The sequence below is a fragment of the Lutjanus erythropterus genome, chromosome 17 (genome assembly GCF_056507025.1).
Source record: "Lutjanus erythropterus isolate fLutEry1 chromosome 17, fLutEry1.hap2, whole genome shotgun sequence".
Classification (NCBI taxonomy): Eukaryota; Metazoa; Chordata; class Actinopteri; order Lutjaniformes; family Lutjanidae; genus Lutjanus; species Lutjanus erythropterus.
This window is the reverse complement of record NC_139333.1, coordinates 19,980,842-20,084,049: the sequence shown is the minus strand read 5'-3', so window position 1 is coordinate 20,084,049 and position 103,208 is coordinate 19,980,842. Positions and strand designations below refer to the sequence as shown.

The window sequence follows — 103,208 nt, the reverse complement described above, 5'->3', positions numbered from 1 at the left end:
GACGTAGGCTATGTGTCGAAGGGGTAGATGTTGCTGAAATTGCTAACGGCACAATCGCTATTATGTAGGCTGGATGAAACGAGACATCACTGTTTTATAGATCATCCATGACTATGGAAGCCGTGGAAGCAAGCTATGGCTGTGGCCATGTTCCAGGGAGAGAACATGTCAACTCTACCTACTTAGTATGAAAAATATACAAATATATATAACATGTGATTGGCTTTAAGCCCAGTAGATTCATATTTCCATTCCCTGAGACAACTGTGGCATATCTGAGAGTGGAAAAAAAGAGAAATAAATCATGGTTTGGATAAAAATAACTTTGGTGAAAGTTCTGTGTTTGACCCTGCATCCATCTTGTCATCCTCCTAATATGGACTTTATGACTTTTAACAATGTTCGTCCAGTGCTGACTGTTTTTGTGTCTGAACCTAACCAAACTGCAACAGTTTCACAACTTTAACTATGTTATGTACTTAACTTACGTCACCTACGTAAGCTCCAGAAACATAGCAATGTGCAGGTGCGAACAGTGCGCTAATGAATGAGCTCCATTCTCAGCATGTTCATAACACCGTGTTCTTGGCAATAGTCATAACTCTCAAATGCCTGTTGACTGCTGCCGTAGGAAACACCCATCCAGAGGCCTACTTCTACAAATATGCCAAAAACATGATTGAATTCGATCTTCTTTTGAAAATGTGAGAATCATACACAACAGATGCAGCATCATTCTTGTTTATAATCACATAAAAAGCGAGGAGAAGTCAAACGTCGGTTCTGCTCGGCAGACAGCAACACTGAAAGCCATAAAAGGATTTACTGGTATAGAAACTTTCATTAAGGCTCAAAGAAGTTAACATTCATTTTAAACACCCACAGTAGAAATAAATGATTCCAAAATAACAAACAAATCCAATAAACGCAGATTTAAAAATGATGCAATCAATGACTGAAACATATAGAGACAGATTTGAATGGGCCGCTCAGTTCTGTGCTGCTGGCTGCTGCTACTGCCGCTGTGTATGGTTTTGTCATTTACTTAGTTCAACACAAAAACATGTTGGTCATCATCTCACAGCACAGCAGGCTATCCATTAAGATCTAATTGATCATCAGAAGGAATGGAAGGAAGAAATGGAGTTGATAATGGTGAGAGAAACCATTTTGTCTCCCTCCCATTACAGAGTAACAACATTCTTGTTTAGTTATTATTCTCCTGTGACTATGAAAACAAGAAGAGAGGAGCCACATGCTGCACTTTGCTATTGGAAAACTTTTATTTCTTATCATAATAGACCTGAGCAAATCTTGTAAACCGGAAGATGCCCGTAGATAAATACACTGAAAAAATAAAAACGTGAAAAAACGCTTGACATCGTGACAGGGAACAATGCGAGATTCATTCGCTACACCGACTCATACGATCACGTACCACAGCTGAATTGTTTTGCAATGTGCATGATGTCACGGTACTGAACCAAATTAGGGATACATGTAGTACAATGGAGCCTTCACGTCAAGTGGTTAATGCAGGTTCTCGTCACCCATGCCTGCTCCCCTAAAGCAAAAGCACATTACTGCTGGCTTTAAAACTAATAAACTCATTTCATAATAATATGTGCAGCTGGGCTGGTAATAAATCATTATGAGACTCCTTGTTCCCCTGATACAGTATTGAGGCATTGACCCCAATCAAGCGCTTGCAACAAATATTTGGAATTACAGGGTGGAGATGAATAATTTCACCAGATTCTGAGATAAACTATAACAACCTCTGTTTTAAGAAGAGAAGGTATGGAAGGTTTTACGACTAAAACAATTGTGGTCAATGCAATGTGCGTATATTCTTAAAGAGAGTATTAGAGTATTATGTGTCAGCGATTAGTAACTGCAGATTCTACATTCAGCATGAGATCAGATCATGAAACATCACAGTTCCTTGGTATCGCTGAAATGTTGACTTTTAAAGAACCATATAAAAATTATATTTTAGTTAACTTTTTCAATCTGTAGAGGGTCACACAAACTCATCTGAATGCATTAAGTAGGTAAAATCATGTATGTTTATCTGTCTTTATACCAAGAAGAAGCAGAGCTAATGTCACAGATCTTGTGTCATGTGCAGTGTTGACTGCTTTTTAAAGGTCAACTGCAGAGAACTTATTTCTAGATATCGCTAGACTTCCTGCATAATGTCTGATTTATTTGCTAACATCATTACAGTGATTCACTGTAAACCTTTATGCCTCAAATGCAACCAATTACTTGACTCCTTTCCAATTTGAAATTTGTGTTGCTGCTGTCACCTCTTATTGCCAACGATCCCCTGTCCTCACACACGCACACACGCTCTTCAGGAAAAGTGAATGTGGAAGACAGAAGAAGAAGCTGCAGCTGTCTGACAAATTTTCTGTGATAAAAGTTGGCAAACTAAACCACCGAAAGTTCACCTGCAAAACAGCATCCAAAAGAGAACACACAGCTTTGTAAATTCTGCAGTGCAACACTTGCTTAGATGACTGAGACAACATCAAACTTTTTTCAGCACTTTGAAAGGAAGCATAAATAAAGGTGAGATAAGTGAAGCTAGCTAGCTCAGTTACATATTTGCTTGTGCTAACAATTTCAAGACAAGCCAAACAAAGCTAATATACAGGTTTTATAGTTATGTTACATCAACTTCAGTTACTGTTAGCTCCAACATAAACCCTGCTTGCTTTGGAGCTGCTAACTCACTTGGGGGGGAGAGCTACACATATGACAACACTGCATTTCAACCGTGCAAAGTCTTGGTCTTGTCTTGATCTCAGTGTTCTCTGGTCTTGGTCATAGGTGGACTACAACACTGGTCATGTGTGATTTGAAAGAAAATATTGTATTATTAGATGTATTTTGGATTATTGCTTGACACATTTTTGGAACAAAAATGTCAAAAATGCCCCTTTGTGCATTAAAAATGCTACCATGCAGTAGTTTTGAGGTGGTGATCAAATGCCAAACCCAAACAGACAAACATAGTTATAAAAGACTTAACAATTCAGTGCCTCACATTTCTCTTAATTTGCAAGATTAGGGACAGGGTGCTCAAATTAACTTTTCAATTTTAGTAAAATTGTTAATATTTAATGCAAGAGCAGATTGAGATGCAACATTTAGAGCTTCAGCATTATCTTCACATTAAAACTATCAGGGGCTTCTAAGGTGTAAAACCAAAGGGTTTTGTTAGACAATGTAAAACTATAAAAATGACCTCAGACTCCATGGAGCCAGATATTAAAGATGACATCTTAAGTACGGGAGCATGGAGGCTGGTTGACACACATTGGGGAAGCGTGAACATGGTAGTCAATCACTTGTAATAGCAAAGGAACAAAAGTGCATCCTGTGGACACGCCAAACTCCGCCACACACATTTTTCACCGGCCCCTCCCTCTAAACAAAACCAAGCAACCTTACATGCAACTCACATCCATTCAGCTCCCTGGGGTTCAAACCAATCTCTCTTGTCTCCAGCCAGTCTCTCTGCTTCAACCTGCAACAGCCATCAGAGCCATTAATCCATCCGCCGAAGATGACTGTGACTGATTCGGCCGCCAAACAATCAATTTGTATCTCTCTCACTCTCTCTTCTGGTGTGGATGTACAAAATATCATGAAAAAGTGTCAGTGGTAATAGCTCCAGCAGAGTGAAATAATAGAGTAATAAGGCAATCAGCGTTTGACCTTGGAGGACAGCTAATTCATCTGCCCATCTGTCTTAATTATTTCCTTTGAAATGGATACAAAAGACAAACTGAACATTTCATTCGTTCTCACATGACAATTTCATTTTTTATTTGCTGGTAATGCCTCCATTTTTGACATGATGCAGCATTTCTTCGCTATGAATTCTGAACAAGTGCCACACCAGTACAGACAGTACAGAGTAATTTAGTGCAGCCGCTTTCAAGGCCTGGACCTCTATAGGAAAACAGTGGAAACTGGGATCTGAATGAACTTCTCTGCATATACAGAGATCAGAATGTTCTTTCTTTTCCTGTTCTTCCACAAAAAGGTCAAATTAAAAGAGTCCTTGGTCATTTTTCAAACCAGTCATGATCCAAAAAGTATCAGATTTTAGGTCAAGTTAATCTTATTTATATAGCTCAAAATCATGAGTCAAAAAATTGCCTCAAAGAGCTTTACAATCTAACATATGATACCCTCTATAGGCTGTCATTTACCACATAAAACCTTAAAAACAGTTAAAGAAGGGAGAAACTTCAGTCAAGAGCAACAGAGGAGTCACTTACCAACAAAAATCAAGCCTCAGTCTCTACAGACATCCTTTTAACTACAGTGGAAATGCTTTTCCCCCTAGAATTCTTTTTCTCAGGTATGGCAGTGCAATTACTTTTAATGCAAGCATCTTTAATCTAATACCATAGACTGTACAAACAGTGGACAGAGCTGCTATGTCTGAAAAGTGAAGCCAGTGTGGAAATGTCTGTACTCTTTCTAGTGGCTTGCAGGAGGGACACCACAGTTTGTAAAAAGAAGACGGTATGTACTCTTATGAAGAAATGACTGTACTTCTCACTTGATTTATCGCCTCGCAGTTTGAGTTCATGGTCACAATACAGCATCATGATTATGTAGTAAATAATGGTCCAATTTAGAGTGAAGATACATAAAGCAGGTTATCTCAGTCAGTGTGTAGCATTAGCCACTTCTCCAAAAAACCACTTGGGGTGTGAGAATGGAGTCGGAGATTAATCTCTAAAAACAAATAATTGCATGTGAATGCAGATTCATTTTTAAAAAGTTAACGAAAAGCCAAATCATCACTCTGAGAGTGCATTTTCGCCAGTGCATTCCAACTCTTTTACTCTCCACGTGTTCTGTTTACCTGCATGCAACCAAATCCCAATTAAATGTGATTGGTCAAATCTGTTCAGAGTGCAAACAGGCTGCAGACGGAAACCAGAAAGTTTGTAATAGCAAAACATTGTCCCTTAGCAAGACAGCTAATATTACTCACTTGTTCAATATCAAGACAGCCAGCTGAGTGTCTGTCTTGTCCCCTTTTATTTCACAAAGCTCTTGCCAATGACTAAAAGCCAGTCTGACCTTTACACTCGCCTGGCCTCTTGCTCATCACTTTCTCTTTTTTCTCTTCTTAGCTCACTCTCTCAGCGTCCTCTTTCGTCTCTGTCTCTGCAGTAATGTCTGCAGAGACCGGTTCTGCTGCGGCTCTATTCCTGATGCTCTTTTCAGCACTGGAGGAGGAGACCTGAAAACCTCCTTCTCCCAGAGGTCCAAAGCTCCTGTGTTAGAGGTGAAAACACCAACACTGCCTCAGCGAGCACCCAGTCTGCACAGAGTCAGCCAGCTGAGCTAAACTAGCTGTGGCAGCAGTAGTTAGCAACAGTTAGCAGTTACTTTAGCAACACTTAAAGCTATCTGTCCATCAGAAAACTCCAAAATGACCGAGAGTTGAGGCAGAGCAGCTGGAGGCCATCAGCTGTTATTTGGATTTGTATATTTTGTGAAAAAGTACAAGTATCCCTTATATTTTGTAAAGATTATATTAAGTTGTGTATTAATGGTGAGCTGCCACAGAATAATTTAGAAGAAACTCCTGTTCCTGTTTTGGTTTCACATCATCTCCATTAACCTTTGTGTGATAAACTGATCGTTTTAAGTTGATGTGAGAACTTCAGAAACTCAGGTGTCCTGCTTTTAACTTTATTGGGGCAGTAAAAAAAAAAAAAAACTGTCTCTACCCGTCCTTCAACACTGAATCACTCAAGGCTAAAACTGTCTGCTGTCAGCTACAAAGTGCTGGTGAGCAGCAGTTGGAGGCACTTGTAGCTTGTCAGTCTCAGTTGGTCTCCATCAGCGGCAGTTTTTGAGAGTCTGACAGATGATTCAACATGTAGGTTCAGTGCTGGCTGTCGGTCAGTGGAGGGCAGAGGCAGGCGGTCCGTGTTTGACAGCTCTAAATGATGCCCTGGACGGAGCAAGAACAAAGCTTTTCTTGTTAGATGGCTGGTTCGCCTTTATGTGGTTTGCCTTACATCATCCTTTTTTTATCTCTGACATGCATAATTTTAACTTTGTTTGAGATACCAATAACTGCACACCAGCTCTTGGTGCTGACATTTGATTTTAGTTTGTGTTTGATCGTTTTCTTCTCAATGTTGTTCTCCAGGTTGGAACATGTGATATATCTAGATGGTCTTTATATGATTTTTACAGTCATTTATTGTTATTATCTTTCAGAAATCAGCAACAGACTGGAGCCAAAATGAAAAACTGAAATCTACTGATGTAAGATCAGTGGATAGAACATGTTTTTTTTAATGTTAATATGGCTTTGACTACAATGTTGCTGCACTTTGGCTGAAACCTTTTCTCCAAAACAGATACTTTTAAGAAAATGACAATGAAAAAAAACTGTGATTGAAATTGAATTGAACACCAAATTGTCAAAGTTGGCAGCTCTTTTCAACATGTTTTATTGGTTAAATATTTGTAAAACCCACAGACAGACATAAAGGCTGGTTATTTTTTCTCAAGGGTAACTTTTATCTCATGTAAATATGATTCAAAATACTCAAACAAAGCTGATAAGGAAAAGTAATCGTGCTTCAATGCATTTGTTTCTTAGGAAAAGAAAATTAAATAGTTTTTTGTATTTTTCTGTTGTTTATACTTTGTTTGTTGTGTTTCCTTTTTACATTAATGTGATTTTCATACTGGCTTCATATATATATTTATTTTTCAACAAGGACCCAAAGAAGAAGAATCAAAAACTTAGTGGAAGTCAATAGGGATGGTAAATAATAAAAAAAAAAATAATAAATCACATTGTAATTATATGCTCAATTCTCAAACTTGTATTTGCAATTAGACAACCTTAGGTAGATGCTAAAACTCCTAAAAGTCTCACTTCACCCACTTTTATATTTGTAAGAAAAGAGCTTCCCCACCTTGAAACACTGACATTTTTTGTTTTCATGTAAAATCAGAGCATGCAACACTGTAAAAAATATCAAACCAATGCAAGCTAAACAGATCGCAAAACACCTTTTCTCACTCTGTAAGTGTTTTTCTCGTGCCAGTTTGTTTACTGACTTCATTTCACAATATCACTGCAAATGTAAAGACAAGTGTCCACCTTCCACTCATAGAAAACATATTGAGGAAACAGCTACAAAGGTTTTGCATAATAATCCCAGTTCAGAGCTAAAGGGGGGAAAAGGCATTTGGCAGGTTGGATCCAGATCATCACCGCGAGTGTGATATAACCCTGTGTGATGCTGAGCTCCCAGCAGCCGTGGAGATAAAGCAGCTCACAGTGAGCCATGCGAGAATGCAAAGCAGGCCATCTGATAGCAGAGAGCAGAAGGTAGGAAGGAGGCATGTGTCTGGGAGAGGCAGCCGAGGAGCATTTGTCAGGAGACAGTGACAAAAGGGGGTTGAAGGGGCCTTGCTCGACGCTATTCAGAGACAATTTGTAAGCCCGGCTGTTGAAGCCAGGCCAAAGACTCGCGAACAGCTGGAGCCCTGCCGTGATTGATAAATGTGGGCCTCCAAGAACTTCATTTTGATATGAATGAAGACAAAAGCGCGACGACATTCTGCGAGTGTTTAATATTACTGTCATTAAGTGGCGACAGTGGACAAACGCCCTGTCCTCAGCTGGGGATACACAACGCCAAAAGGGAGGTCAGTACCCCCTGGTAATTAACATTTTTATGACAAAATACACTTTTTGTAGCAGACTTGTAATTAATTCAGGTTTCAAGCTGAGTGATTAAAATAACATTTAATCAGGATTAGAAGATTTTTGAATTACACCAAGGAGTGATTAAAAAACAAAACAAAACATTTTATAGCTTTAATGATAAAAAAATGTTATTTTGGCCATTATTATTGCAGAGATAGTGTGTTAGCTTTCTTTTATATATGTCAAAAATAACTAAATAACAATATAAACATCAAAGGGGCACAGAGACATGAAAATCTGTATTTATATCTGTGCAGCCAACAAAATGCTCTCTCTCTGTATCTGTATTTGGCGGGGTGGAAGTGGGCGTGGTTTACAGCTACGTTAAATCCACCAAATGTTGTGTTCATGTTTCTTGATGTGTTCATTTTACTGCCCTTCAAAGGACCTGAATATTATACATCCACTATAATATTAAAATATATTGAATTAATGTAATATTAAAATGAAGTACTTGTATTAAAAAAAAAAGTACATAGATAAAAGTAAAAAGAAGTACTCTGAACGTTACAGTGTTACATTTTGGAATTCTTTAATAATTATTAATTATTTATTAATACCAAGAATATTCAGACAGAAGAAATATGTGTGTGAATGTAGCGATACCAACAAACTCAAAGTACAATAATACCACGATAAAAAGTCCACAATACTTATTGCAAATTAAAATACAAAGAAAAATGAGGACTCAAAAAAATGTCCTTTATTAAATAATAAATTTGATGTGTATTTTTTGTTTGTTTAAAATTTGGTTTTCCTTTTAAGTTGAAGCACTTCTGCTAAATATCCAGGCTTACACGGAATCTGTGCCACAGAATTTTATCAACATTTCCGCAGATTTTCTGAAGAGTTGTTTTAATAAATAGAGACGCTGCTTGCAAAACTCAGAATGTTACCAAACACATTTCCAGTTAATTATTAGTCTATATGTTTGTATACATGCTGAAGTGTTAATTGTTGGGAGATTAATGATTAATAGTTAATGGTTTTGCAAATTCTTGGCTGCTCTCTCTGCAGGTCCACATTGGATCTTGCATTTTCGTGGCCATGTGTCCTGCGTTCCACTAAAATCTACTAAATATTTCTAAAACTAAAAAGATGGACACAGTTCTAATAACTGTGTTCAGAAATATTATGTTGATATTTCTACCTCAATATGGATTCAAATGTTTTGTGTGTTTATGCAGTTAAATTTGATGTGTGTTTTTTTTATTTCTATCACACAGTTTTAATAGTTTTATCACTGTTTTGGGTGCATTTACTTACAAAACATTTTAGCTATAAATAGAAGCATTGAAATTACATCACAATAATCAAAAATACCAATGTAGGCACTGGCATACCATTATTAATGTAGACTAAACTAAATGTAGCCAGCCATGACCTAAGCATGTGCAAGAAAATTGTCTTTGGTAATGAATGTTTGAATTAGGTAGGTACTTTTTATATAAAATAAAGTAAAAGTAATAAAATAAAACTACTAACGATAAATATCATCACTGTCATGTACAGTAGATTTTTTTTATGATATCGTGATATTCAATATATTGTTACATCTCTACCAGGAAGAAATTCTGGATGTGTTGCCACCCTACAAAACCAAAGAGAGGCCTCTCTTTCCTCGCCCTGATATGTATGAACACTAATCTAATTACACTGCAGGCAGTTTGTCATGCTAATCATGCAATAACCAAATTTCAACACATATTGACAGCGCAGCATGAAAAGAGTTTCTCTGCTGCCTCTCTGTCACAGGCTTTTGCAGATGTTGTGACCCATGCTGACATGGGTCATCGGGAGCGACTGTGACCAGCTATGATTTGTTCACTTACTGGGTTCACTGACTTTTAAACCTGCTGGAAACATCTTCATCAACAGCTGATTTTTTTTTTTTTAATTTCATCACAGGACTTTTTATCCAAAGTGAAGTTTTTAGATGAAAGAAACACAATAACGCAGAGCAAGCAGGCAGATGAAATTCAATCCTTTTTTTCTTATTGATTATTCTTTTCCAAATAAGCTGTTTTATCAACAGGATTTCCTCATCTCTTTTATTGAATTGAGAGTAAACTATGCACATTCATCCCTGACCTATTTAATGGCTGGATTGTGCCAAAGACCTACGCAGGAAAATTGAAAAGTTTTCCATCATTAAGTGATATATATGGCTGTGACCGGAGTCCATAAAAATTGGGGAATTGTTCTATTCTAATTTAAAATTCCATTTTCAGACACTCTTCACAGTGACAAAGGAGAACATCCATCCAGTAATACAGTCGAGAATTTGCTGCCAGGATTCACGATGAATGAGTGAATATTGATGAAGTTGAAAACTCCGCCGGGTCCCCTTTTTCTACATCACTCCAGTGGAGGGTGGGATGGGGGGAAGGGCGGGCTTACGCTGGGTTTCCATGGAGAGAGGCACCTTTCTCAATATTCAGAATCCCAGTGTTCTGCGCCGAGTCTCAAAAGGAGATCAATCTCACTTTGAAGCACGGGGGGCTTCATTTGTTTGTGAAGGATGTGAGGTGCTGCCTAAATGACTATGCCAATTCTTCAAAACCCACTTGCAGTTGACACTCGGTGCCTCTGCATTCATTGTTTTTTGGGGGGCTCAAGTTCGCAGACACATGATTGAACCCGGCCCTCTCACTGAAAGCACGGCTCAGGATAAAGAGCTGAGCAACTTGGAAGTCAGATTTGTTACTCAACCGAACCCCGATATTGCGTAGATCAGAAAACGGACAAAGTGGGAAGATATTTGGTTTTGTGGAAAAGAAAACCCGCAATAAGTATGTGCATTATTGAAATGTGCAGAGGACAGCGTCACTGTGAAATCAGTGAGTATTTCTTGGAGCTGAACATAAAAGAAAAAAGCTAATTATTACAACAAGCATTTTGGCTGTATTGACTTGAATATGAAGCATTTTAGATGCAGCTGATGTTTCAACAACAACGTGTCTTTTCTTTAGAGCTTAAAAAATCATGGTCCCTGATCGACCTCAGCAGAGGAGGTGCTGGCTTTATCTGTCTGGCTCCTCTTCGTTCCTCTGCCGTACGTGATGAAGGTCTCAGTATTGAAATGCTGTACGCTCAATAAAGTTTACTGCAAGTAATAGGACAGTATGTGTGGAAATGATTACTGATGTTTTAACTCAAGTTCCAGTCCACAGAATTCCTTGAAAGTCTTTGCAAAGTAGATGATTGGTTTATCTGTGGTGAGTCTGTTTACTCCACCACACCTGTCTTAGTTTGATGACAGCAGTGCCATTTCATTTGTCAATTATTTTGTTTTGGGGTTTTTTTGTCTCCATGTTGTTTTCCAGCCACTTACAGTAAGAAAATGTGATATATTGCATCTAGTCAGTGTTTTTCACAGTCTGTTTAGGTGACATTTTGCATGCAAAAAACTGTTTGGATTTAATGTTTTTTTTCCTTTAAAAACATGATTCAAAATGAGTTGTAAGGCAGTGAAAAGATTCAGTTTAGTTTAGCTTAGCTGCAAATGAATAAATATACATGGTAAATACACATGGTTAAAAGAAAAAGGCCAGAATTAGCCAAAAGGCTATTTGTCCCTGACTAAGGTGTTACAGGACTTTCTGAGAAAGACCAAAGAAAAAGGTATATTCCAAGTATTGCTAACAAGCAGGACAGTCAGTAAGAAGAGTCAGACAGTCTTTGGCCAGAAAAAAACAGATAGATAGTGATGTCATGGTTTTTATTACTGAGATTTATTCTGCATTTCCCCATTGTGTTCTGCGTAAATCTGTTCTTCAAAAATCTGAATATCCATATTCCCCAATCTTTTCAGTCTGAAACTGTTGCTAGAGTCTTACTGCTATATATATTTATTGCATAAGTTATATTTAGCTATATTTAGTATGCAAATATGCAACTGTTTTAACATCTCTTTCTTCTTTTGCTGTTTTTGTCTTCATTTGTGATATTTAAAAATCTGATATTTCATCATATGCATACTCTGTACTTGTTTGTCATGTCATAAGGGTTTCACTGCTCAGAATGACTCCATGTTACACTGTGCATTCGACAAGTAAACACTTTTAACTTTAAACCATAGGGAGCTAAATATAGGCTATGCATTTCAACATGTTGTGAGTATGAAGGGAAAGTGTTTTATTGTTGTTTGTCTTTGAATACAGTATCTCTTGCCTGCAAAACAAGCCTTTGCACATGAATAAAAAAAGACTTGGACCTTGACCTTGATATGACAGTTTGCATAATTTTGTGTTTTTTCAGTGGGATCACTACATTGTCTTCAGTGCAGTGCAGTTTTTTTTTTTTTTGAGGGGGGGGGGGGGTGTTCACAACAATGTGAGTCTGCCAGTGGAGCCCAACATAAATAAGTCCTCCCTCCGTCGCCGGTGCTTAAATAGCAGCGCGTCAAGCAGCCATTCTTCTCACAGTTTTAGCAGTGCAATGGCCCATGCGGTTCCCTCACAGTGTGTTTAGAAGAGGACCCTCCATGTCTGCTCAGTTGTGCCTGGTTTACCAACACTATTGATTGCAGGTGATGTTCTGGACAGAGTCCATCTGACCTCTGGAGGGGCTTAAATACATCATTGTCCAGAGAGAGACCTCCTGAGACTGTGCTTATACTGTGTGTGCAGCCCTGCGCTTCACTCGCAGACACTCTGATAAAGTGGCAACAAAAAAAGTCAACAGGACACATGGATAAGCACTTCTTACTCCTTTACAGTGTCTGCAAAATCTAAAAATACAGCTGGAGGACGGAGAACCGCACTCTTGGAAATAAAGACACTAACTAGAACCATACAGGGCTCTTCAGCTTGTCCCCATAGGAGAACTCCTTTAGTTTCCTGGTTGAACCTTTTATAAAGGTTACAACTGGAAACTTTCCACGACCCAACATAAAGGGTTATACCGAGAACCATCTGTGATGGTTCCACCCAGAAGCCCCTATGAGAGGTTCTACAGAGAACCCTCCTATGGTGTAATGGTTCCACAAGGATCCCTCTCTGGAGGTGATATGCAGACCCTTTCCACTTTCTAAGGCTGCCAACAAGGACCCGGGGAGTTCTACCAAGAACTTTTTTATATTCCAGTGGTTTTATAGAACACACACAGAGCATTCTACAGACAACTTTTTTAAATTCCCAGGTTTTGTTTGTAACCCATCCAGGGGGTTCTACCTAGAACCTTTTTATATTCCAACAGTTTTATAGAACACATTCAGGGGGTTCTATAGCGAACTTTTTGAATTCCAATGTTTTTTTCTAGAATACACTCGGGGGTTTTTACAAAGAACCTTTTTATATTCCAAGGGATTTATTTTGAATGCTCCCAGGGGGTTCTACCAAGAACCTTTTTATATTCCAAGGCTTTTAAAGAACACACTCAGGGGGTTCTATGGAGAACTTTCTAAATGCCAAGGTTTTTTTTTTTCTAGAATAAACCTATGGGACTCTATGAAGAACTTTTTATATTCCAAGGATTCTACTGAGAACCTGTTCATATTCCAGGGCTTTTATTGAGAACCCACTGAGAGGGTTTGCCTGAAAACAGGAAGAAACAAAACAAAAACAAAACTTTTATATTATGGTGCAAAAATCCTTGATGAACCCTTGATGAAAGAGTTCTTCAAGAATTTCAACGAACCTTGAAGAACTCTTTCTTCTAAAAAGGGTTCTTTGGATGAAAAAGGTTCTCAACAGAACCCTTGGTCTTATAAAGAACCCTTGACAAATCCTCTCTTCAAAAAAAGAGCTCTACAGAAGCGAATGGTTCTGAGTAGAAGCTTTGCCCTTCAGGTAGAACCGTTCTGGAACCCTTATTTCGAAGGGTGCGCGTTGTGTGATGGTCTCGTCCTCAGTGAAGCAGTGAACACATCTTACGTTCATCTTCTTTCAACCTTTGGACTTTAAACACACGAAACCTGAAGCTCTACGGCCGAAACGGTTTATGTATGTTGCGATTCTTCAGACGATCTTGCTTGCTCTTGTCATAATCATGCTGATCTGCTCTTCTCGTCGCCTTGCTGCGAATTCTAATTGGCGTTATTAATCAGCAATCATGTTAACACTCTCCCTAATCTGTGTGGCAAGCTCTTGCTCCATACACACCTCAGAGCCATTGATGGAAATCCAATGAGACATAGGTTTACCTGCCATGAAAGTACCTCAGCAGCAGTCGTCAACACATTGTGGGGAGTGAGGGGGGAAGTACACTTTAAATTAATTAACATCAGACCTCTTGTAGCACTTCATTTCTGTAAACAAACAGTCTAATATGCCGTAATTAATTAGATATGCCAAGCTTCTTTTCTGCTCCTCGTGTTGATCTTTCTTCTTGGGGGCGTAGCTCATTTTTTTGGGGGTCAAATTTTAGGGTTTATCTTTGGTCAGGGTGGGAAACATGTCAGTCCTCACAAATGAGAGACGAGAGTGGTGCTTGGTGTCCTTGTTCTCATTTTGAGCTCAACTGATAAAGCCATACTGGACCAGAGGAAATGCGAGGAGAAACATTTTGTTAAAGACACCGTTTTTCTCCAGTTTTCGATTAAGTTCAATTCAATTTAACTTTATTGTCATTAACAGAATGTGCAGGCACATGCAAATGAAAAGAGGGGCAGTGGCTTCACCAACACAGTGCAGGTAAAGGGTTTATATGATAAAATTAAAATAAAATAAAGACTAGCAACATATGTAAACTTGTACAAATGAGGTAGTATACTGTATGTCTGAGTTATGTAATACAGGTGTGCAAATGGTATTTTAAATGTACAGTACTGGGAAAGAAGTGAGCTGCTGCAAATGCAATTAAAATATGGCAGTTTTTAATATAATATCAATATCACATGAGGACACTGGAAAAATAAAAGGGCACATAAGAGTAACTCGATCAGAAATTTGGAAATTAAGATTAAGCATTATTTAACTATTAAGAGGCTTAAGATATCAAAGGCCTAACCAAGAGCAGGGGATTATATCAATATTATATCAATATGATATGAGACTAGATATTGTCCTAGATTTTTGTGAAAATGTGTTTTGTCATGATTTTAAAGGTTCTAGCTGCTCTATTATTTATCTTTACCCACCTAGTCATTATATCCACATTACCGATGTTTATTTATAAAAAAAATTACAATGTAAATTACAATAAAAAAAAAGAACAATGTGGTGTTTGATTTTGTCCATATATATAACTCTGTGGTTGGATTGTTTAATCTAAAGTAATGCATCATACTCTATAGATCACTGCATGTTTACACTATTTGAAAATTTATGTTGATATTATTTTTAAGTCATTTTGCCCAGCCCTCATCAAATCCATTTTTTTAATCATTACAATTCAGATCACATGTTGAAAAGTTTCTCCTAATAATGAAAAAAAAACATATTAATATTAATATATTTGTCTTTTCCAGCTTACCATAATTTAAATTAAATGTTTTAAAATGTTACTGATATAAATGGACCTTTAAAAGCATCAGAAATTATTAATAACTTTGTTAAGACCCAATTTAAGAACATTAGCAGGTTTCAGTCCTGCGTTGTGAGTTTTGGTGGTGCACTGACGCTTTTGTTTAGTGTTGTGTTACAACAGAACCAGCATTTTTGGCCAAGTGAGTGTACAAATACAAGGAATTTGTTGTTTCCATTGCTCTCAATATACATAAACAGGAATAGACTGGACCTAACAGCTAAGAAAAGAGTTGACAGGACTTTTATTTACACAAGAAATAATATGTCACATCAGTTTGTTTAAGATTAAGGAATTTGACTTAACAACAAAGAACAACAAAAAAAGCTGAACAAATAAAGATAATGATGTGAAAAAATATGTGTTTATGTAAATAAGCTGTATAAAAGAAGCACCAATAGCCAACAACATACATAAAAATTGTATTTACAAAAATAAAGTGTTTCTGTAAGTTGTAAAGTGTAAATCATTTAATAGTTTTATGCAAAAAAGAGAGAAAAAACTTATTTGTGAGTTTATGTCTCAGTGACACTTCTTCCAAAAATAGGGCCCCACTTTTCTGTTTTCCTGATTTCCATTTCATATCTGCAACACTCACGCGCCCAGCTCTGCATGATAGCTGCTCATGGGTGATGATTTTCGAATCGATTTGCCATTCTCACAAACGAAGGGCACAAAAGGCTGAGCAATCAGTCCAAGGCTGGCTGCTTTTGGCCCAGAGAGAGGAGAGATACTGTGTGAGTGGAGGGCAAGCATGGCTGATCTGAATCATGAAGAATAATGTTTAGCCTGGCAGATGATTAGGGATGTTAATTTTTTTGGAGGGGGGTGGGGGCAAAGGGGGCTGGCACTTGGTGATGTCACTTTGGCTATCCGAACAATCTGGCAGGGCCGATCCTGGCGAAACGCTGCTCAATTTGCTGGGGCTCCTGCTCCATTTGCCTGTTAATGAGCACTGTTGTTGGAGGTACCCATGTGTACCATGTCATGAGGCTAGCAGGCAGCACCTTCACCTGACGCTCTGACCACAGAGGAAAATGGCAGCCGCCGTGACAGATGTTTTCACAGTCCTGGGGAGAGAGCCATGGGAGACCTGTACAGTCAGAGGGCCCGGATATATCGCCGGCAACAACTGCTACAACATGTGTCCGCCTCAGAGTACATCCAGCGTGCAGCGGAAACAAGGAGTCAGCTCTTTTCTTTAAAACAACACCAAAATGACAAGAGTGGTTGACTAAATAAAGACAATTTAACTAAAAAAAAAAGCCACAAATATTTAATTATCTATCTTACGTGTGTCTGTCTGAACAGATAATGTGCTGTTTCCTGGTGTGTGATTCAGTGGGAGGAGCTCTCAGTGTCACAGGATGGATGGCCGGGGTAAACTCATTACGTCACAGCATGACAACCGCACTTAATTACTAATGAAAGGGTGAGCTCTCCACAGTCCACTTCTGTTAAATGAATCCACGAGTAAAGGACCACACCAGTGACATTGATTGTTTTGGCCATTTTATATATATAATTAACTATACATAATTTACAATTTCACTGACTATCCTATAAACTATATATTACTTTTTTCTTTTCTTTCTTATCAAATTATTTTGGTCATTTAACTTTTATTGATAGACAGTGGAGACAGACGAGAGAACAAGATGACATGCAACTAATGTCCCTGTCGTGAATTGAACCATTACCTGCCACGTGTCTTATAGAATCAAGATCATTTATTATTGTTGTTCCCTCATGTTACACAGAAAATACATCCAGGAGATATTTAATTAAATTCAGAATGGAATGTGATAAAATATACAGCAAAATAAAATAAACCAGTGTATACAGTTACTTATACACCCAGGGAATAATTCTGCAGTGTATTTTGCGTCAGTTTCAATGTAAACAGTGTCAGCAATTTAGCAATGATAATATGGTCAATATCTTCACGTGGTAAGTTCAACATCTGGGAAACATCCATCAACTTTGATTGTGTTTGACAACAAAAAAATCATCAGTGTAAAAACAGAGTTCTGCTTTGTTCTGCTTACCTCCTCTCCTCTTGGGGTGGTCCCCGGTGGGGTGTCCAGCTGATCTGAACAGTGGTTGAAAGATGCGGTGTGCACATTGTTGATCGTCTCAAGGTCCACCACTCTTTAATCTAAACCCTACACTTCCTTTTGCAATGCCTTAAAGTGTACTCCTGTCATAGGTAATATGTGTTTCTGCAATAAATCTGAAAAACTAAAAGATTGATGGAGAAAAGTAGCAAAGTTTGAAGGAGCTACCAGCCACTGCATCTACATGCACAGCTGCTCACATAGCAGTAATGGCTCATTTATGTCCCCTTTACATATTTCAAATGACATCACATCACTGCCCACGTACTTCCAGGTGTCCTTTACATTGGCATGGCAAGCAATATATCCACTAGAGGGCACCACCCTAGAGAAGAAGAAGTGTCAAAAGTTTCAACAAACACAGCGATGCTGGAGGAAGTCATGATAATGTACCTCTTGTGAAAGAGGTAAATGTGGAAGCAGTATTGTAGCAGTGGCGAGGGGTCTGTGCAGCTATCAAACACACTGCGACATACCAGTGGTACAGGACAGTTTCATCTGTATCCGAAAGCTTTCAGAAAATGTAAACAAATGTGGAGGAAATTAATGCAGAGTACAAACAGAAGACTCCGTCCACATCCATATGCATGTCTAACATTAAGCATAATGAGCCTTAGACAACATGGCTACCAGGACTGTTGGCACAAAAGTATAAATATGCTGTCGGTTAGATTTTTAATGTGTCCTGTGGGGTTTGAGGTAAAATTATTCAATAATGGATTAAAAAAGTGTGAGGAAGGTCTAAACATTTAGCTCAGTTTAGTTTAGTGTAGCAGAAATATCTCCTCCTGTTAGCCTTCCTGTGACCACTCAGACTTGCGTTGAGTTGTGTAATTCATCACTGTGAACGCTGTCAAGTCAGGTCAAATAAAATGCAGTGAAGGATTCAAAAAGCCTGCCGAATGATTTCCATACCATCTGGAAAATCAATGGAAATCTGTCTGGAGAAACAGAAAAATCCGCTCAAAAATGAGACTTTGCTGAAGTACATTTACTCAAGTACTGTTCTTAGCGGACCAGTGTGAGGAGCTACCTGTGAGGCTGCAGTTTGCAAACATTGTCTCACCCTCCCCTTCCAATTGTGAAGGAGAACCTACGGTGGCAGTGAAACTTGCACAAAACACAGAGGACCCTGTCTAGAACCAGTGTTTGGTTTGTCTGTTGTGGGCTACTGTAGAAACATGGCGGTCCAACATGGCAGCCTTCACTGAAGGACCCTCTGTAGATATAAATGGTTCATTCTAAAGTAACATAAACACAATGCTTGTTATTCTACATTAATGAAAACATACAGATATTATATCTAATTTCTGCTGTATTCTGCCAGTTAAACCCCGTAAATCTTGCAAACTGCACCTTTAAAACTTGCCAACGCAAGGTCTCCACATGCTGAAGGTAAACAGACTCGAATGAACAAATGCCACAAGGACTGTGGGATACAAGAAGCCTCTGAGTTGTGCTGAAAGTTGAAGGTTGCTGTGGTTATTTATTGACGCCGCTGAGTGAAATGTGCCAATAGCTGTGCTATACATTGTAACACTATTACACAGTGCATCATTAAACAGATCCATAAAACAGACAGGCAACCAGACCAGATTTTAATGACAAATGCGGTGATCTGAGATAAGTATAAATACGGTGTAATTCAGCAAGGTTTCATGCCTGGTTAAGCATGTACATCTTTTGGCGGCCCACTAACTGATATTACTTCAGTGCAATATTTCAGAGCACATCAACATCCCGGTGAAATTAACTCTGATGTGTGAGCAGCAGACCCGGGTCCGGCACTCCAAAACTGTCTCATGATTATATCGAGATAGATAGAGCAAGTCGTGCACAAAACTCCTCACAATCTACAACCTGTCCTGGCAAATTTAAATACGCCTCGGAAAGAAAAAAAAAAAAACAAAGAAAAAAAACAAATGGGGAGAATCATTCTCTAATGTTTGTGCTGCTGGAAAATAGGTAATAGATGCAATGCCCCGAGAGTGTTTTGGAGGCAGTTGGTTTTTCCTCTGTCTGATTACTAAATCCAGGGTTGATATACAGATGTAAATATGCTGCTTAGAAGCCCCCTCCTCCTCCTCTACAATCCCTCCCTCCCTCTTCTCTTCCATCTGGCAGACAATAGTTTAAAATTCTTAATCCATGAGCAACCATTGAACATTAGTGAATTGCAAATTACAGATGTTTTACTGTCTCTGCCTCTTCTTTTTTTTCTGTTTTGATCTGTGCATCCCACTGTCACTCAGTGTCGCGTACGCATCCCTCGCTCCTCTGCATTCATTAGACACCCTGTGCCATCATGGCACCATATGACACTGTCATCATTTGGTAATTAAACCTTTGCTCGTTTAAATATGAAAAGCTGGCAAGGGTGTGATCATAAACAATGTTGCGCAAACCAGATTTTCCAGACTAAATGAGAATTCGAGCAACATCATGCCAGAGATTGATTTTTTTTTTCTATCTTCACTTCACAGGAAAACAAACACTGGAAAAAGTTGCTCTTGTGCCAAACATATCAGACTGTCACACATTAAAATTCATATGAACAGACACTTTATTTAACGCACAAAACAATGCACTTTAGAAAACAAACTCCAGCTTTGTTTCTAATGTTTTCTTTCTTTTCTTCCCCATTAGCACCATCTTAAGCGTGGGGTATTCTTCCTGGGGTCCACCACCCATACAGTCATACGCACCTATACAAACTGTAACCACACAAACACATCAAACAAAACGGCTCACTGAATTAACCACACAGAAACAAACTGTCACCCTTTCCAGTACTCAAACACATAATTATAAATCATTCAAAATTCTGCAAGAAACCATAGCAAACTTGATTTCTTTATACATACATAGTTTTTTTGCATCATATCTGCTTTTGCTTTGGATATCAGGAAACTTCTTTCTGTCGCAAATCATCTTTGGTAATTTGTTTTTAGCAAACTGAGAGAATAACTTTTCATATACAGTAACATATTTAACTGGTGGTCATGTCACCAGTATGTTTCTAAGTAAATTTAAGAAAGCATAAGAGAATCTCTGACTGAGTTAGTCAACCCAGGACTGTGAAAACTCATACAGGAACTTAGTGGTATCAATTAATCTTTTCTCATTAACTTAATGTAAATATCCAAGTTTTATTTAAGAGTTAGTCGCAGCGCCTGCGAACCATGATGGTTAGTATTGAATTAGGTGATTAAAAGTTAATACATTATAACACAATGTGAAATGTTAGCAGTGTTTGTCATTGTGAAAGAGTTGTTGGTTCAACTTAATATCTTAAGCTTATTGAACATGTTTTCTCAGTACAACTGATTTCTTTTACACAATTACTGCAACTTGTCTTTTCAAATCCAAATTTTAAGACAGCCTAGATACGAACTAAAAATAAAATAAATAGTTCATCTTTACGGTGAGACCATTGTGCCTGTCCAGTAGATTAGATCTGTAAGAACACCATATGTGCCACTTTTTTTTGAGCTTCTTGTAATTTTTTTTAACTCTTACATTGTCACACCAGATCAAATCATGAAGCAGTAATCAAGAAATGTGACTCACACCATAAAATGTGTGTTTTTATGGTCATAGTCACAGATTACAGCTCTTCTCTTGCTGTCCAGAAGTAAACAATGATAATAAACCAGCAGCTGACACTTTCCAACACCAGTATGTGCACCATAACACCATGATGGCAGAGGGATTTTTAAATTCTGCACTTAAAATGATAAGCACAGGACATAACATCGATGTTGCACCCTTCTATCCCCTAAACACAGTTATGTGCTTTATCATGTTGGACCAACAGACAATAAAATCTCCCTCCTCAGTGCCTGAGGACAACATCTCCCAGATTCTCATCTACATTCACACAGGCAAGCCTCCATCACTGAAGATTTAGCCAAATGGCTGTGGAGAGGAGGAATGCCCGAACCATTACAAGCCAAACTACTGGCTTTTTATTACCACTAAACAATCTTCCTCGCAGCCGTCCTTTAGCGTACACCTCCGAGCTCGGAGCCGGTGAGAAAGTGTGTGGGAGGAGGCCATTCAGTCACATTATGGCTTTCCATAGATCAAGGTCACAATTTTCATGATCATTACACCACTGAAGGTGACAGGAAGCATTTACAGAAGTGATCAGGAGCTTATGTGGGAGCTGCTCATCCGTAGATTTCTGGGGAGAGGAATATATGTGTACACACACCCACAGACACACAAACTAATCAGCAAATCACACTGTGCAGCTGACATATTATCATATCATCATTACAATGAGGACAACTAAGAAGAAAAATGGAAGACACACTGCAAAAATAAACTAATCGTTTTAACTTAGTGTCCATGCTGCCTTAAAATTTTAAGTTGACTGAATCTGAAAAGACAATTCGATGTAATTTCGTAATGTTTCCACACATAAACCTTTCTAGTCAAATAAACTAATTCAGTTGTAATTGAGAAAACACGTTCAGTAAACTTGAGATATTAAGTTAACCCAACAACTCTTCAGTAACACTTACAAACATCACCATAAGTTAGTTAGTGTCTGAGCTGACTTAAAATTTTAAGTTGGTTGAATTTGAAAAGATAAGTTGAGGTAATTTGTAATGATTCAAAACAAATGAACTTTTCTCAGTTATATAAAATAAAATAAACTGAATTTGAAAAGACAAGCGGAGGTAATTTTATAATAGACTTCAAATAAACTTGATATCAGTTCAGTTGTTCCTGAGAAAACATGTTTGGACTTAAGTTATAACTTCACTTAAGTTATTAAGTTGAACCAACAACTCTTCAGTCACACTGATGAACATGTAGAACATTTATCATAATTTATTAATTTTTTATTAACTAATTCGGTACTAACCTTCATAATGGTTTGCGCTTCATTATTGTGAAAACAAAGTGATTTGGAGACACAGCAAGTTTTCATCATTCATGTTTTATTCAAACTATTAACAAGAGCAAAGCATGCTGGGAAGTCAGCTAATATACTGATCATGTTTCTTTAAAAACTTAATTTAATTAGTTATTTGAAATCTGTGCAGTACATTCATTTAACCCATCAAGTCAAGTAAAAGGACGAGTTAGAAGAACTCATGTTAATGCTTTTTGAAAATAAATACTGGACATTTTAAGTTGAAATAACTTTAAGAAATAAAACATGTTTATTTGCGTGAAGTTTATGAGAAAATACCAGTAAATTCCTGTATGTTTTTTTTTTTTACAGTGAACAAACAAGACAAAGCAGGGATTTTTTTTTTTAAATCTACATTTGTGAGGTCAAAGGCTGCCACCAGGAGGTGACTGACTGCTACATTATGCATTCACATGCCATAGGCTAACACATGTCAGCAGCCCAATGGACAGCAGCTCTGTTTCCCATATTGCTGACATGTGATCTGAAGCTGTTGGCTGTCTGGTTGGGACAGAGGCAGCTGGCGGGACACCTCCGAGCCGCCTCGGGCTGATCTCTGCTGCACGCACACACAAACACACACACACACACACACATACACACCGATCCACTGAAGGATCCAACACAGCTTCTCCCATGGTGAGGAACCCAGGGCCTTATGGGAGGACTGTGGTGCCTTTATCCACTGGAGGAGCTGAAGGTGGAGACGATGAGGATTTTTTTTTTTAGTTTAGGGGCTTGTTCATGTAAAACATCAAAAAGAGAAACAACAGGGATGTGTCATGGTTGAACTTTTGTACAAAAAGTCAAGAAAAATGATCAAATCTTTGTCCTTTTCTCTCCTAATCATCCAAGTTTTCAACGCCCTTACAATTTTACTGTAAAGCCTCTCCATTCTTTGTTAAGTTCCAACCAGAGGGGCACACATTTAACTATTCATGTGGAAAGTTTGATGGGGAAGAGAGGGGATTTAGCCCTTGTTCCCAGTACAATAAAATGCAACACGGAGAATACTTTTTGAAAATGACAAGATACAGACCTATTTTTAATCCAGCACTGCAGGGCATATTTAACAATTACTTGCAAATCTGCATAATGAATGAGGGAGCGAGAGTGTATTTTAAGTCTCTGACACTTTAGTCCCCAACTTAGTGCGTTAATGCATTAAATGTGTCAGAAATATTTGAAATATTTATGTCACTTTCGGTTTTTTGTATATGCAAAAAAGAAAATAAGATGCCAAAATTATCTGTAGGTTTAAAATATTCTCATAATAATATTAATAATTATATAATAATACTAATATGTAATGTTTTTTGTAATTTGGTCCTTCTTTCATGTTTAAATGCAAATGAGATGTTAATTTTTCTTAATGATTTGCTGTACCTGAGGCATGGAAAAGCTCAGAAACTCAACTGTCTGACTGCTTTTGTGCTCAGGGTATGAAAAGTAATTTAACAAAGTGTTTTCTAATCAAAGTAATGTAACCTGATCTCACTTGCATTTGGATCTTTAATACAATACAAAACCACTGGAACCACTCAGTAGCCAATAATATGTGTGTGTGTGTATCTGTGTGTGTGTGAGTGTGTGAAGGTGTGTGTGTGTGTGTGTGTGTGAGGACTAATGATGGGACAGATCATCAGCTGAACCTGAAAACACTGCAGATTAGTTAACACCAAACTGGATGCAGGCAGGAACGTGTGTGGATTTTTTTTTTTTAACAGTTAAATCACAGACAGAGCAGCTGGAAGTCCTTCATCTGTGCGTTTTATCATCTGAAATACGACCCTGACAGCTGTAAACTTCATAAAGCATTGACTTTTACGCTTATTCTTAATTTTTGATGGTTCCCCATCAAAGACAGTAAACGGTTAAATCGGCTGCACTAAACTGACATATTTAGCGTATAGTGCACCTCAAAAGAGTGGCGTCAAATTGATCCACCAATATATATTTTTTTAAATGCGACTTTGTTTTAATTTCTCCCCCATTAAAAAATGTATTTTATCTTTCACTTATTATTTTACAACCAAAACCAACTATTTCTGTTCACGACATTTGAGTTTCCTCACCAAAACGTCCCTGAACTCATTGCAAAAGACGACTAAAAATAATAATTTATTGTTAATGTCATTTTCTCGTAATCCTGCTGTCACTTGAACCATTTACAAGTTGAAAATGTATGTGCAGACTTTGTATTTGAGGAGTTAAAGTCAACATGACAGTGTTATTCTATCTGTATGTATAGAATAATATGTATGAAATGATTAAAAAAAAGCGATGTTTGCAATAGTAATCCTAAAATAAAATCAGAATTACACTGTACATATTGCTGTAAAATTACAAATATATTATTGGAGATGGGTCTAAATGATACAAAAATAGAAATTTGTAGCGATTTTTCGTAAAGAACTGCTGAAGATGACCAGTTTGTGTGTGTGTTTAAATTAATAGGCCATAGTCTGAGGTTATAATGAGTTTATAACTCTGTAATATTAATGTACAGTCTCGTTTTACTGCATTATAATGAAAAAGATGCTCAAATAACTGACGATATACAATAATAAAAAGGGGGATTTTTGCTCCACAGATCAAATAGAGAAATAAATAAATAAAAACAAATAAACCCAATGATAAGAAACATAGATCACATTCTAATTTTTACATTTAAACGAGGTGTGTGGGAGGGATCAATGGAAAACAGTTGTAATGATCCAATTAATTATGGGCAAAATTAAAAGCAAGTGCAAAATCAATCTTTCACGGTGTCGAGGATGGAATCAAATTGATGCTCCATCTGTTCACGCCAGCAAGATTTGTAGCCCGGAGTATAGTTGTAGCCGGAGCCTCGCTGCTGGAGCACATGCAGGACACAGCGAGCAAATCCAATATACAGTACAGAGATATTTCTGTTAGTGTTACAGGATTATATGGAGGAAGGGTGGAGAACTGTTGGGTGGCTGCAGCTTGAACTCCTCCTGTTTATTAAAATATAAAATTATAAGAATTATCACTCATTTGGATACATTTTAAGAGCAAATATCTGAGGTTTGATGTATAATTTTTGACCAATTTAGTCAAATAAAGAGCCTGCAAAAAATATTGCACAGGATTTAAGCATGCAAATATTATAATTTATATTATTCGCATGCAAATAGTCCAACATTCACAAATTCATCCAGATCGCCATGAATCTCCTCCCTTAAATCCAAAAGGATTAATATTCAACTTACAACCAGTGGTGTCTCTGCAGGGAAACTCATCGATTGGTGACGTTGGAGTAACGCGAGAGTCTGCACGCAGAAGGAGGAGGAGGAGGAGGAGGAGGAATAACATAAATGACACCTCTTTCTCCCACCTCTAGAAATAAAAGTTCTTTACCGACACCCAGGCAGACAGAAAACCTCGATCATCCTCCCCACACTTGCCCTCAAAGTGTGAGCTGGTGTTCGGCGGGTGGAGCTGCTGGACCCTCGGTGCTGCTTCTTCCCTCTCCTCCTCCTCCTCCTCCTCCTCCTCCTCCTCCTCCTCCATGCCACCTCTCCTCTCTCCTCCTGCCTGCACAGGCCATTAGGAAGCGGGGCAAAAGATAAATTGCTCTCTGTCAATACATTACACCTCTCCTAATGGGTGCAGCCGGGCTCCAAAAACATTTTCCAAACTCTTGACATGCGGTGGCATCGTCTTAAATACTGCAGAGTGGAAGAGAGGCACTAATTGTAGGAGAATTTATTCAAATTTAATTTTTCTGAAGGTAAAAATTTTGGTATTTTTTTCTGGCTCCAGTGGTAATGATAATAAGTAGGGGAGACCAGGACCAAGTGTAACAGGGGGCAATTGTAACACATTCAATTTCTTCATTCAGAAACATGCTGGAGTGATGATGACACTTACTCTGCACATGCTCAGTAGAGGGCAGGACCAGTAAAAAAAAATCTTTCGAGGATTAAAAGTTAATGTTTGGATCTACTTTATATTTTATATTAGATTTATTTTAAATTATACATTTTATTGGTTAAAATGAACGTGAACATCCTATGCTAATAAAGGTGTTACTGTCTAGCATTTGTGATTTTTAGCATGGCTGTGAGATTGGGTGAAATTGTAACAGAATTGTTGATATTTCACTAAATTTAAAAGGAAAATTGGGGGATACCGGGGGCAGTTGTAACACTGGTTGGGGCCAATTGTAACACTGAAAAAACAAGCCATATTATTTCATTCTATTTCAGATAAAACCATATCTATATAAAAGTAATGATGTTACTGCTATAATATCTAATAATGTTCCTTAAGACTTTTTGTTGTTCAAATTCTTTTAGATGTCAGGCATTGTACGCATTCAAAGCAAAAGTCTGTTTCTATTTTTGCAGAGGACTGGACAGCAATTCTAGTGGATTTTAATTATTTGAACAGACTTGAAATTAATTTTAATTTTAAAGTTAAATTTAGTTAAACATAATTTTATAACAAAGAATTCTGTCAAAGCCGACAAACATTACAGCTTATATTTGGCCATGTGGCTCGTGGGCAGTTGTAAAACTTAGATTTGCAGGTTTGATAAAATCTTGCTTGCTAGCTAGCAATACCCATGTTAGCATAGTTTGTTCATGTTAATTTTAAACTAATAACCAAAAACTAAAATTTGTAGGGGTTTAAATTTGAAGTCATGAAAAAAAAGGAACATATTTCACAAAATTTAAATAGTAAATGTAGTAGTAAATGAAGAATTACTTTCAGCTCAGTAGTTGTCACTGCAATAGTTCCCTAATTTTCTGCAAAAATAGAAACGCACACAATTCCAACATCATTAGATATTTCTGCAGTAATGGGATTACTCTGAGGTGTACTTTTATTTGAGATACACTGGGTTATATCAGAGCCCAGATGGAGCTTATGCCAGAGAGTAAACAATTATGCCATTGATATATCAGATGATATTCTTTATGTATATATGTGTAAAATCGGGGCTGAAATAGTCCATTTTCCTTTGTATTTTAATAATTATAAAAACCATAAATACATAAATACAATAATATGAATTATGAAAGAGGATCAACTATACATAAAATGCTGCATATAAAAATAAAAATAATAAGAAACCAAAAGTAATATGCATAATGTTCTGTAAAAAAAATAACGAACAATATATACTCCGATCATGATATAGACTGATACAGCTGTGTATCGGCCCAATAATACACTGAAATATCTGTCTGGGTCTAGTTGACATGACTTAGGATTTTCTTCCTCTTAAAATTCTAACACACTTCTTGCATTAAATTTAATATTATAGTCTTGTCCTTATTAATTAAACTATATCAGTGGTATTATTATTTAGTGCACATATGTTTCCTATATCAAGGAGTATTTCAAGTGGTCTGTGAGTTCTGAAGAAAAATGTAAAAACTGCAGAAAAAAGAGGTGATAATTGATTCAGTCTTTGTCTTGTTTAAATGGCTTGTAGGAGCTCTCTGACCCCGGGTGTTGTAGCAGCTGAATGGAGCGGGCCCCTTCCTAAAAAGAGAGAGGTTATAGGGCCCATCTGACCACGTGCTGTTCAAACACAAACCAAACAAAGTAAACACGTGAAAACGGTTTGCATGTGTGTTCAAAACAACAACTTCAGCATTTTGTCCCCCCCCCCCCCCCCCCCCCCCCCCCCTCCCTCCTTCCTCTGCTCCTTCATCCTGCTTAATTTTTGCAGTGGGGAGATCAAATTGTGGGGAGCAGGAGGGCATGAGAGAGAGAACTGAGGGAGGGGGTGATGATGATGGTGGATGGTGGTGGTGGTGGGGGTCTTATAGAGGGGGGAGGAGGGAAAAAAAAAAGAAAAAAAAGAATGTAGCTTTAAGGGAAATGTGCAGCCGGGTGTGAAATTACAGCCTATAGTGCTACATATTGTACCAGAAGCTCACTCCAAAAACAGTAACAAAAAGAGAAATCATCCCCTAACCTGACCAGGAGGCAGCGCAAGAGATGTGGCCGTCTGCCCCTAAGAGATGCCCCCCAGCCCCACCGAGGACTACCTACCCCCCCACCCCCGAAAAAAAAAAAAAAGGCCAAATATGTGGCGAGAGGGAGCGTGCATTAAAAAATAGAGACAAATTAATACAGGAAATTACGTATTTTATTTTGAAATGTATTAATATTATTATTATTATTATTATTATTATTGTTGTTGTTGTTGTTGTTGTTGTTGTTGTTGTTGTTGTCATTTGCTTACAGAACTCCAATAAACTGAAATTTCGATCAACTTTTAAATCATTAATATGTATGTACATATGTATGTATTTATTCTATTTTTCTGTATATTTTATGCTTTTCATGTATGTTTTAATGTATTTTGAAGGATTTTCAAAATGCTTTAAAAGTATATTTAATTGTATGTAATTACATTTTTTAATTTATAAATTTTGTTGTAATTTTATGCATTTTTGCGCATTTTGATGTTCTCTTAATTTTCCATTGCTTTAATTGCTTGCTGTTTTGTTTCTACTCTGCTAAACACTTTGTAACGTCAACTCATGAAAAGTAATTATATATTTATTAATATCTGAGGTGTAAGATAGAGGTGGGTAAGCATTAGTTTAGCCACCTTTCCCCCTAACTGATTGATACAGTCGATCTGAAAATTCATGAATAAACTCTCAGCCTTATTTTAAAGATTTATTTGGTTTTAGCTTTCTTGGACTTACCTCCCACTGTTTATTATATAATTTATCTAAAGAATTGTACAATTAAGTGTCAGTTAAAGTTTTTTAATTCGGAATATTACACATTTCTGTAGGTTTAATATGTAAAAAAAGAACATTAAAGGGATCCACATCGATGCACCTTAATTTTGAAATTATAATCTCCATCATGCATTGTTTAGTTTAATTTCCCATTCAGATGACTTTATGCTGCAGGTGCAGGCCAAGTCTTATCTGCTGCTACACCTCACATGGATCTCTGGTTCTGGATAATTGTTCCAGAAGAACATTTTTAGTTATCAGTTGGACCACAGCCACTCAAGTGCACCCCAAGTTTCACTTTTTTGGACTTTACTTTGACAGCAGCGCCTTTAAATTTGAGAAACTATACAGCGCCATCTACAGAAGCGAAGCGGCACTGCTGCGTGCAGACCAGAGGTTGGAGGTGAACTCAAAGCACCACCACTGCTCCCAGTTTGGACCAGTGCAATCATCACACCATCAGCTGGATGTAAAAAGGTCAATACATGTGAATTTACAGATACTAGCAGCCAGTTTACAGACATTTTTACATCAAATCAAAGCAAGAAAAAAAGCTATAAATAAATTATTTTTGGCCTACTTGGGTTCCAGAGTAGACATAAAGACAGATGAGCAAAAAAATGAAATAAAACGATAAAATTCAAAGAAGGATCGAGCTAAATCCGGGTTATGACAGAAATATCCTGGATATTCCCAGAGACAGGCAGTCAGTCCGTTAAATAAAGAGGAAAAAATCAGAAAGAAACACAAATTTAAAAAATAATCTCTATTTCATTGATTCAAAACTTCCAGTAAAGCGAGCATATAATTCACTGCTGTTATAACGTCTAATAAACTGATATTTGCAACTCCGAATCCATTCCTTATTTATCTCCCTCCCCTTCCTCCTCTTCCTCCTGCTGCCGGTGTGTCAGACCCAGAGACCTCCTCATTTGGACCCCCGTTTTTTTTTTTTTTGCGTTGGCGAATCACAAAGTGTTGGCATCTATTGCCTTTGTCTGACAAGTCATCCATATAAGCAAAAGGGGGGTCTGCAGAGGGGAGGAGAGGGGGGGGGGGGGGGGGGGGAGGAGAGGAGAGGAGAGGAGAGGAGAGGAGGGGAGGGTTGCAGCTTTTAGAACCACAGACACAGAGAGAGGCTTCATTCCCAGCCCAAAGATCCAGCCAACGCATCCAGCAGCGCAGAAGAGAGACGCGTTTCTCCGCCGTTTTGACGCGTGAATCGAGGCCACCAGGATTTGAGGAGATACCGACCCGGGCCCTGCTGCGCTGCCGCGCTGCACCGCACGCTGGACCTCCACGCTTCATTCCGCGGTGTGCTCTCGCTGGCCATGCTGTGAGAATTTACCTCTGGGTCACTCCAGGCTTTGAAAAATACCGATAAACAATCTTCGGTCATGCTGCTGCGCACCTGCCAGACCTCCGCTCCCGGACCGACTGTTGAAGAAAAAGAAGGGCAACTTTTGGGGAAGAAGTTGCCATTATCAGATCGGTTGTTGAAGCGGAGGTGGAGGGGCAAACTTAAGTCCCTCCATCGACTAGAATCACCTTTTTTTCTTCACATTTTCATCCTTGATAGGAAGGCGAAACGGCGACTTCAGTTGATTATCTCTCTTTCCTTTGCTATCCAATGGATATTCACTGCAAAGCAGACCCCTTTACAGCGATGCACCGTAAGTAGCACAACCCGAGTTTGTCTCTTCCTCTGCCACTGCAGCTTTTATATGTATGCGGATAAAATTAATATGAAGAAATATGACATTTCTGCATATTAAAAAAGGCCTTTAGCAGAAAGCAGGGCCAGTTTGAAGAGCTAACAGCATCTTTGGTGCATAAAAACAAACACTTTAAGGCTAATAAACAGACATGGGAATATAAAACTGATAATCTTCTCAGGTTTCACACCTGTGCACAAATTCCAGCCAGTAAACTGCTTTAAAATTCTTTAAAAATAAAATAAATGACAGCAACACGTCTGTGCACATGTGCAGAAATTAAACTTGTCATAGTAAACAAAGAACATGCGTTGGCAGGTACTCTGTAATTTACACGTGTATCAGCCTCCAGCTTCCCGCGCACACTGCGTGTGTGTGTGTGTGTGTGTGTGTGTGTATGAGTGTGTGTTTAGGCCCAATAAGTCAGCACACATTTAGTTACACATGTGTTATTCAAATTATTCAAATAACAGCAAAGTCTTTAAATCCAACTTAAGTCCACTCACAGTGTGGTTTGCTTGTAATTTGGTTGAATGTGTGTGAATAATTGATGAGCTCTTCATTTACCAAATAATATGTAATATGAGTAATCAAAGCTCGTTCAATTATTTAAAATTAGCGTGCAGGGAAAATGAGCGAGCGTGCAACTTAATAGCCAACCTGAGCCGTGCAGCTGCTGAGAAAATATGAGGTCTGTGTTTAGACTGAGAGGAAGAAAGTGCTGGAGATTCAAATAAATTCATATTTTTAATTATTTTAAATAGCAATAATGATACAGGTTCATATATTAATGGGTTGGAATGAATGTAATATTTGTACAAGCTGTACAATAACAGTGTGACAGATGAAAAATAAAATATTTATGCTTCATAAATAGGTGTTCACCACTTGATGTAACCTTGTGTTTTATTTTGAAAAAACCTTTATTATAAAGACACGTTTGTAATTAGGCTAATTGAAAATGTTAAAGGTTCGATTTAAACACAAAAGAGAGATAAACAAACCGACAAGCGTGGACAAAAACAAACATTTAGAAATAAAACAAAATTTCAGTTTATTTTTTCCATTTAAAAAAATGAATAGACAAAAATAATATTTTAAAAACATGTAAATTCATTAGCCTGTTGGACACCTTACTTGCAATGTAATTATCTCTACTTTTTTTTTTCCTAAAATCAGGAAATCTTCCGAAAATCATCTTTTATCCATTAATTATTTTAATTATTTGGAATAAATCCTGACAAAATATTTTTATTTGGTCATTGTGATTTATTTGTGAAACGTTAAAAACACATTAAAAATTAGGCTAAGGCGACTCAGTGGCAGTAAACAACTTTCTAATTGCATAGCCTAAAATTAAAAAGTAGAAAATAATGTATTTTAAAAATAATAATAATAAAATAGAAATGAGTGTTTAATGCATCCTGAAATGCTTTTCCATAATATCGTATAGAGAGAAGTAAGGGGAAGTGACCTTCAGTTTAAGGTTATTTTCCGTCATTTTTTTTTTGCCTCCACTACAATTTAAAAACAACAAACTCACCTGCGCCGTCCTCTCCCGTTACGACTTTATGTAATGTTACGTTGTGTGTGCTGCTGTTGTATCCCACGTAGGGCACGGAGGTGTGAACCAGCTCGGCGGGGTGTTTGTGAACGGCAGACCCCTCCCGGACGTGGTGAGGCAGCGGATAGTGGAGCTGGCCCATCAGGGCGTCCGGCCCTGCGACATCTCCAGACAGCTGCGGGTCAGCCACGGCTGCGTCAGCAAGATCCTGGGCAGGTGGGTGAGACGTGCGCGGACAAGCCCCTGCAGGTAGACAGGTACGCTCTGTCTGCTGCTGGGTGGATGAACATGCAGCGATGTGGTGCTGGAGGAGAGAGCTGAACCAGCGACAGACACTCAGTTCTGAATTTATTAACATGTTTAATCATATTCTAATCATCCCAAATTATGGATTAGCGCTATATTTTTGAGGATTAGTAGAGTTTAGGTGGCTTTTTCTTCCATTTTTGTGCGGATGTTTGTGCATTTTTGAAAAGATTCAATAGCTATTTTACAGATTACTCTTTGCCGTCTGTTCATGCATTCGCTAATGCGTTTTTCTTGCATTTTAATTAGTTTTTAAGGAACGTTGTGCCTGTTCTGAGACATCATGCATGCTTGAAGACAACAATTATGCTCATAAAATCCTAAAGTGTGATGTTTTGCTGCAAAAAAGTTTGACTTTTGGACACTTTCTTGCTAAAAAGAAAAAAAAAAAAGTAGGAGCAACAACATTTCTCCAAAGCTCGCAACCACTGCGTAAAATGATACTAAACGCATTTCATGATGGGTAACTGCGTATTAAATATTGCAAGCGACCATCTCATTGGATAAAATATTTTTTTTGCAGATACTACGAGACTGGCAGCATCAAACCAGGTGTGATTGGGGGCTCTAAACCTAAAGTGGCCACGCCAAAGGTGGTGGAAAAAATCGCAGACTACAAGAGACAAAACCCAACCATGTTTGCGTGGGAGATCAGAGACAGACTGCTGGCAGAGGGCATCTGCGACAACGACACTGTTCCCAGCGTCTCATCCATTAACAGGTAGGAAACAGGAATTTTAATATAACCTCAAAATAGAAAGGAAAATTCACCTTATTCTGCTTTTTCTTTCCTTCTGTAAATTTGGGTTAAACAGCAGGCAGCTGCAGGATGTAAACACTTTAATGAAGAGGGTCGAGCGCAAATTGAAAATCATTTATCACGGTGTATATCTGTGCTAAGCGCACCACCCACAGCAGAATATTGTTTGACCAACTTTGTGCTGCTGCTGCTGCCCGCACGCCGGCCGAGGTTAGCTGCTGCTGCCTGCCTGCGGTCTCAGAGGTGCAATTCAATCTTTCAGACCAAACTCCCTCAACAATCAGCAGTACATCCAGGACTGAGTGAATCTGTCGAGATGAAAACCGATCAATATTCGGTGACCAGATCCCGTGGCGCTATAAAGCAGGCCAATTTTCTTTAGCACATCTAATGTGCTGCTGCTGCTGGAGCTGCTGCTGCACAGACAGAGGGGCTTTTCTGCAAGGTTTTATTTTGAAGGAGTGGTTTGTAAAATATTGCATTGCAAAATTAGGTGATGATTAAAATGATAAATCAAGAAAAGTATATTGTAGCAAGAGAAAAAAAAGCTTGCTGTTTATGAATGAGGGTCCTTGCATTAAAATGCGAGGTGATATCTCGCTGTAATTAATATTGATGCAACATTATGATGATGCATAAAAGAGCAGTATCCATTTTGCCTTGATTGTGGCATTAAAACGCTCATATTAAAAGCTTAAATTACAAATGACCATATAAAATATCCACATTTAACTTCAGAGCTGCAGCAATTAATTGATTAACGAATTAATAAATTTATTGTCAACTATTTTACTAATCTATTAATTGGTTTGAGTAATTTTTTAATGAAAAAAGTCCAAAAATCTCTAATTACAGGAGTTTAAATGTGAATATTTTCAGTTTATTTTTCACTCCTTTATGACGATAATCTGAATATGTTTGTGCTGTTGGTAGAACAAGTCGTTTTGGGAAACACTGATTGACCTTTTTCACCGTTTTCTGACATTTTATAGACCAAACAACTAATCAGTTAATCGAGAAAATGAAAATAATCATTGGCTTGAGCCCTATTTAACACGTCAAATGTCACTATTTATGCTACCAGTGTTCAGTTTTCTTTAAAAAATCCGTAAACAGCTATATGCTTATAGAAAACCAGCTTCAGGAGGACCCAGGACACCCCCACCTCACCCCCTCCTCCTCACCCACCCACCCACCCCCCCAACCCACCACCACCAGAGATCCCTGGTGATGAACTTTGGTTAAGAGGCACTGTTCCATAGAGCCAGCATCAGCATTACATTTTAATGAGCTGATGGGAGAGAGCATGGACAGCTCCACACAAGAAGACATCTTTTAAATAGAGAAAAAAGGGGCTGAAGAAAATTCATTTCATGGTTCGTGGCTGCTTAAAAAGCCCCATTTAAGGAGGCTCAGACACATGTATGTGATAAATTCAAAACGTACATTAATATCATTAAAAGAGCCCCTATAAAGTTTTTTCAGTTCCAATTAAAGCTTTCTATTTTGGACCGGAGGGGGAGCGAGACTTATGTGTCTTTGTTTATGTGGGAAATTAAATTGTGAATACAAAGAAGTGTAATTCTATCAGCCAGATACAGTATGAGAGCTACTTTGAATTTCTATTATGGCTTAATGCTGAAGATTTTCCTTTTTTCTTTTTTGAGCAGAAGAAACGTAAGATTTCAGTGTGTTTCTCCAGTGCTTCACACACAATGGAGCATACACACACACGCGTGCGTGCAAATGAGAAGACACGCATTTGTTTTGATTTAGCTGGAGGTTAATATTTCAATACATGCTAGAATTTCTAAAGGAGCAGTCTGCAAAAATCAATGAAAGCATCCTCAGTGCTTCAGTCACTGTAGCAGAAGTGGCTCCAGGTCATCTGATGCAAAAGGTTAAAGGCATAATCTGCAATATTTTCCTTTAAAAACATGTGTAAAGAAACCGTATGCAAAATTTTCCTGAAAAAAAACAAGTTGAAGGCATAAGTGACAGAATATGCAACGATTTACTTACAAAAACAGGTTGAAAGGCATAATCTGCACATTTTGTCTTAAAAAAAACAAGTTCAAGGGCACAATATGGAACATTTTCCTTAAAAAACAAGTTAAAGCACATAATATGAAATGTTTCCTTAAAAAGAACAAGTTTTAAGACATTTTATTCGTTGTTTATTCGTTGTAAAACAATGCATAGACTCATATAAACATACAAATAATCTATTTTAGTCATCACCTATGAGCCACTAGAAGTGTGTAGTGCTGGAAAGCTGCATGTATTTTTTTTATGTCCTCAGTATTTTGCTGTGCTCGGTACTCAAAATCTTGATGTTCGACGTCCCAGGAATGAGACTCAGCAATCAACAATCTTTCTGGTGTGTTTACAAATAGTTCAAACAAGTCCTAGTGATTCTGCCTTTAAAAAATCCCTACAAGAAGCGAGTTTGTCTCAAAATAAACGACAAGAGAAGTTAAAAAAAAAAAAATTCTCTCCCAGTTAAGACAATTTAGAAAAAAACAGCAAAAGACTGGAGCCAAAGTCTTTTCCAGTTGGATGACTCTGACTGGGGCCAGTCGTGGGTTTGTGTGGCAGACAGTCTGACCTCAGGAGTGTTGACAAAAGAGGATGCTCTATTTAAACACCTTTCCCCTGCATGCATTATTAAATGCTACAGAGATAGTGTTGTACTACTACGAGTGCAGGGGCCACCACAACCAACAAGTAACGCTAAGCCTGCTGCTGGTAGACATAAAAACAAAAAAAAAAAGGTCCTCAACGGCGCTGGATATTATTGATTCAGAAGGAAAGCAATTTTAATATTTCTTCAGGGGATTTTCAGCAACAGCCAGGTCATTAATTCATTCTCCCAAATTGCTTATTCAATATCAAGAACATGGATACCAAATAAAGTCTTTGGATTTATGTAGCACACACAAGTCAAGGGGTCGAATAACTGTTATGGGGGAGAAGTGAAAAAAATTAAAACATCAATATGCACTCTCTGGAAAGAAAGGCTGGTTGTTAGGTAGCTTTGCCTCCAAGGGGAGTTTTTTTTTTTTATATTTGTGACAGTGTTGGATTTATTCCTCCGTCTGAAGCCTTCTGGCTCCTACAGTAACATCAATATCCAAATCATTTGATGCATTTCTGGATAATATGGGAGAAAATACAAGAGCAGTGTTTTCAAAATGCAAAATCTGAGTAGTTTTATCTGTAAATATTTTCATTCTACAACATACTTAAAGGGATTTTTATCTGAAACAGTCTCAGTTTAATACTAATGCTTGTATATGACCTACATAAGAAAATGAGAAGTGAGATGATTGGCTATGTCTATATTACTGTGATGCCTGTTTTTACATTTTCCCAGGCAGACTTGCAGTGAGTAGTATGTTATTTTTTGAATTTTTGATATTAGATTTTGTGGTTATTATGGCAGAAACACTACCACTCTTGTCCACAGGAGCACCAAAAATCAGCAAAATATGAGAATGTGGCTTCAGTTAACAATTATTCTAATTATTTATTGATTTCCTAATTATTTTCTTGATTAATTGATTAATCGTTTAGTCTTTAAAAAAAAGTCTAGAAAATGGTGGAAAACGTCAGTGTTTCCCAAAATCCAAGATGATGTCCTCACATATCTTTTTTGTCCATAACACAAAGATATTCACAGTCATATTTTGACTTGTTCTTCTTAAAAAAAACTGCTCAAATGATTTAATTTAATAACTGATTCCTAATTGAATAAATAATATATATTTATATTTTAAACGATTTTAACATTTTATTTCGTTTTGACATTATATTTTGTGGTTATTTTGGTGGAAACACTACCACAAGAGTCTCCAAAATCAGCAAAATATGAAAGTATGGCTGGAGCAAACAGTTATTTTCTCATCGATTCATCTTTTATTGTATAAAATGTCCCATATTGCTTCTGTTGTCCAACACAACACCCAAAGACTGTTCATTTGCTCTCATAAATAACAAAGAAAAGCAGCAAATCATCACATTTAAGAAGCTGGGCCCAGCAAATATTTGACATTCTTGCTTGAAAAATTACTGAAACGGCTTTCTATTTTCTTTTTCTTTCAATCGATGAACTGATTAATTGACTAATCCTTGCAGGTCTGTATGAAAGCTCCTCACAGTAGCTTTAAATAAAACGTGCAAATAAATAAGAACAAAGGGAAACACGTGACTTGTGCGGCGAAATCAACCCTAAAAGGATCCATATAGTCCTCACCCGACCCCTTTTCCTCGTGCTCTAAAATAGCTCTCGTGGCATACATGATGAATAGTTTTAAAGTTTACAAATTATTGTGACAGCTCCCTTTCTCCCCAAGTGCCATTCAGATTAAAGGAATCTAATGCTGGCGTAAGCTTGTGCAAGGCAATAAGGAACTATTGCTTTCCTGTCACATATAATTTATAGCTTTCTATTTGCATCTGTTTGCCCGTGTGACTAATCCCCAACTTTTTCTCCCCAAGCCCCGATCAATACAACCTCATCCGCATTGGCACATGGGGGCTGCTGGTCCTACAGAGATGTTTGATCTGGGGAAGCAAAGGGGGCTGCTATATATATGGGCTGCGATCGGCCCCAGTGAAACCCCCCCCCACCCCCCTTGCAGTGGGGGAAGGAGAGAGGGAGAGAGCTGATTAGTGTGGGCCAGGTAGAGTCAGTGAAGCCGATCATTGAGGTGAATTGATGTGATTTCATGCTTTGTTTGCAAGATCACTCAGACCAAAAGTGCAATGAAGACTTTTCTCCAGACCTCACCTTTAAGGTAGAACCACTGACCACATCCACGTCTTTGCGTATGAGTTGCGTTTGATATCTTAATCACATGACATCTCCATATAGCTGCTGTGACCGAACAGTACGCGTGTGTTAGGGCCGGTGGTGGAGTGTAACTAAGTAAATTTACATGCATACTTAAGTTCAGATTCGGGGTTCTTGTGCTTTACTTAATTAATGCCATTTTATGCAACTTTATATTTCTACTCCACTGCAACTCAGAGGCAAATATTGTACTTTTACTCCGCTTTTTACTTTACACTGCATCTCTAACTTGGTGACTTTTGTTTTTTTCTGAAAAGGCTGAGTGTTTAATGCTGCAAACATATGATGATCTACTACTCAACAGCATTTAAAGTAGTTCAAAATTATTTTTTACAGTAATAAAATGTAACATACACATTAATGCATCAGTAATATTAATGTAAAAAATAATTTAAAACACTGTCAGATACCATTTTACTGCAGAATGACTATTTTTACTGTTCATATCTACAGTAAAATCAGCTCAGAAAGCAGGACTTTTACATGTAGTGGAGCTTTTTCACAGTGTGGTATGAGTATTTTTTTTTTTACTGAAGTTAAGGTTCTGAATACTTCTTACACCACTGACTATAAGGGCAGTTTTCGAAGATGGAAGTTGGTCGTAGAGAAGCAGCAGCTGACATCTGTTTTCCTTTGTCCTCCAGGATCATCCGAACAAAAGTCCAGCAGCCTTTCCATCCATCTCCAGACGGGACGTCCCTGTCGACACCAGGCCATACTATAGGTAACACTGCAGCTCACGACACCAGCTTCAGCGGGGGGACATCACACTGTATGATCTGAATGATCTGATGGAACAACTCATTTCAAGTCAAAACTCATGTTTAAAAATCATCTGCATTTTATCTGCATTTTAGTAGCCGATAAGGCTATCTGATTGCAAACCAGCCAATGAAAGTGAAAGGTTATTGTTTTTTTCAGTAGGTGCAGGTTTGGAGAGGTAACCATGACAACTGACCATAACAATGCAGGAGAAGAAAGTAATTTAAACTGGAGATTTCAGTGAAATAGTTTCTACTGATAACGCATTAAACATTAATGGTTAAAAATAAACAAAAACCCTTGTAGTTGAGTGATATTTCAGTAATATAACAGTACTTCTACTTGAGTACAGATCTTCAGAAGCCTACTCTTTCCATGACTGCTGTTAGGACTGGGCAACATGTCAATATTATATCGATATTGTGAAATGAGATATGATATCGTCTTAGAGTTTGGATAAATTGTGAAATGGCAAAAGTGTTTTGTCTTTTCCCTGTTTTAAAGGCTGCATTACAGACATCATATCCATGTTAAGGATAATTATTCATCAAAAGTCTCTTTATCAAAAATTATACACGCAATGAATCAAGCTGGTTGAGTCTGGTTTTGCTCAAAGTTTCTGCCTGTTAAATGAAGTTTTTCCTCACTCCTATTGCCTTAGTGCTTGCTCATGGTGGGAACTATAGCGTCTCTGTAAATAATGTCACAAAGAGTACAGTCCTAACCTGCTCTGTATGAAAAGTGCCAGAGATAACTTCTGTCATGTTTTGGTGCAATATAAATAAAATTGACTTGACTTGACTCATTGTTGTCTCTTTCCCAGTACCAAGCACAGCCTCTCCGCCTGTAACCAGCGCCTCCAATGACCCTGCAGGATCCTACTCCATCAATGGGATTCTGGGTATTCCACGATCCAATGGTGAAAAGAGGAAAAGAGATGAAGGTAAGAAGAGATTTTTTTTTTTGTCTGTCTTGTGTGGGGGAAAAAAAACACATAAGCTCAGCTCAGGATTAGCACGCAGAAAATATCTTAAATCCTACGGAGAAAAAAAGGTAAAAAATTGAATGGAATTCTTTGCAGCTTTATGCCATAAAACCCACTTTGCTGAACTTGCAATTACAGCATTAAAACCTGCTTCAGTTCCAGTAGATGACCCTTATAAAACACCTAAGTCTGAACTCTGTTACACCGCTGTGTCAATCTGCCAGGGAGTCTTTTGATTTGAAGACACGACCTCCGCTGTTGTCTCCTGCAATTAATCTTTATGGAAGTGATTAAAGGGCTTTAGATAATTACATGTCAAGATGATGTAGCCAACCACCCGGGTCAGTCAAGAAAGCCGCTATAGCTCTGTGGAGGGCTTCTTTTTTTTTTTTCTTCTTTAACAAAAGTGGCTCCACTTCTTCCTCTGCTGCTGAAGTAGTAGGTTAGTGGATATAAAGGGGGCCTGAGGCGATATAGATTATTGGTTCTGTAAGCAATCGGCTTCCTTAATGTCACTACATAAGCAGCTGATGAGAATAGCTAAACAGATGCACTCGTGGTAGAAAGCATGCATGGGTACGGAGGGATGATGTGGCTGCTGAAAAGGGGCAGTTATCTCAAACAGGGTGGGGAATGAGTGCCTTATTTCTGCAGTGCTCTGGAATGAGAGCTAATCAGAGCACGGCAGTAGTTTACATAGCGCCTTCTTTGTTCTGGCGTTTGTTGAGGAGCAGCGCGGGGGTTTGCTGGGATATTGAGTGGAATTGATGTTTTATGTGCGTGCAGGGGAGGGAGGGATGACTAATGACCTGTCAGAGGTAGATTTCCTGGCAAAGATATAAAAACCAGCATGACGTGGACATGGCAAATGACATAATCAAGTCTTTCCCTGTAAGAGATGCAATCGCGGCGGCATAATGCAAACGTCTGGTATTTTCAAGGGTTCATTTTCAGTCGTTCGAGGACCTCTCATATTAGCCGGGGTGTAATGTCTAGTCACTGAATGATAGAATGCACACATTTCTATGCAGATTGCTACTGAAGGGCAAAGAGGTATTAAAGGGCATGGAGAGGAATAAGGTGTGTGTGTGTGTGTGCGAGGGCCTGTTTTGTGGAGGTCTTCCAGGTGACAGCGCCATGTTTCTATGGCTATTCAGTCTCAAATGATTCCCCTGATGTGCTGCCATTTCTGTGATTTAGGTGCTCGGCCAGCATTACGATGAAAGAGAAGAAAGGTGTGTGCGTGTGTGCGTGTGTGCTCGTGTATGTGCGTGTTTGGGTAGGACTTATACTGAGGGGTTGACGGAGGGAGCCGTGGTTCTTATATACTCTCTCAACGGCCAGCTGGTGCCTACCTGGAACCACAGGGTCAGGGATACTTTATCTTTCCAAAACATAAACCCCAGGCCTTGGCCGCACACACACACACTCTCTCACACACACACGGCTGCAAAAGCAATGTCTCGCCTGGAGCCACAGTTTGTAAGAATAGTATATTACATACGATGTTACCCTGTAGACACTATTGTCCTGTTACTGTCTTCTCTTAAAGTGCACCTTACCCCCCAAAACAAAAACAAAACAGCACCTGAATTTCAAGAATTTGCAGGCTGAAGAATCCTCTGAAAAAGGGCCAAAAATGTCATTTAGGATGCTTAGGCTGTATCCTCAGTATCGTGGGCAATGTGGAGGTTTTTACAGCCATTTTCTTGGAAAATAGTGACTTTTGAAATATAAGCTGCAGCACCATTACGTCATAACCTGAAAAACAAATTGCAGAGAATAGGTTGAGAATTGGTTGTCAATTGACTTTAAAAAATTAATAAACAGATGCAATATTTTGCCATATTTTCCATAGATACAATGAACTGTTTCAAGAGGAACTCCATGTGTTTGGTTAAAGTGCACCTTTCCCTGAGAAGAAAAACAAAAACCTTGAATTTCAAGATTTTGCAGGTCTAAGTTTCCTTTGAAAAGGGACCGTAGCGTTTTATTTAGGACATTTATCCTCATACTGTCAGTATTTTGTTGGATGTGAAGGTTTTTACAACAATTTTTGTGGAAATTGCATCACCTCAGGAAAACAGTGAATAGTTTTATTTTGAAATTTAGACCATAGCTCCAGTGTGTCATAACCCGGGGGTGTATATGGCCCTATATAACCATTTATTATTATTTTCAGGTTGTATTTTTGAAAGAAAAAATCACAGACGCCATATTTCACCATATTTGCCATAGATACAATCAACTGTTTTAAAGGGCTTTCTGTCTTTGCTTAGTGCACTTTACCCCCAGAAAACAAAAACAGAAAAAAACCTGAATTTAAAGATTTTGCATGCTGAGGTGTCCTCTGGAAAGCTGTCTTTATCATACTTGGGTTATATCTTCAGTATTTGGGGGGATGTGGAGGTTTTTGCAACCATTTTGGTGGAAAGTGAGTCACAGGAAAATAGTGAGGAGTTTTATTTTAAAATTTAGGCCACAGCTCTAGTATGCCATAACCTTGTTGTGTATATGGCCTTGTGTAACCATGTGTTGAAGATGCTACATTTGGTCATATTTGCCATAGACACAGTGAGTAGTTTTAAGATGCCTTTTGTATTTGCTTCCATTCATGCACCTTATACCAAAAACAAAAAGAAACACCTGAATTTCAAGATTTTACAAGGTGAAGTGTCCTCTGAAAAGGGGTTGGCTGGCTTGCAGCAAAACCAGACAGTGTTCAGTGAGGTTTTCTGTACTACCAGCACTGTGTGCAGGTTGTTAATACAAAAAGGGAAAATCATCCCATTTCGTGTGCCTGTGGGCCTTTTTTTCTTTTTGCCACAGTACTTAAAGAGATATCAAGTATTGTTTTTCTACTTGCACTAAATCGAAATTTAAAATTCTTGCATTGTGATTGTGACATTACTGGAAGTGATCAAATGCTATAAGCTTAAGCTAATACAGTTTAAGCCATAAACCCTTCTTTTTTTCTAACCAAATGAGGGAAAAACACTTCTTATCCAAGAAAGCTACATATAAGAGTTCACTATGTGGCTCTGAAATCAAGCAAATAAGAGTAAGAAGCATGTTTCTGCTGCTGTCATGGTGTTTCATGGCCATTTTTTTTCTATACCTGAGGTCTGCTGTGTTTCAGTGTTGCCTTGTTTGCTATTCAGATGTATTTTGCTTCCCTCAGTAGGCAGTAGTCTATAGCCAGTTAATGCTTGGATTAAATTTCCTCACAGCACAGTAGCTTGCCTGAGCCCTATTTAACTTGGTAAGCCTCATGATGATTATGGCACAAGCAGTCATTATCAAGGGTTGAAAACATGAACAAAAATGAGCGAAGGAAAGGAGGGGAAGGGTTAGAGGAGGGGAGGCGGCATGGTGTGTGCAACACAAGCCCTGGTAGTGAAATGGATTGGCTGTGTAGCCCAGAGTATTTGTTTTAGGCAGTCGCTGTGGCGCTCTGCCAAGCAGGCAGACAGCTCCTGAGTTTCCAAGTCAGCAGTGCCCTTAAAAAAAGGTCCCCCCATTACAGGAGGGATGTAGAGATAATGTAGTGTGACACACGTTATGTACACTGGGTCTCGGCAAGAGGAGCTTCAGGGACACAGGTGTCATAAGAGCCATTAATCTGCTATTGTCACGTGTTATTGCAAATTAAAAGTAGCATGTTACACTTGGCAGCCATTGCTGCGGACGCACAGAGCGGGGGAGAGGGAGAGACCCCCGGAGATGGTGTCTGCGGTGACCACGGCTGTCCGTTTTACAAAGTGACATATATTAGAATTTGCAATTCTGCAGAGAAAAGCTATTACCTCACAGATTAACACCCCGACTCCTCCACCACCCCCCACTGCTTCTGATGTTCAGAAAAGACAAAGAAGAAGCTGCTCCTCTCACATCTCTCATACACTAGCTGATGTTTAAGTACAAATCTGCTTTCATGGATGTTTTTGTTCACCTTCTTGTTATTAGTGAGCGTTTGAATTGACCTGAGCAGACAGCTTGAGAGCACGCAGTGTCCATGAAGTGTGTCCGGCCTTTTCAAAGTCATACCACACGTCCTTTCAGAGCCCCCCCCCCACAAATTGCACAATCAAGACCTGTAGATGATTCTTAATTTCAGCCGTTTTCTGATCGCTTTCTCGCTCTGTGTCGGCGCTTTTCTTCTTGATTTATGAGAGAAATACCAAGAGAGAAATTTCATGATAAGATGATCATCATAAATTTCAAAAGCCAACAACAATAGCCAGTGGCAGTCAGAATGGATGTGATTCTGTGCTTCAGTAGCTGTTGAATTAATTATTTCTCCTCGCTGAGCGTCATGAGGACTGAACCGATGTGTGTGTGTGTGTGTGTGTGTGTGTGTGTGTGTGTGTGTGTGTGTGTGTGTGGAGGGAGATGAGTGATGGAGCGGGCCGCCGTCACACCCTGCTCTGTGTATCAGCATCTGTTTTGGGGGGAGAGGAAGAATCAACACAGGAACTCAGAGCAAAGCAAAATGTCAGCACCTAAGTGCAACCTCCAAATTAGATTAATAAAGCCTCTAAAAGCTCAGGAACATCACAGCAAATCAATGGTCAACAGTGACCATCATATTTATAACCAGACAGAGCTGCAATTAAGGAATATTTTAATTGTTTTAATTCATTTTTGATCTATAAAAAGATCATAACATCACAGTTTTGCAGAAGTGACATATTTTAATTGCCTTATTTGTTTGATCAACTGCTCAAACCCTTAAAAAATCAATTAACAATGATCTAAAAATGTGACAAAAAGTGAGAAAAGCTTTTATTATTTTCCATCAATCTACTGATCAATGTATCGTCTAATCCGTTTCAACACTAATCACAGATCTTTGCTGATGCAGAACAAACATATCACACTCCAAAAGCAGTATTTCATTTATGTTCAACCTCCGAGTTAGATTAATAAAGCCATTAAAAGCTCAGGAACATCATTTTATGAGTTATCTTATGAGTAATCCAACATAGGGCTGCAATTAAGGGATATTTTAATCATTTTATTTCATTGTCTGGCCAATAAACTGTCAAAAAAAAACTAATAATGTGGCAGTCACAGTTTCCCTGAAGTTTGTTTGGGCATTTTTATCATTTCCATCAATCTACTAATCAATTCATTGTTTGGCCTGTAAAATGTCAGAAAATACAAAAAAGTTTTCCAGAACTGACATCTTCTTTCCCTCCTACAATGATTTAAAAGCGATAAAAGCAGGAAAATGCTCTCATTTGAGAAGGTGCAAACACAGAATCTTTGAGCATTTTCTGATCATTTTGTTGATTAAATTATTTTTTGGCCTGTATATTCTCAGAAAAATATTTAAATAAATGTCCACCACAGTTTTCCAGAAGTGGCGTCTTCTAATTTCTTTCCTACAACGACATAAAAGTGATAGAAGCAGCAAATTCTTACATTTAAGAGACTCTTGACATTTTTTGATGATTTGCATCGATTAATTATCCATTAATCTACTAATCAATTGATTGTTTGGCATATAAAATGTCAGAAATCACTCCCAGAAGTGATGTTGTCTAATTTCCCTCCTACAATGATATAAAAGTGATAGAAGCAGCAAATTCCTGCAGTTAAGAAGCTGCAGGCAGACAATCTTTAGGCATTTTAGGGCTGCAACAAACAATTATTTTCGATCGTTTTCTTGATCAATCAATTAGTTGTTTGGTCAATAAAATGTCGGAAAATGCTGAAAAATGTTAATCATGACCCAAAGATATTCTGTGTACTGTCATAGAAGAGTGAAGAAATGAGGAAATACACATAATTCAGAAGCTAAAAGCTGAGAATTTGGACATTTTCCTCGAAAAGTCAAAACAATTGCTCGATTGTTAAAATAGCGATTAATTTAATAGAGGACAACTAATCGATTAATCAACTAATTGTTGCGGCTTTGTGGCATTTTTCAATGATTTTCATAATTTTCCATCGATCTACTTATCAATTTATCATCTAATCCCTTTTAACACTGATCACAGATCTTTGCTGATGCAGAACAAACGAATCACGTTCCAAATGCAGTATTTCATTTATGTTTACATAATCCAAACATTCAATTAGAAAAACAAAATGCAGCTGAGTTCATCCAATTTGTTTTAATTTGATTTCATTAGCCGAGAATTGAATCAGGCGGGAAATTATAGAGGTGTATTATTGTGAAATACATAACAATGTGTTAAGGGAACGAGAGCGTATGTATGTTGACATGTTATTTAAACAGAGAGCAGACTGAGAGGAGGAGGAGGAGGGGGTGAAGCTCATTCATCTGAGGGGGGCTTCCATGACCTCAAGGTGCCGGCTCACCTCCTCGTGCCACTAACAAGAACCTAGAAACTCTTTTTTATTCTTGTGAGGACACTTACACTTTTATTCTGAAATCAGCCTCTTCCTTTATTAGAGTCTGACTTTTTAGAAAAAGCTGCTCTACATCCTCAGTCTGCACTTCAGTCACGGTAACTGTTGTGTTTTTGTTTGGCGGGCTGTCTCTCAGACTCGCCCTCGGTCTCAGAGTTGCGTTGGCTAAAGCCTCCTGCCAGGGGTCACGACCTCTGGGTGCCGAACCCGCAGAGAGGAGTCTGCTTTATAGAGCTGGTTATCTGATCTGATGGAGGCTGCTCCCTCGTTACCGGAGTGTTAATACAGACTGATGTCAAGATGAATACACTCAACTCCACAGATGATCAATAAACCACCACAGAGCGGGACAAGCGTGTAACGCACCGACAAAGCCACTGTGGTCAAAGATTAGTATCACCGCTGCATAATGGGCACATTTGGAAAGGTCCAAATAATGGATCTGACTTCTTGTTGTCACAATAGACACTTAACAGCACCTGAAAACTTCTGCAAATTGTAAATATTTTTTATTAAACATGAATTATTAGTGACTAAAAAGCTAAAGTTCAAGTTGGAAAACACATTAAGCCTCAGTCCTTCACTACTGAATTGTATATTTCGTTATTTTGAAGCAATTTTGAGAAAAAAAACCCTATAAATTCCACTTCATAATTATTGATTGATTGACTCTGCAATTCTAATTCTAATATAATTCTATACCTGTTTGCTGTGGTAAACTCGTACGAGCCCAAAGTATGAAACAAAAGTAAGAGAAAGTTAAGATAAAATATGGAAAAGATCTTACATGAGGTCCAATCAGTAGATATTAATATACTCAACAAATCTGTTTTATCAGGACTGTGCAGGTGAAGTTTTATCAGATTTGTTTGACAGGTCAGGTCTTCTGTTACTGCAGCATTTTAATGTACACTCAGCAATATTATGTATTTAAGTTAAGTTTATTTATTTTTGTTTACTCATTGAAATTAATTTAATATAGTTGATTTAATAATTTTCTACTCATTTTCTCTTATTCAACCTCTCCTCTCCCAGACTAAGAATCAAACAAAAAAAACAAGATATGAACTGAAGCAAGACTCAAAAATCGAGGTTTGAACTGAACTGTGGATTTGAAGAATCGTGATACCCCTAATAATAACTGAAGGGTCAACATTAGGGAACAAATGTTGTCATGGTTAAAAGAGGCCAACACTGACTGTCAGTAGAAAACAGAAAGCGAACTTTTATGCTAAAGTCTGACATTTGTTGATGCTTTGATGGCTCTATAATAACATCACATCCTGTTTTGATGGACGATAGTCATAATTTAGACAGAGGGCTTGTCACGTGCAAGTAAATAAATGTTTTTGTGCTGAAGACAGTCTTGAAAAAAGCTTCGTTAAACCTCGCTGATGTCACCAGAATCAGATCTTCATCACCAGACCACAGTGGCTGCTGATTTGTCAGACGGGAATGAGCGGCTGGGAGGGCAGATGGGACTGTCCTCGGAGTGTCTTGAGTGGGAGGAAGAAGTGTGTAGGTTGACCCAGGATGGTTTGTCTTGTGTGTGGGAAGTGTATTCCACTGTGGTGAATGACAAATATGGTGGGGGGGTATTGATCAGGTGTTGTGGCTCTGGCCGGCTGATGGAAAGTAATTAATGACTCTATTTGCTTTGGTAGCAAAGAGAACAATTGAGTTTGATAAAGTGACAAGCAGAAGCAGCAGCAGCTGTAGTAGGTGGGGGGGCCTTCGTCACTGAGGCTGTGCAGAAAACATGATGAATATTCACCTGAACTTACTGAAATGTTCAGGTGAGCAACAGATTTTTTCTCATGTGGAAGTTGTCTTAACCTCTTAAATTAATAGTTTTAACTACTTTCTTTCTTCCCCAGAGTTGGATGAGTCATATCTGTAGATATGACGCTAGAATAAGGAGACAGTTAGCTTAGCTTAGACTGGAAGCAATAAGTGAGTGTCAGAGGTGCTGGTATGAAGATTTTTTTTTTTTTGGAAAGAGCCAAACTAACTGCCTCCCCAGTTTCCAGCCTTAATGCTAAGCTAAGGGTTCTTTCACAGACACAAACATTTAAAATGTTAATCTTGGCCAAATTTTGGAAAAATATGTACTAAAAAATGCGTCAAAACTGTGCAATGTTGGGCTGCACCCAACTAAAGATGACCAGTGTGGAAGAAATGTGGTGATATCTTCTGTTGTTGCTGGTCCTACATCACACTTTGAAAGAGGTTCGAATACAGCTTTTCTAATGGTCTTGCAACCAGAGACAGCCTGGGACAAAATTCTTACAGTGTCAGAAATTTAGAATAACCATCTCACAATGTGGCTGCTGCTACAACCAACTCTACTAACCAACCAATAAGAGTGTATAAACATGTGATTATTTATCCTATTTTAGCATGCTTACCATACTACAAATACTTAATGTTGCCTCAAGCTCTCTTTGTAAAATTGGCCTTCCAAGTCGGCCTGTTCTTCCTTGCCACAACCATGTCAACATTCTCCTTCTCTTCTTTGAATTTTTTCCATGCACTAAATAAATACCACTGTCGTAAGAGATCGATTTTTGCTTAGCTTCATTGTTTACCACTATAGCTGCACAGACGGATGACGCAGGCTGATGACGTTTTCTTGAATATTGACTTGTGCTGCAGTCCATGATCATTAGGCGTGATCATCGTACAGTCTACATGCATCAAACCTGATGTTGTGCCCAAGTTTATTAGTTCCATGTCACACAGTATGACCGCAATAAACTTATGAGATTGCTGAAACGTCACAGTCTGTAGGTGCCACAATACACATTACTGTTATGTGAAAACTATGTATTTCCAACATATCATATCAGAGCTTTCAGGAGTTTCACAAGCAGATGATACTATGAAAGGTAAATGACAGTGTTGCTCCAGTCCAACTTTTTCTCTGTCAATATGATACCCCAATTTGAAAATCCTGCCTCAAACACGTGACCAGTGCTCTCCTTTCCCTTATTTAAGGCTTAATTAAATCGCATTGTGTTGATTTTGGAGGCCCCTATGGACAAATGCGGTAGTTTCCACCGCTATGACCACAAAATATAACATAAAAAATAAAATTATCTAAATACTATAACTATATACAGTAGAAATAGCCAATCTTGTCGCTTATGGTCTTGTTTTCTTATGTAGGTCTGCATCAGTATTAAATTGAGATTGTTCTATAACCACTTAAAACTCTTTGTCATACATTTTTGGTAACATAAAGACAGAGACTACTGATTTGGCAGACCACTGAACTGGCTTTGATTTTTATGACAAAGAAACCAAGTATAGCACAGCTTGGTCACATGCAGCGAAAACCCAGCTGATCTAATAATGTCGATATTGGTGTGTCGGATCGGTGCATCTATTGTAAATACTTCCTTTGTGCAGAGAAAACTGAATAAACGGTTAACAAGACATGGTTAGCACACTCATAACTTATTTATTAGTTGACATTTTTGCAGCTATCAGCACAATTTCAGGTTACACACACTCACACGGGCTCAGACACCTGCTCACACACTCTTTTATGGCTCCTCTCGGCTCTTCATGGCAGAGTCGGGTTCATCCTGTGGCCTCAGCCTGTGAAAAAAGGTCAAGCAGCAGAATAGAATGGCAATAACCCTCCCAAATGGTACTATCACACAGACATGATTGATCAATTGAATTCCATGGCAGAGAAAAATGTGGGATTAAGTAGAGTATTATACGCACAATGAGTTGAGGCATGATGTTCATTTCAAGTTCATTTCAGCTCCCTCTTGCCACCAGATCAGGCAATCAATAGGGGCCTTGCATATCATATATCACCGCTCTCCCACTGAGGGGAGAACATAATCTGCCGCAAATTTAGAATGACAGATTTGTAAGGGAGCTGAAGCTTGCTGGGATCCGGGGAGGAGACCTACAGACACTGCAGCCAGGAGAGGTGGAAGGGGGGGCGGGCGAGGATAAAAAAAAAGAGGAGGAGGTATGGTAGGATGGTCTGTAAAGGCTTTAAAGCATCGCAACGCAAGTGACAACGGGAAAAGCTAAGGCATCCTTCTCCCAACAGTCGGGTAATCAGGTCAGGAGTCGGGAGAAAATTCCTGTGTTTGGAGAGCAGGATGATTGAACTAGACTGTACGATTTTATTCAGCCTCTTGTCCTCCAAATGGAATCACACACTCGCAGAGAATGAGAGCGGTATTGAATTGTGAGAAAAGGGAAATTGTGCTTTTTAAAGAAACTGCTCTTGATTTGGGTTTTGGGGAGGAAAGAAAGAGGCTGGCTGGAATGAAAAGGCACTATAATGGGCTCTAGCTGCTGCTTTCATTAGTATACACGCTTGCCACAACATGTATATATTTGCAAGTGATGGTAATCCATCAATTACCAGAGGGCTCTCAGATCATGATGGTGTTATACCACAGTGGTGGGGGGTGCAGGGAAAAGCCTGTGTGATGTAGCCAGTGGCTCACTACAGCCATTAAGGAGTGGAAAAACCTGCACTCCATCCCTTTCTGTCCTCCTCAGATCCCCCACAGAGGTGGTACAGGAAGAAAACACATGAGGAGAATATAAAGTGCATATAGCTTGAAGTGAAGGCCAGCTTCCCGGGGTCAGTGTCTCGACTGTTGCTCTTTCTTCTTGTAGATGGTTCAGATGGTTCTGGCCCAAACAGTGATTCTCAGGGTAGTGTGGAGAGTTTACGGAAACACCTTAGGGCAGATGCCTTCACCCAGCAGCAGCTGGAAGCGCTGGACCGGGTCTTTGAACGCCCCTCGTACCCTGACGTCTTCCCCACATCGGAGCATATCAAACCGGAACAGGTTAGTAGCACTGCTGCAACACGCCACTTCTTCTCCACACACTCACCAAATCAGCCCTGTCTCACAGAAATTATGTTTGTATACAATTAATCTGCAAGAGCAAACGGTTCTGAGGGAAATGCAAACCAAAATACATTTTCCTTTAACATAATGGGAAAATGTTGTTAATTATTGTACCTGGCGAGAACACAAAAATGTTGATACTGAAGTTATACGTAAAATACTCAGTGACAACATATTTAATTTGTTTTCTGTCAAAATAGGCAACCTTGCACAGAGCCTGACCAATATTATAGGCCTGATATTCAGTTATACAGGTATACAGTCTATATAAGTTGGCAATGTTCACCACTATGAAAACTTTTTGTAATGGAAGATTGTTTTTATTATTTATATATATATTTATTATATATTTTATATCATCGTGGATTCATCGTTTATGAATAGTGGAAAATTTGAAAATTTGTTTATGTATATGAAATGTTTTTTTGTTTTTTTTGTTTTTTTAAATAACTGAGGCATAAAGCCTGTCTGGCAGAAAGCAATGAAGGATAACTTCTCCCATGCCTACAGTATGTCATTCAAGATGGAGTCCTGGTAGAGTTATGATGTTTTGCTGACAGTCTGAAGATCTAAGTTTAGACACAAGCTCTTTTTAATGTTTCTTATGTTACATATTTGTAAATCAGACAGATTCAATCAATAGCATTGATTTATGTAAAAAAATAAAAAATAAAAACGACAACAAAATTCGACAACAACAATATAAATGTATATTATCTATCTTCATGACAAGCCTTCATAACCACACTGGAAGGAAAAAACATGCAAAAAATGTTTGTTTATGTATATATTCTATAGTCTGTATAAACAATATCGGCTGATATATTGATATCAGAAGTTTTTTTACTCCTTACTATCAGCCCCAAAAATCCAGGATCGGTCGAGCTTTAACTTGCAGTACACTTTATTATACTTTATTTATTTACACTGAAACAAAATAATGGTCTTTCCCCAACTGTAACCAAAGCATATTTGTGGCCTTAATTTACCCAACATCATGATATTTCTGCTTTTGTTTCTGGAGTCTGGATGTGAACTGCAGAGTGTGGCGTTTAGGGCCGTCCACACCAAGAACGATAACTACAGCAGTGATTATAAATATATTATTTTAAAAATCGTTGTGGTCTGGACACCACCATCCGCTTAAGATTGAGATTGAACATTTGTTTTAAACAATATACTTAAAATCATCGTTATAGTTATCGTTCTTGATGTGGACGGCCCTTTAAAGTCCTGAAGTTTAAACGCTCGCCATCGACCTCGTCCACTTCCTTGCGAATCCAGTGTTTATATAAATGTTTCAAAGAGGCAGGAATGACGTTGTTGCCACAATCTAATAATGAAAACAGTTTACAAACAGAATTTCTAGGAGACAGGGTTGTGTACATTCACCCAAATGGTGCACGTGATACTGAATGAAACACACACACACACACACACACACACAAACACACACACACACACGCACACACACAAAAAAAAACACCTTTGTCACAAATATTCCCAAACCATATCCAGAAACTAATTAAAGAAACGTCTGAGATGGCCGAGCTCTGGATTACAACCAAGCATGTATAATGCTGGAGGGATCACCAGGAAAACTCCCACACATTATTGATTTTGTGATGAAAAACACATTCCTTGTATCCCCTATAATTGAGAATAACAGTGAGGCAACATGAAATTAATCAATACCTAGATTTTTCTTCATTTTTTTGCTGTGTTATTCAACTGCTTCTTCTCGCCTTTGTTGTTTAATTTCCAGCTCTGTGTCACATCTTGACGTTTAATGACTGAAGGCTGCCTTTATTGTAACATGTATTCATGAAATGGATGTATGAAACCTTCTCCTTCCTTCTCATATTACAGCCACGCCCGCCATCCATCCTCATTTCAAAAATTAAGAGGCGTTTGGGGAACAGCCACCCCCCACGCCAAAACGACAGCCACAAACCAACCGCTTATTAAAAGCTCTGGGCTTATTACAATGGATAACCTTTATTTACTTTCATTATACTATTAAACAACAAGAGACTATTAATTTCTCCCACCAAACTACAAGTCGGACCCATAAAGCAAAAGCAGTCGCCTAATTGAGTTCATTTTAATTTCTCTCCAATCGGGGCGAATTACGCAGGTGATAAATCAGTGGGACAGGCCTCACCTCCAGAAGAGGGCCTAATTTGCAGCTAATTACAAAACTGATTTCTACTGGAAGATCAATACCAAAACGAATTGGAAATGACTTGCAATCACAAAGAGCGTCAGGGAGAGTATTAAAAGGCAGAGGGAAAAGGGTTAGACTAAAAAAGGGGGCAAGTAAGGGAAGAAAAAAAAAGAAAAAAGGAGGCCAGGAACAGTCTAGAAAAATCAGGTTTAATTTAATGCAATATTAATCAGAACACTTTCCCTTTCATGGGTGCCTCACGTTTTTTTTTTTTTCCTCTTGCCCTATTAGCCAGTGTCTGGGTTCTGTAGCGAGGCATTAAAAACCCATTCTGGAGATGCAAAACTCAATGGATTCACCCCTCCCACACTTCTGCTAGCCATTTGGTCATCCCTTTCAGACCTATCTTTTCAGTTTTCCCCCTTCTGCCCTTTATCTGCATGATAAAACGTCTGTTTGGCGTCTGAAGCCTCCGAGAATAGAGGAAAACATCCGACATTGTGCCAGTGAACAGTTGTAGCAGACAATTAGAGTTTATCGGTGATAGTGGCAGACAAGAGCGGGGTCACGGGCGTCCCCCTGTGGGAGCGCGGCCCACTGAGCCACTCAGGCTCACAGTGGGCCCCGGACAAACATTGTCAACACTCAGACTCCGGAAGTCTCATCTCATTAAAAAAACACCACTGCTAACATCTGCCAGGAGTGTCTTTTAGAGGAGCTACAAAAGGAAACACGAGAGACGAGCTGGGGAGAGATAACTTTTAGATTCAGCAAAATTAGCAGGTCACTTCACCCAAATTACAAAAAGACACATTTGCTGATTATTTTGTGGAGCTCAAAGTAGGCCTAATGAACATTTTTCTTTAGAAACACTTCCATGTCCCAGTTACTCTGGCTAATCCACAGACTTGGCTGCAAACGGTTTTTAATAGAGGTGCTTTCCACTCAGGAGACAGACCCAACTAAAACTTATTTCTGTTGATTATCCAAAGTAACCAGGACATTGTTAATGGACATTGTTGGCACTGAAATATAAATCTCAGGTGCTGAAAGCTGACATCGAAAGCCCGGTCAGATTCATAGTCCTGGTTACTTATTTTGTAATCAGATATGTTCTAATTTAAATCATAACTTTGCCTGAAGCAGTCTGACTATTTATGATTTCAGATGTGTTTAGAAACCTCCAAACATTTGACAAGTTTGGCTTCATTTTGTTTAATAATAAGAAACATTCTGTTAAAAAAAAAAGAAGAAGAAGAAAAAGGAAGCTTGAGTAAAATTAATTAAAGACTCAGTTAATCCAAATTACAAAAACATACATTTGTTTATTTTTTTTTATATCTGCCTCTGACTTTAATGCTTCCATGGGATTTTGTTTGTGGAGCTCAAACCAAGTGTTTTTCTTAAAAACAAACAAACAAAAAAACACTTCCAGAAACAATGTCCCAGTTACTCTGGATAATCCACAGACTTGGCTGGGACTGTTTTTTTTTGTGTGTGTGTGTGTGAGTGTGTTTTCTAATCAGGAAACAGTGCCAGTAAAAACTGATTTCTTGTGATTATCCAGGACGTTGTTTCTGGAAAAACTTTTTGGCACAAACTGAAATATGTTAGTGTAGCACTGAATATCAAATATCTCAATGACCAAAAGCCTTTTTTGAAATCAGGTCTTTTAAAATCATAACTTTATAATTTTCATACTATTTAGGATTTCATACTGTGTTAAGAAAACATCAAAGATTTGAAAAGTTTGGCTTCGTTTATTAAATGAAGAAAGGTTCTGTTAAAAAGAGACAAAACAGTAAGTTAAAATAAGTAAGTATAAGTAAAAAAAAAAGGTATTGATACTTAAGGAATTGTGGTTGATTGACTGATTTTATTCTGGCAATAAAAAGTTAATAAATACAGGATATTAGCTCCATATAAAATTTTTCAGAAAGTGTTACATAATTCAAAAAAAGCCAGTATTCTTATTTCCATTGTGGTCCTTGCTGTGAAGATGTATGGAAAGCTCATACATTCAAAAAGACACTATACACAGCATAATTAGGAAAATCACAAAGAATTACATTAAGCAATAAATACTCAAAATGTGTGGATCCTGCCACAGCCCATCTCAACAGTATGTGAGATAATTTGATCTAACCTGTCCTTATGCCACTTTATTTTCACACATATTGAGAGTAGTATTGGGAATTTTCAACGATACAAAGCCCTATCATTTTTTGAATTAAGATTTTCCTTTAAATTAAAGCAGCACACATTCCACTCAGCTCTGTTAAAGCGTAAATGAACTTAAAGGACACTGAACTTTCTCTAGAGAGAATCTCTTAGGCACATAAAACCAAAATGATCTGAAAATATGTTTTTGTGATTTGGGTGAACTAGCCCTTTAATGGAACATTTGAATGCGCACAAGAAGCAAAAACACAGTTAAATGACAAAAAGTGCAAGATGTATAAGTGATAAGAGGTAATGAAATTTTAAGGTTTTTCAGACTCTAAATTAAAAACAAAAATTAGATAAATGAGGGGAAAACGGACAAAAGTGCTGTTTCACTGTTGGTATTGACTCAGGTATCACATCAGCACCAGTATTGGATATTTTGAAATTATATCGAGCTGTAGCGTGTAAGATTTTCAGTGTTATTTTGAAAAATTCAAGCTGCAAAAAACGCACAAATTCCACTCGCCTCTGTTAAAGTTGAGATGGAAGTTTCAGAAGCGGAAATCTCAAAACTTAGGTCTGCATCGCTGATCTGCATTGCCATACGGCTAAAAAAAAAAAATTTGTGTGTCTGTGTGTGATTTGGGTGAACGATTCCTTTAACACAACATATGAACGCGCACAAGAAGCAAAACCTCAGAGAGTTGAAAGGTTACAAAAAGTGCAAGTTGTACAAGTGATTCTATTCACAGATAAGAGGTAATGAAATTTAAAGGTGGTTTAGACTCCAAATTAAAAGCAAAAAGAAGGGGAAAAAAAGGTGAATGGTGTCTCTCAAACAGGGCCACATGGTGTGCCTGTAACAAAGCAGAACTGCTTTCTCCCTTGGCTGATCAGGGGTAGGACTGCAGTCAAGCACAAAGGGCCAGCTGACGCCTTGGCTTTTCACTCATCTCAAAATCCCACTTCCTCTCAGACAATACCAAAATACATTCATGATATGCTTGAACTGCCACCCTGCAGCTTGAACACACACACACACAAGCACGCACACACAATGCTCTCATACAAATTTATACTCGCGCAGGCCTGTGTGTGTGCGGAGCGCTTAATGGAGGAGGAGAAGGGAGGATTTCCATCTAGGTATTGTTTGGTTGTGTAATGATTCAACTGTCCTTTTCCCAGGCTAATGAGTACTCGCTCCCTGCCCTGAATTCCAGCCTGGACGAAGTCAAGCCCAGTTTATCCTCTAGCGCCAACCCAGACCTGGGCCCCAGTGTGTCGCAAAGCTACCCTGTAGGTAAGATCAAGTGCCATACAGTACGCCTTTATGCTGCTGAGTGAGCCACAGCTTCAGCTGAGGGGGTTTGAACAATCCCAGTGAGCATTTTCTAGTAAAAAGACCGTTTGAAAGATGTTCAGAATTTTAAAAAAGTGAAAGTGGAAGTTTTTTCACCGACTATTTGAGGAAATTTACTGAACGTTCACATTTAGACCATTTCACGGGTTTTGCACAGTGTCATTTTTCATCCTTTCAGGCCTAATTAAGTAACTACACCGAAATTTCTCAATTTTGCTACACACTTCACAAACCTTTGCCAAATGGAAATCTCTTTATGGATATGAAACCCAGTAATGTTATTTCCTGTGAACTTTTATGATTAAAATGTCATCTAAAGGCTGAGCTTAAGTTTTGTTACTAAGAACTACATCTTAGGCAATTAGAGTAATTAGCATAATGAGGCCAGTAGTTGGCAACAACTGGAAATGGCTGTAATTTTGCTTTTAGTTAACTTAGAAAGGTGATCCAGTCCATCATTGTGATGCCCCGAAATCCCAAAGCCCTAAATGTTTCACACGATTCACACTGATGTGCAAAGGAAGTCTGACAATTTTTTAAAAATGTTTTCTTTATTTTATCAGAAAATGAGCTTATTATGCTAATTATGCAAATTGCCCAACATGCATTTCTCCATTTCAATCACAAAAGTTCATAGAAAACAGTATTACTGGGTCCAAGAAATTTCCAGTGGACTATGGTGAAACTTGTTTAATAAAGCATCTTTGTTGCTCTTTTTACATGCGAACGCACATTCTACAACTACACTACAACAAGTAGAACATTATCTTTATTTACATGCAGAACGTCTGCTGTTCTGATGTCCTAGAAGCTTCTTGATGGCACCACGTAGCCGGGGTTGGAAGCTCAAATATCGTTAGCAAAAGGATCATGTCATTGTAAATCATTTAAACATATGAAATCTGACAAATCGTTCACCGGCTCCTGATTGATCAACAACTGAAAAGACAACAGATAGTTAAAATCAGAAATGGGGCTGTATTTCAATCTAAGGCAACATATTTAATAACCCAGCTACCATGGGATAACTGCTAACATTAGCATTAGCATTAACAACCTCATAACTTCTGTGATTAGTGCTACAGGATACGATAGAAACTGTGTTAATTCTGAAATATCAACAGAAGATTTAATTTAAGCCTTTCTACTGAATCATGTAACACTATCTGAAGATAACGTTAGCTAGGAAGTGGCTGAATATATGTTGTTTTATTTTGAATTATGATCCAGAGGCTCTCCAGATTTTCACTGTTGATGGTCTTTTCAGCCGCTGATCACTCAGGAAGTGATGACATAACAACAATTTGTCAGATTCTCTGTTTATAAGACTTGCAACCTTGAACACAGCAGTACGATGTTTGAGCTTCCCACCCTGAGCGTGGGCTTACAGGAAATGGCTGTCGTGCGATTATGGTGCATATAGTTCATTTTTCATGACTTTTTATACGAAAAATTAAATGTGTCATAATTATTATTGTTAATTATGTCTTCATGTTGACCAGATTTCACCTGACTTTGGTGAGAAACCTTCACAGTTAAAAATATCATCTCGCTGTCAATCAAGTGAAGAAATTATGAGAAATACTTAACAAATTTGTGTTTTGATGTTGTAACTGCATTTTTACTGGTTGAAACGAGGCCAGAAACATGTTCAGACCAAATATCAACCAGTTATCAACTAGAAAATCAACATTGGGATCCTGGTTTGTGCTCACTGGGATGTAAAAGACTAAAAAAAATGCTTGTGCAATTGACAAAAAAAGAATAAAATGTGTGAAAATAAAAGTAAACCAAAAAGTTAAGTGTGAAGACTTTTTTAATACTGTTTCACTCTGAGCTGAAAAGGTGGTACGATGATGCCATAAAAGCTTAGCAGCTGTCCCCGGTCTGCTTTTTTGCTGAGCAAGCACGGCGATAAGAGCGATTGTGGAGTCGGAAGGGGTGGGGTGAGCTGTTCAGTCACCGCTGGACAAGGACCTTTGGGTGTCAGCACATCAGAACTATGACTGTGTATCAGAGCAAGGTCTCGTGGAGAAAAAAAAAAAAAGGGCCACCATGCAGGAGTGACTGCTTGTTGGCTGCTGCTGTGTTGCTCCTGTGATTTGTTCGCCGGGAGACAGTTTGTGTGTCTCAAAGCACGAGTAATGTGCCTCGGTAAATACGCTTTGGCATTTCTGCCGCCTAACTCTAACACCATGATCATTTATTTCACCCTCCCTATCTCCCTCTCTCTCCCCCCCCCCCTCGTCGTCTCCTCTCCTTGTCACAGTTAATGACTGCCTGGCTAATTGAAATATTGTTTCGTTGTTGCCGTGTTATTACCAAGAAGAAGGTTAAGTTTACTGAAAGTTTACGATGACTGTCGGGGGCCTGAGATTAATATACAGAGCTTTTATTAAAATTCATATAATTATGCAGCAGCCATCAAAGGCAACGAGTTCTGCGTGGGGGAGGACAGGGTGATTGAAAATTGCAGCAGCCCCCCTTCTCAAATGATAGCCAAGCAGCCTTATGAGAAAAGAAAGGGCCCTTTTCTCATTAATATGTGGGAGGTAGATTTCCCCTGTAAGGCAGGCCTCCTGAGAAGAAAGGTGTGTGTTTGTCCTTTGTGCACTGATGGCCTCTGTAGAAAAAGCAGGTCTGGCTCTGCAGGCGGCTTTGTTTGCACCTGGGATATTTTAGATGGTCTCTGCAGAGAGAGGGTCTCCTTACTGCTTTACAGGTGCAAAGAGACATGTAGACGAAGAAAGATGGGATTGTATGCATATCAGTGTGTCTGTCTGTCTGTGTGTGTGTGTGTGTGTGTATGAGAAGCACATTAGTTGCTTTTGTGATAGTAAATAAGTTTATTCCATGCCCTTTCGCCAATTCGTTCATCGTAAACAGCTTGCACCCAAAATTTTTAATGTGCACAGTAAATAATTTTGAGCTTGTTCAACTTAAAACTGTAAGTTAATTGCAGTAAGGTATAATAATTCATTTACAAAGAGTTTTGTAATTGATTAACTGAGCTTGAGTGACATATTTTCAATAAACTTAAGATATTAAGTTGAACCAACAACGGTTCAATCATGCTGACAAACATTACAAACACATTTGATTTCCTTGTGTTACGATGTAAACGCTAACTCAAGTTTATTGTAAACAGCTTGCACACAAAAACTTATAATGTGCACTGTAAGCAGTTTTGAGCTGGTTCAACTTAAACATGTAAGTTAACTGAACTTGTTTAATAAGCTTAAGATAAGTTAAACTGAATCAACTGCTCAGTCACATGAACATTACAAACAAATCTGATTTTCTTTTACATTTCCTCAGTTTGAAGAGTCAGATCTTCACTCCACACAAAGAGATTTCAGCACCAGTTGCATCTCACTGTAAAATTTTGTCTTAACTTAAAAAAATTTAGTGTCTTTGCTGCCTTAAGATTTTAGTCAAATGTACTTTAGAAAACAACTCTTCTGTCACACTGATGTAATTACATACAAATTTGATTTTTCCTTTAACATTTTCTCAGCTTGAGAAGTCAGTTCCTCATTTCAGACAAAGAGGTTAAATTTCTTAAATTTTAAGTGAGTCAGGGACTGATTTCACTGCTAACAATGGATCGCAGTGTTTTCATTATTGTGAATGCAAGCAAACATGACTTATCTTAAAATGCAGACAAGCAGCAAACTTCCATCATATATTTTTCATATATTTTTTCTTCAAACTGTACAAAATAAGGGTCTCAGGACAGTTTTAATGCTACCACAATGCATGCTGGGAAGTATGTTAAATATGCTGCACCTGCCCCTAAAAATAAATGTTGATTTGACTCAGTTTTACTAAATTGTGTGCACAAGAAAGTAATAAGTGGGTAAAACACAGGGAATTGCTGCAGTTTTATATAGTGTGAAAAACATTTTGTGTTCAGCATAACAGTGCAGCTCTTACATATTTGTATAACCAGTTTAGTTTATTCATCTGCCAAAATAATTCTAAGTGCACAATGTATGTGCTCTAAAGTAATTAGACCACATCAGCTTTATATTTTTTTGTAAAATAAAGGCAAACGTCAATACTGGCTGATTTAACATACAGGAATTATGTCAGTTTCATGTTTTCATGTCAGTCCTCAGCATTTGTGTGGACTGGACTAAAATCTTTGTGTCATGGATGAATTTACAGTGTCGAGAAATAAAGGTCAAACTAAAGGAACAAACATCACTCTGACTTCCACTTGGTAATTAGCATTTAGTTAGTGGCTCCTCTGCTTGGTTTTCCCTCAGCGCCTGCCTGGCTGCCTGTGTGGATATTAGGTGATATTCAGGTGTGTGGTCCCTCTAATGGCTGAGTATTACAGTTTACTTGCCAGCGATAAGCCTACCAGAGGAATTTTAAGCCATGCAAAAAGTAGTAAATTATCTGCAGTATTTAGGCCGAGATCCAATTTCGAATTAATTGTGTCTTTACGGGGGAAAGAACTGGAGATTATGTTCATCCTTAAAATGTTTTCGAACACCAATTAAAATGCCTGCAGTTATTGATCTTGTTGATTTTATGTCCCGGAATTTGCATAATCTATTAAAAATGAATGATTCATGAAGTGCTCATTGCCAGAGATCGGGATTCTCAGTGAAGTGAAAGACTTCAGAGATAGAAATCTTTTGTGTCCTCTGCTTATCCTATTAAGGCTCAAAAGTACCTGCAAAGCAGGCTCAAATAAGAAAGGGATTTAAGGGCATTGTGCACATCATCGAAATTCAGAGGCAAGAAGCCACTTCCATTAAAACAGCTTTTTTTCTCTCTCCCTCTCCTCCACATTAATGCTGTATTACCTGCTAAATAGTCCCTCTTACCCCATAAAAACACCAAAGGGTTCCATGAATATGTGGATAGGACAATTGCATATTGTGAGGTAATTTCTATTGTTGATATGGGAAGTAATTTCTTTGATGAATTCCCTTCGAGAGATGGATTTCATCTCAAGTGCTTCTTATTCTTGTTCATTCGAACTGCTTAAAATTCAAATAGTGTGAGCCGTGGGTGAATTTATGAATAGCAGAAGGAGGAGCTCTGAACTTTTTTGTGTATTTTGAGAAATAAATGGAGAGATGGCCTTGATATGGCCAATTGTCCACTATTTCTATAGAGAGTTTCTGTATTTTCTGAAATTAGCCGGAGCCCACCTGTTTTCTTGATGGTGCTTCAGACTTAAGAGCCATCTTTTTCAAGAGCCGAGCGGATTCCCTAGAGCACTCAGTGGGAGTTTTACACATCTCCACTCAGTGACTGCATACTGAAGACTCTTTAAACGTATTCCCTGCTGGGCCTGTTAATGGAGGCCTCCGAAGGCTTAAAGCCCCTGTGTCAATGACACTTCTCCTCCTCAAGCAGCTGCCAGCTCCAAACACTCCTTTATCCCCTCCTGTCAATTCTCCCAACAAAACTTCATCCAGCAAAAACAACCATTAAAGGGATAGTTTTATTTGAAGTGGGATTGTGTGAGGTACTTATTTAAAGTAGGGGTGCCACAATTCTCTTGTGACAGTTTCAGTTTTTAATAACAGGGGAAGCACCTGATAAAAAGGTCATTTAACTTCATATTTCTCCCCTGGTCATCCACGCTTGCCCCCTGGCAGTAGCTTTATACCCCCCAGTCTGGGAACCACTGAGTCAGTGTATTACCAACAGCAATGTAAAAGTTAATATCACTTTAAATGTATGTTTTGTTTTGTTTTTTTGCAATATTTTCACCACTTTACCTTGTCATCAGACAGGCTTTTCTGATGGGAAATGCTAAAACTAAAAGCTAAATATCAGCCTCTCCAAACCAACCAAACTCCACTGACGAAAACAGCAATTTTACCTCACAGACCACGTAAGTTGCTCGTCTACTGCTGCCTTGATCAGTTAGTTTGTTTGTGTTACTGTGTGACTTCTGTGTTTTAAAAAGTTAGTTCAGATTCACCATAGTCACACGATAACACAAACAAACTAACCAATCAAGGCAGCAGTAGACCAGATACTCCCATTGTCTGCGAGGTAAAGTGACTGCTTTTATGAATGGAGTCTGGTTAAGTGATATTTGACACTGTAACAGTGGTTTCCCATTATAAAAGGCTGTCTGATGGCAAGGTAAAGTTTTCAAAATATGCTAAATGTAGTGTATATTTTAGATGGACCTTTTTAAAAAGTGGGTAAACTGGGGCATATCAACCAGCATCCTCTGCAGGTAATACACTGGCTATCCGCAACAACCCTTCAGATAATCTGAACTGTCCCTTTAACATGCAATTAGGGTGAGTGAGTGCTCTTAGGGTGAACTGCACAGAAAGTATCGAGACCTGCTGTTGTCCAGTGAGCAGCGAGCAAAGATCAGACAGCGAACCTGCCGTCAGTGACGTGTGGCCTCATGACAAACCGCTCGCCGTTCTCCCCACAGGCCCGGGCTCTGAAATTAATGCTTATTTCGTCTTCACAAAAGCAAACTAACCTTTGAGCACACATTTGATAATGAATGACTTTCAGCCGGTGTTTGGGGAATTAAAGCAATTTGGCTCTCCAAACATTCTTTACTTAGTTGTAATTAATTAGGGTGCTGAGATTTTTTGGCTGGTGATAAATTGCCCCATTCTGCATATAGCCTAGAAAATGGAGGTCAAAGATTTTTGGTTGTTGTTGTAGCAAACATGAAGGTGTCCCTGTCATGCTAAATTTAATACTCTTGCAAGCAAAAGAGTCATTCACAAACGACTTTGTTTCTGTGCCAAATAAAGAGAAGGTCACCCTGCTTTTCTGTTTGTGTTTTAAGAAACTGAGTTGATGCTAATGCAAAAACAGAACATTATCCCTCTTGTCACGGTCCCTCTTGCTGTTGTGGGTTGAGATAAAACCAAAGAATCTACGTATTCTCACAGTATAAGGAAAATAGTCTAAGCTGCATGATGTTTTCAGTCACTCTGTGCAGTTCAAATCAGGAAAATCAGCAGTACTTAATGGTGACATTTGTTCTGAGTTTGTACCTTTTAGTCAAATACCTGCAAAAGCACAAGACTTCAAACGATCTGGTGTGTGAAAATCAGATCTTTCAAGGCACTCTAAAAGCAGGAAATACTGTATTCCCAGCTCAGCAGTGACCGTTTCAAGCCACTTCTCAAATTAAGACGGAAATCAACAGGCTTTTGTAACAGCAAACCAAAAAATCTTTGAATTGATTTTCGCAGGGAAGGAAAGAAAAGAGGGCAGGGGAAAATAAATAGCTTGATTTGCTGGCGTTCAATCTAAGGGGACTGTCAGAGGAAGCAGACAATATAAAGAAGCCCATCTTTTAATGAGAATCTGGACACACATCTCTGTTGTAAAAACAACAAAGGCTAGGAAGCAGCTAATGAGGCTATCATTGCTGTACAGAGAGTTCTGCGAACCGGCGCCTCTCTGAAAGAGGGCTTTAAAGCGGACATAAAGCAACAGTCACAGAGCTGCTGGCAGTCACTGCCAACTGTATCCTGGAATATACAAAAACAGGATTCAACAGAGGCTGGGATTATTATTATCAGAGTCAGCAAGTGTTGAAAAAAACTGCTGATGACATCATTCACTTTTATTAATTGGATAATACAGCACATACTGAATTATTCCAGCTCAAATCTTTTGCTTTTGTATATTTGTGCTTTTACCAAAATACTCATCTACTTAATAAAAAACAAAAAACACTACAATGTGTGGTTTTATCATTGCTATTGAAGGTTAGAATGACAATTGAACTCTCCAATGAAGGTTAAGTTGAAAGTATTGATGCCCTGAAGCGATACACTGGATCGGTATCAGGGCTAATATTGATCAGGTATTGGCTAGAAGTGACCGACCCACATTAAATACAGTTTCTCGCCATTCACTGATGTTATATGTTGTAAAAACTGCAATACTATAAAGCTTTCAGAGCAATATTATGACTGCACAAATATTACAGGAAGGATGCTTTGTTACAGCCACAAAACCGATCGGTTTCATCACTGAAACAAACAAAACAAAACAAAAACAACACTGGTATTGTGACTGACCCTCATTAAACAGTTTCTCATCACTCACTGATGTTAAGAAAGTGTATAAATGCAATTATATAAGGTTTCTAGAACAATATAATTAAAATTTGCACAAATATTAACAGACTTTGGTGTGTGAGAGCGTCCACAGAACTGATGCTTTGTTACAGCCTCAAAACTGTGAAGTGAAACAAACAATCATTCTCATCATTCTCTGATGTTATAAAATTGTAAAAGTATATTTTAATAAACCTTCTTAAGCAGTATCACTAAAATTGGCGACAACGTTAATGGAGGTTGGTGTATGAGATTGTCCACGTTTAGTTAGGAACAGCCTTAAAATGGATTATTTTCACCGTAAAACAAACAAGAAAACAGCACTGTATTAGACCAGTGGTCCAATCTGAATAAAAATCAGTGTTTGAATAGGAAAAGTAAAGGAATAAGTATTATTTGTTCATCCCTAGTTATCATCAGTATCCCCAGTTTTGCTCATGGTTCTGCTCATTATGTATTTCATCTCTGTGAAGCGAGGTAATGAAGAGATAAGAGTATTTACTTTTATTAAACATGTACGACTGCTGTAGCTGCTGCAATAATAATGAGGAAAAGATTGGGTCAGTGTTTGCTGAGACAGTTAGACAATAGTTACCAATGTCTACACACACACACCAGCACACACAATGGCCTCAACCCTGCTGGACCCCCCACCTACAGTACTCCCACGGCTCCCTTTGACTTATGTGCACTGGCTTGTGGCTAACTAATTCTTATTATAAATGAAAGGTCCGGCATGACCTCACTCTTCTCTGTAAAGCTCTTTAACTCCGCAGCCCTCAGCGAGTCTCGGTGCCTTAACCAAAAGACACATCTCGCCAGGCCGCCTACAATACAGCCATCAGTGCTGAGGTCTGCTGCAAATAATAGAGAACAGTTGTTCAACATAAGACTGAATTGTTTCTTTATCATATACGATTCATGATCACAAATGGAAAGGTTCTTTTTTTGCCTTGTGTTTTAAGTCAGAATCCAGACTCTATTATATCATTGTGGTGTTTTTATTAAAGGTAGAATATGCAGGGTTTGTCTGTTGCTGTTTGTTACACAGCACAATAAGAAAATACAGCAAGAGGGTAGGGCAAGGTCATGAGTGATGATCGAGAGGGATTTTTTTTAGTCTATACCATTTTTTTTAAATTCAGAAAATCCTGCATAGTATGCCTTTAAGCTGCAGACTGCAGAAGTGGAAGCTCTGCAAAAAAAACAAAACAAAAAAAAACCATTTGTTTAGATAGAATTAAGATAATTCTCCCAAGTAAACGTAGAATTACTACAATTAAAAATACATCAGCATAGTATGTCCTGCATTAAAATGTACATCTGCAGAAGTCTTAAGAGCAAAAAGTATCAAAAGTCACTCATTATGCAGAATGACCCCATTTAGAGCAGTATATAGTAAATTATTGAATTTTTTACGACACATGCTTTAAAATGTATGCAGCATTTTAATGAAGAGGCATATCAGGGTGGGGCTAATTTAAAAAATACTGTTTGTTAGTTTAATCTAAAGCAATGCATCATAGTCTATTAACAGATTATCATTTATATCTGCAAGGTAACCTGTAACTGTACCTATGAAACAGATTTAGTGGAGTAAACAGTACAGTAATTCATTAGAAATGCATTCTAATAGATGCGGTAAGTGGTTAGGGTGCAAACCACAGAGGTTCAAATGCCCTGAGCAGTGAGTCACTGGTTCAGTTCCCGGGTGGCCGGACCATTTGCTGCGTGTCATTCCCCAACTCTTGTTCCCCACATTTCCAGTCTCTCTCTAACACTGTACTAAAGGCATAAAAGCTTGTCTAACAGCACAGTCTGAAATCGCTTATCTTAGCTTCACCTTTATGTGTTTGCCTTTATGTCTGTGTCTGGATATAATGTATGCATGTATGTATGTGGCACACTGTACAGAGAAGGTCACGTGTGTCTCTCTTGCCTCTTCATGTATCTCCCCTCCATATACATAAAAGACCTTCATCCATCCATCATCACCCTACATTAAAAAAGAGCCATACACAGCTTTCATGTCTCCTTTCAACCCCGCTTCTTCCTCCTCCTTTCCCTCCCCATTCTCCTCCTCCTCCTCCCCCTTGGCAGGCCTGAGTCCTGTGGACCTCCAGGCCTGCCACCAGATTCACCAGCCGTTTCACTCCCCCCCTGCCCCCCCACCCCCGCTGCAGCCAGCATGGCTGCCAGCCTGTAGTAGCAGGTACTCCAATACCCAGAAGGCTCATTCACTCAGCCCCCAATTAAACAGATAAGTTGATATTGCACATGTATGAATTGGATTTTTAGGTCAATACCTAAAAGTGCCTGTGGTTTATGCTGTCATTAGCAATGCTAATTTGCAGCACAGTTCAGTTTTCAATATTTGGATAGATAAATTGGCAGGTAAAGTGTTGCAATAGAGCTGTATTCTTGGTATGAAGCATGAAACATTTTTGCAGATTTCTTTGTTCTGTTATATAATATTTTTACAGTTTAAATCCTTTTCATGTGTGGGATCATCAACTAAACCAAAACATTTAGATTTTCTCTATCAGGTGCACAAATGCTACATCTTTTCATCCATTTTCCTTTATTTAATTTCAGTTTAACTGAAATTAAAGTGTCTTTGTTCAAGAAAGATCTGGCCAAGATTATAGCATAAAACACTGTTATGACAATTGATACAAACAGTATAAATACAAGTACTAAAGGTTAGGCAAGATGAAAAAACAGGCATGATTTTTTGTGAAGTATTTATCTATAAAATGGTGTAGGAGCAATAAATTTACATGCAAACCTCACTGACCATCCTGATCTTGTATTGTGTGTAATGAAAAATAGAAAGATACGTCTGTCTACACTGAAGCAGTGGATGCAAAAAGTGTTTCAACTATCAAAAAAACAAGACTTCATTAGGCTAAGACTTCACTTTGTTTTGGATCATCTTAATAAAAAATAGTCCTGGTAGTTGAAAGTTGCTCTGTTCTCCTGATGGACAACAGTTGTCTTGTGGTGTTTTAGTGCGTTTCATCCTCTGGTTCCTCATTAAAGCTCCATTGGGAGATGGTTTTCCCTTTGAGTCCAAGTGGCCCTCACAGCTGACAATATAACAGGGGCCTCTCCTGCCCCGGCCCCTGTGCAGATTGGGGTTACGTGCCGTTGTCCAAACGTCCCCGTGGCTAGCGAGGACGACCCAACCGTCACTGTCAATTACAGAGCTGAATATCAGCAGCCGGACGGGTGACGTTCAGCAGAGGGGCCAGCAGTGTCCTCGTACTTTAGAGCCACAGAGGAAAAATAGAGGATTCAGTAAAGGCTGCATCCATATTTTGACATGTTTGAACTGCGCAATTAGGAGACATTCAAAGCAGCAGCTGAGATATTGTTGTTAGTTTGACTCGGTCTGGTCGAGTCTCTCTGAACTACAGCAAGAATCGAGTTATTGTTCTGACTGACTTGCGGTGGTGTTGATGAGTCATGATGTCCACAGTAACTTCACAATTTTGTCTGTCCCGAGTGTTGACAGGGGTGTGTTATATAACCTTGGGAACTGATTTACATTGTAAAATTGAAAGGCTAAGAGCAGACAGAGAAAGTAACTAAGTACATTTACTCAAGTACAGTATTTAAGGTACTAATGCTTGAATACTTCTAACTTACATTACTTTAATAATCTTTATTACATCTCAGAGAGAAACACTGTGCTTTTTACTTCATTACTTTAATTTGACAGCTATGGTTCTATAGTTATGTATAAAATTTAGCAGTTAGACTTTAAATATAAAATCAGCAAAATATGACAAATCGGCATAGATTTAAATAACCATAGATTAGCATAGCTTTAATTAACCAAAAGTATAGGACAGCTGTAGGTATATACTTATATTTGCTTACCAGTTTTAGAGTTTAAATATAAAAGCAGTAAAATATGACAAATTTGCATACATTTAATTAAGTATATTTAGTAAGTCAGCTATAGCTACATACTCACAGTTTCTCAGCAGATTCAGGCTTTAAATGTAAAATCAGTTAAATATGACAAATTTGCATAGATTTAACTACCCAGCTGCATATATAGTGGGTTGAATTAGCTTCGTCTCCACCTGCCGCAACATTAAAATGTTGCTCACACATTAATGCATATTGCAGTAATTCAATATATCTAATCTAACACTGGGAAAGGGGTCAATCTGTTTAAGTACTCTGATATTTACAAGTACATTTTGATGATAATACTTGCTGCATGTGTTGATTATTTTCCCAGTAGTGTTCCTTATGTATTTAAATCTGAACATTTTGGTCAAGTACATATGTCTTAATGCCAAAATGCTTTTTTCCTAAGCCCCTCTAAAAACGTTTCCATGACGATGACATTGCTGCATATAATTGAGGGAGAAAAGGGGAGGGTGTCAGTGCTGTGACCTACGTCACTGGTTTTTGCTAACGGCATTTGAAGTACATTGAAAAGAATGCAGACAGAATAACTTGAAACAGAGTATTTTTGAATGCTGTATTGCATTTTTTTACTGTGGGATCTGAATAATTCTTCTGCTTTTTGATATATGACGCAAAAAGTTTTATTTTTAATGCAGAGCTGAAACAGGAAAAGTGACAAAATCTCACAAAAATCACCATGGAGTTATACAGAGAGGATGTTTCTCCAGGTCACAAATTAAAACAAGAGAACACTGATGATATATTCTTTGTTTTATTTCATTTTGTCTCTCCAGGTAGAGATATGGCCAACACAACCTTACCTGGATATCCCCCTCACGTCCCCCCTACAGGCCAGGGCAGCTACCCGACATCCACGCTTGCTGGAATGGTTCCTGGTGAGTAAGAGGCGACATCACAGCTTCATATTGTCATTATGGTGTGTTTAACAGGTTGCATCGCCGTCGAAATGAACAGGTGTAGCAGCCATAGAAGCAGAGGGACGAGAATGCAGCACCAAATTATGCAGAGAAGCGATAAATATTGACCTGCAGAGTACATAGGCACACACTTCCTTACATTAGCTCCATGTGTATGATTGGATTAGACAGCCTGAATAAGTGATCAGAGACAGGGGAGAGGACAGTTACTCTCCCTTCCTTCCTGTTTTCCCCTCATGCCTTATTGGCTCATTATCTCCCCGCGTGGCCATTCGCACCAGGCGTCGATAAACAGCCCTCCCCAAGCCTCAGAGCTCCAGAGCATATCCCTTTCCCCTCCTCTACTTAACCTGCAGTTCAGGTTCACAGCAAACAGTTAAGGGTCAAAAGGCAGAGGCATGGGAGCCCGGTAAATATTCAAATCGCTGTCTCTCTGAGGAGGTCAGGCTTGTGTTTCACTGCCAGGAAACAGAGCAGGGCTGCAGTTTTTGGTGCTGGGTTTGTGCGCGTCCCCGGCTCCGGCATCACCGCACACCAAAACACAGCCGGCATTTTGCTTTAATGTGATTAAACCACATGGAGGGGGAAACCAGTGGAGTGTGTCCTGTGTTAGCATATCATTTACCAATCACACAACCCATCACTGGCTCTTTTCTCCTTCATGAAAGGCTGCCATGATGTGTTTGGTTATCACCTCAGCCAAGAAGGTTATATTAACTTCCCCATTTGTTTTTGTCTGAAAAACTAGCAAACATATTTCACTGAAACTTGAAATTTAGCTCACTGAACAAAGGACAATGATTTTAAAGGATTTCCATGATATGAAAAATATTTCTTCTTACATCTAGTGTAGGGGTTCCCAAACTTTTTGAGCTCGAGACCCAAATTTGATGTCTTCCCAGGACCCAGACTTACAAAATACATAATGAATTGGCATACCATTCACATTAAAAACCTATTTATGTCATTATAAAAGTATACCACAGCAATAGTCCGAACTATCCCTGTACAAAGAATCTGAGCAGGCAAGTGTAGAAAAAGCATGCTGTTCTTTTATTTTAATTAGGAAAATTAATTGACCTACTGTAGCATTGTTATGCATTTCACTCTGCCAAATGGTGTCCCAATAAAAATGAGTCCTTGATCCATTTTGGGTCCCAACCCTAAGCTTGAGAAGTGCTGATCAGTGCAGATTGGTTTATTTATCCAGTTTTATTTCTCTGCCACTTCATTACAATGAAGATAAACTGAGTTTTGCAGAAAAAGTTTTATTACTTAAAATCTTTTTATTTGAGTGAACTGAGCTTTAAATTTGCAAGATCATATCATCATATCATATTTGTTATTTTCCTATGAACTACCACACTCAAATTCAAATTTTAATTATAGATAAAAACCATGCTCAATTGCCGTGCTTTGAAAATCTCAATGAGTTGAGTGTTTTCTGTTTTTTCTTTCTTCTTCTGTTTTGAAAAGCTACGTTGAAAATATAGAAACATCTAACATCTTCCAGTAAAAAACACAGGGAGTTGAGGTCGCACCCAGAGGCAGTGCAGTCCGGATCTAGTTTTGGATTTTGTCTAATAAAACTGTTAAATCATGTCGGTGGAAAAACATCAAGTCAAACATACTTTTACTTTCCATTTGTTCTTATGTGGCACAAAGCAAAAGATGAGGGCCTTAATCCCATGGCTTGTGGTTTTGTGTTACAACCCATTCATCCTATACACAACCACTAAGATTTAGTGACAGGCGCAAAACACTGTTAAAGCAAAGCCATTTCTCACCAGCTTCATATAAAATCTAGCCTTTATTGTCTCGCAAAAGAAAGAAACGTGTTGAACCAACAGCAGTGCTCACTGACATGCTCCAAGTTACTTCCCCAGCAATGAAAATCTGTCCTACCAAACACCAGAGCTCAGACTGGAGGGGGTTCAGATTGGAGATGTTAAAATTCCTCCAAGAAAGGCTGCAGGATTTATTGCAGCATATCAAAAATGTATGCATGAAACTGTTTATTACCACTCTGTATTTATTAGACGGGTTTGGAATATACTGGAGGAAGAAGAATGGGTAGATATCCATAAATGGGACAGGGAAAGCCGCCTTCAGTGTCACATCCTGTATTGTTCAGTGTTGCATAACTTAAGTGAAATGAAAAAGAAATAAATTACTTGCTTGACTGGTCGCACAACGATGACTATCATTTTCCCCCTCAAATTGCATCCTGTTTTGAATGACGAGAAATGACTGCATGTGAAGGGCTAATGGTTTGATGCATTGAAATGCTAATTGATTTGTTGTTTTGTTTTGCAGGGAGTGAGTTTTCGGGGAACCCCTACAGTCATCCACAGTACACAACCTACAATGAAGCCTGGCGATTCAGCAACCCAGCATTACTAAGTGAGTAGAGACTCAGAAGACAGGATGAGAACGATTAATTGACCGTTGGCTAAGCCCCTCCCCCTGAACAGTGATTGTCCAGATGTAGCCTTAGTAACCGTAACCAGGCACGGCAGGCTTAGTTTTGGATTTCTCCACATGCCAAAGTGGTCAGCATGGGGCTGGAATTTTTAAAAGCTTTTAAGAGTTTGGAGGGTGGTGTCTTTTTCTATGCATTCCAAAACCAAAAACACAGTAAGAAAGTATAAAGAATAGACTAATTTAATTAATTTATCGTCTGTATCCTGAGTAGCATTTGTTGGCATGCCATGCTAACAATCACCCCATAGTTTACCTACGTTGTTTCCCCTAATTGATTGATACAGTTGATCTGAAAAAGAGGTGGATAACCTGAGTTTACTTGGGCTTACCCCCCACTACGCCCTTGGTTATATTTCCATCTTCTACTTCAGCACCGTGGATGCTGCTGATATTTCAGAGCCACGGTCAAGGCCATAGGTTCTAAGATGCACAGACTTCAGTGAGACAAAGGATCAATAAATCCGGCAGATTGGACTAACATATTCGACTGCACAACCCCTCTGCACTCCCTAGGCTACTAGAGGATGGAGAGGGTGGATGGCAGGTTAAAACGGAGGATGCATTTTAGTTATTTTGCTCACAAAGAGAGATGGCATCCCCTCTCAACCCACTCAAACAGGTTACCAAAAAAAGAGAGAGCCTTGTCATAACTACCAGGGTTGCCAGATCTGCCAGGAAGCTGAAAACCAGCCCAACAACCAATGAAAAAGCTATTTATTATTTTATAGCTATTATTAATGTAGCCTAATTTGCATGCAAAATTCAGCTCACAACAACACTTTAAAAGTACCCATATTCCATGGGAAAACTGCAGACCTGGCAACCCTGATGACTGGCAATGCTGAGCTCTGTCCTCTACTAGATTTGACACAAGATAGGATTATATTTACTAGCACATCAGTTAGTCGTCATCCTGAAAGTGTTTTAGTAAAGTAAAAACTTAATAGTGTGTAAACTAAGCATCCAAATCTTAGAACAAGGCTGGTCTAACTAGCTTTCCACATGTCAATACAAAAGCGATGCTGTTGCTTTATTTACATGTCTTCAACTGGTGAGGATGCTAACGTTTTACCCAAGAAATTTTTAAAGTGTCCAGAACAGAAAGATTGACAAGCGTAGCAACAGTAACAAGTGTGAAGAGGGGCTTAGGGAACAGTGAATTAACCATAAACGTTTTAACAGTAACAGTTCAGTAAGAAATCATGTATAAAACAATAGCTTAACAATTAAACAATTAATAATGGTAGTAAATTTGGTAAACAGCAGTAAAACTGTATTTGTTGTTGTTTCAAATGGTTCGTTCTTCTGTTAACTTTCAGGTTCCCCTTATTATTATAGTGCCGCATCGAGAGGCTCCGCCCCTCCCACTGCTGCCACTGCCTATGACCGTCACTAGTTACCATGGAAACCAAATCAACCTGCAGGACCATGGCCTTAGCCTCCATATTGCCCCGGTGTGAGCGGCATGGTCCACTGGACACTGAGCAACTGCGCATAAAATGTTCCTGGCTCACACAATGAGAAACTTAACGTTTTTTGTTTTTTTTGGGACTCCGGACGACTTCTCTCCTCTCTCCTCCTCGCAGCTTTTTTTTTTGGACACTCAAAGCCAAAAAAAAAAAAATCTACAAGACATCACCAGAGACACTGACAGTCGCTTCACACACATGGTGAAAACTGTGACTAATTGCAGTGGTTATAAAAAAAGAAGAAAAAAAGAAGAAAAAGACTGAAAATATCAGAATTTATTTTCCCCTTGTAGCAGTGTCACAGTTTCATCCCATCATGGATCAATACTGTACATTCCTTTTCTTGACGGCTCTCAGCAGGGACGCTGTCCGGAGCTTAAAATGTAGCAGCAGCCTTTTTTCCTTTTTCCATTCGTCTCCCTCTCGATTCAGATGGCAGCGCAGTGAGATCAGAGGAGATTAGCAGCAGCACACGCAGGCTGTGGCAGGCTAACGTTGTTTTCTTATCCATCTGAACAGTCACCGACCAAAACATCCAGCATGAGTAAATCGATCGCTTTTGATGCCATGAGAAGATTAGGACATGTTCTCTGTGATACACAATCAAGATGTAAAAATGAAAATGAAATAAATAAAGAAACATCCGTTTGAAAAATAGAGGGAGCCATGACAATATATCACCATGGCCCGCTATTTGCAAGATTTCAAGAAACTAGTAAATATATTCTTAAAATGATTTTTTTATTTCATTTTTATAATTCGTAACGACTAAACTGCAGACTGCTTGGCTAGTGTTTTACTATTTCTTATTTTTGTCAGGATACAAGAGGTCATCAGGCAAAACCTTGTTGTGTTTTTTGTTAATTTTGCACTATTTTTGGAGGTTTGCAACACTGGAGCGTTATTATGCAGAAAAATGATGATGCATATTTGCTTTATTTCATGACACTTGACTGTAAGTCTAATAAGTCTCAGTCTGAAAAGGCACTTACAGTTTCACAGGTTTTTTTTTCTCCCCGTTAATTTAATTCAAGGCCCATCATGTCACTGCCTTGACATGCACTACTATGTTCTCACAGCTTATATTTTGATTTAAAGGAATTGTTTAGATTATTTGAAGGTGGGTTGTATGAGGTACTTATCCATAGTCTGTGAGATGGTGGTCGCCACACCCTCGGTTTTGAGAAGCAGAGAAGAGCAGCAGCACAAAAGCAAAGCAGTGTACTACTGTGGAGTCAGCTGCAAAAATAATTTTAACCACTTAAAAAAACGATGTCTTTGAACTCTGCAATAGAAATTGTCAGCCAGCGCCTAATTTGGTATTTTTGCTTATTGTGTGTTATTTCTTGCAGATTCCTCATTTAAGCATTGAAATTGTGTCATTGATAGAAAATACAAATATCTGGCATGTTTTTTCCATCAAGTTTTACTAAGTAAACAAACAAAACATATTGATTTCATAAAGATTTCTGAATATGGAAACAATAAAATATTTCTTCACACTCATAATTTGAACAATTTACATTCTTTACTTTTTAAGATGCACACATTTTTATGAGCTGAGTGCAAAGGTGCTTTGATAGTTTCTAATCTAACAGTGTCATAATGAGTGCACTACATGGTGATGCAAATGACAGAGATTCATGTCTGCTATACTTACAGTACAGGAAACCTCTGTTATATAAACCAGATATTGCTCTCTCCAAACCAACCAAACTCCATTAGCGAAATCAGTTATTCTGCGTGCAGAACACAGGAGTTGCTGGTCTATGGCTGCCTCTGTCGGTTAGTGTGTTTGTGTTATTGCGTGGCTTTGGTGAATCTGAACTAACCCTTTTAAAACACCAAAGTCACACAATAACACAGACAAACTTATCAATCAAGGCTATGCTAAATTGCTCATTTTGTCCAGCAAGTTTGGTTGGTTTGGAGAGAGCGATTTTTGGCTTTTATATTGGCAATACCCACCAGAAAAGGCTCTCTGATGGCAAAGAAAAGTGGTGAAAGTAGTCTAAATATAACATACACTTAAACTTATATTTATTTTGGGGGGTGAACTTTTATTTAGTGGCTAAAATACCAGCACATTGCTTAGCTTCTGTGCTGTACTCCTCTCTGCTTCTCCAAACTGGGGGCATGTTGACGGCCATCTACTCTAGGTAATACGCTGACGACCAATAATACGTCCCTCATTCAACCCCACTTCAAATAACCTGAACTATCCCTTTAAGTTGATTAAGTCTTTGGCATTCAACCACAGAAAAGGATATAACAGCCATCCCAAGTCAAACCAGTGTCATCTTTTGTCCAGTCTGACGCCGTCCAGATTCACTCTGATTGGATGATGATTCTGATGACTCCAATAACGTCACAGAGCAGGGCGACGATTTCAGCTAAATGCCTTAAACATGTTCCCTCCTGTAACTTCAGCTCCCTCACATGTTTCAGGCCAAGTTATTTCTTTGAATCAAGCTGGAATGATGGTCTCTTCATCTGTCAAGTGAATGTATTTGCATTTGCCAAAGACTTAGTTCTTGTTAATGTTTATTTACAGGCCGCCTATATGCATCATGAGAGCAGTATTATTATTATTATTATTATTATTATTATTATTATTATTATTATTATTATTATTATTATTATTATTATTATTATTATTACTAGGAAAAACCCACGTTTGTTCATGAGGAAAATTATATGTATAAATTCTATGCAGTGCAGAGATGGTCATCATATGCATATTCAGCTGTAAACCTAAAGGTAGGTGGAGTTTATTTAATTGTTATGTTATTTACAAATTGTTCATTTTGTAGAAGGATTTTTTGTGTGTGATGTGAAGACACTTCTCTGTAAATACAGTAAGAAAAAATGTCTTTCATGTTCATGGGTATTATCACTTTCATTATGCTGGTCTCACTTGTACAATAATAAAAGTGTCTGAAATCTTTTACGCAAAAAAAACCCAAACAGGTTGCTTGGTGTTTCTGACTATCCGGAGTAGAGCTGAGATGATTGGCTGATAGAAAAAATATCTGCCATCAATATTTCTGATTAATAATTAATCACCCAAGTTATTTATTAAGAAAGAAAATGGCAAACTGCCAGCTTCACGTCATTTTAAACTGAATATCTTTGTGTTTTGGACAGTTGATCAGACAAAAAAACAAGCTTATTAAAGAAAATAAACAACACATAAAAATAATCCTTATTTGTGGCCCTAAATACTCAAATTTTTGGAAACAAAACTTGAGCACATGAGCCTCAGAGTTCTTAAGTTTTGCCCTTGAAATGCAAAAAGCATCTATCACAAGCTTGATTACAGTGATATTATGTTAGGTTAAGGGAAACACTTCATTTAAACCAGAATAGAAACACGTAATAAATGATGGTAGTAAGTAAGTAAATACATTTACTCATTTACTGTACTGCCTTGGGTAAAAGTATTTGTACATTACTGTTACTTTACACTTCCACTCCACAACATTTCAGAGGGAAATATTGTACTAAATTTATTTGACCATTAGTTACTTTGTAGATAAATGTTTTTATATAAAAAGATAAGTTCAGTTTATAAAATATAATGCAGCTCAACAGGTTACAGCGCCCTATTATATATAAAGTGGATTCACAGTGACAACTGCTGTGTCCAAAATATAGCAGCAGTAATATATTCATGACAAAAATATGTTGTTGTGGACATTACACATCTGCTCTTCAACATTTGAGTGTAGGGTCAGGGGACTTTTATTTGTAATGGAGGTATTTTCATAGTGTGGTATAACAGCTTTTACTTAAGTAAAGGATCTGAATACGTCTTCCACCACTGTATAATACAGTATAATGAAATTGTAAGCAAATATTATAGGATAGGAGATTTTTTTTAGTGTTTATTTATGTATTCATCAATAATTCTAACTTAAGCCTTTGCAACTGGTGTATAAACAGTTAGTGAACGATAGATAACATATGATCTCATTTACAATATGATTAAAATATGTATCAATTGTGGGAATGTTCATTTTTGGCCTCGGAAATAACAGTTTGACCAAAAAAAGTTTTACCCTGAAGATCACTTGCTGTGTAGATTTCTCCCGGAGCAGATGGAGTTTTCGTCAGTTGTTTTAGAGCATGAATAATTTTATTGAGAAATAAATACTGTGTTGATATAATAATATAATTAGCAAATAGCAAATAGTATACAAACAAATACTTACATTCAAATAATATGATTACAGTTGTTTTATATGATCAATCTTTCATTATCTCTTTGCACTTACAGATACTTGATAGAAGACCTTTTAATTGCTTTTGTCATTTAGGTTTTTCTGTTGTTTTTGTTTATAAAGAAATAGTTGGTACATACGAGTAAGAAAACCTAATTTCAGAATACAAGAGTTGATACTATTACATGATTTGGTGTCAAATAAATAGCACATACAGAGGTGAGAGACCCAGTCACAACAAAATTAAACCATGTGTCTGTCACAGGAGATTTTTGTCTGTGTTTGAAATCTAAACAGAGACTAAATATGGGTCCAAACAAGATCCCAGGAAGACGTCCCACCTTCTGAACTTTTCTTCTTGAACTTCAATGAACATAGACTCATAGGATGAAAAAACAGCTGTTTTCCAGTGCCTCAGAATAATTGTAGAGGCTGCAATCATATCAGTGCACATTTTAATATATTTGGTATTTTAGATCTGTTCCAACATAACATAACATAACATAACATAACATAACATAACATAACATAACATAACATAACATAAGACTGGAATCAAATCCTTAACTTTGACCCAGCATGGTCACACTTCATTTCTTCATAACACTTTAAATGTCCTTATTATTGCTTACAACTAAACTATAGGAGTTCAACAATTTATGAAGTGTTCATATGCTGCTTAAAATACTAGTGGATTAAAGTGTTGCCATGTTAAGTACACACTAAAATTTGTCTGGGGATTATAAATTACTTTTTTTCTGACAAAACTAAAAGTTGAAATAAACACAATGAACTCAGGTTGCTAATGAGCCTATTTTCAGATAAATGTATTTACTTTTCAGGTGTAAAGATCACATGGTGCACGGGAGGCTACAGTGAGAATGCCTCTAAATGTTTTCTCCATGATTTGGATCACTGAGCAGCACATAAAGTGTTTAACCTCTCCTCGCTTTGTAAAGCTGAATTAATTTTTCTAGCAGTGTGCCTGAATTCAATTTGTGCTAAGTTGCAGGGAGAGATTTATGCATGAAATCCCTCTTAGAGCTTATTTTCACTCTTTCTTCGCTCCGTAATCCCTCCGCCACCGCCTGCCTTGTATGACTTAGTTATATCATTATTGATTTACAACAAGTGGACACTGTCCTGATTAGCGCTGTGCGATTTGCAAAGGATTTGGGGCTGCGGGAGCACACGATAAAGCCGCGTGTACATTTGAAATGATGTCAGACAGAGTGGGAATGTATAATACAGTAGTTGAGCTTTTCAGCTGTTAATTCAGACATTCATTTCTTGGTCCAAAACACTATTTTTAATCTTGTTTTAATAGCAAAAGAGTGAGTTTTACTTTCTGGTCCTGCATGGATAGCACTGATATGATACTGAATTAAAATATTATGAGATTTATATGGTGGAATACTCAATTTCAATCCTTTTATCGCACATTTTACTTCAAATTTCGACATTGTAAAACGAGAAAATAAGCTCCTGTGCTGAGCTGTTTTTTTTTTTGGTGCACTCTGATGCCTCTGGGTCCACGAGGAGAGACCCCCTTTTTTTGCTTTGTAATTCAATTTCTCTGCCTGTTGTTTATTTCATGGCTCCCCTGTGAAGCATCAAAAGCTGATGTTCTGTCAGCCCCTAACTGTCGTATATGTTTGTCATTCACAGCCCTTGTTAAGGGAGGAGGGAGCTTGACTCTTTCTCTCTCTCCCCAGCTGAGAATTCCCAGAAGCAGAATTATTCTATTTAGATGGAAACTTTTTTGTCACTTTCCTGTCTAAATTGGCATATCTGGCTCTCTCCTCCGAAACCAATAAACTGTGAACCTGGATGTATCTGTCAATCAAGCTCAAATTGACTGCAGCATGCCAGATGACAACAGCATCCTCTGGAATATAAATATATATATTATTTACTGTATATATGTAAGAGCGGTGGTGTGATCTGATTGGCTCTTATCAGCACCTGTCACCATTTTTGCTCATGAAACATTCAGCTAGTAATAACATTCAACAGTGAAAGCACAGATTGACTAAATCTAAGCATAAGCTTACATATAAAATTGCATAATTGATTTTAAAAAGCATTTCAAAAAGGAAAAGTTCAGCTTAGTAGATGATTTTTATTCAGATTAAAACTGGTTCAGTAATCAGCTTAATGCATGAGTGCTGAAATCTTGATTTATTGCACATTTTATATATGAAACAGGCCACTCTGCTCTGCAGCTATGATTTTTAATTCATCTTTTTATACTTAATATTTCTGCTCCATCCCTGACTGTGACGTTAATGTTATTATTCCTCATTGGATAAGCCCTAATTATCTTAATGTGCAGGCCTCATTCTGTAGATTGCTCCTGAGGAAACTGAATTATATACCTCAAAAGATGCACAAGACAAAGACATGTTCATATGGATCTTGCTGTAGCTTGCTGTTGCTTGCTGTAGGAAGCCCTGTAGTGTCTGTTTGACACATGTAGGGCTCCACTGCTACCAATAATATATATCCAATTAGACTTTAAAATACCAGCCAAAAACTAGGTTTAGCAAACAAAACTACTTGGGTCGGTTTGGGAAAAGATCATGCATTGGGTTAAAATAACTATTTTGTTTATCTAAGTTCACAGATGTAACTTATGTGTACATAAGTACATAAAGTATTATAATCATCAACTGTAAGTTTGTAATAGCTATCCAAATAATGTTTATAAATGGTTTAAAAACTATCATTAACCTTTAACAAAGTGTTGTTGTTATTCGGGATGCACCTGAATCCGTTATTCCAGAAAGCACAAATAATGCAAAAGACTTCTGTCCAAAGTTCCTCATTATTATTTGGAAAATTTTCAGAATGTAATGCAGTAATGTTAAGAGTAGGGTGCAACTTTTTACTCTAAATACATTTTTACACAAGTGCTTACATACTTAGGATTATTATATTATTATTGTATATTATATCAAGCACCGTAAACTGTAAATTGAGCAAATCAAGAGTCATGAATGCTGCATCATTGTTCCCTCCAACTAAAGGACATTTGTTACCTCTTTAAAAGTTACCAGTTAATATTAAGTTAGAAAATACAACATTTCCCTGATTTGACATGATGTCCCATATAAACCGGTCTTCTATCAGAATACAGATACAGAGACAGATAATTTTGTTGGTTGAACAGATACAGATACAGATACAGATACAGACACAGACAATACAAATAATAATGTCTCTGTGCACCTCTAGTAATGATTTCTTAGAGTTTTGCATATCATTTGGTAATATGTGCAACAATAAACTATCAGTTTGCTAATTTAATCAAAATACAATTGTGATCTTTACTAACCAGCTATAATTATAAAATATGATTTATAAACAAATTATTGTATATTACACAAATAATTAGCAAACATAATTAGTTAGCATTTCATTTTCATTTCATTGTTTGTTAACAGTGAAATAACTATTAACTAAAGTTTAATTAACAATCAATTTCTCATTTATTGATGAAGATTATTATGAAGTGTTACCATAACAGGTTGGAGCTCTTCATGCAGCAGGATCTGTATTAAAATATATAGTTTTAACAGTACTAAGAAACCCTTCTATTTTCAGGTATTATAACAGTGAACCTCATCATGCATAACTTGAAACCGCAGTGTCAGATCTAACTGTTGACCTTTTCGAGCTGCTCCGCACTAATACATGCTGACTGAACACTCTCTCTGTGCGATTTGTACAGTGGTTCTATGAATATGCCGCAGCAACTGAATTATAATTTGGTTACTGGTGTGTCAAATGTACAATAAATCCTCAGGATGTTATCATTTGCAGTGACACACCAAGACGAGGGGGGCCGCGGAGAAAAATATGAAAATGCATTTCACGTCTTTATATCCGAGCACTGGTTTGGACGTTATGAAAAGAGGGAATGGATCTGCTGCTTTATGTGCTGTATCTAATTGGATATGGCAATATATAATACGATTCTCCAGTATCCATCAATTCCTGTGTTAGACCTGTTTGTATGGCCGTGTCACTGGGGCAGCCTAGCTTGTTATGATGCCTGAGCGGCAATTATGAGGTAATTTTTGACTCTTGCTGTGTGAGGCCATCCAGAGGATACTTGAGGGGAGGTTCCTAATGAGTGAGCATTGATTGATTGGACATAATAAGTGCCCTGCTTGACTGAAAGCGAGTGTGAGAAAAAGAGAAAAAAAAAAATGAGGGGGGAGCAGTGAGTGGGGTTTGGATGACAGGATATTTCCAAATGAAGCAAATGATCAGTGATTAGATCTGTTGGTGTATAGGTGAGTGCCAGGCTTGGGGAATAACAGACTACATGCAACTGGATTATGTAATTAGGATACAGAAAAAGTAATCAGGTTAAATATGCATTTATTTAAATGGGGAATTATTAGCAGACATATGCACACATTACATCAGTGTAGTCTGAACAAAACCAGCTAATCTTACAGTTGTCAATTCATTATCATGGCCTCTACTGAAAAAAATGCTTCACTGGGTGGAAATTTTGACATAATTCTGTCTTTAAATCAGAAAAGAGGAACAACTGCAGTCCATCAGTCATTCTGCCTTCAGCTGTAAAAGTACTGTAATCATTTAAAGACTGATATCTAATTTAAAGAAAGTTTTACAGCTAAGACCAACCACTAGCACTGGCTACTCAGATCAACCGCTAATATAAGGTACACAGACCAAATGCTAACATTAGCTACACAGACCATCTGCTAATGTTAGCTACACAGAACAACTAGCAACATTAGCTGCACAGACCATCCGCTAATGTTAGCTACACAGAACAACTAGTAACATTAGCTACACAGAACAACCAGTAACATTAGCTACACAGATCAAATGCTAGCATTAGCTACACAGACCAACCACTAATGTTAGCTACACAGAACAAACGGGAACATTAGTTACAAAGACCAGCTACTAACATTAGCTACACAGGCCAATGTGCTAACATTAGCTATACAGACCAACCACTAATGTTAGCTACACAGAACAACTGGGAACATTAGCTACAAAGACCACTTACTAACATTAGCTATACAGACCAACATTTACTACTAGCTACAAAGAACAACCGCTAATGTTAACTACACAGAAATCCAGGTATCTAGCGAACCTGTTAATACCACCAACCAACAGACCAAACGCTAACGTTAGCTACACAGAAATCCAGGTAACAAGCTAACTTGTCAATACTAGTACTACTACTACTGCTGAAAAATATTTTGGGGCTATAGGAGATGATGCTATTGTCATCAAACATAAAACATTATATTAGACTGAACAATTTCACCATATTTGGTATGGAGGTAATCCAGAAGCAATGCATAGTGATCAAGTTACATTACTTTAATATTGTGATACTTGGATTAGGTTACTGAATAATTTTTTTCCCTCCAAACTCTGGCGAGTGCCGTACCTCTGCCAAAATGAGGCTCAGCCCAGCGCCAAACCTCATTTACCCTTCACCAGTAAATAATTACCCTAATGGCTATTTTGTGATACATGATGCAATTAAAGCCTAATGCAATGCACCTCTCTTAGTGAACGTGTCAGGTCCCACATAACAGGCGCTCGGTGGTCCCGGGCTAACGGGGCTTGCTACCTGACTGGCCAGTAATGAGGATATCCTCCAAAGCAGACAGAGGAGCTCCCTAATCAGCTGGATCTGTCAGCCAGGCGTGTTTGTTTGCAACCGGGGGAGCTGGGAAATATTCAGAGAGGGGTGGAAAAAGCAGCAGAATTTGATGCAGGCTATTCCTGTTAGCAGAAAGGGGGAATAATAGAAGAAGAGAGGGGCAGAATCATCAACCCCCATCCTTTCCCCCCTGTAACCCCAGCTTCTCCTGCAGCTCGCCTCCCCCACCACCACTCCCTACACCCCAGTCACTGTCAGGCCAAACACATGATGAATTGCCCTGTCAACAGAATTCATTCAGGGACCAATTAATTCAGCAGAAATGAACTAGAGCCATCAGTCGCTGAAAAACTCAGAGCAAAGAGAGCAAAGTAGCTCTCTTTGGAAGAAAGAGAGACAGTGTGTGTGTGAGGGGGAGAAAGGGAGAATGAGAGAGAGGGTGCCAGGGGAGTGCAGTGGAAGTTAGCCTGACAGGAATTGGTCATTTAATGCTTTAGCGCACTGGAGACAGCCCCTGTCATAGAGGAAGCCATGACAGGACTCCCCTGGTACTTTATTTATTAATTATCCAGAGCAGCAAGGGGCATTTAACTGTCTCACTCCAGGCCTGTCAACTCGACTTCTTGTCATTTCCTCTCCATAAACAGGTCCTCCAGAAACAAACGCCCAAATCAAAGCAGGGGAAAATGTAATTATTCACACAGAGGACAAATATTTGTGTAATTGCGTTTAGAAAAAATAAATAAATTCAATTGTTGTGCTCAGAAGTGTTATCCCTCTTTGAAAACCACTTGATTGTCGTCGAGGAAACAATATCTGGCCTTGTGTTGTGTGTCAGCTGATCGGCTGTCAGCAGTGAAAGGGCTCCAGAGAGTCAGGTCACTCTCACGACCTCTTGACGAGAAAACAACACAAACATAAACACCCATCGAAGAACTCCTGTTAGAAAAAAATGCATCTAATACAATGGCTCCCAGCTTTTGCTTTTTACCCTTTAGCTACTCTAAATACCTCCTTGTGGCTCATGCATGAGCGTAAGTTTTTTCAGTTTATATAAAACTGTAAAGTATTAAACACAAAAAAGGTTGGAGAAAAGTTTGACAAATGCAAATATTTTGTGTGACAGAACTGAGATTCTTTTTAATTTCTACCTTATTAATCTGCTCATGACCTTTTAGATTCATCTTGTGACCCCTTGTAAGGATCTCGACCCTATGTTGGGAACCACTGATCTAACATAGAGAGGATGCATGTGACATCACTGTATTCACAATATGTGGAAGTCACTGCGGTTACACCCACTGAGTGGCAGATAGACAACTGAGTGGCAGTGTTCAGCTGGAATGCACAAAAAATGGAAATCTACTACTGACTGTACGATTTAATTAGAAATATAAGCGATCTTTTTACAGACTGTTGAAAGCTGAAGAAAAGTGTGTGTTTCTGCAGAATCGAAATCAGGCAAATATAATTATCAGGACACCTGTTTCCTGGCCACATGTTGGTGTCCGTGGACCACTGTCTCTTTGGTAAGTTGCAAGGATCCAGCTGCTTTTAATATAAGCAGATAATGATTTGTTTTACTCCAGGTTTCACAGTTTCCCCTACTAAAGGCAGCCATGTTGCAGGATGTCAGGCAGAGGGGGCGTGTCTCAATAGAAAAGTGACATCAGCACATATCCTCTATTACCAGGACGCCACAGCCCAGTTTGAAATCTGAAATCGCTTTTATTTGGAACTTAAAGACTAATTTCACCAGTGTCAAGATATAGGATACATGTTAAGGTCATCAAATGTTAAGGTCAGTGTAATACGTCCTAAACTAGGTCAGATCAATTAAATATAACACGTAATTGATATCCCATGGCTTTGTTTTATTAGCTCTGATTCCTTTTTTTTAAATGAATTATAAATAATTTATGGTAATGTCTAATTTATAAATCTGAAACCTAAAAACCTTTTATTTACTTGTTTTTTATGACCTCTCAAGGGCCAGCAGGGGGCCGCAGCCCACACTTTGGGAATCACTTCTCTATACTTTCTCTGGTGAAGAAGTTTGAATGTCAAGAAATGTAGCAAACTTAAATACTAGTCAGGTGTTTCTTCTTCCTTTATTTGTAATCATGTGTATTGTAACATTGTTGTTCAAATGTGCTTTTGAAGTTTTATGTACTTAATATTACTTTGTTTGATTTTAGCTAAACTAACTTTCATTAATCCCCGAATCATAACAACACAACATTGCAGTGGGGCTAACTAACAGTGTTGTAAAAGTAGATTAGGGTATTTTTTTTAACATAATGATGAGCTTAACATGAAATCTACTGATACTGGACCATAGATATTTTTTCAGGGTAATACAAAGTGTTTTTATTTGAGAGAGAGAGATGAAATAGTTTACAGTGGTAGTCTTTTTTAGCCTAAATAGATTAAATACAGTTAAGACTGGACAGCACATCATTCACCTCACTGACCCATTAACCTCAACTAAGAGACTCAGCCCTCTAATGATTTATTTTCCTTTACGTGATCTCCTTTCCAGTCACACAAACCATTTATTTTTTTACAAGTTGATTGTAATGATCTTTCTATTATCGCTTACTGCACTCTTGCATCAAATTTAAGTCACTCTGCATAAAAGATAACATCTGAAATAAAAGAAACTAATAAATGAATGACTCACTGTGCAAGCTGATTTAAGGTATGACATCAACTAAATGTACACAGCTTAAAAATTGTATTTTCCAAAAGAATAAAAAACAATAACACCATGAGTATTTCTACATAATGTAACAGGGCAACTGTTGTCTTTCTGCAGCTGATACACTTCTATTTTCCCTGCTTGAAACTCAATGAGTCTGTGGTTGACCTATTCAGTCAAAGGTCTGATCTTTCCCTATTGTGTTGTGTTGATCAGGTGGTAAATATTTGATGAAACCTTTTCTTTAGCACATTGTTCATCCCGGTGTAACAGGAGGATGAAGTGGCAGCTGGGAAGCTGCTTTATGCCATCAGGTATTCCTTACCAGGATGACACAACAACCACCAGCAAAAACAACAACTTGACCTGACCTAAAAGCATTACAAAGCACTTTTATGACTCTGCAAATACATAGAAATCTACTGAAGGAATGTTTAATGGTTTCTCATGCAATTCGTCCTTTGTCAAGGGTGTCAAATGCTTTAAATAAACATCTTGTGAAAAAGAAAGCGTGTTAAATCCACACTCTGGCATGGGAGTCACAACCCTAAAAATTTCTGAGAGCTGCTCTTCTCTGCAAGTTTGAAACAAAGGCGTTGAAATCCAGAGGAAGCCAGAAATAAGGAGATGTGCTGCAGTATATAATTAATTAAATGAGACTAATTAGGAACATGAGAGCAGGTGCCAGGCTATGGGCTGACAGCGCAGACAGCCAGACAACAGGAAGGGAAAAAAAAAAACTATGGGTAAGGGGTGTAACGTGACAAGAGGAGGGACAAAGCAACTTTCTGTGTTTTGTCACATGAAACCTCCAAGGAATATATGTGACAGAAACTGTAGACCCAGACGCCATGGGGGTCTTTCCCTTTGTTTAAAGACAGATTTTCATTTCGCCAATTTGAGGTTGATGCAAGCAAGAGATTTTCCTCCTCATTATTTCTGTGCGTGCATTGAAAAAAAAGAAATGTATGACTGAGTATATGAACATGTGCAGTTGCTCACCGGAGACAGCATAAAGATGTCATGCATTTAGAAATATTATGAATATCAATTGTAATGCAGGACCTATATCCCAGACTGCGCATACACTGCACTGTAAAAATAAATTATTTATTTTAACTTAAAAAGGTTAGTGTGTGGGTTGCCTTAAATTTTTAAGTTGACCGAATTTGAAAAGAGAAATTGAGGTAATTTTGTAATGATTCAAAACAAACGTTTCTACTCTAAAGTTGATAGTAAAGATTTAATGTGTAACATTTCTGCATTATAATGTCTGAAAATGCTGGACCTATGATATATATTTTATTAAGTTGAGTACGTACATTATCCCAAATTCACAAATTGTTGAAACACAGAGTAATCCTTCATTTATTTTACTAGCGGGTTAGTAAAAAGTTACTGTAACTTCCAGTAAACATGGGAAATGCTGGATATGTCACATAGTGAGGAAGGAAGCTGGTGAACAAACCAAACCATATATCAAACCAAATCTTATAATAGTTGTCATGCTAATGTTAGCAACTATATTAATTATATTTAACAAACTGAAATAACAAACTAAGATTAGTTTGAGAAATTGGGGTAATTTTGTAATGATTCAAAAGAAATAAACCTTTTGTGTCAAATAAACTTGATATTAATTTAGTTACATTTGAGAAAACATGTTCAATAAGCTGAAGATTAAGATGAACCGACAACTGTTTTGTTCACACCTACGAACATTCAAACAAATTTGATTTTTAATGCAAACAACTTACAGCTGCAGCTGATCCTGTTGGAGCAACTTTATTCCAGCATTGACACAAAAACAACATGTGAAACCAGTGAATTTATTACCCTTTTAAGGGGGTAGGGACTGAATTCAATACTATTGGTATTTGAGCAAAACTTGTGGAAAATATCTCAGCTCAGCTCAACTCCACTGTAGTTGTACTTCCTTAACATAGGTTGAGCTGATTGTCTATTCCCACAACTCGGAAAAAGCACACACACAGGAGCTCTGCTTTAGTTTTGAGAAGCTGTGCCATTTGTTCACTGACAAACTCAAACCCACACTGTACATTTACTGCCAGACCAACAGCTTCACTGCTCACCTTTTCCTCCTCTCAGTGCACATTCACTGTCACTCTCTGCCACCGCTGACAGAAATGAGTCAGTCACTCGATCTCTCATGCTCGCTGAAGTTACACACACAACACACTACACTCCCCTGACCCCGAACATAAATACTGATACATAACACTTTTATATTTGAGAAAAGGTTTGTTGATTCCATTAAATTACTGTAGGATGTTTTTCGTTGTTGTATAATAGAGAATCCCAACATAACACTCTATACTATTTTTTCATCATTTTTGGGTGATAAAAGTAATTTCAGCTCACTAGTTCCTGTTCCAGAGTGATATAAAGGTCCCTAACATCATAGTTATTGATATGAATCATCATGTGCACATAAATAGTGTACAAGATAGAAGAAAACCTGCACAAAAAGCGCCGCTCATCCTCTTTTCCTTCCACGCCGATGTGGCTCCCGACATTATGGACAGTCCAGCTTGTGCAGCCAGAGACGCTCAGAAGGGGCATCAGCCTATTTTATCACAATTTGCTCGCTAACCAGTTACAAATGTGGCATGTGATGACAATAATGAGGCTTGATGTCACTTAGCCTTTGGGCCGTGTGTGTGGAATAGCAAAGCAGGATGTCAGGGTGCTGCAGGTCTTCCACTCTGGCACTGAGAGGCCTCCTGCACGCGAGGTGACAGACACCTCGGTTAGAGAGAGAGCCGCCTCTCTAACAGCATTATAAATTACTGTAGATCCTATTTGTGTCAGTGGAGGCAAGTGAGGGGAAAATTCAACATCAGCCTATTTATTCATTTACTTATTCCCTGGCTCGGTCAGGCTCAGTGCTGCCGGAGAGGAGCTCCGCTCCGCTCAGCTGTGCCACTCGGCTTCAGAACAAATGCTGTGTGTTTACAGGGACACATGGGCATTTTATTTTAGAGGCACCGCTGATATCAGAGTCAATCAGGCCAGAAAAGGGAGAGCATTACAGTACAGCTGATTTTTTTCTCCCTATCTGGATGGAGCCTGAATTTTTCAAGCAACCATGAAGTGCAAATAATCCTGCAAGTGTGGAGCACCAACCCACCAAAACTTCCTTTCTGACACGTGGCAGAAATGTTCAGAACATATTTGAACAAATATATATTTACAACTATTCCTCTTATGTTTTAGGTTGGGAGCATCTGTATTTGACAACCTGGGACTTAGACCCAACAATCAATTACTTTATGGACCCATGATTGGACATCACAAGCAAAAGTCTAGTTTTCTAGTTGAATTACAATAAACTGAAAGGTTATTATGGATTTTTTGCCCACTGATGCCAAAACAAACTGCCCACCTCAGCTGTTACATGTAGAAATGTGCATTATGTGTTGGTTATTTTCTGGCAGAATAAAACCAAACCAAAACCAGTAGGTTGTTTGTCCAAAATGACCCATATGACTATTACAAAAAAAATCATGTGGGAGTTTTCAGATCTGTCAACAGGTATGGATTAGTTTGGACTAATAAATTTAGCCAACTAAAGTTGAGGTTGTTTCTAGCATTTCAACAAATAGGCAAACTGATGCTTTATAACAATATAGAAGACATAGAAATCAACATTTAAACTTAACGTTTCAGCTGATTAGATCACAACCTGTAACTGAATTTATCCAGCATCATTTTTCACACATAACAAACCACATTTCATGAAAACCTTGAACGCTCCAATATGGCAACCACACAGGCGCACAGGAAAAACTAACAAAAGGGAAAACTGTATGGAATTAAGATGCTCTGGTTTAAGATGTGACAAAACTTTTCTGTAGATGTCAGTTTTTTATCCATGACAAAAATATGGCCTGCAACAGCAAGCCTTGTTTTTAGCCTAGCAGTTGTCGATACTTGCAGCCCCTCCCAGCTCTTATACAACAGCATCATAATATTTATTGTTAGCTTATAAGATAACTATAAGCACTTATTAACAGATTGCTTAAAAACATTAATAAAATCCTTATGACCTTCTTATAATTGCTTAAAATAGCATTAAAGACAACCTTTACTAAACCACAGAAAGCATAATTAACTGTTAATAAATGCATGATAAAGTTTGACATTTATAAGAAACTTATACTTACAAGAAGTAAGCGTCCAGTAGTATGCAAATTAGCCATGGTCACACGCAACCTATTATATGATCACCCACAGGATTACACCTGGCAGAAATAATGATTTACAGACTGAAATATAGAACAGATAAATATGTCACAAGATCAGAATTAAATCAAAATGTGATTATGAAATCATAAAAAGGCAGAAAAGCATAATAAATGATCAAGTGTTAGAAACCAACACAAGTGGAACCTTGAAAGAGGTTTAAAAAACAAAAAATTAAACATATACAACCAATAAGAAGTTAATTAGCTCATTATTATAAACACATGCAGATTCTAATATTTCCCCTAAACACTGATGGCCAAAACCAGATAAATTTAAGTCTTGGTAAACGAGAGATTTGTATCCGCGTGCTCAATAAACAGGCTCACATGACTAAACGTTCAAAACAAGAATGTTAACAGTTCTCACTTTGAGTAATCAATAACAAGTGATAGAGAATGGATTCTGAAAAAAAAGTCATTTCCCAGCTAACAATGCCACAAGTGATTTGAAGGAACAAAGTGGCCGCAGCTCGATATGTTTTTGCGTGCACCTGTTAATTCACACACACACACACACACACACACACACACACACACACACACACACACACACACACAGAAAAAAAGCTAATACAGGAAAAGAGATGGAGCTTTGGTTTAATTATCAAGGGATGGCTTGGACTGTGCATCATCATTAGTTTGACTAAATAGCGTCGGTCAGTGACTCAAGTAGTGGTAAATGGCACAATTAGCAGGCTGAGCAGGGAGAGGTATATTCAATTTGAAAGCCTTCTTTCTTAATCCATCTCCTGTGATCACGAGAAATGCTGAGCTATGGGCTTTTACGCTCATTGACATTAATCAGGTTGATTCCAAGTAAAATGTCAACATTGTAATCAAGAACTAGCACACTCCAGCAAAACGTAAATGTCTGTGGACGCTAAATTTAAATGTCCAGCAGCTTTTTATTTTCCCCATCTCCATCTTAATGTAGTCCTTGTCTTTCTGCTCAGAAAGTCTGAAAGTTGGCACATTTCCTCTTCAGCTGGACACATTTGAGTAACAGCTAAAAAACAAAGAGACACAAATTAGTTTGAAACCTATGTAGCAAAAAAATGCTTTAGTAATTAAGTGTTAATGAGACTATATAAGTGTTAATAATAAAATCATAACTATTTATTTAGCTAATAAGATATTTACAAGCACTAATAAGTAACTTGTAAGACTATAATAGCATTACGAGCAACCTTTACCAAACCACAAAAAGTATAGTTAACTTTTAATAAATGCACAATAAAGTCAGACATTTTTAAGCACCAACTTGTTAACAGTTCATAGACTGCTTAAAATGTTAATAAAAGCCTTACAAGTGTTTTATAGTTTTTAATAATAGCTTCAACAACAACTTTACTAACCAACAAAAACCATAATTAACTGCACATAAAAGAAACTTCGTAAAAATGCTTATTAACCTTAATTAATCCTTTATTATGCACTATTAACATTTGACTAACTTGGATTGGAACTTAAGCTTGAATGGTAGTGACATTAATATTGTGCTAATAAGACAATATAAGTGCTAATAATAGCATTATAAACATATTTATTTTACTTTCTAAGACATTTATCAGCACTTATAGAAATGCTGAACAGTTTATTTATGTATGACTTTTTGTAATTATTTATAATTGTATCAAGTGACACCTTTACTATGTCACAAAAAGCATAGTTAAATGTTAATAAATGCATAGTTAACTGATAATACAGTATGTAGTAAACTTAATAAAGCAACGAAAAAGCTTAGTAAAGGATTAATAGTGACATATAGGTAAGTTAGTTCAACTCAGTGTCTTTGTAAAGCTGTTATAAACAACTAAATGTGAACATTCAGCAGCTTTTTTTCTTCCTCATCTCCATCTTAATGTCGTCCTCGTCTTTCTGCACAGATTCCTCTGTTACCGAGTTGGCACATTTCCTCTTCAGCTGGGTATATTTGATTAACAGCTAAGAAAAAAAGGAGCACAGATTAGTTTGAAACCTTCGTAGCAACCAGCAACAATGAATAGCTTAAGCACAGACACCAGGGAGGTGTTGACATGCTTCCTTAACATGAATCTGTTGTTCCTTGTTCTACTCCCAGTGCCCCGGTGCTTAATCCCTCAGTGCACTTGCTCTGTAACCCCAGCAGGTGCAGTGGGAATCTATAAACACAGCTGGTGCGTCTCAGCGTCGAAACTCTCAGATCTTACCCTCACCTCGCACCTCACCCCACCGAAAAACCCACAGTTTACCCAGAATACCACGCATAACCCACATTCATGATGCTGGCTGATTCTTTCATCAGGGCTGCAGGCAAGACAAGGGTTCATGTCGACTAATTACAAGTACTCAGTGTTTCCGTCAGGATTTTTAGAAATTAGTCAGGGTGGAAAACCACTGAAACAGCTTATAGACCATTACAGGACACTAAAACTCTCCGAATTAATGAAATTCCTCTCTGGTTTGGACCTTTTTAAAGCAAAGTGACCCATAACACACATATTAACTGCAGGGAATCCTACATTATGATTTTAAGCACCATATAAGTTTACAAAAGCATAACCAACCAATTAGATAAATAATTCTAACATGTAGCCAAGATTAAGACAAATAATAATAATTCCATTTATACACACAAAATGTGTTTTTGCTGATTTAAACTGCCTTTTTAGGAGCAAACTTCCATTTTATCGGCTCTGACAGACACTGGCAAGGCTGATGTCAGTCAGTCAAAGGGAATTCTTTTTATTTATCTATACCACAATGGAAAATGGCTTTATATCAAGCCTTGATACGATACCATTTCTTGCACCTGCCTTACAGCAGGCGACTTTTAACAATTCTGGGAACATGGGCTGTTGCAACATTAAGTGGGCTGCTGCGGTTTGGTGCAATGAAGGAAACGTGTCAGTAGGGGGGTTTTATTCAACAACAACTCACAACATTGTCACAAAAGTTCTGTGTTAATTGGAGGATCTAACATACAGCAGAGGCAAGTCTCAGTTGGAAATTAAATATAGCCTAATACATTATGAATAATGTTCACAAAATAGAATCACAAATAACATAATATTAAAATAGAGAAGTGATTAATAAATTAATAAAGTTATAACTGAAGGTAGTGTTGAGTAATGGCAAGAGGAATCATTGCTGGTGTAACCAAGCTAACTTAAATAGCTCCCACTTTGTGAGTGGAAACTTAACACCATAGGCAAAAATCATGCTCATCGACGAGGTAATATTTAAGCTTTATTCATGTTACTGTCTTCCTCACTCACTGATGTAACCGAGATGTCTGTGTTTTCACAGAATTTATAGCAACTAGCAACTAACTAGCCATGACTATCAGGAAATCTGTGTTTGAAGACTGGTAGAAACATTTGGGACAATTTAAGTACACAACTCAACAGATTATACAAAATATGTCTAGCATTTTTAGACATTTTAATGTGGAAATGTTATATATGGCTTTAAATTACTGTGGGTTAATAGATAATATTATCAAGGATGGCTGATAAAAGGTGGGTTATTGCCCTTTATCAACACTGGCCTGAGGATGTCAGTGAAATGCTTCTGTAAAGCTTACAGTTTCCACAAAAATGTCAAATAAATAGTCTAATTTCTTTTGAAAAAATATGCACAAAAGCTGTAGTATCAATATATTCCTCATGCAAAAAGTGAGGATTCAGATTTGAGTTTGACAGAATCAAACCTCTCTGTGTTTCAGTAGCAATCTGATGTGTGGATGTTTTCTGACAAAAACACTGCAGACATCTGCAGACATGAGACTGTTCACTGATCTTGATCAGCAAGGGCTGTTCTCACACTTCTGCAGCACTCGAGATGGAAGTGAATGACAGGTGCATGAAATAAAATCCCTCATCACTGAGAGCTTGCATTTTATTTCTAAATGTGGCAAGCGTATACGCTCAGCATTCATCCTTTCTTTGTCTTGTTGAAAGTTGACAGGTTCTGCGACCACATGTTTCTTTTCAGCCTGTCCAAGTCCACCAAACTCTTCCTCCCACCTCCCTTCAGGTTAATCAGGTGTAATTTAAAATCCAAAATTCCTGACAGTACATTTTCTGATGGTATTGCCTGTATGTTCTGCATGGCTGTTTGGATCAAAGACTGGTTATCTCTTCTATTGAGCTGTTCTAACCTCTGTCCACTCTCATTACAGGCAGGCAGCGCTGAATTTCCTAAGCAATCAGGACTATCGTTCCTGGGAAGGTATAGACTACGACACTTTAACGAGTTAAAATGCAAAGCCAAGTAGAACATTAAATCAGAGCGAATGAGACAACCGATATCCAGAGTCATCAGGCTGCTAGAAAAGACAAGAGACAGCGGGTGACGTGTCTCTACAAAAATACAACAGAGGGAAGCTTAGATTGCACCTGGATATACATTATAAACCTTTTTAGTTCTGTCTCAGTCTCAACTTTAAGGCTGTTTTCACTCTCAGACTTTAGAGCAGGTATCGTTGGATGTTGGCACAAGTTTCTCTACCTGTCCCACTTCTGTTCATTTTCTACAAACTATGTACATTATCCATCAAACTAGTTTTCAATATGTTTACTTGTATATTGACAGCAAGCACTCTTGGAAATAGTCCCACATTTCCCATTATTTATAACAAAGTTTTAGACTGTCCTCAGCAGAAAAATGGTCATTTGTTCAAATAATTAAAAGAGCCTTATTGTTTTTCCTTACAAAAAACTCTCTTGTGGTCATGCGAATAATGGCTGTTAAGAGTTGGAAGTAGTCTGATGTTGTTAAAGTACCACAAATCTCTTTGGGAGAAGGCCGGGCTGGATGGCTGGATATGTAGATTTTTTTTAATGACCATGGTTACTCCCTGAGCTAAACCAAGTTTAAAGCTACTGCCATTAAATGTATACCATGGGTCCTCAGAGCTATTGTGAGAGGGCAACCATAATATTGTTTGTTTGTTTAGTGTTTTTTCCTGAAAATGCACATGCACCAGAATGCAAGCTCACTGCATTATGTGAGCTAACTAAAACACTACTATCTGTAATGGTGCTAGTTAGTTGTGTACTGTATTACCAATTAGCCAATTGGCTGTTCCATGTGACACTCCTGTGATCTACAATGGATCGTGCAAGAGACTCTGACGTACCCTCCACCTCACCTCAGAGGCCACCACTGAAAGTGCAGAGGATGCAGCAAGCTAATGCTGCTAATATTATCTATGCTACAACTGCTTTACACTTAGCAGTTACAGGTAAGCACAAACAAGAGACAACCTGCATATATTAAATGCAATACACGTAGCAGGGGGTCCCTGCTCCATCTCTCTATCAGCAAATGGGTCCATGACCTGAAAAACACTGCAGACACCTGGTTTACACTCATTAGTTCTATCTATCTTGTTGCACTGTCAGTGGCAGGGTCCGCCATTCCCATACTGGATTCAAATGACATGCACAGGCACAAGGGATTCCTAGGAAATTATGCATGCCAGTACTGGGGAAAAAATGCAAGATACAAGCCAGTGCATGCATGTATTCCATGTAATTTGTGCATATGTTTATATACTCTCAGTGGCCACTTTATTAGGTACACCTAAACAATCTATTCCAAATTAAGACAACAGCTCTGCCATAAAGTCTACCTTTACTACAGTCTACAAACTTAATAATGTTCAGTTTTGTTGACAGTGAGGAGTAGTCCTGTTGTTTCAGCACTCTGTATGTGACTCTAAACATGAAATGAAGTAAGTGTTAACTGTGTTGTACGTTACAAACTTTTTTTGATACCCAGTCATATACATAAGGAATAACGCACCACAATTACCAGCACAAACACAGTCACAAAATTAGGGGATGATATCACTGAAGAAAATACAATAAATTTTATTTTTAAACTTAAGTTTTAACCAAATAAGTTCACAAGTCAAAGCAAACATGCGTTTCTATTTCAGTTTTATTTGAAATTAAATGTCTTACTTAGCGATGAACCTGGTGAAAACTCTCAACTGGTCTAATAAGGACAGTAATTAAAAAGAGGAAAGTGATTTTTCGTCTCTACAGGATAACATTGTCCCCCAGTATTTCCCAGAAGACTGGTGTGAAAAACATATCTGTTGATGAGATACGTCATTACCCCCTGTAATTAATATTTTTCTTTAATCAGGATTATGTTTTTGATACATCTCCTTGTCTGACTTTTATTAAAACTGTAAATTGATACTAAACATTGTCTCAAATCCCTCGGCTCCTGAATATTCACGAGGGTCAGCTGAAAAAAGACTCCGAGTTGCCACCGCAGCCGCAGTCTCACTGTGCTCTCCAAAACACCTGAGGGGGAAAATGATTTTCTCATTGCCAGGCTAATGGTGTTCATTTCTGTTAATCTATGGCCCAGTGTTTTCCAATTTGGAGGGTGTATCCTCACTCTCCACTGTCTATTATGCTCCAGGGCCGGGGAGAGGCCACTTTCTTCCCATCTTTGTGGCACTTGAATTAAATGGAAGCAACTTGATTGCTGGGAAGCACAAGGCTAAGCGATAAAGCAATTAAGACACTCCCAATTCTTAGCCAAAGGACGGGGCAGCCACAGCTCAGGAGAGAATTAATTTGTATATAATGATATCCTCTAGTCTTTTTAGTCACATTTTTGTTTCATGGCTCTTTTGGGTTCTTTTGTGTGCAAAGTATACACTTCCCTTTTTGCTTGTCAGAGAAATGAAAACAAATCTGAGGTTAATAGGTCCTCTGTGGACAGAGGAAGTTTATTAGAGAGTTGTTTGGGAATGAATGGGAGGATGTAGACACAGAGTGGACAAACTGCTGCTCTTCTACAGGTTCACTTCGGCTAGAGGCTCAGTTTGACTCACCACTGTCTGATTACTGCTCAAATCTACTGTGAAGAGGTTGCGGCTGTTTATTCATGGTTGTCTAATGTAGGAACTGTGTGCTCTCTGTGTGCGGAGAAGAGCGAGAGGCAGGTCAGGCATCAGTCAGTGCACATCCCCCCGAGGCCTGAGCAGGCGTTATGGCGGGGTGAGCCCGGCAAGAAAACCAACTTAGTGTTGTTAGACTGAGGGCAGACTGGACGCTACTCAACTCACTATTGCCTCTTAAGGTACAAAGAGGTATTACACTACACTGTTGGGTGTCTCGGTTCTGTTGTTTGTACTAACCAGGAGATACTCGGGTTGTTTAAATGCTCTGAGCGCCACAAATGAAATCCCATTCATTTCTATTGTATTGAGTTAGAGGCAATCTATGAGCCTTTTGACACCTGACTGTCCTAACCAAGGTTTAAATTTTTCTTACATTGTATATGATGGATCCAGTTCGTTTTGGCTTCACACTGCATTTGAACTATACTTGACATACCTACATGCTGTCATCATCCCCTACTTAAGCTGCTTCACGCTGTATCAATGAATTGGTATGTAGATGGGTGTGCATGTGACACTGGTATGTTGTCAGTTTGGCTTGTAGCCTTCTATCTCAGTTTGAATGACTAAAGAAAAATGAATGAATGGATTAATTCATTGGCACTTAATTATTATTATGACATTACTACCAGAAGCACCAACTTCAGGTGCAATTTTTTGAGATTGGTTTGAGATTTGTTTCCTTGTTTTTCCTTTTTCTGAGGGTAGCTTACCAGAACTTCCTGTAATTTGTAATTCGAGACCATCAAAAAAACATTACTGATCTATACCATGGTTCAGTTTGATCCAGACCAAGACCACCTCTCTTCAAGGTTTGGTCCAAAAAAGAAAAGACCCTAAGAGACAGACATCAGAAGGCCTCAGCTAATAAAACCAAATACCACCGCGTAATTAAGAAAATATGTTTTTTCTCATTTGAGTTAAGTCAGGCTTTAATTTAATTCAGTTGGTTTAACCAATTTACTATGCACAATGCTGTAAGTATGCTTGTTCCTTAAGAAAACATAACGGAGTTCAAAGAGAGATAATCATTTTCTAATCACGAGCGTGATGGCTTATAGACACTAAATGTTTGAGAGCAAACAATTTTCTCTCCAGCTGGCCTCTTTATAGATCATGAAAATATACTACTTAAATCAATGGGAGACATCCCACACACAATGGCAGCCCTGCTGTTCAATGATGGCTTTTGTATTGGGGATAATCTACTAAGGTCATCAATCATGTCAGGCATCCTCCACTCTGAAAAAACAAAAAAAAAACAACACTAGCTGATGTAATGGATTGAAACATACCTATTAAAAACCACCTCCCTTCCTCTATTGTTCACAAAAGAAGATGTGAAATAGCTGTAAAGGAATACATATGTTTAGCACCAGGCAAGGGGAATACTTTACACTAAACACCAAGGGAGTCAATAAGGCAAATTGTTCCAAATTCACTGTCAGGCATGTGGCGAGACAGGCGTTTTCACAGCAAAAGACTCCCTGGTTGAGCTGGAAATGTACAATTGACCCTGTCTGCCTTTTCAAAATGGTGCAACATTATAACCTGGGGGAATGTGTTGTCATCCAAATGAGATAAGTTTATTTTCTGCGATGTAGCATTTGTTCCATCAGGCAGGGAGGCTATAAAGCTAGAAGGATCAGTGGGGAGTCGAGCTCGGCACATGTGGCGCGAACGAGGAGCCCGACGAAAAGGCTTGGCCACCGCCCAAATCTCTGCCTCTGCCTTCTGTGCGGGCCCAGCTTTGGAAAGCAGGAGGCCACAATATTGTGGAACAAATTTCCTCTAATCTGAGCGTGCTGGTCCGGGGCTCCGGTGGGAAGGCTGCTCTCCTGTGCCCTCCCCGCCTGTCCCACAGATCAGCCCAGTTTACCCTTCACAGTGCCAACACACTGCAAGACGGATGAGATGTCGGCGGGGGGGTTAGAGCTGTCGGGATCTCGGCACTTCCGTGGACCGCTCATGTGTGCTCTCAGCAGGCCGGCGCTTTGCCCTGGAGAAAGGAGCTGAGTGGAGAAGAGCTGGCATGGGATTGGTCAGCTCCCACCTGCATCCTCACAGCCAACAATGATACAACTTTCTCAACTTAAAAGCATATTAGTCTGACAGCAATTGTTGTTGTTGTTCTGTTGTTTAAATCAAATAAAACCCTACACACATTTTTTTAATAAAAACAAACAAATCAAACCTCTAGTCAAATAAACCTGATATCATTTCAGTTGCACTTGAGAAAACACATTTACTAAGATTGAGATATTAAGTTGAACCAACAACAAATATTGGTGAAAATTTGTCTCTGTTAGTGTCCAGACCACTTTAAAAATTTAAGTTGACTGAATTTGAAAAGACAAGTTAAAGTAATTTTAAAAAGTTTAAAAACAAACTTTCTCTAGTCAAATAAACTTGATATTTATTAAGTTGCACTTGCAGTTGAACCTACAACTCTCCAGTGACACCGCCAAACATTGCTAAACAATGTTGGTGTCCGTGCTTCTTTAAATTCTTAAATTGACTGATTTTGAGGTAATTTTGTAGTGATTTGCAACAAATGAAGTTTTCCAGTCAAAAAACAATATTGTCAAGCCAAACACAAACCACATTTTAAAAAAAACTAAAGAAAAGAAAACCTATGTTTAGCTTAAAAAAGTTAGTTATTGTCTTGACAAACTTGACATTTTAAGTTGACTGAATTTGAAAAGACAAGTTGAGGTAATTTTCCAAAGGTTTCCAGTCAAATAAACTTGATATTGATTCTACCGTTATTGATAAAACATGTTCAATAAGCTTAAGATATTAAGTTTAAACAACAACTCTTCAGTGACACTGACAAACACTGGCATTAGTCAATGTTTAAGCTGCCTTAAAACTTTAAGTTGACTGAATTTTTGAATTTTAAAAGAGAAGTTAAGGTAATTTTTGCCTGCTGGAAGAGTATGCTAATATGCTAGTCATGTTCCTTTAGAGATTTAATTTAATAAATTCAACTCATTATTTCAAGTGAAAAGACATCAGGTTGGAAGAACTTGTGTATAACTTGTGTAGTGTTCTGAAAATAAACACAGAATATTAAGTCTTTTTAAGTTGAATCAGTAAAACTTGTTCCTATATGATTTTTTTTTTTTTACAGTGAAACATTTTTCTTCCTTCTTCTGTGGACACTCAGTTAAACCATTTAAACCAAAATGGCGGAAAACAGATGGTAAAATTGTCCATTATCAGAATAAAAATCATAAGAAAGAATATATATATGAAACATTTCCAACCGTAAAGATCCCACACAGCCGAGCGAGGATCCTCCTGTTGTCGAGGACTACATTTAGATTAAATGTGGTGCCATAAGCGCCGATGGAGACAGGTCACGTGCTCTGCTGGGGACTGTATCCATCAGCTTCCAGTCATTTTACAGCAGCATGCAAGGCTCCTCGGCTCAGGATTGATCGAGACAGGAAAGGAGTGGGAGTGATGAAATGTATAGCAGATAATTATTTATGGTGGCGATGCTATGAAGCTCCTCCAGCACTTTTTTTCAGGCTGCTTCTCGGGGAGTAAACATTGTTTATACCAAGAGTCTGAGAGTTAAAACTTAAAACTGGCAGCTTCAAGATGAATTCCTAACACTTCTGTGTGACTTGTGATTGAAGGCATCCCCTTGATTTGGGGAAAATAAGTCATGACATTAAAACAACGATAAAAAAAAAAAAAAAGTTGCACATAGTCTTTCAAAGGGCTGAATTTGAGGGACTTTTTGTATTTCATCACTACCATCCCGCTATTATAACCTGTGAAAATGTGCATTAACAAAAATCTTTGTCCTCAAGAGCATCTTCATATAACTGATTTAGTTCTTTTTTTTATTAGACTTCCTGCTACATTTTCAACTTCTGAGGAAAAAGTTCCTGACACAATGCAGGTGGAAGATGTCAAAATTATACATATCCCTCCTGCAGTTACCAACAGGAGTCGGATGAACGTTTTTTTTCCCCAGTCAGCAGCTCATGTTTACAGAACAAGAGATGTGATGTGAAGGCAGCAACTTACCAATTACCTCAGATAAGATATCTAAAACTCTTAAGGTGAAATCAGTATGATCGTCATTGGCACATGATTATAGTTCTTGTTTTTATTGTCTTAACTCTACTGGATTGTGCTAGAATGCATCTCCCTTCAAAATAAAAGGTATGCTACATGGGCAATGCATCCCAGAACAACCAGTTATACTTACATACATACATGCCCAGAACCAAACAGTAGACAAATGAATACTAATGTTGCTCCGTAATTACTGAATGCATAAATACACTACTGTTTGCTAGCAAAGCAAAGCAAAGGGGGAGCTTTAAGTGATTCTGGAGAAAAATAGTTGACTGTTGAGTTTCAGTCCTAGGTTATTGAATACACATGCTGTCAGGGTCGTCAGATAATGATGACAACCCTGGAATGAGACTCAACAATCAATTATCTTCCTCCAAAATCGCTTACTGTACCTTTAAAGGTGATAATATGTCAATGTTGTGTTCATAACTTGTTTCCCCAGCCCAGACTGACTTAATTGCTTTGGTTTGTTTTGGTTTAAGATTTAAAAACGGGTTGATTTTGACGCTTCTTGGCAACATCGCAGCAACTGCAAGTGCAATTTAATGATACCAGTCTCAGAGATGTCAATCACTGCTACACTGCAAGACATGCAACAGAAAAAGAGCAATTTGTGTGTGCATTTACAGTGCATCAAAATAAGGTGTGAACTGGGAGGTTTCATCATGTCAGGCTGTTCTACTATAGAAGGATAAAGAAGACACCAGTTGTTGTCTTCTACAGTATGTAAATTGATCGCATGCAGCAGCTTTTGTCTTATATATCAGTCCTGCACTGGAAAGATGGACTCCAACACTGACAATACAACGCACTAGAAAGGTAATTATTGCTGAAAAACATGTACATTGAATGTCTCTTGCTGAACTTAACCAGTATCAAAAATGGTTTGATTTGATGAAAATAAAAAGGATAATAACTTTTGATGTTACATCACATTAATGATCTTTAGTGTTCATCTTACCAGTAAACAGTATGTGCTTGCATTACATCCTGGTTATTTAAAAATGAGGTAGGCTGTGAAGCAAACAATTTCTCAGTCTCCATAGCCAGCTTACAGGAGCCCATTCTAGGAAATTTTCCAGCTGCAAAGCCGAGCTGAGCACCGTTAAGCACCCGACTGCACCCCGAGCCATTTTCCATTTGCAATAAACCCTGTTTGAAACAGGGCAGAACAACACAAAAGTTGACTTGTTAACACGGGGAGAAGGAGGAGGACTTGTATGGTCTCAAATGAGCAGTCTGGGGCATTTTCATGCACTCGAGGGGGGTGGACGGGCGGGGAGGAGGGGAAGGGAGGGGGTTGATTTCCATAGCAACAGTCAAGTCCCCAGCTGTCATGTTTGGGCTGAGATAGGTGCTGTGAGCATAGGGACCACTTAACCCCAGCCACACTTCAACTTAGGAAGTTAAGATGCTGCTGAGTGTCTGTGCTGTGCCTCACTTAAAATGCAAACTCTATACCCCTGGGAAGATAAGGGAATGCTTCTGAAT

At 38.2% G+C, this 103,208-nt stretch overlaps 1 protein-coding gene across 4 annotated transcripts; it reads left to right on the top strand.

Moving 5' to 3' along the window:
• Positions 1-30,132: 30,132 nt before the first annotated feature.
• pax2b (paired box 2b) lies at positions 30,133-75,113 on the top strand. 4 transcript variants are annotated; one of them, XM_084740165.1, is made up of 10 exons: positions 30,133-30,704; positions 32,361-32,526; positions 33,140-33,337; positions 38,876-38,955; positions 39,817-39,936; positions 51,016-51,191; positions 56,773-56,887; positions 69,753-69,854; positions 72,213-72,299; positions 73,719-75,113. In XM_084740165.1, exons 1-10 carry the CDS (start codon positions 30,662-30,664, stop codon positions 73,838-73,840), a joined length of 1,209 nt encoding a protein of 402 aa, XP_084596291.1. In that variant the 5' UTR covers positions 30,133-30,661; the 3' UTR covers positions 73,841-75,113. The 4 variants fall into 4 exon arrangements, with proteins under 4 accessions (XP_084596291.1, XP_084596293.1, XP_084596290.1 ...); XM_084740167.1 differs by having other exon boundaries at positions 73,700-75,113; XM_084740164.1 differs by having other exon boundaries at positions 32,349-32,526.
• The last annotated feature ends 28,095 nt before the right edge of the window (positions 75,114-103,208 follow it).

Bases quoted from the DNA above. Each gene is read 5' to 3' on its own strand.
- pax2b (XM_084740164.1), top strand. From the start codon at position 30,662: ATGGATATTCACTGCAAAGCAGACCCCTTTACAGCGATGCACC. The intron at 33,338-38,875 runs GTAGGAAACAGG...TTTGTCCTCCAG, and splicing joins AGCGTCTCATCCATTAACAG to GATCATCCGAACAAAAGTCC. The intron at 38,956-39,816 runs GTAACACTGCAG...TCTCTTTCCCAG, and splicing joins GACACCAGGCCATACTATAG to TACCAAGCACAGCCTCTCCG.